General features: G+C 45.4%; 5 protein-coding genes across 10 annotated transcripts; 1 reads left to right on the top strand and 4 right to left on the bottom strand.

The window, feature by feature from the left end:
- The first annotated feature begins 3677 nt into the window (after positions 1-3677).
- Positions 3678-30691, top strand: HOOK1 (hook microtubule tethering protein 1). 3 transcript variants are annotated; one of them, XR_012764371.1, is made up of 23 exons: positions 3678-3803; positions 9902-9987; positions 11638-11710; positions 12034-12084; positions 13555-13687; positions 14604-14671; positions 15769-15831; positions 16734-16817; positions 19681-19847; positions 20461-20601; positions 21903-22104; positions 22352-22462; positions 23305-23392; positions 23476-23536; positions 24149-24289; positions 24824-24911; positions 25699-25733; positions 26307-26389; positions 26843-26943; positions 27278-27379; positions 28496-28564; positions 28661-29065; positions 30060-30135. XR_012764371.1 is itself a non-coding variant. In XM_075424378.1 (22 exons), exons 1-22 carry the CDS (start codon positions 3753-3755, stop codon positions 30216-30218), a joined length of 2157 nt encoding a protein of 718 aa, XP_075280493.1. In that variant the 5' UTR covers positions 3678-3752; the 3' UTR covers positions 30219-30691. The 3 variants fall into 3 exon arrangements, 1 of the variants encoding a protein (XP_075280493.1); XR_012764372.1 differs by lacking the exon at positions 30060-30135 and adding an exon at positions 29877-29894; XM_075424378.1 differs by lacking the exon at positions 28661-29065 and having other exon boundaries at positions 30060-30691.
- Positions 30692-36765: 6074 nt separating this feature from the next.
- On the bottom strand, positions 36766-45566 carry LOC104328012 (cytochrome P450 2J6). Of its 2 annotated transcripts, none has more exons than XM_075424376.1 (14): positions 45432-45566; positions 45097-45237; positions 42893-42980; positions 42749-42809; positions 42362-42565; positions 41683-41988; positions 40950-41106; positions 40648-40797; positions 40201-40361; positions 39584-39760; positions 39194-39329; positions 38770-38957; positions 38118-38256; positions 36766-37401 (listed from the first exon to the last, which is right to left on the bottom strand). In XM_075424376.1, the coding sequence occupies exons 6-14, from the start codon at positions 41869-41871 to the stop codon at positions 37226-37228; spliced, it is 1473 nt and encodes a 490-aa protein (XP_075280491.1). In that variant the 5' UTR covers positions 41872-41988; positions 42362-42565; positions 42749-42809; positions 42893-42980; positions 45097-45237; positions 45432-45566; the 3' UTR covers positions 36766-37225. The 2 variants fall into 2 exon arrangements, with proteins under 2 accessions (XP_075280491.1, XP_075280492.1); XM_075424377.1 differs by having other exon boundaries at positions 42362-42453.
- A 4998-nt stretch (positions 45567-50564) lies between these two features.
- Positions 50565-56357, bottom strand: LOC142361765 (cytochrome P450 2J2-like). Of its 2 annotated transcripts, XM_075424371.1 has the most exons (10): positions 56156-56357; positions 55476-55781; positions 54743-54899; positions 54441-54590; positions 53994-54154; positions 53377-53553; positions 52987-53122; positions 52564-52751; positions 51917-52055; positions 50565-51199 (listed from the first exon to the last, which is right to left on the bottom strand). In XM_075424371.1, the coding sequence occupies exons 2-10, from the start codon at positions 55662-55664 to the stop codon at positions 51024-51026; spliced, it is 1473 nt and encodes a 490-aa protein (XP_075280486.1). In that variant the 5' UTR covers positions 55665-55781; positions 56156-56357; the 3' UTR covers positions 50565-51023. The 2 variants fall into 2 exon arrangements, with proteins under 2 accessions (XP_075280486.1, XP_075280488.1); XM_075424373.1 differs by lacking the exon at positions 55476-55781 and having other exon boundaries at positions 56156-56354.
- A 1945-nt stretch (positions 56358-58302) lies between these two features.
- On the bottom strand, positions 58303-64202 carry LOC142361766 (cytochrome P450 2J2-like). 2 transcript variants are annotated; one of them, XM_075424374.1, is made up of 10 exons: positions 63912-64202; positions 63233-63538; positions 62500-62656; positions 62198-62347; positions 61751-61911; positions 61134-61310; positions 60744-60879; positions 60321-60508; positions 59670-59808; positions 58303-58934 (listed from the first exon to the last, which is right to left on the bottom strand). In XM_075424374.1, the coding sequence occupies exons 2-10, from the start codon at positions 63419-63421 to the stop codon at positions 58759-58761; spliced, it is 1473 nt and encodes a 490-aa protein (XP_075280489.1). In that variant the 5' UTR covers positions 63422-63538; positions 63912-64202; the 3' UTR covers positions 58303-58758. The 2 variants fall into 2 exon arrangements, with proteins under 2 accessions (XP_075280489.1, XP_075280490.1); XM_075424375.1 differs by lacking the exon at positions 63912-64202 and having other exon boundaries at positions 63233-63736.
- Positions 64203-66786: 2584 nt separating this feature from the next.
- LOC104328025 (cytochrome P450 2J2) lies at positions 66787-75122 on the bottom strand. The gene is made up of 9 exons (XM_009932983.2): positions 74916-75122; positions 73193-73355; positions 72407-72547; positions 70604-70764; positions 69624-69800; positions 68943-69084; positions 68599-68786; positions 67529-67667; positions 66787-67066 (listed from the first exon to the last, which is right to left on the bottom strand). The coding sequence occupies exons 1-9, from the start codon at positions 75120-75122 to the stop codon at positions 66888-66890; spliced, it is 1497 nt and encodes a 498-aa protein (XP_009931285.2). The 3' UTR covers positions 66787-66887.
- Between the last annotated feature and the right edge of the window lie 49998 nt (positions 75123-125120).

Below are 125120 nucleotides of genomic sequence, written 5' to 3'. Positions count from 1 at the left end.
TTGCAGAAAATGCCATTCTTCTTTTTTTATTAAGAAAGGTAGACAACCTTACTGAGAGATTGTCAGACGCTTTGTCAAGAGGCAAAGGATGCCCTATCATGAAGAATGATAACATTTTAAGTAAGTTCATATTGTGAGAAGTGATTTAACCTGACTTTAAAACGTAGTAAGAGTAGACATTAGACATCAGGAGACTGAACTGCAGTCCTGGTGTGAGGTGCCCAGCTAGTCTTCCCTGTTTCTAGAATGTAAATATAGGTCATAATCTTTGATTGGTACAAAACCAGAATTTGCTGACATCCATTCACGTGAGCTGCAGCTCATGAAGAAATTTCCAACAAGGCTTAAAAAATAAAAAATAAAACCAAACCACCTTACTCTACATAATTTGCATAGCTTCCCTTTGTTACTACTTCTTCTGCCCACCAGCTGAACCCTAAGATCTGCTTGCCAGTGCTGCTGTGTTCCTGACATGCTCCTGTGTAGCTGCAACTTGAAAGATGCAAAATAGCTGCACGGATTTCCATGTGTATTTGTACCACAGTTCTCTGTAGCATTTGGTACATCACTAAGTGTAATGTTCCTCTGAAAGATCCTTGCTGTGTGCTAATACTGGTTTATCTGGGCGAGCACTCAATCATTCGGAGTCAGCCGTTTGACGTGGATGCAACAGCCAGGAGCGCAGGGGTGAGCCAATCTCTTCTGACATAATCCCAGATTACCAAACCTGTATAGCCTGCCTTTTATTTCAGATGAGTGCCTCTCCCACAGGTTCCAGTCAGCCTCCCTGCACTATCTACAGTCTGTACCATCTTTCCAGCATAGGCATTCCTTATGAATCATTATTTCCGGATGCTTTTGAACAAGGAGTAACCCTGAAACAGGGGTACTGGGCCTTGGCTGGCTCTGATTGCGCTCCACCCTTCCCTCCTGGCTGCACTGTATAGCCCCCTCCAGTGGAAAACTATTCTCTGCAGTAGTTTTTCACAGAATCACAGAATGTTAGAGGTTGGAAGGGACCTCAGTCTTTCCTCGTGGGAGAGATGCTCCAGTTTTTCCATGTGTGGAAGATGACCCCACCAAAACAGAGCATGTTGTCAGGACCCTGAGTGCTCCAATAGACCTAAATGGCCTCACCAGGGGCCTCCATCCATACCCTGTGCCCACTGGCTAGTGTATTTAAGCTCAGGCCTCAGTCTTCAGGGCCCTGCCTGGCTGCGGGCCCCACTCATCTGGACCGTGACCTGTAGACTGAATTCCCAGCTTGACCTCACAGCTGCCCGGTGATCATGGGACTGGGCCTGACTCTGGTTAACCTCGCTGGGCCTGACCCCGACTGGTGGGTTGCTTTTCGGGCTTCGCCTTGCACTTGCCTCATCACCATGAACTCTCGTGACCATTTGAACTCACGGTTGAACATGGCTGGGCCTGCCCTGCTCGCCTTCCTCAGGTACCATGGGATGGGGCCCTTGCTGGTGAAGCCCCTGCCCTTCTGGCTGCTTTCTTGCTCCTGGCTCCATGTTCTCTGGAAAGCAGCTGGCTTTTGCTGCTCCATGCCTTACGTAGCATAAACCCAGGAAAGAGGAGTTGCCTGTAGAAACCGTGTAACAAAAGTGAGCGTGTGAGGGGTTGAATGTGCATGTGAAATCAAGAAGTTGAAATGCAGAATTACCTGTTTCTGTGAAATGGGTCGGAGGAAACTGTAAAGGCTGGTAGGAAGTGACAGATGTCAGGATGTGGCACTTCCTGAGAAGGGAAGGGCATAAAATAACAGAAGAAACAGTGAGGAAATGAAGAGCAATAAGGGAAAAAATAACAAAAAGCTAATAAAAAATATAAAAGAGGAAAAATATTTTAAAAATACAATGAGCATGCTCAACTGTACAAATCCTAGCACAGAACTCTCTGGGATTTCACTGTAAAAATCTTTTACTCCTTATTCTATTTTTAATAAGGATTTCCCATAGTCTTCAATGGCAACCAAATCTCTTTAAGAACCTTTGGTGAAGGAAACAGTCAAAGGGTTTCCAGAAATCCAAGTCCACTCTCAAGCCTTTATGAATTCTGGACAGCGCTATGAGGGGAAATGGTCGGGTAAATACTGTCCACATCGTCCACCACAATTTTAATGTCTGTGAGTTAAAGCAGAATCAGTAACAGAAAATTAAAGCATGTATCTTAAAGCAGAATATCCAAAAAAGAAGACCATACGATGCCTATGGCAGCTATTATTCAAGTTGTTTAGTCCACTGACCTAAATACTGATGTGCTTAATGCTATCCTGCACATTCCAGGAACGGCAGGCAATGTAAGGATCTTCATAAAACAGAATCAGCTAACAAAAAACAACGGTTCAAATCACTCAGTAAAAGGGTCTGTTGGAGAGAAGAGTTACTGAAGTTCTTGTGCTGAAACAGCAGAGAGACAGAGTAATCGCATCTTCTTAGCATAAGGTACTTAGGCTTTTCCCTGGAGTGTCTGAGGCAGAGTATTACAGAAGACAAGATCCTGAACCAGGCATACCCCAGATCTGATCAAATATGGTAAGTTTTTCCTGTGAAACAAGTATAGTAGAGGCAAGCAAGTGGAAGAATGTTGGTGGGTTTTTTTCTGAAGCAAAAAAGATCAAACAAAAAAGTACTCCAACGTCTTAGCTATCACGTAGTGAAATGTAAGCTGAAAGCTCTGTGCCCGTCTGGTGGTACCTGTCATCCTGCGCAGGCAGTCACTGAGGGCTGCCCTGTAACACGTGTCCCCATTGCGGGAGCGTTCGTTCCGCAGTGCCCCTCGGCTGCCCGGCTTCCGTCACCCACTTGCTGGCGGGGTGAAGACTGTTGCCTGGGAGACACTGGAGTCTGGTGGGTTACGGGCAGTACCAACAACAGCCTCTGAGGCTGAGACATAAAAATGACAATATAAATTAAAAAGAGGTAGAACTGCCCTTGGCCTGCTCAGTCCCACCAGCGCTGCTGGACTGGGTCCTGCCGCTGCACCTCCTGGGAAGGGCTGGAACAGTTGCTCATCGGCCTCCTGCTTAAGCGCTTTCCATCCTTGGCCTCCTCAGAAGAAGAAGTTTATATTTTTGCCTCATTTAACAATGGTATTTTTTAAGCAATTCTGTACCCTGGTCTGAAAGCAACCTCTGTGGCTGGCGCAGGTACAGTGACCTACCTACACCTCAGCACAGTTAAGCCTGAACCACGCCGGCTCACTCCGCGACCTCCACGGCCCGCCCGCCCCCGGCCTGCGGCAGCGCCTGTCACAGCCGAGGGGACGCCAGGGCGGGAGGAGGCAGCGGCCGCCATGTTGGGCCGGAGCGGCCCCTCCCCCGCCGGGTTCGCGGCGGCGGAAGGAGGGTAGGGGCTGTGCCCGCTGACTCCCCGGCCCACGCTTCGCCCCGGGGGTGGGTCACTCGTCCCCGCGTCGCCCACGCACCCCGGGGGTGGATGACCCGTCCCGGGGCCGAACGGAGCGGGGGCGGTGGCTCGGACCGCTGAGGGCAGCCGGCACGGCCCCACCCCTAACGAGCGGCCCCTCCGTGATTGGCGCGAACAGCGACACCCCCTCACGCGTGACTGGTCAGGCCCGCTGCCACTCCCGGGCGTTTGAAGGCATGGGCGGGTGCTGACGTGTCCGTCCCGCCTCCCTACGCAGGAGGTGGGCGCCGTGCGGAGCGGCTCGGGCGGGCTGTGCTGACGCGGCCGCCCTGCGCGGGACCGGCCGGCGGCGGGACCGGGACCGGGGCCGGCGCCATGGAGGCGAAGCCGGCGGAGCTCCCGCTCTGCGACAGCCTCATCCTCTGGGTGAGTGGCGGGGGGGGGGGGGGGGTCCCCGCTGCCCCGAGGGGTCCTCCTGAGACGTGGGGGGGAGGGGGCTTCCCGCGGGCCTCACCCGGTGTGTTGGGGGGGGGGAGTTTCCTGTCAGGCCCCCGGAGCGCGGCGGCCCGGCCCGGCCCGGCGGGGAGCGGTACGAGGGCGCCCGTTGGTCTCTCGCCGTTGCCATGGTGACGGCTGGGGGAGGCGGCGCTCGGCGCCCGTCGGCTCTGCGGGCCCGGCCGGGGCTCCCGTCAGGCGCTGTGCGGGCGGGGAGCGGGGCTGGCGGCGGTGTGGCTGCCGGCCTGGCCGTAGCGGTGGGGCCTGCCTGAGGAGCCAGGGTTTCACAACGGGTACCGGGTTCTTGCGGGCGCCCTCGGAGGGTGGCTGTGGTCGTTTGATTATCCCGTAGGCCTGAGTAGTGGTTCTCCAGCAGTGGCTTCGGTGTGGAAACTGCTCGGTAATGAACGACAACAGTAATAAATACATGCAATTAACTTGAGTTGAGAGGAGCAGAAACCTCAGACCATTTCATACCAGCTTTCAGTTGGTTAAAGCCTTAATTACGGTCGGTCGCAGCACACCTAAGTGTGTGGTATTGCCCGTGCAAGAGCCACCTGTTTAGAACCATAAAATCATTTGGGTTGGACAAGACCTTTAAGGTGTCCCTGCCCGTGGCAGTGGGTTGGAACCAGATGATCTTGAAGGTCTCTTCCAACCCTAAACCATTCCATGATAAGATCATCGAGTCCAGCCATACTTGTGCAGTTCATCAACCAAGCTTCCTTTATTTTCATCCCTTGTTCTTTCCAAGTTCCTTCTGCTTCCGTGTCTGTAATTCCACTCTTGCAGATAGAAGATTTTTGGTGAGACTGTGCTCTGCTAAATGGACCTTGTGCATGAAATCTTGGCGGGGAAGACCGCAGTTACCTGGCGTGAAGGGTTTCACTAGCAATAGCAGGTGTTGTGCCTATGTGGAGTGTAAATCGGGGAAAGAAGGGAGGGATTTAGAAGCATTGTGGAGATCCAGGAGTGAAACTGGCAAAAGCAATAGCAGCAGCTACCAGAGTAGATGCTCCTTTTACTTTCTACATGACAGTACAGAAGTTTTAACAAGTTAAAGTCTGTAATAAATCACTGAAGACAATTTCTTCCCTTTCTGCCCTCCATTTTCCTTTTAGTGACCTTGTATCCTTTCAGTGTTTTGCTGGTCTTTAGGATTTCAGTTGTCTTATGCTTACCTTTCTGGAGTTGGCTATCTTTTGTCATTAATCTATGTGTATTTTTCTTTCTCTTTTTTGGGCTCTTGAACTTTGTATTTTCCTCTCCATAGTCAGGTGAAAAGAACTCCATCGTGATTCAATTGCAAGATAAATCAATGCACTTCTGAGCGCCGTCTCAAAATCCTGTCAGCAGTGCTGAACTCTCTCCTAATTTTACAATTCCTGCTTAAAATATTTTAAGACTAATTCTCATTTTTAATATCCACATAGTGCATAGCTGTACTTATATCATGAATCTTAAAGGGAATGCTAGTGGAACTTTAGCCTGAAACTGAAAGCGCTTTGTGTAAATGAACATCTAATTGTGTGCCTTCAGGTTTTGTATACAGCACTCAGCAGATGCATTGCCAGATTCACGTTTTTAGATTTAACAGCCTGTTTCTCAGACCTGCTTTACAACTTAGTAGGAAGCGACTGTTTACACTAAGATATGTTTCAAACATCCTTTCCACTTGAACTTTGGTGTGAATAATAGAGAGAAAAAAAAAAAGATCTGGGGAGGGGGGAATGAAGTGTTGTATATCTGAAGAGAAATGGGTTCTAGAACTCTCTGTAGTTCTAAAGGTTTCTCAATTTATTTGCTCGTTAATATAGCAAAGAGATGCTCCTGATCTTTTTCTGTTGCCAGATCTTATATATTTTTTTATTTTAGCAAATTCTGTATTAGAAAATGTGCATTGTCCAGAGAAGGAGGAGAATACCAATAAAAATGTATATCGATTCTGCAACCCAGGTGTCATTGAATTTAATGTTTTGAAGATGTTACGGGAAAACATAACGGAGTTAGATTCAATTGTAGGGCAAATGTATATGAGTTTGCAAGGAAAATTGGCTTAAGTAATATCTGTTAAGACTGAACTCCCGAGTCTGTTGCAGAAACTATGTTCTAAGTCAGCAAGATAAACTTTAATTGGTATACGTGAAGTGAACCTTAATATTTTCTGCCTCTGTGTAGGAGTGAGGTGATAAGAGTAGCAGCAGCAGGCCTAGTGATGTAGTAGTATCTTCTGAATTTAGGTGCCATTACAATAAGTGTTTACTGTAGCAGAGAAAAATTTAGTTGAATGTCTTCTGGTATTGTACTGCTCTGAGGCTGCTTCTGTCTTTGTTGCCAAGCTAGAGACCAGATGTGCGGTAGTATCGTAAACAGAAAGCTTTTTCCGCAGTAGATGTGCCCCTTGTTGGCACTGGCAGCATTAGTAATGTTAATTCTGCCCAGTGGCTGAGTTACTCTGTTAATATTCTGGGATTGAGAATGGGAATGTTTATTGTTACTTTAAAATCTCTTTGACTAACTCTGTAAAACTTCTGTCCCTAGAGAGAGTAATCTGGCTAAAGAAATGGAGAACCTCAATCTTGCATCGTCTGTATGAAACTGAGGGCATTCCTTCCCAAGAGTTAGACAGGTTGATTTTTGCTGGGTGATATGAACAGTCTTGCTTCCTCTGCAGCTGTTTGCTGGTAGAGCCTTCAGCAAACCCAGACAAAAGGTATTAAGTGTTATGTGTTACAAAATTGTATTTTCAGATATATATTGTGAGGATAATAGCTGTACGCCTGAGAGAAAAATACTTGCTTCACTTGTAGCAGCAAGTGGCAGGGTGTGTTTAAGCTAGATTCACAAAGTTGTTTTCAGCATGAATAGTAGCATGTCCTTGAGGCTATATTTAGTAAAACTAATCAAATTTGGAGGAAAAAAAAATTACTGCTGCAGTCCTGAAGACTATGGCTGCTGCTGCCAGCCTCCTCCCTGTGCCTAGTACTTTCATTGGTTTTGCAAGTACAGTAAAAATCTGTTTTGAGGAAATGATCGGGCATGGAGTTTGAAGAACCCATAATTAATACTTCTACTCTCGTATTATTTCTAGGTGCTTATGTAACTTTTAAATGTATGGAGAGACTTAAAACTCTCAGCCCTGCTCTTTGCTTAATTTTAATTAGCTGTTTCTGTTCTGGGAGATGCTGGCATGCATAAAGCAGTGTTACATGTCGCAGGGTTTTCTAAGGCTTTGTTTACCTGCTCCAACAGGCTTGGGTGAAATGGTGGTACCTGTATGTAGCCATTTATTTGGTTTACAAGGGTGTATATCCAAATGGCAGCATCAGGATATTGTGCCATGAAACTCTGAATTCTGTAATGCTTGCTCTTGACTCGTAAGCTTGCGTGCCTGTTCTTGCACTGGCATGAAGGCTGCTGTAGTGTTAGAAACCAGTGCTGTCAATCACAGCTGCTTCAGTTTGTGGTGTTCTACTTAATCTTTTATGTAACCTACCAGGGATTACTTGCTGTAATACAGGATTTTAAAAACACTTTTTGAATTGAAAAAACAAATAGAAAACCCCTTGCTCTGCATATTGTTCTATTCTTGGCTTGATGAGACTATTTTTGAAGCAACCAACCAAATATTCAGAGTATATGGTCACTCTTTACAAACATAGAGCGGACAACAACTCCCCCCTCAAATTCACAGCTGTAGCCTGTGCTTTTACACTGCTCTGGTCCAGGTAGCTCCTTTGCCCAAACACACTTGACAAGGTGACCAGTGACCTCTGAAGAAACTTATGTTTCACAGGGTGTTTGGGAAAGCCCTCTTGCAGATGGACAGGTAATTTAGGGCATTGTAAACGTAGTAAGTGTATGGAGTCGGTTTTCACAGTGGACAGAGATTATAAGCATCTGTTCCTGCTTCCATTCTATTCCACATATCTAGCTTTTAATAGTATTAACAGCAAACTTTCTCCTTTCTATTTATTCGTCATGGTGAAGAAGGCTGAACTTAAGAGAATTGCTGATGAGCTCTTATTTTCCTGAGTAACTATGTGATGAACTGACATGTGTGGAAATGGCTCTCTCGCCTACAGTAGTTCTGAGCTGATTGTGTTTTGGGGAATAGAATATTGCAATTATAATAATTATAATTATTGCAATTATAATTAATAAGAAGATATGAGCTTGGGGATAGTTTAAAAATAAATACACAGTATCCAGAATGGAGAAACGTATTTTAATGTTGAGGTAATCCCATGCTACAGATTTTAAATGCAGGAAAACCAGAAGACTGAGAGAATAAACAATACTTTCTCATGGAAAGTATGGAAGAGCTTCCAAGATGAGAGTTGGCTGAATAGAGGAGGACTGTTGTTCCTGGGAAAGACACAGTGGGAGGAGATGGGTGTGGTGCAGGTTGATATGTACTTGAGCTCCTGGGGAAGAGTCCATTCACCATCCACACAAGAAGCGAGGGAGGTGAGGCAAAGCTAGCAGGTGACAGACTCTGAGAGGAGGGGATGTTCTGCAGAATGTCTGGATGCTGAGTTTGTGACTGCAGAAAGTGCCTCAGCCAAGTCTGTGGAAGAGAAGTTTGTTAAGGACTGTCTGTGCTCCATATGTTCTCCAAGACACAAATCCCTGGAGCCTGTTGGAGCATTTTGCAGGGTTTGCAGTCACTTTCTACAATCTGTGGAGTGACCTGAGGACCTGGGTACCTCAGTGTTTCAAGGCTTTACGCATGAAGCAGGGAGAAATTACCAGGGCAGCAGAAGAGCTGCCTATGGATGTGTAATAAACTAGTATTATACACCAGGTTGATGATGGGGTTCTTACGTATAGAGCTGTCTACTGGGTGTTTGTTGCAGTGCTCTGTAAGGACGTAGGCATGTTGAAGGTATCTGTGTCATTTGAGTTGCTTTTGGAGAAGCTAGCTGCAAAACACTTGAGCTATTAAATTTTTTTCTTTAGGATAGGGGTTGCATCTTGTTTGTATTGTCCTACTACAGAGGGACTTAATTGTACTTGTGCCGGGAAGCACCAGTTATAAAGATTGCATATGACAATTCATATAGAATAGGTCAGGCAATTTATTATAAAATGCTTCCATCTATAATCTGTTTTTGTGATAGAGGAGAAGAGTGAAAACTGGGGCTTTGCTGCTTAATCTTTAGACAGAAATATGTAGGTGGGGTAAAACTGCATCCAGCCCTGTGTTTAAACACGAGGTAGTGTGAAGCTTGGAAAAGAACAGGAAAATATGCATGTATATAAAATATAAATATCAGGAATAATACATAAATAAAATACGATTACCAGGAAAAGCTGTATAACTTCAGGTTATAGTAAAGTTTCTTGGGTTTGTAGCAGTATTTTGACGTTGCGTATTTACATAGGAACATCTTTAGACTAATGTTGGAATTCCTGAATTGCAAGGAAGTATGTTGCCAGCTCACAGGACTTGAAATGGTTCAGTCATTTTCAGCTATCTTCTTATCCCTAAAGTGTGCAGTAGCTCTGAGACAACTGTCTTTTGCACTATTTTTGCATAAGTTTCTCCCTTCCATTCTTAACCCAAAATAATTTCAGCAGTCTCTGTTGGAGTCGTGACTTCTATTACTAAATACTTGTAGTAAAAGACTGGATTTCCCCCCACGCCCCTCAACTTTCTCCCCTTGTTCTGATGCCATTTTTTGTTTAGGTAGTAGTGTTCAGAACTATGTGCTGCAGCATAATTTGAGGGATGGATAAATATTATTTTAGTTTCCCAAGTTGGTAATTTGATTGACAATAGAAGGACTAGCGTGAAAAACCAACGAGTGGTGGTACTAACTTTTTAAGCTACTAGTCATAATCAACAGTCACAAGTATTGAGATAATTGGGTTGTCTTAAAAACTGCAGATTTCCGAAAGGATTTTGGCTCCCTCAAGGAGAAAGACATCTTGCTAAATGCTTATGCCTTAAAGAGGAAAAGCGTAACTGATTTCCTGTCCTTCTGCCTGTTGAGTGAGAGAGACAGAGTTTTTTTCTGTTTTAGTTGCAGACGTTCAACACTGCTGCACCTTGCAGAGATGTTCAGGACCTGACCAGTGGAGTTGCCATGGCGCAGGTACTTCACCAAATGTAAGTTGATACTTAAGTCTGAAGAAGAGGTATTTAATTTCTTGAGGTTATGTTTGACATGCATAGTTGCTTTTAAAGTACACAGAAATTTAGAGTGGACAGTTTATGGCAGAAGAGAAGATATGCCTTTGTATTGTTGTTTTGGGGATGATATAATAGTTGAATAATGATGTGACAGAATGGAGAAGGTGATGAGGAGATATTCTAATACTGCAGTATTAAATTCATACTTAAAGGTAATTGGACAAGAATGATATTATCTTTTTCACTTTTCCCATCAATACTATATCCATGAATATCCATGCTTCAGGAAATATCTTCCTCTTTGGAAAGAGGAAATAGAAGTTCAAAAGGCATGTCTTTGTGTTCTCTTTCTCTTGGGATTGCTCAGTTGATTTAGATTTAAGTTCTAGGATTTGAATGATAACTTCCTGTTCGTGTGGAAAAAAAATATGGGAATTCAATGGCAATTTTCTTATTAAGAAGTAATAGTTTGCTAATCAAAGGAAAAATCATTCCTATTTTATGGGTTTGATGACAAATGGTGCTGGGCTGAGCGACACTAGTTTTGAAAGCTGCAGTTACTTCAGAGGGTTGTGACACAAGTCTTTTGTGGAAAGGGTATCATGCTGCAAGTCATCACTGCAATTTTATTGTTGTTGTTACCTCAGATAATGAAGGAGTTCTGAATTACCATCTCCTGCTCAAACTAGATTTTTGATTACTAAGAAATGACTTAAACACCACCCCTCCAAAAAAACCCAATCAAACAAACCCCAAAAAAGCGCAAACCGAGACACCCACCCCACCCCCCCATCTGCTTGAAAAAAATATATGTGTGCTGTGCAAAGACAGAGCTCGCCTTTTTCCTGGGGCATGGCAAAAATTGATTTAGGATTGCTTAGTGAAGGTTTTGCTGAGTGTCACGTCCCATGTGTTTGTGCTACTAGGCTGTCACAGGCTCTGGCAAACTTCTTTACAGCCAAGTTGATTGATATGCAAGTGGGGATAATAATAGTCTTTTATTAGGTGCTTTGAGGCCAATCAATAAACAATACAGTGTAAAAGTTAAGAGATTGTTAGATATGCTGTGATTGTACTGCTCAGCAGCTCAATGTGTGTAAACACCTTCCTCAGCAACCCATCCTTATTTATGCTGGCAAAGTGAATATACTTCTCCCTAGGGGAACCAAAAACGTATGAAACATATGAAATACTGGTAGTTAAAAATGTTTTTTTCCTTGATAAATGCCAGTGACAAATTGTGGTGAATGCTGGAAAATCCAAATGTACAAGAGTAGGTGCCATACTTAATGTCAGCACTAGTCAAAAGAGGATGTTTCTTTACATCATTATGATCACTTTGTTGGGTTTTAATAACTCAGCATGACAAAGGCCTGCACATCGCTGTGTTCCTAGCTGTAGCTGGCTCAAACATATGCAGAAATTCTTCCTGCCCTGGAAGGTGGGGTCTTAATGGAGCCAGCAGGATTGAAGTTTCCTGTGGCATAGGTATGACTTGCAGTCTCCAGGAATTCGTGCGTCGTTAGACACTGTAGCCAATCAACTGATGGTTTAATACTGGGAATGTAGTATCTTATTTATTATAGTCTGTGCTTATTGATCTTTAATAATTTAATTTTATTTCAGAGATGTTGCTTGGTTTGATGCATCTTGGCTAAATCGCATTAAAGATGATGTTGGTGACAACTGGAGAATAAAGGTATTCAAAACTGAAGTTTGTGAAACTTTGTGGGGTTGCATGTTGTCTGTCCTGAGAGCATCCGGCAGTCCAAAAAGTACATAATTAGCTCAGACTCTTTTACGTTATTTTAAATGAACTTGAACAGTCTGTTGACAGTTTAAGTGCCTTCTAACATTGTTGCGTGGGGATTTTCTGTTGTGATATATCTCTTCCCCTGTCATTATAGGCTGCTTTCATAGAGCTGCTGTGTAAATGTTTTGTTATAAATTATAATTTAATTTTATCAAAGTTAAGGGTTTTAATAAAAGTGTGTAACCTTATCTTTCATGTACAATGATTAGTTCAGTAATCTGAAGAAGATACTGCAAGGAATTATGGACTACTATCATGAGGTATGGAAAAAGCAGCAATTTTTTTGTTGTTCTAATCATTATACATTACAATTATTGTCTTTGTCCCCCTAGCTTTTATTTTTCTTGGCAAAGTAATTTATTCTGAGGACTTATTTGGCGGAAAGTATATGATAATTATCTGGTTAAGTGGGAGGTCTGAGTCAATATAAAAGTAATTTGAGCAAGTGTGTTTTAGGTAAGACTCTTGGAGTATAATCTGGAGACCATGTCTCCGTTGCCCAGATGAATGTCATAAGGGCTGAGCTGCAGAACTCAGCTGTTGATTTCTGTGCATGCATTCATGTTTGCTGTTGTCTAGTGAAGTTTTAATCCTTCTGTACACAACAGGTTGGGCAGCTCTAATCTAGATATTGTGATACTTGGAAGTTTGGAGATAAGTTACAAATCCTCCTGGACGTAGTGAGGACTATAGTTTGTTCTCGCTTATGCGGAATGAGTACGGCAGACATAAAAGGATACTGTATTTTGAGTTCAAAAATTCAGCAATCTTTTTTTTTTTTTTTTTTTTCAATGGAGCTTAGTTACAGTTATGTAAAGGGTATGGTATAGAAAAACTTGCCAGATCATCTTATGCCTTCCAGGTCTCACCTGGTCTTGGCTGGGATATCAGGTGCCAAGCCCTTCTGTATTGCCAGAAATGAGGTGCTCTGGCAAGCCCAGAATTAGAATTTCTTTAGGCTTATGAGGATTTTTTTGAAGGATTAGGGAGTGACTGAAAATAGAAACATTTTTAATTCCTTATTTTATTATGTTGGTAGAATAAATTAATTCTCTCATATTTGAGGTCTAGCACAGGAGCTTTTAATTTACTACCATAGCTTTTTCTTGCACAAGTGGTCAGTTAAACCCCCAGGTAAAAGACTTTCAAAACTTGTGGTTTTGCCAGAACAGTTTATAGAACTCTTACTAAAGTGCATAACTTCATTAGACTAAATCATAGGTGTTTTGTAGACAGCATTAAGAAATATATGCTTTAGATTAAATTTAGGCAGATTCAAAGAAAAATCTGAGGTGCCAAGTATGGTAAAAGTCATTGGCTAGCAGTGGCTGGAATACCCCTTCCCCCAGACACACATCCACACTGAGGGACAGAGACTGACATTTGGAATGGTCTTTGCTGGCCAGGGAGAGGCACAATGTGTGACATCTGAGTTTCGTGTATGAAACCCTGTAACAAATGAGTTAAGAGTATCTGCTTTATCTAGGTCTCTTCAGATTTCCTAATCTGTTACTGCTATCTATGTACTGTCTCGTAAGCCAGTATTTTTAATGTGTATCTCTGCATCTAATGTTTAAAACCTTTCCCTTCTGTAAGTTTTACGGTAACAAGCTTATTAATAACCATTTTCTCTGGATGGCTTAGTGAGTCCAGATTTCTTATCTGATACCATATTTTCATGTCGTACAGGAGTGGGAGTCTACCTTCTCTCTCCATTTTCTTTTTTTCAGTTCTTGGGTCAGCAGATTTCAGAAGAGCTTATTCCAGACTTAAACCGGATATCTGAGAATTCAGATCCCACTGAACTGGGCAGGCTACTGCAGCTTATTTTAGGTTGTGCAGTCAACTGTGAAAGGAAACAAGGTATGTACTACCTAAATCTTTTCACTAAACAGCAGACTGCCTCAGGTGATTGTTAGGGTGGAAGAGACGTAGAAACTTTTTCCTCATGTATCAGAAAGTCTCTACTGTTAATACGTTGCATGCCTGTTCTGAAACTGGAGTTCACTTAAAAGCAGAAAATCTATGGGAAACTTCTGTGAATAAAACTCAAGCTTTGTTCAGGGTAGGTTTAAAAAAAGATACTCTGAAGTCTGTGTGTCTTATACTTGTTAAAATATGTACCAAGCCCTAAAACTTACTAATGAAATGCAAATCGAGCAAAGTAAATTAAAAACTTATATTAGAAACTGCCTTTTGTTTATCTGCAGAGGCTCGAGGCTGAATTAGTTGAGTTTTTCTCTCACCTTACCAAAGCTAATGCTCAGTGCTCTGATGGCTAAGGAATCTTCAGCACATTAGTAGGATAGGTGTGATTCCTAGGTAGTCTGAAATGACTGCATCAAAGAGTATTTGGGAAGTAAGCCGCCAGACTGCACTGGGAATGAAAATGCTAGCAACTGCTTTTTTCCCCCGTAAGTTTTATTTATTAACTTAATTGCAATCTTGTTGACTCTTTGTATATAGATAAGCCTTTCCATACATAGATGTATGTATGAAAAAAGAACCATGTGAATACAGGTATCTTAATCTCCTTGCTCTATTATGTATAGTATAAGTTTGTTCATTTAGGAGATCATAATCTCTTATGCTTATGCACCATATTACTGGATAATAATGTTGCTGGGTAATGGTAGTGCTCTGTATGAAAAGAGCACTACCTATTTTGAAGAGGCTTTACAGAGAAATTTCTTCTGAATATTTCTGTGAATGTTACGTCATGTTACTCAAGCCATGAAGATGAACATTGTCGTGAGTCACTACAAATTTTTTTTCACAGAATACATACAAAATATCATGACCCTTGAAGAGTCTGTTCAACATGTTGTCATGACTGCCATTCAAGAGGTAAGTAATAATTCATAGCCTAATGCTGTCAGATGAGAAGTCTGAATATTCATTTGCTGATCTTGGTGAATTCTTCTGTCTAAGCAAAGATCAGGGAAGACCCTAACTACTTCCCTAAATAATCTGGGAGGATCAGGACCAAGAGACCCCAGACCCTAACCTAGGGGTTTTGATTTTAGTCTTGTATGCCCAAACATACAACTTGTGGAGACAATAAATGCTGAAGATTTCCTGGTTCACACAAGAAACGTATCTAGTTGCCAGCTGCCGATTATACTGGAGTCAGGTTCTGAAATCTCTGTCCCAGTGCTGTAGTCTTGGTCCCGAAGTTTAGCTGATCGTAAATGTTTGTGGGGCTACATTGCTCTGACAGACCAATCCAGCATCTGATTTGCAAACTCCCGACTGCATCTCTTGTCTTCTTGTCATAGTGTGCTCCCCCTGCTATCAAGGTAACAGTGGAATTGGTAGTAGGCTTTAAAACTTAAATCTAAGTTGACTATGTAGTCTTTAAAGCTATAAATGCCCTATTGGGAAGAATATATTCTTAAGCTTCTTGTTTGTTGTATTCTGACTAATCAAACTTTCTTTCTGAAGAAGGTCTAGAAATAATACTCTAATTCCTGAGTATGAAGTGAAGACCTTCAATTACTGACAAACATACTGTGTACATCCTTGTACTGGAGATCAGCGAGAGCTGTGTTAATGCTCCCATTGTTTGCTTAATGGCAATTAAAGTGAACACAAAGAAGTGTGATAACTATTAAATTAAATGTGTGAAATCCTGTCCTCTGGTTCACTCTATTTTAACTGAACGAGAGGGTAGCAGTAACTTCAACAGATCAGATTCATGCAACGAGATGGTACTGTTAATTTGGTTAATTTGGGGAAGGAGGGGTAAAAAAAGTAATCTTACTCTATTTTTTTTTAAATCCTTTCCCAACCGTGAGGTGGTTTTTAAATTATTATTAATCTGTTTTGATATGTTGAAGGGATGGAAGGACAAGATGGAAAATACAATTGGTACTTGGTAGACAATGACTTTACAGATATTTAACTTTAATTGAACCTTCTTTTCCTGTGGCCTCTTTGTGTAGCTCATGAGCAAGGAAGTAACGGGTCCTTCCACAAGTGATGCATCAAGTGAGATGGAACAGCAGGTAACTGCCTAGTATGTGTTGCTCTTGTAGTTCAAGCCTGTACAAGAAGTTCATATCTTGCCATCCCAATATGAAGAGGAGGGCTGCTCTTCCTCTCCAAAAAAAGAAAAATAACCTCAGCTATAAATTGCGCACTTTAGTCGTCTGTCTGCACAAACTGCTTGGTCTGTCTTCCGCTTGGAGCTGATCCGATTAAATCATACTGGTTCATAAAGGACAGAGCAACATGCTGATGTAGGCAGAGAATGCACAATAAAGTAGTGCTGTTTTTCAGTGCTAATTAAGTGAAAAGTTACATGCTATTTTACAGTTTCTTTTTAAAAAAAAATGCAGCGACTGCTATGTCGTCTTCCTGGATGGGATAAAACTGGCCAGTGCACACCTACATTGCAAGACGAGCTAGGGGTACATCAAGGCTCAGCCATGTCAGGCTAAATGCTTTGGGTTATTTTTAAGGGGTTATGAAAATTCTTGATAACCTGAACACTGCAAGGTGTTGCACATAAAATGAAGTTGTCTTTAAAAGTACCTGCCCATTAAGGGGCATTGCTATTTCTATTTGGAGATGAAGGGCGTTTGATTTAACAAGCAGGGATTTTGAGATTGTGACAACACGAATGTTGCTATGTTTGGTTTTGTTATGCTTTTAGCCTAAGTTGTTGTGTTGAATATGGGTGTTACTCTGAGTTTCAATAATTTACTTATTGCATATGGTAGTTATTTAAAATGCAGGTGAAATGAGCAGAGATCCAGATCTAACAGTGTATATACAGGTTTCTGTGTCAATGTGTGTACCGTCCTTCCTGAATGTCTCCATTGGTTATGCCAATTGTTTTGGAAGCTAGAACTGTGAGTACTTTGGATATGGGCCAGAATGATTGACTATCTTATTTTTTTAAAAGCTTAAAAAAGCTTTGGAAGATCTTCAGGAAGCACTAGCAGAAAAAGAAGAGTTGGCACAAAGATGTCAAGAGCTAGATCTACAGGTAAGAAACAGCAAGTTGCTTATTGCTATAATGTGTAGTGGTGCTGCTATTAAGATGCAGAAATTCTGAAGGGCAAAGTGAATTTTGCGTTTATGTAAGATTCTATAAGAATTCTTAGCGTTTGGGGGGGAAGCAATCATTCTGTACTCTGAAATGCAATTACTGGAAGTAGTTTTCTGATGGAAGTGTGAACTGAGGTCCTGTGCCGTCATCTCAAAGGTTGTTTGGTCTGCTAGCTTTGTGTTTACCGTTAGTAGCAGGTAGTCATCAAAACAGTGTTATCAGGGCTTTAAAAATTGCCCATTTCATTTTTAGTCACTGCTTACTCTAGTCTTTTGAACTGTCCGAAATATCCAGTTCATGTAATAATCGGTCAGTAGATGTAGTCCTAGGAAAATGATGCTGTTTTCAATAGGAGTTGATGAAAGACTAAATAAAATCTGAAATTTGTCTGAAATTTACTGATGTTTTCTTGTGCACGGTTGCAACATGGAGGATATTTCAGGAAACAAAAAAAAAAAAGGAAACTAATAGATCTTGCTGATGGTTTTCAAGCCACTGATCACAGGGCTGCTTTTGTTTTTAATGGATGTAGAAATTAAGTCAGTCTTTAGAAAAAGGAGAGAGGATTTAGTAATACACAGGAACTTGCATTTCAACCAGCTTTTTAAAGAAAGAAGAAAAAAATTAACTGTAAGTCTAATTCCTCTTTTATTGGCACTATAATCTGAGAATAGGAAGAGGTTTATCTGGTAAAGCAGTTCACCTCAGATTTGATTCTGTGCAGAGAGAACATTTGGGTGGCATCTGCTTACAGAAGCCAGAGTGCTATAATGGCTATGTGAGCCTTTGAGGTGGGGGGGAAAAAACCCACCACGAAACCAGAGGCCTATTTTACATTTCTTACAGGTAACAATGACTGAAAAGGCAGAATACTTGTATATAAAGTAGCTCATAGCCAATTGCTATGCCCAGGAAGCTGTTGTTAGAGTTGAATTGATATTTCATTTACTTTTTTTCATGAGGCAGTAGTAAGACTTCTTATTGAAAGCAGAGATCTAAAAATGCTTGTGAGTAGAATCTGCAGGAGACAGTGATTTCATTTAAATGGGCAAGAGGATTGATTTGACAGTGGAACTCCCAGATTAGTAGTTAAAGAAGTGCATTCACTGTTGAAAAGCTCTCACTTCTGGAGGTGCCGGGATAATAATTTACTTGCACTTTCTGCTTCCATTAGGTGACTTAGTCTGTCTCATTAGAGAAGTCCCAGGCTTTCTCCTGTCTCCCACAAACTTCTTTTGAGATTCCTCTGTTAATTAATGATAGGTTACATAAAGCCAGTTGCTTATAGCATAGCATGGGCCAGGTGAAGGCATGAAAGGTATTCAAGGGAAGGGTGCTGCTGAGTGTAACCGGATCAGTTAAGGACACCATTGCTCTCTTAACACTGTGGCGTGTTTTTAAAAATCTGTTAAGAATTTGTGTTGACTTTGACACCATTCCTGTTATGCTGAAATAATAGAAGAGAAAGCTATCAGAAAGGAATAGAGAAAAGATGAAAAACTTGCTCTGAGCTGTGTGATAGTGTTGTTGTTTTTTAAGTCTGAGATGGGTGTTCTTTTAACATAATTCTAAAAGTGTGAATGTTGTGTGTGTTGAAGGAGTGGCTGAACCTTGAACAGGAAGTATTATGCTGAGCAAGGTGCAGATATGCTCTCTACCCACAGGTGTTTGTGTGTGCATGTATATAGTAAAGTGACATCTGGTATGTAAAAAGGAGCGTACCTGGAAGGCCAGCATCTAATGAAGTGGTAGATTAATGGCAGTTTTGTTTCTTACATTAGTTTGACTGATAGACTTTTAAATTACCATTACAAACAAACTGTTTCTTAATATTGCATACTTTAGGTTATATCTGATCTTTTATCTAATAATGTCAACATGATTTTTTAATGATTTTATTTAATTTAAGCCATAATACTGACTGACGCTTCTCATTTAAACTAATTCTTAATAAATTCACTTGTAAGGTCTCAGTCTTCCTTGATATTTTCCAAGAGTATAAGAAAGGTAGGTTTTCTTTATGATTCAGGAAAACGTAACCTGAAAAGCACATTGTCCCTGTTTAAATGCCAGTTGACTAACACATGCTACATGCTCTTATGTTTGACAGGATGTTAAAATTAACACCACAGCTTTCACTAGAAAAACTTTAAAGGTTCTATCCTTTTAATCCTTCCCCATTTTATGGCTGTTAATATACTTACTGTTTCTATGAAGTGTTGTATTCTCATTTGCTTAGCTGTGAACACTTTCAATATTAAACTTGTTTGATTGTTGCAAAAACTGCATGCTCTATATGAAGCTGTCTAGGTTTTTTCTTTTGCGTGTGTGCTTACTAGCTTATGGCGCCTGAAACTGCTTCTTGCGCAACCATTCACTGCTGAGCGCACGGCAGTACTGTGTTAGTGTGCTAGCCAGTGCCATCCTGCTTTTTATTGTGAAGTACGAGCAAGATGGGGAGTACCTTTACACCAGTACTTCAAGGTGGTTTTTTTTTGTACGGCGTCCATGGTACCCTTTTTAATAAAAGTACCAGTTTCTCTCCATATCACGTTGTCTGCCTTTACCATGGTTTCAGTTACAAAAATTGTCTTTTTCTAGAGGGTCTTTTCCTTTAGTGCTTCATAACTGTCATACACTAAAGCATCTGTATGCTCAAGTATGCTGTGTAAATTACATTCTAAAATTTCTGAACGCTCAACCTTTTTCATAAACTAATTTGGTGATGTATTGCTGTCTTGCTTTAGTTCTTTCCAGTTGGACAGGTCTTACAGTGTTGATGCTGTTTTATCTGCATTAGGTGGCTGCCCTCCAGGATGAAAAAACCAGCTTGATGTCAGAAAATGAGGTTATGAATGTCAGGCTAGAGCAATTAGATTACTCTCTTGATGATGCAAATACTGTGGTTGCAAAAAAGTATTTTCATGCACAGCTGCAGCTGGAACAACTGCAAGAAGAAAACTTCAGGTATGAAATGATTTCTCTCAAAAATCCCTCGCTTGTTCTGTCAAATATATCCAGAGAATTTCTGGTACTCTTTCAGGACTTTCTGTCTCAATTTCTTGCTCTAGAAAAGCTTTCTAGTATTGTATAAACCTGTTTTGAAGACAGTCCTTACCTTTAAAAAGGAAAAGAGTGTGTTACTTGTAGAAAATATTACTTTATAATTACAATATTCTAGCCATTTGACACTTCAAAAAAGGTGATGGAAAGCAGAAAATGAGTGCTGAACTGATTTGTGTGCAATACAAGAAAAAAATCCCTGAAGGCCCCCCCAGATCACCTTATCTCTTTACGGTACTGTTTTCTTTTATATATTAGTCTTTCTTCCTGTGGTCCGTATGGGAGAAAAAAAATCACTTTTTGTTTCATCCCTTGATATTGATATGGTAAAATTGCAGTACACAATCCATTATGATTTAACAGGTAGACAAGAAAGTGTTCCAATGCTACAGTGTCATTTTTCTGACTACTTAATAGGTTTCTTTTTGTCTTGTTTATTTTTGATACTTCTAGTACTAAATGAAAAATATGTAATAACAATGTGTTCTTAACAGAGTTCTTGTTTTTGATGTCATAGGCTTGAAGCTGCAAAAGATGGTTATCGTGTGCATTGTGAAGACCTAGAAAAGCGACTGATTGAGCTGCAACACAGAAACAATGAACTAACCTCTTTGGCAGAAGAATCTAGAGCCTTGAAAGATGAAAATGATATTCTTAGGTATGTAATAGAGATAGCTCCCCACACATACATGAGGAGGATTTAATGTTGAAATCCAAGGCCTGGTATTTAACAAGTTTTTTTTCCTGAGATGTTAGTTCTGCAGGTAGATCTTATCTGAACGAGAGCTAAAATAAGTGTTGGAAGAGGGCCCTTTGTCACAGGAGAGATGGAGTGCAAGCTTTCAGGTGTAGCCTCAGTTGTTTGCATAAGAATAGCAACATGGAGTTTTTCTGTGAAGCAGGCTTAGTGAATACAAAAACTATTCTTCATGTGGGATGGAGGGTGAAGGTGTGCAAGAATTAAGAAATTTTTATGGGGGTATGTGTGTGCGTCTTCTGAAGGGGGCAGTTGTGTTGGCAAGAGGCTGCCTTTCCTGATGTCGAAAAGCATAGATGGAGGTAGAACTTTGACATAACTTTTGGTGTCAGCATTCTAGGCTAGATTTAGGTTAGCAACACGATTACCAAAATGAAGATGAGATACACAGTAACCTCAATGAGAATAAAATTCCAGCTTGTGTAAAGTAAATTAAATAGCAGACCACCCAAGAGAAATCCAAAGCAAATCGTAATGCAAAAGCAGGTCTGCTATTCCTAAAATAGCATGAATAAAACATGGGAAGAGAAGTGGTTTCAGGTGTTTAACTTATAGTTAAACATTATTCTTACATAACATCTGAAACAAATCTTAACTGTAGATTTTCTTCCATAATTTTCTTGTCCTAGCTTCTAGTGATATGAGATGGCGGATATTAAATGTATGTATTAAAATTAATCTGTGTACTTGTGATCCAAATATTTTCTTACCATGTAGATTTTTGTTAATGCTGGTAATTCTTGGTCCTATCTACTAAGGATCATTTTCATAGTGCAGTTATGTTCTAATTATGTATAATTATGTATGACCCCACAATGAGAACATCTGCATGGTTTTCCTTACCAGGTAAAACTACTTTGAGATGACTGTCTAGCACAGGACGCTGGGGTGCATTTACATTGCACCCCACCGAATTCCCTAGAGATATTTGACACACTAACCCTTGCTTGTACTTCTGGCATATGAATGTCAGTCTTACTCCCGCTTAAAGCCTCTGGTGATTTCCGTTTGCATAAGCAATCTTTGCATAATGCAAGTTCGTGTTGATTATGCATTTAAAAATAAAGCAGTAAGGTTGAACTCTGCTGTTAAGCACGGTGCATCACCCTATGAAAATAGCTTGAATGTGCACGAAAGCAGAAATTGACTTTTTTAGTCGTTTGAAGTAACACACCTTTTCTGATTCCCGTTTATACTTTAAGGACTACTGCAGACAAGGCAAGTAAGCTGGAATCAACTGTTGAGGTGTATCGTAAAAAGCTACAGGATCTGAATGACTTCCGCAGACAAGTCAAATCTCTGCATGAAACCAACATGATGTATATGCACAATACAGTCAGTCTGGAGGAGGAACGGAAGAAAGCCAATGTAGCACGTGCCCAGCTAGAAACCTACAAAAGACAGGTAAGGCTACATCTATACCTAAGATGTTACTTTTTCCTCAGAGAGTCGTTTGGCCTGAATAAAATAATTTTAATTATTTTTCAATGAAAAACATGAACAGCTTATTTTAGCATCTTCCCTCCCCCAAGCTTGGAGGACCAGCTGTGTGTTTTGGCTGAAATGGGCAGGAGTGAAGGTTTTAACATAGCTGTTAAAGGTAGCATCTTGCAGTGTGTGTGTGCTGAATGTAGTCTTTTTTTACGAAAAGGTCCAGGAGCTTCATAACAAGCTGTCTGAAGAATCAAAAAGAGCTGATAAGCTAGCATTTGAAATGAAACGACTTGAAGAAAAACATGAAGCTTTAGTCAAAGAAAAAGAGGTAAATCTCTTGAACAAGAGTTTCTTTGAACACCTAATTAATCTCTCTGAAATCACAGAATCACAGAATGCTAGGGGTTGGAAGGGACCTCTGTGGGTCGCCCAGCCAACACCCCTGCCAAAGCAGGGTCTCCTACAGCAGGCTGCACAGGACCTTGTCCAGGCGGGTCTTGAATATCTCCCGAGAAGGAGACTCCACAACCTCCCTGGGCAGCCTGGGCCAGGGCTCCGTCACCCTCAGAAGGAAGAAGTTCTTCCTCATGTTCAGACGGAACTTTCTCTGCTTCAGTTTGTGCCCATTGCCCCTTGTCCTGTCGCTGGGCACCACTGAAAAGAGTCTGGCCCCATCCTCCTGACACCCACCCTGCAGATATTTATAAGCATTTCTAAGGTCCCCTCTCAGCCTTCTCTTCTCCAGGCTGAGCAAGCCCAGCTCCCTCAGCCTCTCCTCATAGGAGAGATGCTGCAGTCCCCTCCTCATCCTCGTAGCCCTCCGCTGGACTCTCTCCAGTAGCTCCTCATCTTTCTTGAACTGGGGAGCCCAGTACTGGACACAGTGCTCCAGATGGGGCCTCACTAGGGCAGAGTAGAGAAAGGAGGAGAACCTCCCTCGACCTGCTGGCCACACTCTGCTTAATGCACCCCAGGCTGCTTGAGGAAAACCTTCCCAGAAGTAGTGGTGCCATAAAAATGAAGTTCAGCACCTTGTGTTTGTGTGTATACACGTATAAAACATAAAATATGTCTTCAAATGTGTGTGTGTCAGTACTATTCCTGATTAATGTTATGTGGTCTTAAAGTGGTGCAGCATGACTTAATTCCATCTCACATCTGTCTTCTTAGAGACTGGTGGTACAGTGTGATGCATTGAAGGAGACAAATGAAGAGCTCCGATATTCACAGATGCAGCAGGATCACCTGAGTCAAGCAGGTACTGCTTTATCTTCAGAGGCTTTATATGTATATTAGTCATTTCTTTAAGTTGGTTAAATTAAATTTCCCATGCAATTTCAGGTGTATCTCGTGATAAAAGCCACGAGAATCTTGCTGCTGAAATTCTACCAGTGGAATACAGGTAAGACAAAAAGGTTGAGGCTGTTTTGGGATTTTCATGGGTGGGGCATAATATTGTCTCTGTGAAAGTTCAATGTTTTCAACAACAGGACTCTCTATCCCACTTACTCCTTTCCCTCCGTGATGCTTGTCTGGATCCTCAAGTAGCTGCTAATATTTCCCTGTAGCATAATTACTTAGCACGCTTTCTTAAAAGCATACTGGATTTCTGTATATCAAGTTTGGCTTGAAATATCCTTTTAAAGGAGCGAAACAATTCTTATCTTGCCGGTGTCGGACAGAATAAATAAATAATACACAACAACTAAGACAGAACAGCTAAAGGCTAGCTAATACTATTTTTAAAGACGGGCAGAGTAAAACATAAAGGCTCAACAAAATCTGGGTTTGGAGTGACTTAATTTAAAACTTTGTTCATATCTCTGAAACCATTGTGGTGTTTGAAAATCATAACTTACCTGTCAATAAAAAATTGCATTGTTTCCCCAACTGTATCTTAAGCAGAAATTGTGTTGCTCACTTCAAGGTTGGGGGAGCAAACAGTATTGTTGTCTCCTACTCTTAATCACCTTTTTCTTGATTAACAATGACTTTTTTGTTGTTTTTGATTCAGAGAAATGTTTATTCGGCTGCAGCATGAAAATAAGATGCTTCTATTACAGCAGGAAGAATCAGAAAACCAACGTATTACTGAGCTCCAGGAGCAGCTGGAGCAAAAGCATCGGACGGTGAACGAACTAGAAACTGAGAAGAGGTGATGGGTGAAAAAGCATCTTAAAATATAGCACAAAGTGATTTCTGGACCTTCAGAGCAGCCTTATGTCTTGCATCTGTAGCGTAGCACTGTGCAGGAAGCCAGTCATCCCTTATGTCTTGCATCTGTAGCGTAGCACTGTGCAGGAAGCCAGTCATTCCATCTAGAAACAGAACATCCAGTTCTGTTTCTAGAACTTCAAACTAATCATGTTTGAACACTGGCATAGGGTCTGAATTTATCAGTTAATGAATGCTGACAGTACAGTTTACTAGGAGGTGGAATTTTGGGTAGTTATGTTTTCTCAATTTAAAACGATTCTAGGACTTCAGTTATAAAATGTTTAATAAAACTGCCATGTATTTGTTTCAGCAGAAGTTCAAGTCAAACTAAAAGAATTTGAAATGTTTCTTTGTGGCTGAAGTCCTGCTGGGTAAACCCTCTGAAAAATTTAGTCAGACATGAAACAGAAAAATCTGTCTTGTCTGTTGTGATCTGTTTAGATGGGTAATAACTGTCTTTTCCTCCTAAAAGGCTAGATGAAGAGCGTATTGGGGAGTTACAACAGCAGGTTGAAGATCTGCAAAAGACTTTACAGGAGCAGGGATCCAAGAATGAAGGAGTAAGTGAAAGTTCAGGCTTCTTGACCTTGGAGACAGCTTGCCAATTTTGTTTAAAATCCTTCAGTGTAACATCAAGTCCTTTGCTTAGATGTGCCTCTTATTCGGTGTGTCTAGTACTGGTAACTAGGTAACTAACCAGGATCCTGCTTCGGTGTTTTTGGTTTTTTTCTTTAATTAGTTTGAAATGCAGTAGTAAGAGTGAGCAAGCTCTGAAGGCTGTTTGGGTCACCCAGCCCAGGGTCCCCAACCCAAACAAATGCACACCTCTTAAAAGACCTTGCAAGTAAAGATCTTAAACAGTTGAGGCTGTTCAGTGTATTCTAAAAACACTCTTCTGCCCAAAACCAACTCCCTCAGACTGCATGACACAGACTTGGCTCCACTGTATTCAGAGGAGATGAGTTTAGTCTCTATAGTACAAGAATCCACAAGACCCCCACTCCAACTGCATTTCCATTGAAAAGCTTATGTTTTACGTGATTCCTTCCCTCATCTGCTTCTTTAAGGAACTGAAACTCATCTACCTTCTGCTTTTACATTTAAAAATCTCGATTGTTACCATTAAATGTTGGCATAGTGAGAAGGGTAGCTCTAAAGGAAAAAGAAGCTGGAATTGGTATCTGTAATGCAAAAAATGAATGCAGATACGGAAAGGCCTGAAAAAATGCAATTTTGTTAGGATTTATTTGGTTTGAGTTCGTTAGGTGTGCTAAGTGTTCTTGGCTTTACCATCGCATGTTGTGAAATGCTGAAATATAACTGAATTTTAACTCTTTCCTTTCACAGTCTAGCAACCTGAAGCAGAAGTTGGCAGCACATATGTAAGTAAGGCACTTGCACCCACAATAGCTTATTTATGCTAGCTAATTTGACTATGGTAGCACAGAAATTGCTGAAGTCATTGTAGGGAAGTCTTATTTTTAAGCCACTGGTTTGAGAACCATGCATGTAGTGAGTTCAGCGTCAGCATTCAAATTTTGTCTAATCTGATCATGATAGTGTTGTAATAGTATTATCCACCTAGCTATCTCTTCATCACCAATGGCATTTTAACTGTTCTGGTTCTACAACAGACTGCCAAAACCATTACTTAGTGGACTCAAAACTTATTTCATTCTTCTGAAATAATTCCATCCATTCAGTAGATGTAGTTCCTGCTAAGGAGATGCTGGAGGTTCATTTTTTTGTTTGTTTGTTTCTTGTTTTAGATAAATGAGACTCAGTTCAGAAACTTTTATGGTTCTTCAGAAATAGTATTCCTGTTTAAACTCCAAAGAATTGTCAGCGTTTAAAGTAATTGTTTAAACGTTTCCACCATCACGTTTCAGCTTTCAGCTCTTAAAACTGCATGGAGTTATTTGAGCTCAATCCTTAGCCCAGCCTTTTATTTGTAGGGAAAAGCTGAATGAAGTTCATGATGAGTTACAGAAGAAAGAGGCTGATCTTGCAGAACTCCAGCCTGACGTTAGTCAGAACTGTAAGTTGTTTTGTGTGTGGGGTTTTTTTTGTTTTTTTGGGGGTTTTTTTGAGACTATGTTAATTATCTTCTGAAATTATTCCCATAGCTCCTGGGCTATGGGATACTTCTTTGGATAAGGCTTTCTGCTACAGCTTAGATTTAAACCTGAAAGGGGTATGGGGGGGAAGGTTTTCCTGCACATGGTGGTGGGCAGGAAGAGGTTCATGAGGGCTGAGTTTTGTTGTGCAATAACCTGCAAAACAGGAATTCAGGGTCAGGCGGGAACTTAAGGTAAGACTGAAACAGGAATTCAGGGTCAGACGGGAACCTACGGTAGGACTGAAACAAAGAAAAGAGGTTGTGTAGTAGCTAATGAGTTTATTTGGAGGGTGGTTAAAAGAACACAGAAGCCTTGAAACTACCGTGTCTGTTTTTATTTTGTATGTCTTTATTGATAATTTCTGTAAATAGCTCAGAAGATTGGAGAGCTGGAAGCAGCTTTGCGAAAAAAAGATGAGGATATGAAAGCAATGGAAGAAAGATACAAAATGTACCTTGAGAAAGCAAGAAACGTGAGTGGCATGTTTCTGAACATACATCTTCCTCCCTCATAAATTGTTAAACAGATTTGAGTTCTGACCCCACCCCAATTAAAATTAAGTAGCTGCGTGTTGCATTTTTAGTCAAATTGCTCAACTGTAGTCAGTTAAGTGTATGAGAGAGTGGGGTTTAGGCTAAAGCGTGAAATGTATTAATGATTCCTGTGTATCCTTTGATACCTCGATATTTTCATCTTCTGTGGTACCTTGATGTACCCTGTTTTTGTATTTCTGCTGTGAGCAAATGAGATGCGGAGCTGTTGAACGTCAAACCTGACTTGTAATGCTTTTGTTTTGCATTGTACAGGTGATAAAAACCTTAGACCCCAAGCTAAATCCAGCATCAGCAGAAATTATGTCGCTCAGAAAACAGATAATGGAGAAAGACAAGAAAATTGAAGCACTAGAGGTAAAAACTTAGATATATTTAATTATAACTTCTAATATATTCTGCTTTCCCTGATACTAGACACTGAAGTTACTGTTTCCTAATGATCCAGTACACTTCAGCGCTGCATTCAATTAGAATCTGCACAGGCCATCAAACCTAGATATTTTTTGTTTGGCTTAATTAACCTTGTATATCCTAGTATGAGTCTGTCAGATCAGTTTAATTTTCAACAGTGTTTTTCAATGTACAACTGAAACACTGATTTGGATTATTTCTAAACCCTCTGAAAAGCTGTAAGGGAAGTACTTTGTAAGGCTAATGGTTTTGCCGTGTTACGGTAACTTGTACAGAGCTGCAGAGTCTGACCTTTTTCAGCAGTGATGTAACTTAGTTTGTATGAGGGACTAGGTATTTGAGCAGTGACTTGTTTAATTTGCTAGACCTCTGATATCAGTGGCTTCATGTACTGGAGTTCTTGAAACTACGTAGGAGAGTAAAGCCAGTTAATTCTGTAAAATGTGCTTGGCTGAAATCCTGAAAGGATTATTGACAGTAGTCCAAGGACCAAAAAAATATGGGAAATGCTGCATTCAGTTTTACAGCAATATTGATGGGACTGGTTAGAACCATTACCTGAGCAAATACAAAGTTCCTCAACATGAGTTAGTAGGCTGAAAGGTCTGACTGCATAAATGCTGTGGTCTCAGGTTTCTTCTATGTGTATGTACTAGGGAAGTGTACTGTAGAACAGTAATTCAGTAACATGATACGAATATTCACCCACTAGGGGTACGTTCTTGTCTGTTGACTTTCAGGTGAAAAAATTACTAAATTATTTACAGATTTTTTTGATACACCTTAGACTTTCATGTTCCACCCCCCTGCCCCCCCACCCCCCCCCAAAAAAAAAAAGTTTCTAAGTGTAAAGTTTTTAGCCTCTTCTTGAAGTAGTCTAAAATTTCTCTCATAATCATTTATGGAAGTATCTTTATTTACACTTCTAAGCCTTGTAGTTATTTTACATATTTAAGCACTTCTGCTGCATGTGTTTGTTTCACTTAATGGACTGCACAAGTTTACGTAGACTATTTCTGTGTTTTAATTGAGATTGTCTTCTCTATTGTCGTCTTGCAGGCTGAATACAAACTTGCAAAGTTATGTGATTACGAGGAAAAGCTAATTGTAACTGCGTGGTATAACAAGGTGGGTCAGAAGTTCATTTGTTGGTATCTCAAACAGAAATACATTATGCTAAGTGTGATGATTAACTCTTACATTGCCTTTTTTATTTCTTTCTAGATTCACAATAAACTGGTACATAAGAGAGAAAGCTAGTAGTTTAGCTACTTGTGACAGAAAAATCCAACTTGCAGATTGGCGTGACCTTATGTCTAGAAGCAGGGAACTAATGAAAGGAACAAAGCTAGAGAGTTACAGTTTAAAAAGAGATTGCTTTTCCACTTGCTGATCCTGACTTCAAGCCAGAATCCAGCATTTCCAGTCCTATTGAGATGGAGTCACCATCCCTGGAGGTGTTCAAAAAACGTGTAGATATGGCACTTCGGGACATGGCTTAGCAGGCATGGTGGTGATGGATTGATGGTTGGACTTGATGATCTTAGGTCTTTTCTGACCATTATGATTCTGTGATTCTAACTTGAGAAATAAAATACCAGCATCAACATTTTTGATAGCAGCATAAAGGTAAAATGATTTAACAATCAACTATTTTATAAAATTATTTTATTATGTTTTCTGCTTGTTTTCTGTGCTTTGAAACAGGAGACATAAAATTTGGCATAGGCCATGACTTCCGTCTTAGTAATGTACTACTCACTGCCATAAGCTTCCATCCGGATTTAGCAGGCTAAATTCCTGAATGTTCAATGGATGTTTATTGTTGAAGTTTTTGGCCTTGAGACAAAGGGAGGCAGTGGTTCAAAAGATTTCCAGACTCCTGCTTTAGATGTTCAGTGTCTTTATCACAGTATTTGTGAAATAAATCCAGAGCCATCTTCTTATCCTGCACCAGTGTTGCAAAGGTTGCTAGAACGTTTCATGTTAGATTGCTGTGAAAAGGACTGGAGAAAGTTGTTCATATGAAGCAGTGCTTAAATAGAGTTTCATAACAAAAGACTGGAATGGGAAATCAAAAAAGGAAAGTAAAATTAAAAGGCTTAATAAAGGAACAACTTTACAATAAGCTAAAATTAGCGCATTCTGTGTGAATGTGAATTAATCTTATTTTCTTCGGCCTTGGTGTATAGAATTACCATAGGATCATAGAATGGTTTGGGTTGGAAGGGACTGTACAGATCATCCAGTTCCAGCCTCATGCCATGGGCAGGGACCCCTTCCACCAGCCCAGGGTGCTCAAAGCCCCGTCCAACCTGGCCTTGAACACTGCCAGGGAGGGGGCAGCCACAGCTTCTCTGGGCAGCCTGGGCCAGGGCCTCACCATGCTCAGAGTGAAGAAGTTCTTCCTTGCATCTAATCTAAATCTGACCTCTTTCAGTGTAAAGCCATTACCCCTTGTCCTGTCACTACGTGACCTTTTACGGCAGCGAGAGGGTGTGTAAGAAAAACAGTGAAAGAAATCGTGCGCATATGGAGTAAGCATGAGCTTTGTGTATGAAAAATGGCTGGCTTTTTTCTTCCACTTTTGCTATAGTGTAAATGTTATTTAACTCGTTTGCAGAGCTTAACTCTTCAGAAGCTAGGTATGGAAGCAAGACTGGTTGGCAGTAGTGGTGCCTGCAAAGATGGTCCCGGATGCTCGTTCCTAGCTCAACAACGTCATGTCACCAATACCAGAAGGAATCTCACTGTTAAAGTACCGGGTGCAACATCTGATTAAACTACAAGGACCATGAGGAAAACTGATATGCTAAAGTGTCCTTAAATGTTTTATAGCTTCCACTGTAATTACTTGATGAAAGAGGAGGTTAGAATGGTGGGCAACTGCAAATTCAACATCAGAACCTATCAAGAAGTGATTAAGTTGGTCACTAGTGTGTCCAGAAGGTAGCACATAGTTTTCCAAGTAGAAGTAGATTTAAGAACTGCAGTATGTATTTACAAGCACAATTTAAAAGATTTATATATGCCTTCAGAATATATTGTAAATATAAAAATTGGCATTATATATTTAAAACTTTATTTAATGAGTTTGGGCTATAAGGTTGACTTTCATAATGAGACAATGTTATGCAAAAATGTACTTCAGGAAACTGGCAATATTGGGCATTTTTACTGGTCTGTTTAAATTAAAAAAATTGGTACTATGTTTTAAAAAATGCTTTTTATAGAATAAAAAGTACAATTTTAAAAGCAAGAAATTATTTGTATTTATAGAAAAAGAAAAAAAGATGTAGTACCAGTTGATTTCTTAAGTAACAGAAGATGGGATTTGTTGTGTCGTCTCAAGTGAGGAGCAGAATTAATTTATTTAAAAAAAAAGAAAATTTAAGTTTGCGCATATATGCATTAAGGAAGACCTGTCTTTAAGATGTTGAATTCACTAAAGCCAAATAAGCTGTGTTTTCCTGTGTAAGTAAAAAGCTATTACAATGATTCAAAAGTCTGGGCTATGTTTTAAGTCTGGTGTATTGGTACACTTCATTTAGTTGCAGAAAGGAGGTGAGGTGGGAAGGAACCCCCTTTTTTTTCCAGCTATTTATACGACTCTGTGCATAGAAATTAATTTTCATCTTTTTTAAAATGTAGTTTCACTTCAGTTATTCTGAACTAACTGTGCTAGGCAGATGAATGAAAGATGGCAGCAAAGGTTGTTGGCAGGGAGAAAAGTGCATAAACTGTCATAGTTCTGCAGTATCTAGATCGAAGAAAATGAAATGGGGATTAATATGATATTTGTGTGGGAGGTTGCTATCTTTCACAGAATTTGTGTCACTTTATTTAACAAATGTCTTTTCTGAACTGTATTTTTAGAAAACTTGTTATTGTCCATTCTTCTTTGCAAACTATCTAGAACAAATTAATTGTACCCATAGTTAAATAAAACAAAATTGCAGCAGCCCTCTAAAATAAAGTGAATACACTTAAACTAAGTATTTGAGCATGCTGTACCAGTGGGTGATCTAATGTAAGACTCGGCCATATGTGTGAATGAAAGCATATGTGTGTCTGCACCATTAAGGCCATCTTTGATTTGAGAGCAGGGTTCAGCTTTGCAGAATTTGTTTTGAATTGTGGAATTTGAGTAGTTTTCCTTTTTGCATGCCTCTCAGTATGGCTTGCTCTTTGATTTCTTCCCTCCCCCCCATCTTAAATCCTTTACTGAGCATTGCATGCAATGCTAGAGAAAAGGGAAGTACTCATTTTTAGTATTAATTTCGTTGCTTCTGAGTTGTAGTGATAGTTTTACAGTGCTATACATTTAGGCATTCGATGGAATTTTCCTCTTTCAAAACTTGTGTCTACACAAGGCATTGTTTAAAAGCCAGTCTCTTGCTCAGTGCGGTGTGAGCAGAGAATATGCCAGACACACTGCCCTTGGAGAGTTTTGTCTGTCAGGTTGTGTTCTTCAGGACTCTGTGCTTCTTTGGACTACCTCTTGGGTTTTGAGGTCTCTTATTGCTGCAGTGGTATTAGTGGGGTTTGTATTTTTAAGATGCAGTTGCTTGTTTGATCTGCTTGTGGTGTGGGAGATGGTGGTGAGCAGAGGAACAGGAGACTCAGTGTTAGCAAGATGCTTACATTTCTAAAGCCTGGTTACTTTGGTGTGTTCTAGTGAAATGTGAAACTGTCACTGGTGGTGTTGAATGGGTCTCAACCCTTGTCCTTTACAGCATGGAAACCTTCATGGACGTCTTTCAGTACTCATCTAGTTAGTAGGCTAGGTGCATTCATTGTACTTCTCACAGTAGTAGAGCTGTGTCAGTAGTTATATCAGGTGCTGAGTAGTGAAAAACTTGGAGCAAATGTCTTTGATGTACACTTCTCAAAACTGCAGACCCTGGGACCAAAAATGACCAAGAACCTTCCTGTCATGTAATTGGAAGCTTGCCTACTGAGTAGCAGTGGAAGAATATAAACACGGAACTATAGACGGGGATCAGCCTCTTTCAGGGCAAGGTTGCCTCCAATACTCTGTTTGGAGTTGCCAAAAATGCATCAGGTTTTCAGGTATTAAATAGAATTTTACCTATTTGGGACTCTTCCAAACTATTCAAGTTAAGCCTGCGATTATAGCTTAAGTGTTTCTTTGGGATTAAGAACCTGTTTAAGAGTGACTTTTATAACTCGTGAAACTTGGGCTGTGTCCTATGAGTGAGGAACCAATCTGTAGAAATAAATGTTTGATGATAAGCCATGGTGTTGTGTTCACTTCAGCTTCTCTGGCTGTGCAGGAAAGGATCATTGGAATAAGTATCACTTTAACGTTAACTTCATCCATGTCAAATAAAAACAGCTACTATTAGCGTTGCTGTTACAGCTGAGTAGTATGCAACGCGTAGCAGCAGAACAATGTCAATACAACGTTCTTTGATGCAATGCCACTGCTGAGGCAAGACAAGGAAAGAGGCTACTTCTTGCTGCCGCAAGATGAATTCGTATCATGCCCAGACCGCACAGTTAGGAACAGATTCAAATTGTCATGAAATCATTGAATGTTGCTGAATTTAATCAGTATTATTGGTTACTTGAGCCAGTTTCCAGTATAACGGGTAATAGAGATCCAAAGAAACAAAAATATGTTCTGATTGACATATCATTTGTTAATATTTTTTGTATAAGATTTAAGAATAACCACTAAGGAAGTGTTTTGTAGCAATAATACAAATTTTGGACTAGTAGGCTCTTTTACTCAAGGTGGATCAGGCAGCAGTTTTGAGAAGATTATTTTGTAACAACTACATTATGGTGGATTAAGAAATATTCACTGAAAGTAAATTTTCACCTTACTGATTTTTTTCATTAAATATATATATGGGTATTCTATTTTCTATAATATACACTTGGAAATAAGTAATATAAGCAATACTGATGTTTTATTTAAGTAGCTGTAAGTAGTTTAGGAATTAGAAAATGAAAACAATTGTTTAAGAGTTGGTGATGTCTAGTAAAGTAATTTTCTTAACTCTTTTGCTTTTTTCCCATCCCTCCAGTAGTCAAGCTGGAGTTAAGGTTTTCAGTGTATCAGTGTCTACTTCTGTTTAAGACAAATGTAAACACTGTGTTGCATAGAACTTGAGAAGTTGCACTAATTTTTAAACTTCTGGTTTTAATTTTCTTTGGAAAGATTTCTTTTATATTCACATAAAGATTTTTAAAACAAGTTGTTTGGTGTCTTTATTCCAAGCAATGTATTTAATGGTGTCTAGCTGCTGTAAGCATCCATGTTCCTGGGCAACATGTGGGTCTGCACGTTGGCATAATCACACCACCTAAAGTGTCCTGTTACAGGATACGTAACGGGTAGGTACCAGGAGTGCACGTATGTTGTGCTGTAGCAACAAATCAGAGTTGTGCTGCCTTCCCCTCCTCTTTTCAGTTCATTCCTGCTTACGGTTCTGCTCCCACCCAAAGCTGGTTGCCTCTACTCAGTCTGCTGACAGTCATCTGAGAGCTGGGCGAGTGACGCTGTGGAGCGAGAGCAATAAAACCCGCCGCAAACTGGCTGTCGAGTGACTGCAGTGATTGCTTATTGCTACTGAGGTGAGTCAGGACCTCTGCCTCCTCTGCTCAGCCCTGCCTGAGAGGACACAGAGCACAGGTACACGCTTCTGCATCACCGTGCTGCTTGTTATTTGGAAAGGGAAACTGCCCTCTTCAGTCTGCTTTGCAGGTGACTCCTGTGCCTGGTTCTTGGGCTTGTTGACAGCCGCCTGTTCCCTGAGCACTAACCTCAGCCCAGAAGGGAGCCTGGGGGTGAGAGCAGGCAGCCGTTCCGCCCTCCGGAGCCAAGATCGGCAGGGAGAAGGCCTCACAAACTTCCTTCAGGGGCCCCGTTTCAGACCTGGTTTTTACTACAGGCTTGTCCTTTCTCTGAAGGGTAAAATGCGACCTGACTGTCCTGGTGTTGGTAAGTGACAATTTCTATTGCCTTGGGCTGCGAGCCCTGTGAAGATGCCCCGTGGAGGGGCCTCTGCGCTGGCAGAAGCGTTCCAGTGACCGTGGAGTGAATGGCCAGATAGGGCAGAGCTGTTTTTCCTTCTTTCTGAGGCTTGGAGGCAAAAGAGACACTGAAGAAAAAAACCCTGCAGGTGTGCTTCGGAGGGAGGAGGGAAGGGAAGAGGCCCTCGGCTGTGCAGGAAGCCCGAGCCGAGCTGCAGGATGTCTTCAGCTCATGCGTGATCTGTCACAGGACGCTGCGGCAGCCACCGCTGCCTTCCTGAGCGCAGGAGCAGTGAGCGAGGGCTGGGGTGTGCAACAGGGGGCTCGGTTTCCAAGCACTTGGGCGTGAGAAGCGAAGTTCAAATGCAGGCTGCCTGTGCGGAGCCTGGGTCTGCGACCCTGTCTGCTCACGGCTTTTCTGGTAGCTGCTGGAGAGCCGAGCACTGCAGCAGAAGGTTTGCATGCCCGGGCGAGGAGTGTCCCTGGGAGAGGGGTTCAGGACTACAGCCCCGAGCACAAAGAGAGGGAGGAGGAGAGGTCAGCCATGCGTGGGAGATGGTTTCGGTGGAGGGGATAAAAGATCGGAGGAGCCCTTGTGCGAAAGGGTCCTGTGAAATGTGCTCTGCTTGGAGAACAACTAACCCAGCGGAGACCCAGGGAGGAGTGGGAGGAAGCTTTTGGATATAGCAGCAGCCTGGGAAAGGAAATGGGACTCTGAGCCTAGGGATTGGAAAAAAAAAAAGTCAGGTGACACCTGCAAACTGGAAGGGCTTTGGGAGTAATGCTGCACACAAGAGAAACTCTCCACTGCTCTCCTCTCCTGTTTCCAGTCAATTCCAGGCATGCAGCCCTCTTCCAGCCTTCCCCTTCTGCTTCTCCCGAGGAAGGAAAAGAAAGAACATAAAGCCTAGAAAGTCAAATGAGCTTCCTTGTTTCTGCCGCGGAGGGAAGGTGTGGGAGCACCTTGCCAGGAGCAGGTCGAGAGGGCAGCTAGCATGGGGAGAGAAGAGAGGGTGAGCTGGGGTTGGGGATGTCTCATCCCACTTTTAGCGAGAACCTGGTCGCATCTGCATGTTGTAAATAGGTTGGCTGGGCTCCCACCATGTGTTCTCACATCTCCACCTTACGGATCTGCGAAACGGGAGCCCCAAGTGCCAGAAACAGCATCTTAGCCCAGCCTCATGTTTCCACCCGCCTGTGTGTGGCACAGAAAATCAGAGGAGAGGACAGAGCCTCTCCACCACCCTGTGCTTGAAGGAGCCTTTCCAGAAGCCGTGTTCAGCTGCTATAAATTTTGCTTTACATTGTATGGCTGTGCTTGGCCCCCGTGTGCAGCTGCGGGGCCACAGGGTCTTTCTGCCCTTGTGTGGGTCAGTTTGCAGGGCCATCCGAGCCTTCCATGTGCTCAGAGGAGAGAAAAGTACAGGTTAAAATTGAGGGATTTAAAATTCACCTGGGCATTAATGCCTGCATGAAAGATGATGCTTTTAGTTCCTTCAGGAGACAACTTAATTCTCAGAAGGGACACTGGGAAAAAATTTGCTTCCTCTAGGAACATGCAAAAAGTACTCCAGGAGAAACTGAAAATGAACAGCAAAAGGTTGCTTTTTCCTTGCTTCCTCCGCAGGTGAGCAGGAGCTGGAGGTGTGTTATCGGCGCGGTGTTGTGCCGTGCCTGCCTGCCCAGCAGCCCTGGTCCTGCTCCCACTCCCTGGAGCTGCAGCTTACCGCGCCTGGGGGGCCTCGCTGAGGTCTCAGGGTGCCACTGCTGCTGCGTCGATGTATCTGCTGGTGTTAACCATCAGTTGTCAATCCTGGAACTGTTTCATCTTTCATGTGGTGGTTTGAAATAATAATAATTTGTTGCTAGTATTTTATAAGGGATCCATTTATTCATGAGACTGAAAGCAGCAGGCTTAGCCATGCGTTCTGTGTTGCTGGAGCTCAACCCTCTGTTCCTACAGCATGCCAGCCCCTTGGTGGTGCTGGGCAGGTAAACAGGGAGGATTTGTCATATTCTGAGAGGTGGGACCCACGACTTCGGTAGCTACAGGTACAGATGTTTTAGGGAGAGATCTGTCAGTGGAGAGCACTCCCCGTGCTCCGTGGGGGTGTTACACTCTTCATTGCTGTGGCAGGCCAGGACCTGGTAGTTTCGTTGCTAGTTTACCTGTGCTGTCAGGGTCATTTATTTTCATCAGTTTGGTAGGCTGTGCCTGCCAGCCTTGCTGCTACTGGAGGGTGATGCCGCAGCTGGAGGCCAATTTCCAGTGCTGGCAATTGGCTGTGTTGGGCTTCACTTTGCAGAATGCTTCAAGACAAAAACTTGTTGGTAAGGATTTATTGATGCATGAGAAGGAGACATTATAGAGTGACTTTTAATGCATTACGCATCAAGGATAGCAAAATTAAAAAATGTTGGCAATTAATATTCTAAAGCAGAGCTGGTACTGCTCATCGTCCACGGCCTGAACACTGATGTTGCTCATTCTCCTGCCACGCTGAAGCATGGCCATCTGTTATTAAACCAGGAGAACCCTAAGCCCCTCACTCATTTACAGCGTCGTATCGCAAGCCTAAAAGTGCCCTGGCAGATCCCAGGCTGATCGTCTTTCTCATGTGATACAGAGTGCAAAGTCCACTTTTAAAGGAAATGATTTTGCAATTGCTTGAAGAGAAACCGCCCAGCCTCTCCCTGGAGCTGGGTGTTCGTTACCACCACCCACGGGAGCTGCCCAGGGCTTGTTTTCAGCATCCTTGCCAGAGGACAGTGGCCAAGGCTTCCTTACCGAGGCACGGCGCAGATCTTGTAGGGCTGCGGGGCCATTGTGATGCCCAGTTTGACCTGGGGGCTGAGCGTGGTGTCTGGGGGTGCCTGGAAGGTGAATTTCTGGAGCAGAGACGTGAAGAAGAGGAAGAGCTCGGAGCGGGCCAGCAACTCACCCAGGCAGGCGCGCTTCCCTGCGGAGAGAGCCACCGTGACATCCTCAGCCTTCGCTGGCTGCCCAGCTGCTCTCGCTGCCAAAAAGCCTCTGCCTTCCCTTCAGACCATGGTCCAGCTGTGTGACCCCCTTCCCAGGATGAGTTTTCCAGCCCAAATTGAGCTCCCCAAGAACAGCATTGGTGTTACAGCGTGGGCTGCCCCCCGAATTGCAGGACCTTGTGAGGACACGCGTGTGGTGCCCTGCCCTGCTCGGGTAAGCTGTGCTCGCACGCACGGTCTGGACGTGCCCATGCTGGGAGAGATGATTTGTTTGAGCCACACCAAAGAGAGCTACCAGAGAAGGTGTGTGACGCTGGCATGGGAAACAGGGGTGCTCAGAGCAATCTCCCTGGGGCAGCTGTTGGCTGGGGCACCCTGTGGTGGGAGCAGTGAATCCTCTAGTGACCTTGGCCATGTGGGAGCAGGAGCGTAGAGCAATGCTCTTGCCTTAGTGAAGGCGTTTCTGGGTTCTCTGGCGTTGTTAGGGTGATTTATTCATTCGCATGTCTCTTCTGTGCATGTGAAGAGAAACAAGAAATGGCTCAGACTGTGCTTGCAGTGCTTTGGGGTGTCCACGTGAGTGTGCCTGGGGTGCAGCCAACATCTGCCCCTTTGGTCGCAATTTTCCTCTGTGCTGTTGGAAGCCCCATGCCAGTACCTAAGCACCGAAGTCGCAAAATCGAGCATATCTTACCTATAGAAAACGGCATAAAAGCCTCCCTCTTCCAGAACTGGCCGTTCTTCAGGAAATGCTCGGGGTTGAAAGAGTCAGGTGTTTCCCACTCATCCTTGTCAAACATCACGGAGGTCAGATTTACAGAAATAAAAGTACCCTAGGATGAAAAAAAAGAAAAATAAATTGCACTTTCTCTGTCACAGACAGCAGGAGGGGGATTTTTATCTTCCAGTCTCCACGAAGAACATCCATAGTAATATTCTGCTGCAATTATTTGTCCAACACCCTCTGCACGGCCAGTTTTTCCTACTTCTTGCCTGTTCAGAGGTGCAGTGATTTTATGCCAATCTTTTTGCCTCATGGGCATCGTTTTTATCTGCTGTAATTTTGGGCCAAAGTTCCAGTAAAAGCTGTGTGAGTTGGGATCTGTGCCTTGCTGGGGGGTGTGTGTGTGGGGGTGTTTGCTTTGCAACGCTCTGCACTATTCAACATGCTGGAGAACATTGTTTGGGTGGCAAAAGACTGCGTTGAAGAGGAGTGAGCTCTGGACAGGGCAGAGACGCTGTGGCTCTGCCCCTCGTGTCTGCACAGGAAGGACCTGGCCTGGAGAAGCGTGCCTGGGGAACTGGGAGGCTCTCGCTAGAGTCCCAGTGCTCAGGAGTGGGTTTACCTTTGGTATGTGGAAGCTATCCAAGACCGTGTCCTTTGTTGACATTCTTGGCACATTGAAAGGGATGATGTTGCCTTTCCTCTGCACTTCGTGGATGACGGCGTTGGTGTAGGGCATGTTGCTCCTGTCCTCCAGGGCTGGCTGCCTCACCTGCCCGATGACCGCATCGATCTCGGCTTGCACGTGGGCTGGTGAGAAAGAGCAGGGATCAGCCAATTCCAAGAAAAATCCCTTAGAACAACATGGGGTGGTTACTGTGAGGATGCACCAAGGACCAACGTGGGGCACCTGCCAGCGTTCGCACCTCTTTCTTTTGATTGAAGGGAGATACACAATTTTTCTCTCAAAGCAAAAAAAATAGTGCATCTCAGAAATGTGCGAGGGCTAAAAGCAAGGACAAGCACTGAGCTTTTGCTAACTGTACCTTGAATTTCTGGATGTATGGCCATAAAGAGCAGAGCCCAGCGGATGGTTGTGGAAGTGGTCTCGGTTCCAGCAAACAGCAGGTCGAGTACGCACGACATGATGTTTTCCTCCTGGAAGGCTCCACTCCCGTTGTCCTTCACAAAAAGGTGCGTTAGTGCAGCATGAACAGGGAGGGTTGCCTTTGCTTAGTTCAAGACAGCCCTAAGGATTTTGGAAAAAGCTGCTGGCCCCCTGCACCTCCACCCTCTTGCTTAGTCCCCTGAACCTGATGTCCATGCTGAGGTCATAAATGGCCATAGAGGCAGCTCAGATGGAGAATTTGAGCTTGTTTCCCATCCCTCCTGATTTCTAAGCCCCGCTGCAGAAGGGTTTGCTCCTCCTTACTGACCTTGGCCATCTCCTGCAAGTAGCTGTCAATGATGTCCCGGCTCTCTGAGGGGTTCCAGTCCTCCTTGTGTTTGTCGATTTTCTCTTTCACAAAACTTTTCAACAACCTCAAGTTTTTAAAAATGGTGTGGTGGGATCCAGGGAGGAACTTCATTATAGACGGGAAAGAGTTGTTCAGCTTTGGACACCAAAGGGGAAAGGCACATTGAGTAAAGGACTGAAAAACCCCCTTCTGTTGTCAAAACTTGAAGAGTCTGCAATGCCAAGCTTAATAAATCTCTGGAGTTGATGGAAATAGCTGAGCTCCAGAAGAGCATTGCAAGGGATTGGTATTGCTGTTACGGAGTGACTCGTGCTTTTACCCGGTGTTACAGCAGGCGAGTTGGTAGTCAATGGGCAGGAAAGGTGATGTTGGGTGAGAGAGAGCAGCGTGAGCTTTGCACAGCTTGCAAATAAGGCAGAAAGAAACTGCAGGTGAGTCTGCCCTGTGCAAAGGAGTGGGGAATGCCAACAAAGTTTGTTGACGAAAATGCTACGAGTTTCGAGACTGACTCCAGAGGAGACACTGTGGCACTGCAGAACTGCATGCTGTCCATGGTGGTGGCAAGAGGGCTGTACCTGGCTCATGATGGTCCCAGTGAGGCCAACCATCTCGTCCATCAGCTGCAGCAGTTTTTGGAAGTCCTCATCGTGGTAGTCAAACCGATTGCCAAAAGTCACGGAGCAGATGATGTTTGAAACAGCATTAGTGACTTTGAACTGAGGGTTGAAAGGATTCCCTGGAGAAGGAGAAAGGAATGATCAATTGTCTATCGGCCTTCACAGAAAAGGAGACGAAAACACAGTTGTCAGAGGTAAAATACTCAACAAATAGAAGTGAAATGAATGACCTCTGATGGGCACCTCCTGCATCATGACTCTCCCGGGACGCCTCGCACCTGTCATGAGGTGGCCGAGCTTGGCTGGGCAGACCCAGCATGGAGGAAACATCCTACCCTCGATCCCGGTTCAATCAGGTTGTGGAGAAGTTTGTTTACTTTGGAAAGAGAGGGCCATGGCACTCACCCTGCTCATCCCCAAATGCATCCACGAGGCATCGGCACTCCTCCTGGATGCGCTCCTCCAGGCCCCTCTTCCCCAAGCCGAAGTTTCGGAGGGTGGTCAAGGTGAACCTCCTCTGCTGCTTCCACACATGCCCGTTGGAGGAGACCAGTCCTGGCAGAAACATGCCACCATGAGCCAAGGCAGATCCGTCCACTGAGGGGAAAAAGCTCCAGGGCTCTGCCTTACCCCCAGCCGTCTCAGACCTCTGCGGGGCCAATGCTTTGACCTCACAGCTGAGACACGTGTCCCGAGGGGTAACTCACCCTTATTGCTGAAGATGTCAGTGGGAATTTCAGGGCGATCCATGAAGTTTTCCCCTTGGTTGACAAGAACTTCCTTAGCCATCCGCAGCCCGTTTACGAGCACAAACAATAAGCTGCCCATCTGGAAGCTGAAGATGTCCCCATATTTTTCAGTAAGCTGGGGGGAGGGGCATAAAGAAGAGGGGTTTAATTTGCGATGAATGTGTCTGTGGGGACAGGGACAGCCCTGGCAGGGGACATGGGTGAAAAAAAGGGAAGCTGAGAGCAGGAGGGGAGACGGGGTGTTTGCACAAGGGTCTGTTTGTTTTTTTTCTTTCCTCTTTTACTGAATCGGTGACGGGGAGCTGGTGTTAGTTGGCCATGAATCAAGTGAAATTCTTCAGGTTGGATTTTTCAGTCCTGTGTTTTTCCACCTTTTGTTACACTCCGTTCCCAAACACCATTCCAGTCCCTGGTCAGACCTACGGGGCTCCTACAGCCGTGACTGCACCCGTGGCATCACGCCATGCCCTTTGCCCGAGGGACTGCTCCACACCTGTCCCCGTCCTTGTACCCAGGCAAACTTCATCCACATTGCTGGCAACCGAGGGCAAACCTCCTGCCCACGCCACGGTGAGCCCCTCTGAGTCCTCACGGGCTGTGGGGTTTGGGTTAGCCCCCTCCCCGCACTGCAAAGGTTGCGTAGCCGCAATGCCCTCCGTCCCCTTCCGTGCGGTGCCCACCACCCCTGTACCTTCTGCACTGTGATCTGGGGATTGTGGAAGTTCAGCAGGTAGATGTGCCCCACAAAGGGGAGGGCGAAGGGGCTGGGGGGGAAGTTCTTCGTCTTCCTGTGCTTCATGTAGTTTGCGACGAACAGGAAGATGACGAGGAAGACGAGGAGCATCTGGAGGGAGATGCTTTCCCAAAGGAAGCGCAGCATGGTTGGGTGGTGGGGTTCCTCCAGGGGGTGTCCCGCAGCAGGTCAGGGCAGGCTGAGCTCACGAGGCACCACCAAAGCCCCCAGGGACGAGGGGAGATGGGCAATGTGCTGGCACAGCTGTGGGCACAGACACGAGACAGCATGGAGTGGCTTTTGGCTGACCTGGCCTGGAGGCTATGTTCGGAGTCCTGCTTTTGCAGGTCTCAGCAAGGACCGTTTGATTAACCCCCTACTTGATTAAACTCAAACATTTCCTCTGATCTCATAAAAAAGAAAAACAAACCCAAAAGAAAATAGCCCCAGCTGCCCCTTTCCCCTCTTGACTGCCACTGCTGCTTTGCAAAACCCCAGTGATCCGCACCCTTGTTTAAAGGTCAGAAATGAGCTCTGCGGGGCCAGGATTAAAATGTCCCAGCAGCCTCGCCGTCCCGCTCCCGTGAGCCCACGGCTCGGTGTGAGCCCCGCTTCCTCCTCCCCGTGGTGCCCTCACCGTGCCACGTCCCGATGTCGGCTTCACGGTGCCGTGGAGGCTCCAGCTGCTCCGAGCTCCTTGTGCTTTCCTTGTCTGTGGAAGCTTCTTTGCTGGTACAATGAATCACAGACCAAGCCCCAGTTCAGTGAGGATGTCCGAGATAAGGTTGCACAAGCCTTTCACAAACCAGATGACTCACGGTTTGAGGTTTCAGTACACGTGCTAAGTAATTATAGTACGGGGAAATAATTATTAACAGAGACTTGAGGATCTGGACAAGCATCGTGGAGGGAAAGGAGTAAGTGGGATAGAGGGTCCTGTTGTTGAAAACATTGAACTTTCACAGAGACAATATTATGCCCCACCCATGAAAATCCCAAAACAGCCTGAACCTTTATGTCTTACCTGTATTCCACTGGTAGAATTTCAGCAGCAAGATTCTCGTGGCTTTTATCACGAGATGCACCTGAAATTGCATGGGAAATTCAATTTAACCAACTTAAAGAAATGACTAATATAGATAAAAAGCCTCTAAAGATAAAGCAGTACCTGCTTGACTCAGGTGATCCTGCTGCATCTGTGAATATCGGAACTCTTCATTTGTCTCCTTCAATGCATCACACTGTACCATCAGTCTCTAAGAAGACAGATGTGAGATGGAATTAAGTCATGCTGCACCACTTTAAGACCACATAACATTAATCAGGAATAGTACTGACACACACACATTTGAAGACATATTTTATGTTTTATACGTGTATACACACAAACACAAGGTGCTGAACTTCATTTTTATGGCACCACTACTTCTGGGAAGGTTTTCCTCAAGCAGCCAGGGTGCATTAAGCAGAGTGTGGCCAGCAGGTCGAGGGAGGTTCTCCTCCCCCCTCTACTCTGCCCTAGTGAGGCCCCATCTGGAGCACTGTGTCCAGTGCTGGGCTCCCCAGTTCAAGAAAGATGAGGAGCTACTGGAGAGAGTCCAGCGGAGGGCTACGAGGATGAGGAGGGGACTGCAGCATCTCTCCTATGAGGAGAGGCTGAGGGAGCTGGGCTTGTTCAGCCTGGAGAAGAGAAGGCTGAGAGGGGACCTTAGAAATGCTTATAAATATCTCAAGGGTGGGTGTCAGGAGGATGGGGCCAGACTGTTTTCAGTGGTGCCCAGCAACAGGACAAGGGGCAACGGGCACAAACTGAAGCAGAGAAAGTTCCGTGTGAACATGAGGAAGAACTTCTTCCCTCTGAGGATGACGGAGCACTGGCCCAGGCTGCCCAGGGAGGTTGTGGAGTCTCCTTCTCGGGATATATTCCAGACCCGCCTGGACAAGGTGCTCTGCAGGCTGCTGTAGGTGACCCTGCTTCGGCAGGGGGTTGGACTGGGTGACGCACAGAGGTCCCTTTCAACCCCTGCCATTCTGTGATTCTGTGATTTTTTGATTCTGCAGTAGTCTTTAAAGTATAAACGGGAATCAGAAAAGGTGTGTTTCTTCAAACGACTAAAAAAGTCAATTTCTGCTTTCGTGCACATTCAAGCTCTTTTCATAGGGTGATGCACCGTGCTTAACAGCAGAGTTCAACCTTACTGCTTTATTTTTAAATGCATAATCAGCACGAACTTGCATTATGCAAAGATTGCTTATGCAAGTGGAAATCACCAGAGGCTTTAAGCGGGAGTAAGACTGACATTCATATGCCAGAAGTACAAGCAAGGGTTAGTGTGTCAAGTACCTCTAGGGAATTCGGTGGGGTGCAATGTAAATGCACCCCAGCGTCCTGTGCTAGACAGTCATCTCAAAGTAGTTTTACCTGGTAAGGAAAACCATGCAGATGTTCTCATTGTGGGGTCATACATAATTATACATAATTAGAACATAACTGCACTATGAAAACGATCCTTTTAGATAGGACCAAGAATTACCAGCTGATCATTAACAAAAATCTACATGGTAAGAAAATATTTGGATCACAAGTACACAGATTAATTTTAATACATACATTTAATATCCGCCATCTCATATCACTAGAAGCTAGGACAAGAAAATTATGGAAGAAAATCTACAGTTAAGATTTGTTTCAGATGTTATGTAAGAATAATGTTTAACTATAAGTTAAACACCTGAAACCACTTCTCTTCCCATGTTTTATTCATGCTATTTTAGGAATAGCAGACCTGCTTTTGCATTACGATTTGCTTTGGATTTCTCTTGGGTGGTCTGCTATTTAATTTACTTTACACAAGCTGGAATTTTATTCTCATCGAGGTTACTGTGCATCTCATCTTCATTTTGGTAATCGTGTTGCTAACCTAAATCTAGCCTAGAATGCTGACACCAAAAGTTATGTCAAAGTTCTACCTCCATCTATGCTTTTCGACATCAGGAAAGGCAGCCTCTTGCCAACACAACTGCCCCCTTCAGAAGACGCACACACATAGCCCCCATAAAAATTTCTTAATTCTTGCACACCTTCACCCTCCATCCCACATGAAGAATAGTTTTTGTATTCACTAAGCCTGCTTCACAGAAAAACTCCATGTTGCTATTCTTATGCAAACAACTGAGGCTACACCTGAAAGCTTGCACTCCATCTCTCCTGTGACAAAGGGCCCTCTTCCAACACTTATTTTAGCTCTCGTTCAGATAAGATCTACCTGCAGAACTAACATCTCAGGAAAAAAAACTTGTTAAATACCAGGCCTTGGATTTCAACATTAAATCCTCCTCATGTATGTGTGGGGAGCTATCTCTATTACATACCTAAGAATATCATTTTCATCTTTCAAGGCTCTAGATTCTTCTGCCAAAGAGGTTAGTTCATTGTTTCTGTGTTGCAGCTCAATCAGTTGCTTTTCGAGGTCTTCACAATGCACACGATAATCATCTTTTGCAGCTTCAAGCCTACGACATCAAAAACAAGAACTCTGCTAAGAACACTGTTATTAAGCATTTTTCATTTAGTACTAGAAGTATTAAAAATTAACAAGACGAAAGGAAACCTATTAATTTAAGTAGCCAGAAAAACGATACTGTAAGCATGGAACATTTTCTTGTCTACCTGTTAAATCATAATGGATTGTGTACTGCAATTTTACCATATCAATATCAAGGAAGCCACTGAAGGCGAAGCGCTCTGGAGCAGCGGCTCGCGCCGAGGGACCGTTTCTCCTGTGGCAAACCCGCAGCGGCGAGGCGGCAAAAGCGCCGAGAGCGAGAGCAGAGCCCAGCCCCCCCCTCGCAGAAGAGGAAAGCGGGAGGTGCCGACGAGCGGCAGCTGTGACTCGGCGGGGGCGGAGTCGAGCGCGACAGCAGCCAAACCCCCGCACGGGTAAGAGCAGCCGCAGGGAGCGGGGGCGAGCAGAGCCGGCAAGCAGAGGCGGCGCGGGCCGTTCCCGCGCAGGCCGTTCTCGCGCGGGAACGGCCCGCGCGGGCAGGGTGCAGCCCCCCCTCCTGGCCACTCAAGCAGCGGGCATCGCCCATCCAGGAGATATTCTAACTGTGGTTACTGCCCGTGGGAAAGCTGCTGCTCGAAGGAGCGTGGGGACCCAGACGGACGCCCCACGCAAGGACACAGGTGTCCAGGTCTCCGGCTGCAGGGAGTGCCTGAGCCTGGCGCTCGTACCGGAGGACAGCAGAGACAGCAGCGGTGTTCGGTGCGAGCAGGGGAATGACCTGCTCAGCCTGGTGGCAGAGCTGAAGGAGGAAGTGGAGAGGTTGAGGAGCATCCGGGAGTGTGAGAGGGAGATCGACTGGTGGAGCCGCTCCCTGCCCTCCCTGAGGCAGAGGCAGCAGGAGGCGGCTCCACGAAGAGCGGAGAACCCCCTACCCTCTTGCCACCGAGCAGTATGAGGGGCCCTAAGAGATGGGGGGAATGGAAGCGGGTCCCTGCTCGGGGTGGCAAGCGAATCTCCCCCCGGCCTCCCTCACCTGCCCGGTTGCCCTTAAGCAACAGGTATGGGGCTCTGGAATGTGAGGGACCGGCCACAGAGGATGTGGGTGTAGGTGAAGCTCCATCCAGGGGGTTGCCCAGGACGAGTCAGCAAGCCCCACGTATTACGACTGCCTCGGCTAAGAAAAAAAGGAGGGTCATTGTCATAGGTGATTCCCTTCTGAGGGGAACAGAGGGCCCGATCTGCCGACCGGACCCATCCCACAGGGAAGTCTGCTGCCTCCCTGGGGCCCGGGTTAGGGATGTTGCGAAGAAACTCCCTGGTCTGGTGCGGCCTTCTGATTATTACCCCCTCTTGGTAATGCAGGTTGGCGGGGATGAGATCACAGAGAGAAGTCCCGAGGCCATCAAAAGAGACTTCAGGGCACTGGGGCGCAGGTGGTGTTTTCCTCCATCCCATCAGTGGCAGGGAACAGCACTGAAAGGGGCAGGAAAACTCACCTGGTTAACAAATGGCTCAGGGACTGGTGCCATCGGTCGAATTTTGGCTTCTTCGATCACGGGGAGGTGTACACAGCACCGGGCCTGCTGGCGACAGATGGTGTCCTGCTGTCTCAAAGGGGAAAAAGGATTCTTGGCCACGAGCTGGCGGGGCTCATTGAGAGGGCTTTAAACTAGGTTCGAAGGGGGAAGGGGTCATAGCCCACATCACTAGGGATGAGCCCAGGCTTGGCGTGGCAGGGTCAGGGGTGAGATTTACTTGAGCTGGGCTCAAGTGTGTCTATACCAACGCACGTAGCATGGGCAATAAACGGGAGGAGCTGGAAGCCATTATACAGCAGGACGGCTACGACTTGGTCGCCATCACAGAAACGTGGTGGGACAACTCGCATGACTGGCATGCTGTGATGGATGGCTACAGACTCTTTAGGAAAGACAGGCCAAGAAGGAGAGGTGGTGGAGTTGCTCTGTATGTGAAGGAGCAACTGGAATGCATTGAGCTTGGCCTGGGGGCAGATAAAGAACGAGTTGAGAGTTTATGGGTTAGAGTTAAGGGACAGGCTCATACCAGTGACATTACGGTGGGTGTGTACTACAGGCCACCTGACCAGGAGGAGGAAGTTGATGAGGCCTTCTACAGGCAGCTGCAAGCAGCGTCACAGTCACAGGCCCTGGTTCTCCTGGGGGACTTCAACCACCCGGACATCAGCTGGGAAGACCATACAGCTAGGCATTCGCAATCCAGGAGGTTCCTACAGAGCATCGATGATAACTTTCTGATGCAAGTGGTGGAGGAACCAACAAGGAAAGACGCTCTGCTGGACCTTGTACTAACAAACAAGGAGAGACTGGTTGAGGATATGAAGGTTGGAGGTAGACTCAGCTGCAGTGACCATGAAATGGTGGAGTTCAGGATCCTGCGTGGAGGAAGCAGGGCGATAAGTAGGCTCAAAACCTTGGACCTCAGGAGGGCTAACTTTGCCCTCTTCAAGGAGCTACTGGGAGGAATCCTGTGGGCCAGGGCTCTCGAAAGCAGGGGGGTCCAAGAGTGCTGGTCGCTGTTTAAACGTCACTTCCTCCACGCTCAGGAGCGGTGCATCCCCCTGAGAAAGAAATCTAGCAAAGGAGGCAGGAGACCTGCATGGTTGAACAAGGAGCTTCTAGCGGAGATCAGGTGGAAGAGAAAGGTCCATGGAATGTGGAAAGAGGGACAGGCCACTTGGGAAGAGTACAGGAATGTGGTCAGAGCGTGCAGGGATGCGACGAGGAAGGCCAAAGCCCACCTGGAATTGAAGCTGGCAAGGGATGTCAAAAACAACAAGAAGGGCTTCTTCAACTACATCAGTAGTAAAAGGAAGGCTAGGGACAATGTGGGGCCGCTGCTGGATGAGGCGGGTGTCCTGGTGACAGAGGATGCAGAGAAGGCAGAGCTACTGTCTTCAGTCTTCAGTGCCAAGGCAGGCCCTCAGGAATCCCGGGCCCTGGAGGTAAGAGAAGAAACCCACAGAGAGGATGACTTTCCCTTGGTCGAGGAGGACTGCGTGAGGGATCGCTTAAGCGATCTGAACACCCACAAATCCATGGGCCCCGATGGAAAGCACCCACAAGTGCTGAGGGAGCTGGCGGATGTCATTGCTGAGCCACTCTCCATCATCTTTGAGAGGTCCTGGAGGACAGGAGAGGTGCCCGAGGACTGGAGAAAGGCCAATGTCACTCCAATCTTCAAAAAGGGCAAGAAGGAGGACCCAGGGAACTACAGGCTGGTCAGCCTCACCTCCATCCCAGGAAAGGTGATGGAGCAGCATATCCTGGAGGTCATCATCAAGCAAGTGGAGGAAAAGAAGGTTATCAGTAGTCAGCATGGATTCATCAAGGGGAAATCATGCCTGACCAATGTGGTAGCTTTCTACGATGGCATGACTGGCTGGGTAGATGAGGGGAGAGCCGTGGATGTTGTCTACCTGGACTTCAGCAAGGCTTTCGACACTGTCTCCCATAACATCCTCCTAGGGAAGCTCAGGAAGTGTGGGCTGGATGAGTGGTCAGTGAGGTGGATTGAGAACTGGCTGAATGGCAGAACTCAGAGGGTTGTCATCAGTGGCGGGGAGTCTCGTTGGAGGCCGGTAACTAGTAGTGTCCCCCAGGGGTCAGTACTGGGCCCAGTCTTGTTAACTTCTTCATTAATGATCTGGATGAAGAGTTAGAATGCTAGATGAAGAGTTGGTGCTGATGACACCAAACTGGGAGGAGTGGTGGATACACCAGCAGGCTGTGCTGCCATTCAGCGTGACCTGGACAGGCTGGAAAGTTGGACAGAGAGGAACCTGATGAGGTTCAACAAGGGCAAGTGCAGGGTCCTGCACCTGGGGAGGAATAAACCCATGCACCAGTACAGGCTTGGGGTGGACCTGCTGGAGTGCAGCTCTGTAGAGAGGGACCTGGGTGTCCTGGTGGATGACAGATTGACTATGAGTCAGCAGTGTGCCCTGGGTGCCAAGAAGGCCAATGGGATCCTGGGATGCATTAGGAGGAGTGTGGCCAGCAGGTCGAGGGAGGTTCTCCCCCCCCCTAGTGAGGCCCCATCTGGAGAACTGTGTCCAGTTCTGGGCTCCCCAGTTCAAGAAAGATGAGGAGCTACTGGAGAGAGTCCAGCGGAGGGCTACAAGGATGATGAGGGGACTGGAGCATCTCTCCTATGAGGAGAGGCTGAGGGAGCTGGGCTTGTTCAGCCTGGAGAAGAGAAGGCTGCGAGGGGACCTTAGAAATGCCTATAAATATCTGAAGGGTGGGTGTCAGGAGGATGGGGCCAGACTGTTTTCAGTGGTGCCCAGCGACAGGACAAGGGGCAACGGGCACAAACTGAAGCAGAGGAAGCTCCAGCTGAACATGAGGAAGAACTTCTTCACTCTGAGGGTGACGTAGCACTGGAATAGGCTGCCCAGGGAGGTTGTGGAGTCTCCTTCTCGGGAGATATTCAAGACCCGCCTGGACAAGGTGCTTTGCAGCCTGCTGTAGGAGTCCCTGCTTTGGCAGGGGGGTTGGACTAGATGACCCACAGAGGTCTCTTCCAACCTGTACCATTCTGTGATTCTCTGATTCTGTGAAGGGATCAAACAAAAAGCGATTTTTTTTCTCCCATAGGGTCCACAGGGAGAAAGACTTATATATAAAAGAAAACAGTACCGTAAAGAGATAAGGTGATCTGGGGGGGGGCCTTCGGGGGCTTTTTTCTTGTTTTGCACTTCAGCACTCATTTTCTGCTTTCCATCACCTTTTTTGAAGTGTCAAATGACTAGAATATGATAATTATAAAGTAATATTTTCTACAAGTAACACTTTCTTTTCCTTTTTAAAGGTAAGGACTGTCTTCCAAACAGGTTTATACAATGCTAGAAAAATTTTCTAGGGCAAGAAATTGAGACAGAAAGTCCTGAGAGAGTACCAGAAATTCTCTGGGTATACTCTGTCCCCCTCCCCGTGCCAGGTCCTTGGTGGTGCTGGGCAGGTAAACGGGGAGGATTTGTCATATTCTGAGAGGTGGGACCCACGACTTCGGTAGCTACAGGTACAGATGTTTTAGGGAGAGATCTGTCAGTGGAGAGCACTCCCCGTGCTCCGTGGGGGTGTTACACTCTTCATTGCTGTGTCAGGCCAGGACCTGGTAGTTTCGTTGCTAGTTTACCTGTGCTGTCAGGGTCATTTATTTTCATCAGTTTGGTAGGCTGTGCCTGCCAGCCTTGCTGCTACTGGAGGGTGATGCCGCAGCTGGAGGCCAATTTCCAGTGCTGGCAATTGGCTGTGTTGGGCTTCACTTTGCAGAATGCTTCAAGACAAAAACTTGTTGGTAAGGATTTATTGATGCATGAGAAGGAGACATTACAGAGTGACTTTTAATGCATTACGCATCAAGGATAGCAAAATTAAAAAATGTTGGCAATTAATATTCTAAAGCAGAGCTGGTACTGCTCATCGTCCACGGCCTGAACACTGATGTTGCTCTTTCTCCTGCCACGCTGAAGCATGGCCATCTGTTATTAAACCAGGAGAACCCTAAGCCCCTCACTCATTTACAGCGTCGTATCGCAAGCCTAAAAGTGCCCTGGCAGATCCCAGGCTGATCGTCTTTCTCACGTGATACAGAGTGAAAAGTCCACTTTTAAAGGAAACGATTTTGCAATTGCTTGAAGAGAAACCGCCCAGCCTCTCCCTGGAGCTGGGTGTTCGTTACCACCACCCACGGGAGCTGCCCAGGGCTTGTTTTCAGCATCCTTGCCAGAGGACAGTGGCCAAGGCTTCCCTACCGAGGCACGGCGCAGATCTTGTAGGGCTGCGGGGCCATTGTGATGCCCATTTTGACCTGGGGGCTGAGCGTGGTGTCTGGGGGTGCCTGGAAGGTGAATTTCTGGAGCAGAGACGTGAAGAAGAGGAAGAGCTCGGAGCGGGCCAGCAACTCGCCCAGGCAGGCGCGCTTCCCTGCGGAGAGAGCCACCGTGACATCCTCAGCCTTCGCTGGCTGCCCAGCTGCTCTCGCTGCCAAAAAAGCCTCTGCCTTCCCTTCAGACCATGGTCCAGCTGTGTGACCCCCTTCCCAGGATGAGTTTTCCAGCCCAAATTGAGCTCCCCAAGAACAGCATTGGTGTTACAGCGTGGGCTGCCCCCCGAATTGCAGGACCTTGTGAGGACACGCGTGTGGTGCCCTGCCCTGCTCGGGTAAGCTGTGCTCGCACGCACGGTCTGGACGTGCCCATGCTGGGAGAGATGATTTGTTTGAGCCACACCAAAGAGAGCTACCAGAGAAGGTGTGTGACGCTGGCATGGGAAACAGGGGTGCTCAGAGCAATCTCCCTGGGGCAGCTGTTGGCTGGGGCACCCTGTGGTGGGAACAGTGAATCCTCTAGTGACCTTGGCCATGTGGGAGCAGGAGCGTAGAGCAATGCTCTTGCCTTAGTGAAGGCGTTTCTGGGTTCTCTGGCGTTGTTAGGGTGATTTATTCATTCGCATGTCTCTTCTGTGCATGTGAAGAGAAACAAGAAATGGCTCAGACTGTGCTTGCAGTGCTTTGGGGTGTCCATGTGAGTGTGCCTGGGGTGCAGCCAACATCTGCCCCTTTGGTCGCAATTTTCCTCTGTGCTGTTGGAAGCCCCATGCCAGTACCTAAGCACCGAAGTCGCAAAATCGAGCATATCTTACCTATAGAAAACGGCATAAAAGACTCCCTTTTCCAGAACTGGCCGTCCTTCAGGAAATGCCCGGGGTTGAAAGTGTCAGGTGTTTCCCACGCGTCCTTGTCAAACATCACGGAGGTCAGATTTACCAGAAAGGTAGTACCCTAGGAGGAAGAAAGAAAAATAAATTGCACTTTCTCTGTCACAGACAGCAGGAGGGGGATTTTTATCTTCCAGTCTCCACGAAGAACATCCATAGTAATATTCTGCTGCAATTATTTGTCCAACACCCTCTGCACGGCCAGTTTTTCCTACTTCTTGCCTTTCAGAGGTGCAGTGATTTTATACCAATCTTTTTGCCTCATCGGCTTAATTTTTATCTGCTGTAATTTTGGGCCAAAGTTCCAGTAAAAGCTGTGTGAGTTGGGATCTGTGCCTTGCTGGGGTGTGTGTGTGTGGGTGTTTGCCTTGCAACGCTCTGCACTATTCAACGTGCTGGAGAACATTGTTTGGGTGGCAAAAAACTGCGTTGAAGAGGAGTGAGCTCTGGACAGGGCAGAGACGCTGTGGCTCTGCCCCTCGTGTCTGCACAGGAAGGACCTGGCCTGGTGAAACATGCCTGGGGAACTGGGAGGCTCTCGCTAGAGTCCCAGTGCTCAGGAGTGGGTTTACCTTTGGTATGTGGAAGCTATCCAAGACCGTGTCCTTTGTTGACATTCTTGGCACATTGAAAGGGATGATGTTTGCTTTCCTCTGCACTTCGTGGATGACGGCGTTGGTGTAGGGCATGTTGCTCCTGTCCTCCAGGGCTGGCTGCCTCACCTGCCCGATGACCGCATCGATCTCGGCTTGCACGTGGGCTGGTGAGAAAGAGCAGGGATCAGCCAATTCCAAGAAAAATCCCTTAGAACAACATGGGGTGGTTACTGTGAGGATGCACCAAGGACCAACGTGGGGCACCTGCTACCGTTCGCACCTCTTTCTTTTGAGTGAAGGGAGATACACAATTTTTCTCTCCAAGAAAAAAAAAAGTACATCTCAGAAATGTGCGAGGGCTAAAAGCAAGGACAAGCACTGAGCTTTTGCTAACTGTACCTTGAATTTCTGGATGTATGGCCATAAAGAGCAGAGCCCAGCGGATGGTTGTGGAAGTGGTCTCGGTTCCAGCAAACAGCAGGTCAAGTACGCACGACACGATGTTTTCCTCCTGGAAGGCTCCACTCCCGTTGTCCTTCACAAAAAGGTGCGTTAGTGCAGCATGAACAGGGAGGGTTGCCTTTGCTTAGTTCAAGACAGCCCTAAGGATTTTGGAAAAAGCTGCTGGCCCCCTGCACCTCCACCCTCTTGTTTAGTCCCCTGAACCTGATGTCCATGCTGAGGTCATAAATGGCCATAGAGGCAGCTCAGATGGAGAATTTGAGCTTGTTTCCCATCACTCCTGATTTCTAAGCCCCGCTGCAGAAGGGTTTGCTCCTCCTTACTGACCTTGGCCATCTCCTGCAAGTAGCTGTCAATGATGTCCCGGCTCTCTGAGGGGTTCCAGTCCTCCTTGTGTTTGTCGATTTTCTCTTTCACAAAACTTTTCAACAACCTCAAGTTTTTAAAAATGGTGTGGTGGGATCCAGGGAGGAACTTCATTATAGACGGGAAAGAGTTGTTCAGCTTTGGACACCAAAGGGGAAAGGCACATTGAGTAAAGGACTGAAAAACCCCCTTCTGTTGTCAAAACTTGAAGAGTCTGCAATGCCAAGCTTAATAAATCTCTGGAGTTGATGGAAATAGCTGAGGCCCAGAAGAGCATTGCAAGGGATTGGTATTCCTGTTACGGAGTGACTTGTGCTTTTACCCGGTGTTACAGCAGGCGAGTTGGTAGTCAATGGGCAGGAAAGGTGATGTTGGGTGAGAGAGAGCAGCGTGAGCTTTGCACAGCTTGCAAATAAGGCAGAAAGAAACTGCAGGTGAGTCTGCCCTGTGCAAAGGAGTGGGGAACGCCAACAAAGTTTGTTGACGAAAATGCTACGAGTTTCGAGACTGACTCCAGAGGAGACACTGTGGCACTGCAGAACTGCATGCTGTCCATGGTGGTGGCAAGAGGGCTGTACCTGGCTCATGATGGTCCCAGTGAGGCCAACCATCTCGTCCATCAGCTGCAGCAGTTTTTGGAAGTCCTCATCGTGGTAGTCAAACCGATTGCCAAAAGTCACGGAGCAGACGATGTTTGAAACAGCATTAGTGACTTTGAACTGAGGGTTGAAAGGATTCCCTGGAGAAGGAGAAAGGAATGATCAATTGTCTATCGGCCTTCACAGAAAAGGAGACGAAAACACAGTTGTCAGAGGTAAAATACTCAACAAATAGAAGTGAAATGAATGACCTCTGATGGGCACCTCCTGCATCATGACTCTCCCGGGACGCCTCGCACCTGTCATGAGGTGGCCGAGCTTGGCTGGGCAGACCCAGCATGGAGGAAACATCCTACCCTTGATCCCGGTTCAATCAGGTTGTAGAGAAGTTTGTTTACTTTGGAAAGAGAGGGCCATGGCACTCACCCTGCTCATCCCCAAATGCATCCACGAGGCATCGGCACTCCTCCTGGATGCGCTCCTCCAGGCCCCTCTTCCCCAAGCCGAAGTTTCGGAGGGTGGTCAAGGTGAACCTCCTCTGCTGCTTCCACACGTGCCCGTTGGAGGAGACCAGTCCTGGCAGAAACATGCCACCATGAGCCAAGGCAGATCCGTCCACTGAGGGGAAAAAGCTCCAGGGCTCTGCCTTACCCCCAGCCATCTCAGACCTCTGCAGGGCCAATGCTTTGACCTCACAGCTGAGACACGTGTCCCGAGGGGTAACTCACCCTTATTGCTGAAGATGTCGTTAGGAATTTCAGGGCGATCCATGAAGTTTTCCCCTTGGTTGACAAGAACTTCCTTAGCCATCCGCAGCCCGTTTACGAGCACAAACAATAAGCTGCCCATCTGGAAGCTGAAGATGTCCCCATATTTTTCAGTAAGCTGGGGGGAGGGGCATAAAGAAGAGGGGTTTAATTTGCGATGAATGTGTCTGTGGGGACAGGGACAGCCCTGGCAGGGGACATGGGTGAAAAAAAGGGAAGCTGAGAGCAGGAGGGGAGACGGGGTGTTTGCACAAGGGTCTGCTTGTCTTTTTTTTTTCCTGTTTTACTGAATCGCTGAGGGCGAGTTGGTGTTAGTTGGCCATGAATCAAGTAGAACTCTTCAGGTTGGATTTTTCAGTCCTGTGTTTTTCCACCTTTTGTTTCACTCCCTTCCCAAACACCCTTCCAGTCCCTGGTCAGACCTACGGGGCTCCTACAGCCATGACTGCACCCGTGGCATCACGCCATGTCCTTTGCCCGAGGGATTGCTCCACACCTGTCCCCGTCCTTGTACCCGGGCAAACTTCATCCACATTGCTGGCAACCGAGGGCAAACCTCCTGCCCACGCCACGGTGAGCCCCTCTGAGTCCTCATGAGCTGTGGGGTTTGGGTTAGCCCCCTCCCCGCACTGCAAAGGTTGCGTAGCCGCAATGCCCTCCGTCCCCTTCCGTGCGGTGGCCACCACCCCTGTACCTTCTGCACTGTGATCTGGGGATTGTGGAAGTTCAGCAGGTAGATGTGCCCCACAAAGGGGAGGGCGAAGGGGCTGGGGGGGAAGTTCTTCATCTTCCTGTGCTTCATGTAGTCGGTGACGAACAGGAAGATGACGAGGAAGACGAGGAGCATCTGGAGGGAGATGCTTTCCCAAAGGAAGCGCAGCATGGTTGGATGGTGGGGTTCCGCAGGGGTGTGTCCCGCAGCAGGTCAGGGCAGGCTGAGCTCACGAGGCACCACCAAAGCCCCCAGGGACGAGGGGAGATGGGCAATGTGCTGGCACAGCTATGGGCACAGACATGAGAAAGCCACACGAATGGCTTTTGCTGACCTGGCCTGGAGGCTATGTTCGGAGTCCTGCTTTTGCAGGTCTCAGCAAGGACCGTTTGATTAACCCCCTACTTGATTAAACTCAAACATTTCCTCTGATCTCATAAAAAAGAAAAACAAACGCAAAACAAAACAGCCCCAGCTGCCCCTTTCCCCTCTTGACTGCCACTGCTGCTTTGCAAAACCCCAGTGATCCGCACCCTTGTTTAAAGGTCAGAAATGAGCTCTGCGGGGCCAGGATTAAAATGTCCCAGCAGCCTCGCCGTCCCGCTCCCGTGAGCCCACGGCTCGGTGTGAGCCCCGCTTCCTCCTCCCCGTGGTGCCCTCACCGTGCTACGTCCCGACGTCGGCTTCACAGTTCCGGGGAGGCTCCAGCTGCTCCGAGCTCCTTGTGCTTTCGTTGTCTGTGGAAGCTTCTTTGCTGGTACAATGAATCACAGACCAAGCCCCAGTTCAGTGAGGATGTCCGAGATAAGGTTGCACAAGCCTTTCACAAACCAGATGACTCACGGTTTGAGGTTTCAGTATACGTGGTAGGTAATTATAGTACAGGAAAATAATTATTAACAGCGACTTGAGGATCCAGACAAGCATCATGGAGGGAAAGGAGTAAGTGGGATAGAGAGTCCTGTTGTTGAAAACATTGAACTTTCACAGAGACAATATTATGCCCCACCCATGAAAATCCCCAAACAGCCTCAACCTTTTTGTCTTACCCGTATTCCACTGGTCGAGTTTCAGCAGCAAGATTCTCGTGGCTTTTATCACGAGATGCACCTGAAATTGCATGGGAAATTCAATTTAACCAACTTAAAGAAATGACTAATATAGATAAAAAGCCTCTGAAGATAAAGAAGTACCTGCTTGACTCAGGTGGTCCTGCTGCATCTGTGAATATCGGAGCTCTTCATTTGTCTCCTTCAATGCATCACACTGTACCATCAGTCTCTAAGAAGATAGATGTGAGATGGAATTAAGTCATGCTGCACCACTTTAAGACCACATAACATTAATCAGGAATAGTACTGACACACACACATTTGAAGACATATTTTATGTTTGATACGTGTATACGCACAAACACAAGGCGCTGAACTTCATTTTTATGGCAGCCCTTCTTCTGGGAAGGTTTTCCTCAAGCAGCCTGGGGTGCATTAAGCAGAGTGTGGCCAGCAGGTCGAGGGAGGTTCTCCTCCTTTCTCTACTCTGCCCTAGTGAGGCCCCATCTGGAGCACTGTGTCCAGTTCTGGACTCCCCAGTTCAAGAAAGATGAGGAGCTACTGGAGAGCGTCCAGCGGAGGGCTACGAGGATTATGAAGGGACTGGAGCATCTCTCCTACGAGGAGAGGCTGAGGGAGCTGGGCTTGTTCAGCCTGAAGAAGAGAAGGCTGCGAGGGGACCTTAGAAATGCTTATAAATATCTGCAGGGTGGGTGTCAGGAGGATGGGGCCAGACTCTTTTCAGGAGTGCCCAGCGACAGGACAAGGGGCAACGGGCACAAACTGAAGCAGAGGAAGTTCCGTGTGAACATGAGGAAGAACTTCTTCCCTCTAAGTTTGACGGAGCACTGGCCCAGGCTGCCCAGGGAGGTTGTGGAGTCTCCTTCTCGGGAGATATTCAAGACCCACCTGGACAAGGTGCTCTGCAGCCTGCTGTAGGAGTCCCTGCTTTGGCAGGGGGGTTGGACTAGATGACCCACAGAGGTCCCTTCCAACCTGTACCATTCTGTGATTCTCTGATTCTGTGAAGGGATGCAATTTTTTTTCTCCCATAGGGTCCACAGGGAGAAAGACTTATATATAACAGAAAACAGTACCGTAAAGAGATAAGGTGATCTGGGGGGGGGGCCTTCGGGGACTTTTTTCTTGTTTTGCACTTCAGCACTCATTTTCTGCTTTCCATCACCTTTTCTGAAGTGTCAAATGACTAGAATATGGTAATTATAAATATTATTTTCTAGACGTAACACTTTCTTTTCCTTTTTAAAGATAAGGACTGTCTTCCAAACAGGTTTATACAACACTAGAAAGCTTTTCTAGAGCAAGAAATTGAGACAGAAAGTCCTGAGAGCGTACCAGAAATTCTCTGGATGTACTCTGTCCCCCTCCCCGTGCCAGCCCCTCGGTGGTCCTGGGCAGGTAAACAGGGAGGATTTGTCATATTCTGAGAGGTGGGACCCACGACTTCGGTAGCTACAGGTACAGATGTTTTAGGGAGAGATGTCAGTGGAGAGCACTCCCCGTGCTCCGTGGGGGTGTTACACTCTTCATTGCTGTGGCAGGCCAGGACCTGGTAGTTTCGTTGCTAGTTTACCTGTGCTGTCAGGGTCATTTATTTTCATCAGTTTGGTAGGCTGTGCCTGCCAGCCTTGCTGCTACTGGAGGGTGATGCCGCAGCTGGAGGCCAATTTCCAGTGCTGGCAATTGGCTGTGTTGGGCTTCACTTTGCAGAATGCTTCAAGACAAAAACTTGTTGGTAAGGATTTATTGATGCATGAGAAAGAGACATTATAGAGTGACTTTCTTTTAATGGATAACACATCAAGGATAGCAAAATTAAAAAATGTTAGCAATTAATATTCTAAAGCAGAGCTGGTACTGCTCATCGTCCACGGCCTGAACACTGATGTTGCTCTTTCTCCTGCCACGCTGAAGCATGGCCATCTGTTATTAAACTAGGAGAACCCTAAGCCCCTCACTCATTTACAGCGTCGTATCGCAAGCCTAAAAGTGCCCTGGCAGATCCCAGGCTGATCGTCTTTCTCACGTGATACAGAGTGCAAAGTCCACTTTTAAAGGAAATGATTTTGCAATTGCTTGAAGAGAAACCGCCCAGCCTCTCCCTGGAGCTGGGTGTTCGTTACCACCACCCACGGGAGCTGCCCAGGGCTTGTTTTCAGCATCCTTGCCAGAGGACGGTGGCCAAGGCTTCCCTACCGAGGCACGGCGCAGATCTTGTAGGGCTGCGGGGCCATTGTGATGCCCAGTTTGACCTGGGGGCTGAGCGTGGTGTCCGGGGGTACCTGAAAGGTGAATTTCTGGAGCAGAGACGTGAAGAAGAGGAAGAGCTCGGAGCGGGCCAGCAACTCACCCAGGCAGGCGCGCTTCCCTGCGGAGAGAGCCACCGTGACATCCTCAGCCTTCGCTGGCTGCCCAGCTGCTCTCGCTGCCAAAAAAGCCTCTGCCTTCCCTTTGGACCACGGTTCAGCTGTGTGACCCCCTTCCCAGGATGAGTTTTCCAGCCCAAATTGAGCTCCCCAAGAACAGCATTGGTGTTACAGCGTGGGCTGCCCCCCAAATTGCAGGACCTTGTGAGGGCACGCGTGTGTAACTATGCACAGGCGTTGTGCCCTGCCCTGCTCGGGTAAGCTGTGCTCGCACGCACGGTCTGGACGTGCCCATGCTGGGAGAGATGATTTGTTTGAGCCACACCAAAGAGAGCTACCAGAGAAGGTGTGTGACGCTGGCATGGGAAACAGGGGTGCTCAGAGCAATCTCCCTGGGGCAGCTGTTGGCTGGGGCACCCTGTGGTGGGAACAGTGAATCCTCTAGTGACCGTGGCCATGTGGGAGCAGGAGTGTAGAGCAATGCTCTTGCCTTAGTGAAGGCGTTTCTGGGTTCTCTGGCGTTGTTAGGGTGATTTATTCATTCGCATGTCTCTTCTGTGCATGTGAAGAGAAACAAGAAATGGCTCAGACTGTGCTTGCAGTGCTTTGGGGTGTCCACGTGAGTGTGCCTGGGGTGCAGCCAACATCTGCCTCTTTGGTCGCAATTTTCCTCTGTGCTGTTGGAAGCCCCATGCCAGTACCTAAGCACCGAAGTACCAAAATCGAGCATATCTTACCTATAGAAAACGGCATAAAAGACTCCCTTTTCCAGAACTGGCCGTCCTTCAGGAAATGCTCGGGGTTGAAAGAGTCAGGTGTTTCCCACTCATCCTTGTCAAACATCACGGAGGTCAGATTTACCAGAAAGGTAGTACCCTAGGAGGAGAAAAAAAGAAAATTAAATTGCACTTTCTCTGTCACAGACAGCAGGAGGGGGATTTTTATCTTCCAGTCTCCACAAAGAATATCCACAGTCAAATTCTGCTGCAATTATTTGTCCAACACCCTCTGCACGGCCAGTTTTTCCTACTTCTTGCCTGTTCAGAGGTGCAGTGATTTTATGCCAATCTTTTTGCCTCATCGGCTTAATTTTTATCTGCTGTAATTTTGGGCCAAAGTTCCAGTAAAAGCTGTGTGAGTTGGGATCTGTGCCTTGCTGGGGTGTGTGTGTGTGGGTGTTTGCCTTGCAACGCTCTGCACTATTCAACGTGCTGGAGAACATTGTTTGGGTGGCAAAAAACTGCGTTGAAGAGGAGTGAGCTCTGGACAGGGCAGAGATGCTGTGGCTCTGCCCCTCGTGTCTGCACAGGAAGGACCTGGCCTGGAGAAGCGTGCCTGGGGAACTGGGAGGCTCTCGCTAGAGTCCCAGTGCTCAGGAGTGGGTTTACCTTTGGTATGTGGAAGCTATCCAAGACCGTGTCCTTTGTTGACATTCTTGGCACATTGAAAGGGAGGATGTTGCCTTTCCTCTGCACTTCGTGGATGACGGCATTGGTGTAGGGCATGTTGCTCCTGTCCTCCAGGGCTGGCTGCCTCACCTGCCCGATGACCGCATCGATCTCAGCCTGCACGCGGGCTGGTGAGAAAGAGCAGGGATCAGCCAAGTCCAAGAAAAATCCCTTAGAACAACATGGGGTGGTTACTGTGAGGATGCACCAAGGACCAACGTGGGGCACCTGCCACCGTTCGCACCTCTTTCATGTGAGTGCAGGGAGATTCTCAATTTTTCTCTCCAAGAAAAAAAATAGTGCATCTCAGAAATGTGCAAGGGCTAAAAGCAAGGACAAGCACTGAGCTTTTGCTAACTGTACCTTGAATTTCTGGATGTATGGCCATAAAGAGCAGAGCCCAGCGGATGGTTGTGGAAGTGGTCTCGGTTCCAGCAAACAGCAGGTCGAGTACGCACGACACGATGTTTTCCTCCTGGAAGGCTCCACTCCCGTTGTCCTTCACAAAAAGGTGCGTTAGTGCAGCATGAACAGGGAGGGTTGCCTTTGCTTAGTTCAAGACAGCCCTAAGGATTTTGGAAAAAGCTGCTGGCCCCCTGCACCTCCACCCTCTTGCTTAGTCCCCTGAACCTGATGTCCATGCTGAGGTCATAAATGGCCATAGAGGCAGCTCAGATGGAGAATTTGAGCTTGTTTCTCATCCCTCCTGATTTCTAAGCCCTGCTGCAGAAGGGTTTGCTCCTCCTTACTGACCTTGGCCATCTCCTGCAAGTAGCTGTCAATGATGTCCCGGCTCTCTGAGGGGTTCCAGTCCTCCTTGTGTTTGTCGATTTTCTCTTTCACAAAACTTTTCAACAACCTCAAGTTTTTAAAAATGGTGTGGTGGGATCCAGGGAGGAACTTCATTATAGACGGGAAAGAGTTGTTCAGCTTTGGACACCAAAGGGGAAAGGCACATTGAGTAAAGGACTGAAAAACCCCCTTCTGTTGTCAAAACTTGAAGAGTCTGCAATGCCAAGCTTAATAAATCTCTGGAGTTGATGGAAATAGTTGAGCTCCAGAAGAGCATTGCAAGGGATTGGTATTCCTGTTACGGAGTGACTCGTGCTTTTACCCGGTGTTACAGCAGGCGAGTTGGTAGTCAATGGGCAGGAAAGGTGATGTTGGGTGAGAGAGAGCAGCGTGAGCTTTGCACAGCTTGCAAATAAGGCAGAAAGAAACTGCAGGTGAGTCTGCCCTGTGCAAAGGAGTGGGGAACGCCAACAAAGTTTGTTGACGAAAATGCTACGAGTTTCGAGACTGACTCCAGAGGAGACACTGTGGCACTGCAGAACTGCATGCTGTCCATGGTGGTGGCAAGAGGGCTGTACCTGGCTCGTGATGGCCCCGTTGAGGCCAAATGTCTCGTCCATCAGCTGCAGCAGTTTTTGGAAGTCCTCATCGTGGTAGTCAAACCGATTGCCAAAAGTCACGGAGCAGATGATGTTTGAAACAGCATTAGTGACTTTGAACTGAGGGTTGAAAGGATTCCCTGGAGAAGGAGAAAGGAATGATCAATTGTCTATCGGCCTTCACAGAAAAGGAGACGAAAACACAGTTGTCAGAGGTAAAATACTCAACAAATAGAAGTGAAATGAATGACCTCTGATGGGCACCTCCTGCATCATGACTCTCCCGGGACGCCTCGCACCTGTCATGAGGTGGCCGAGCTTGGCTGGGCAGACCCAGCATGGAGGAAACATCCCACCCTCGATCCCAGTTCAATCAGGTTGTGGAGAAGTTTGTTTACTTTGGAAAGAGAGGGCCATGGCACTCACCCTGCTCATCCCCAAATGCATCCACGAGGCATCGGCACTCCTCCTGGATGCGCTCCTCCAGGCCCCTCTTCCCCAAGCCGAAGTTTCGGAGGGTGGTCAAGGTGAACCTCCTCTGCTGCTTCCACACGTGCCCGTTGGAGGAGACCAGTCCTGGCAGAAACATGCCACCATGAGCCACGGCAGATCCGTCCACTGAGGGGAAAAAGCTCCAGGGCTCTGCCTTACCCCCAGCCATCTCAGACCTCTGCAGGGCCAATGCTTTGACCTCACAGCTGAGACACGTGTCCCGAGGGGTAACTCACCCTTATTGCTGAAGATGTCATTAGGAATTTCAGGGCGATCCATGAAGTTTTCCCCTTGGTTGACAAGAACTTCCTTAGCCATCCGCAGCCCGTTTACGAACACAAACGATAAGCTGCCCATCTGGAAGCTGAAGATGTCCCCATATTTTTCAGTAAGCTGGGGGGAGGGGCATAAAGAAGAGGGGGTTAATTTGCGATGAATGTGTCTGTGGGGACAGGGACAGCCCTGGCAGGGGACATGGGTGAAAAAAAGGGAAGCTGAGAGCAGGAGGGGAGACGGGGTGTTTGCACAAGGGTCTGTTTGTCTTTTTTCTTTCCTCTTTTACTGAACCGCTGAGGGCGAGTTGGTGTTAGTTGGCCATGAATCAAGTGAAACTCTTCAGGTTGGATTTTTCAGTCCTGTGTTTTTCCACCTTTTGTTACACTCCGTTCCCAAACACCCTTCCAGTCCCTGGTCAGACCTACGGGGCTCCTACAGCCGTGACTGCACCCGTGGCATCACGCCATGCCCTTTGCCCGAGGGACTGCTCCACACCTGTCCCCGTCCTTGTACCCGGGCAAACTTCATCCACATTGCTGGCAACCGAGGGCAAACCTCCTGCCCACGCCACGGTGAGCCCCTCTGAGTCCTCATGGGCTGTGGGGTTTGGGTTAGCCCCCTCCCCGCACTGCAAAGGTTGCGTAGCCGCAATGCCCTCCGTCCCCTTCCGTGCGGTGGCCACCACCCCTGTACCTTCTGCACTGTGATCTGGGGATTGTGGAAGTTCAGCAGGTAGATGTGCCCCACAAAGGGGAGGGCGAAGGGGCTGGGGGGGAAGTTCTTCATCTTCCTGTGCTTCATGTAGTCGGTGACGAACAGGAAGATGACGAGGAAGACGAGGAGCATCTGGAGGGAGATGCTTTCCCAAAGGAAGCGCAGCATGGTTGGATGGTGGGGTTCCACAGGGGTGTGTCCCGCGGCAGGTCAGGGCAGGCTGAGCTCACGAGGCACCACCAAAGCCCCCAGGGACGAGGGGAGATGGGCAATGTGCTGGCACAGCTGTGGGCAGAGACACGAGACAGCATGGAGTGGCTTTTGGCTGACCTGGCCTGGAGGCTATGTTCGGAGTCCTGCTTTTGCAGGTCTCAGCAAGGACCGTTCGATTAACCTCCTTCTTGATTAAACTCAAACATTTCCTCTGATCTCATTAAAAAAAAACCCAAACGCAAAACAAAACAGCCCCAGCTGCCCCTTTCCCCTCTTGACTGCCACTGCTGCTTTGCAAAACCCCAGTGATCCACACCCTTGTTTAAAGGTCGGAAATGAGCTCTGCGGGACCAGGATTAAAATGTCCCAGCAGCCTCGCCGTCCCGATCCCGTGAGCCCACGGCTCGGTGTGAGCCCCGCTCCCTCCTCCCCATGGTGCCCTCACCGTGCCACGTCCCGACGTCAGCTTCACAGTTCCGGGGAGGCTCCAGCCGCTCTGAGCTCCTTCCGCTTTCCTTGTCTGCGGAAGCTTCTTCGCTGGTACAATGAATCTTGGATCAGCTCCAGGTTAGTGGGGATGTCCAAGATAAGGGTGCATAATCCTTTCACAAGCCAGATGACTCACGGTTTGAAGTTTCAGTACGTCAGAAGAACGTGTGCTGGAAGAAATCAGCTCTCCGGGATCTGCAGCAGTTTCTGAGCACTGTCATTTTCTGATCTCCGCCGGACAGATGCAAGCAAAGCAACCCACTCTGGCCATGAAGTTGCCCCTGCCCTGAGCCCTCCAGCCATCCCTTCCCACCTGCTTCAGCCTTTGAGTCCGTAGCCTGCGCTGAAGCCTTGCCCAAAGCCCGACGAAGCTAAGGCAGGTGCTGAAAAGCCAAAGGAGATGCCCAGCTCTGCAGACTGTGGCCCTTCGGTGGTAACTGGTTACAGTCTGCCCCGAATTTTCTCATCTAAGAGTGGCTCTGAGGCAGGTAGCGATCATGCACATACACCACATATTTAATTTTGACATATGTGTTTAGTCTTCTTATGAAAGAAGCAGAAGCATTCACAGCAGCAGATTGCCATTGCTGTGTGGCTCTGCGCCCGTTTACAGCCGTCAGCTGCCACCTCATGCTCCGGAGGACGATTAGGGTTCGTTTGGCCTTTCAGGGACGTCATTTATGGCTGTTGGGGATGTCCAGTGCCAAAGACCAGGCACAGCGAAGCAGCAGCTGGAGCAATGCCACACACGCGATAGAAAAGCTACTGCCTAACTGTCACCCTTGAGAAATTTGCAGAAGTTAAATCACTGTTTTCTGGGGGATCTTAAGGGGGATAGAACTGTTTTTGAGGGGAATCTCTCTTTTTGTATCTCACTTTTCAACACAGGTAGGCGTGACCCTAAGGAGATGCTCATCTTCCCCTTCACTCAAATGAGACGTTCCATTCAAAAAAATAAAACAAATTAATGCCTCCCTCCTGTATGGTATGGGATCACTACATTTAAAAATGGGGGGGGCTGTGTCCCCAAACTGATTTAAAAACAAAAAGGAGAAGAAGAAGATTTTGATCATTTATTCTCTCCATAAATAGGCAAGGAAACGCTAAAGTAACAGGGAAATACAAGTTTGAAATGGGAGAGAGAAGAGATCAACATTTGTTTGCTAAGCCAGCGCAAATAATACAAGTTGTAGCCACCCACCAGAGGCCAGACCTACACCAGAGTGAATAGAAAAAATGGAGAGAAACCAGTATCAATTCCTGAATGGCTCTGAAAACTTCATAGGTGAAATAAAGTCCAGATCTTTTATGTTTTTCTCTTTTAGAAAGCAAAAGAAAAAACCCCAAACATGGGAGCCTATAACTGTGAAACATTAATTAAATGCAGTAGGATTGAAATGATCAGTTAGAAGGGCAGCTCATCGACACAATCCCTGTGTGCCCGGCGTGGCAGGGATGTGGTGTGCAAAGGACTCTCCCATGCGGCATAAATCTGCCACTGCACAGCGATTGCTTTGTAACGCAGCGGTTATTGCCAGAGATGGAGGCTAAAGCCGGTGGAAATGAACTTTGATTTAATCCTGTTTTCCTGTTAACTCCTCAGTGTCCTACATGCGTCCACATAGAAAAGTCACTTATGAAAGATGAGGAAAAAAAAATATCTTAGCTGTGACTATATTCCTAAGAAAAGCACAGGGGAGACTGCATTTCAAAGCGAGAATGCTTGGTTACCGCAATGGAAAAATTCTCCACAAGTTGGATATTTAATTAACTCTTCCAAAAAGATGCTGGTATGGGCAGAAGCAGTGTCTCCATCCCAGGCGGTGCCATGACCCTGAGCCACCTCCGCGGCCCCATGCTACGGACTTCCCGTTGTGCATGGCCACAAATCTTTGCCAGAAGCAGAAGGGAAGCAGACAAGCTCGTGACTTCCCACTGCAAAGCCTCTGAGCCGCCGTTTCCTTCCCGACAGCCAGCGGCAAGCTGCCACGGGTCACGACCCTTCTGACACTCTCTGCTGCTTCTTGTCCTGTTGGGCTTCAGCTAAACTACTCCTAAGCAATCCCATGCGATAATTTTTTCAAAACTTTTCTTTCCCGTTATGTGTTTTACTACCACAAACCTTTCTGGATAAGCCTTTCCCTTTCATACAATTGCAATTCTGCAATTTTATAGCCATGTGTCCTGGAGCCATGGCTCCTCATGCCATCCTGCTTGGGTTGGCCTACAGTAGAAGCTGCTTCTACCACCCTGTAGCCTCCTAATTAAAGCTTCCATATACTTATGATATTAAAAAACTGCATGCCTCTGATGCAAGGATCTCTATTTCCATTGCAAAGCAGCAACATGGTGGTTTTGGGAACGCACAGCAAACTGAGGCCAAGGCACCAGAGCCTCAGAATCAACCATGGCCAACTGGAAGTCCAAACTGGCACTGAGGCATGAACCCAGAGCTTGGATGACCGAGGTCAGCTGCCTCCGCTGACCAGGGAGACCTCAGAAAACACAGCCTGTGGCCATTCAGGGTGCTGCAGCACTGGGATTTAGGGGTTGCTAAATGGGCTCTGGGCGGTGGACGTATCCCTATGGAAGAGCCATCCTGGACCCAGCGTGTCCATGGTTTTGCAGCTGGCAGTAGGAGAGGTGCTAATGGCAGAAATTAGGAAATAAGGCTTTTAAATTCATGCATTTTGCCAAACTGACAGAAGGGAGGAGGCAGGAGGTGAAGGGAAGAGCCCCAAGGGTAGTCCCCATTGCAGTGTGCAGGATGTGGCCCTCCTGCCCTTCCCACTGCCACCCCCACGTTGGTGCGTGCTAGACATCTGCAACCCTGCATTTTGGACCAAAATCTGTGGGGTGGATGGGAGAAGGGACACTTTCTGAATTGTGGAGGGCTGAAACAGGGGAAGCATGGGACGGACCCACGCTGGCCTCAGTTGCGAGGCAGCGCGCAGATCTGGAAGGGCTTGGGGCAGCGCGTGAGGCTGAGCGTGAAGGCGAAGGTCAGCGCAGCAGCCGCCGGCGCCCGGAAGGTGAACTTCTGCAGGAGGGCTGTGAAGAAGATGAAGAGCTCGGTCCTGGCGAGCTGCTCCCCGGGACAAGCCCGCTTGCCTGGAAAAGGAGCAAAAATCAGCCCACCGAGTCCCCAGCGAGCATCAGCCACCCCTCGGGCTCCTCTCGCACTCATCTCCTTGCACAGGCTGCAGGAGCTTTTCTTCCTTGAAAGGTTAGGTGGCAATGTTCACCCACACATTCTGCAGAATCCTTCCCCAGAAGTTTACTGCTGAGCAAACTGCGACGGCTCTTCCGATAGAGGAAAAGGGGAAACTCAGTGAATAAAAACATTTCTGCAGCTTGTGCAAGAGCAAAGAGCCTTATTTTTTTCATCCCATGATAACAAATTGTTTTCACTCCTGCTCTGAGCAGTCAGTATTAACTGTTACTGGAATTTTCACTGTGGGGATGGGCTGAAAGACAGACAAGGAACGGTACCCCCTGCTCTGGCGGGGGTGTCTTGGGGGAAAAAAAAACGCATTGCAAAGAGGAAAAACATCTCCCCATCCATCATCCTACCTGCAGAGAAGGGCAGGAAAGCCTCCCGCCTCCTGTACTGGCCGTTTTCCAGGAAATGTTCTGGATTAAAGGTGTCTGGTGTCTCCCACACGTTTTTGTCAAACATTATCGAAGTCAGGCTGGTCATCAGGGTGGTGCCCTGCAAGAGGTGGAGAAAACGGGCGATTACGTGACGGAGAAGAGCCGACGTGTTGTCAGACTGGTTTATTATTAGCTCTGTTCCACACATAATGTGAACTACATTTTTTTTCCAAGGGCAAAATGTTTTTTCCTAAGCTATGTAATTAAAGGAGGGTGAAAGCCTACAGGATTGTTCACTTCTGTGCGCCTCTATATATCACCATAGTGTTGATCTGTACCTTGTGCTGCTGTCACTGGTGATGTTAAGATAAACCAACTTTAAATTAGTAACACTGTGTTCCCATAAGAGCTTGAAGCAATTTAACTAAATAATTGTCAATTGATCCACTTTATTGTGCTCTTTTTTTAAACCCTCTTCTGGTTTATCTCCACATTTTCCATCAGAAAAAGAAAAACATACTAATCAGTGTGGAGCAAAATGCCCAGATTTTTTATTTTTAATTTTCCTTGACGCAACCAGTCATATACATGGAAGAGTCTAGATATATCTAAATCTCATATTTGCCTTCATAATGCCAGAACAGTGTGTACACATCAATACCCATTACCTGGCTTTTATCAAGTGCTACTTTTAACAGGCGATTTTTAATACTCTGTGGAGTTAACAAACCCAAACTGTTGGCTTTCCTGTGTTTCTTGGCCCTTTACTCCCATAATGCCTGGAGGGTTTCTTGTATAAAATTTAAGGGATAAACCTTGTAAAACTTAAAATTATGACTAATACTCTAGGTTCTCACAATTCTCCTCCATAAGGAGGTAAGACCCATAAAAACTCTACAGCGTCCATCAGGAGGGCTTGTATTTTCTATATAACTGTGATATCACTGTAAGATCCTGCTGATCAGTTCCCCTCCAGATGAGACCTGGGACTTGGGCCATGAAGACCTTGCTCTGGTGGGGCAGTGGGAGGGCTAGTGGTCCCCATATACTTTGGGTAGGTGGAAGCCGGCCAGGGTGGTGTCGCTGGTGGACATCCTGGGCACCCCCAGAGGCACGACGTTGCCCATCCGCAGGACCTCGCTCAGCACTGCGCTGGTGTACGGCATGTTCTCCTTGTCAGCCATGGTGGGCTGGTGGGACTGGCCAATCACAGTGTCGATTTCAAGCTGCACTTTCTCTACAGAAAGAAAAAAAATCCTGTGCTCAGAAGGTTCTCAGTAAGAAACCTGGGGCATAGGCATGTCCAACAGGTGGTAAAGATGGAAATAGCTCCATTTTCTGAGGTTCACTTATCTGCTTTTGGGCTAAATGAAGGTCCCATCAGTGGCCCTACCTTGAATGTAGGGGTACGCGGCCATGTAGAGCAGAGCCCAACGGATGGCGGTTGCCGTCGTCTCAGTCCCAGTTAAGAAGAGGTCCAAGGTGGAGCACAGCAGGTTTTCCTCATGGAAACATGAGCTGCTGTCACCCTTAAACTTGGAGAAAAGCATGGCAATGAAAATGCTTATTAGGGAGGAGGTGCTTTCAAGAATCCAATCCAAAACCATTTTTACATAAGTCGAGTACTGCTATTTTATTATCCATCACCTCATGACTTAGAAATTTCTACCCTTTACTTTCATTGAATTTCAAGCCCTGCAGACTGCTTTGAAAGACACCCTGTTTGGTGTACAGTGACTTCTGAAAGCAGGTAACTTTTTAAGATGTGAAGTTTCACAGTAGCAAACACAGGCCTGAGAGCTCTCATAGAAACATGAACATGTTTCCCGAGAGTCCTCCTACGCCACATGACAGAATGAAAAATGGAAGAAGACAAAGTGTAAATACTTCCAAATGAAAAAAAAAAAGATCTGTGTGTTTTCAAAGTGATCAGGCTCCTGCTGTTGCTAAAAAGTTTGACATGGAAGAGGTAGGGAGAAGAAGGCAATGCGGGAGGCATGGGCTCCTGTGACAAAACAGCTTTGAGTCTGGTCTGCTCATTTCTTGGGTTAAGCTTTAGGTATTTCTTGCTTACTTTTTCTATTTCCTTCAGGTAACAGTCAATGTAATCTCCTGCCTCAGACTGGTCCAAATCCTCCTTGTGCTTTGCGATCACTCCCTTCACAAAATATTGAAGTTTCTCCCAGTGCCAGAAGATTTTCCTAAAGGGTCCTGGTAGCCATCTCATGACCAAAGGAAAAGCATTATACAGCTGGTGAGAAATCAAACAGAGCAAAAGAACATTTCTGGAGTTAGAAAAAAAGCACATATCACAGTTCAGATGGTAGCACAACTTCCTAGCTCTGCTTGCTACCAGGGAAAAAAAACCAGTTTTGCTACAAAAGTCAGTTTAGTTACACAGATGTGAGCAAGTACAAACAAGATGAGAATTGGCCAGATGTTTTCTGCTGATAAAGTTCTTAAATATTGGGTGGCCAAAGCTGTCACCTAATGTGGTCACTGCAGTCAGAAATCAGTGTGAATGCAGAGGACCTCCTTCCTGTTGGGGTCTGTGGAGGGGGCTGAGATCAGACCTGGCTCATGGTGTGCAGCCATTCAGAAGCTGTGTCCCCACATCCGCCTACTTGGGTTATAAATCTGGACTCTGACAGTTTTGTCATAAATAAAAGTTCTTTGAGAAACTGGTTGGGAAAGGGATGGGGGAAAAGAAGGGAATTTTCACCGAGTGCTACTAATTGACTCTTCTTTTTATAGAAGCACAGATATTTTTAAGGCTTTTCCTTTCCCCTTCAGCTATGTCAGGAATAAGATTGGTTTCACAATCCTGCAGTGTTTTTTCTCCATGTGCCTCAATAATTTTAACTTGCTTCCTTGCTTTCCTGATGGATCTTTGTGTATAAACCCAGTGTCATGTAAAACAATACTTGTGGTCGTTTCCCTCACAACATGACTCTTTTTCTACAGGGAAAATCAGATTACATCAGTGCCTTAGAAATTCCAGTTTCTGAGCTCTTATGTGCAGCTGAAGCTAGAAAAGCATCCGACTGGCTTTACCTGGCCCCAGAAACTTCCGATGAGCAGCAGCGTTTCAGCCAGTGAGTGCAGTAATTCCTGGAAACGGTTGTCATGGTAGTCGAAGCGGTTCCCAAAAGTTATGGAACAGATGATATTTGAAACAGCGCTATTTATTTTGTAATGAGGGTCAAATGGTTGTCCTGGAGGAAACAAAATGAAATACAGCTTTCCTTTTCTTTCCTTAAAGTTTCATTCAAAACCACATTCTCTACCAGATCAACACTTGTGAATTTGGGGTGAGACCTCACCTGCTTTTCGCCCATGGTGATGCTAAGGCTTCACTCCATGTCCTGGGGTCCACACCATGCCTGTCACCTCCAGCATGCCATTGGAGGTTGGACATTGTGTGCCACAACATCCTTTCTCCAAGGACATCCCCTCCTGTCTCCAGCCCAGGCTCCTGACACACACCTGTGTTAGCACAGAGCTGCTGAAGCAGGGTTTGAACCATTTTCCATGGAAAACGACTGGGAGCATGCCATGCTATCGCTGTCAGGCTTGCGTGCTCCAACATGGTTTTGGTGCCAATTTTCAACAGCAGGAGAGGGTGCCTTAAAGCTTAGCCCAGGGCAGGGAGCTCAGGACTAACTGCACTGCAAAAATTCCTTGCACTGGCCTTTAACTCTCCATCACAAAGAAATCAGGTGGCATGGGAGAGAAGGGAGAGGGTGAGGACTGCAATCCTCTGTGGCCGCCTATAAAATCCAGCAATAGCTGGTATGGTCCATAGATGTGATGCATGTAGCTCCTAAAAGAGTAAAGCATGGTGTCACATTCCTCACATCTGTGGTCCTTGGGAGACCTATTGAGCAGAGACCCTCACCTCCTAGGGCACCCTTAGGCCGCCTGGAGAGCTACTTGCCGTGATGCAAAGGACTAAAGGAATCCAGTACAGCCCTGAGCTGCTGTCGCTGCGCTGGGGAGCGTCACTTTGAAATGCAAGGCACTGTGCACAGGACTGCTGATCTCTCCACTCTTCAAGAAAGTAATTAAACTGGGCTGGTGCTCACATATTAGAGTGATGGACATGATCACTATTTGTCATTACTAATGGGAAGAAAGGCCCAAGCCAGCAGCTTAATTAGTTTATTGATTAGGACTATAAAGGACTATAATCAATTGGCAACATGAAGTATTTGGCCTGTTCAGTGCAACAGCAATTAAAATGGAGCAAGTTCAGTATATAATTTCACAATTCCTATTTAGATCTTTCTTGTTTACTATATATAGCTCCATAGAATTAGCTAAACCCCATCTGCTTCTATTTAAAGCTGAAATGCAACATCACCCATGTACCAACATACAAATTATTCTTACTAATATCCCTCTGGCAGTTCTTAAAAGCTGGACCATAAAAGAACAAGGCACATGCTTCATCTGCACAACACAAAAGGAAAGCCTGACTAAACAAGTTTTAAAATACTTTGCAAAACCAAGGACAAGCAAAGGTTAACTAAGCCTCTGAGCATACGTGCCTGACAGCAGGAGAGCTGCATTTATTCCTTTGCAGAATACAGGAGAGACTTTCTTAACCACACAAACATGCAAGTTTTAATAAACACCTAGTATATATTTGCTTAATATTAATAAGGAAGAACTAAAATAATAGGCCTGAGTTCTAAAAGAAGTGTTAAAAGGCGCAGTCTGGGAAGTGTAAGATAGAGATTTAAGTTATTAAATAAATGTTTTGTGTGTTAGGAGCCATGTTGGAGTAAGAGTTTTCCTTCTCATCGTTCATATAGCTGGAAACTGTGGGCATGGTGCTGTATCTTAACCACCCACCTTTCTCCTCCTCGATCATCTCCACAAGGTACCGGCTCTCCTCTTGCACTTTTTCCTCAAAACTCACAGCAATGCTTTTCAGTGTTGCTGAAGCAAACTTTCTCTGTTGCCTCCATATATGCCCATTTGATGATATGAGCCCTGTCAGTGGAAAATCAAATGAACAAACCTCACTCTGGGTCATGTATGAGTGACAGGAGTCAGAAATGGCCATTTGTCTCAAACGAAAACTCCAAACCAAAGAAAACAAACCCCGTAGACACTGAAAAACTATAGCTTTGCCTGGGAATTAATTTCAAAAATAATTGGCTTATGCTAAAGATCTAGCTCTATGGATTTGCTTTAATCTGCTACTTTGTCACTTTGCGTGGGAAAAAAAGGTGTAAGCCAAAATACTATAAGTACTATCACGCTGTTGGCAGACCTGCAGGCAGGAGCACCATACCCCGTCTCTGGAGCTACATGCAGCGGGGGGAGAGAAAGTAAAGGAGAAATAAAAAGCAAGGGAAAACTCTTCAAGTGTATCGATTGCTGGGCAGCTTGCATTTATTTCTCCTCTTTCACCAAGACCTGACTTTGATCCCATCATCACCTTCCCTATATCCCAGAGAGATTAAAACATACACCTGTGAGATTACTCGGCTGAATTCAGTCCTTGCCTTCCTCCGTGCAAGCTTTTGTGGGTGCAGTTAGCAAGAGTTGAGTTCAACCTGTTTCTTTCACTCTAATTGTTATCATTGCAAATAGGTTAAAAAATTGTACCACAATCCTGGTGGCTGTGCTTACCAAAGCCTCTAAATATTTCCTGGAGGAGTGGAATATTCGGCCGGTCTGCAAATATTTCAGCCTGGTGGACAAGTGCTTCTCTCACCATCTGGTACCCGTTGACTACCACAAAAGTCAGACTTCCAAACTGCACGCTGAAGATGTTCCCATACCGACCAGTAAGCTGAAAGAGAGTTCATCACACTCTGAGAGCAAGAAGGTGGAGGTTTTCAAAACTCACCTGGACAAAACCTCGAACAATGGCATCTAACTTTGAATTGAGTCCTGCTTGGAGCAAGAAGACTTAAGAAAAACCCAAAACCAAGTCTGCAAGTCCCATCCAACCTAAACTATTCCACGAAGGCTGGAGGCAGCATAAAAAATACTAGAGAGCTAGAGTGTGGGAGAGATCATTTGCTTATATTTGTTAACAGGTATGACCTGGGTTTCACCAGGCAGTTGCATTAATTTAACTTGTAACAAGGACATTGCTTGCTTTGTAACTGGTGGGCATCTGCTCCATCCCTCTTCTTCACAGGAAAGGTACAAGAGATGAAGGCATCACCTGTGTCACCACGCCCAGGCTCTTGCTGCTGAGGGCAAAGCACAGCAAATAATCCCTTTCATCAACTTGCTGTCTAAAGTATGTGGTTTCTTACTCCAGCTATTCCATTTAGAAGGTGATTCTAACTGCTGATGGATAGAAACCTACTTCTAATTTTAAGCCTGAATTGTTTTATGACCAAATTATACCTATTTTCCTTGCATGGACTTTGCTAGCATTATTGCCTCCTGTTCAGCGTTCAAATCCCTGATGTACAAGAGCAAAGGGTGACATATCCTCTCTCAGGCCCCACTCTGCCAAGGACCTCAGGCCATCCTCTTCTTGTTATGAGTCTACAGGAAAGGACACCCTGAACTGCTGCGGTGACTTGTGAAACCGGTCTGGGGCCAAATGAATGTCTCAGTCATTGTGTACATGTAAATGAATGTGACTAATTTCATTAATAATAACTGTGTGTATTGACAAAATATCCTGAGCACGCTACCTTAGCCTTCCCCAAGGGGACACCCATGCTAGTTGCCTGTGAAAACCCAGGTTAGATACGGTGGCATCAGCCTGCTAGGTAAAAGCAAGAGATAAGTAGTCACCAGAAAGTCTATTCGCAACCAGCAACTCAGAATTTGTCCTTCCACTTTTTCAGAGAAGCATATCTCTCTTTTGTTGGCTTTGGTGGGAGGCAAAGCTCTGGAAACCTTTCCAGAGCAATCACTGCCTCTTACTGTAACACAGAAGAAGCCATAGGGATGGTTAACTCAGAGTCTTAAAGGTTTCTTTTGGATGTAATGGGGCAAATTGTTGGCCTCTGAGCAAAGACAAGGACAATACAATTTCCAGAGGTGATGCTCACAGTCCAAACAGTTCACTTCTCACACAGCACTTAGCATCACTGTCCCAGCCTCACCCAGACCTCACGAGACCCTTCCGGGCCTCCAGCAGAATATGGTCATGGTCAGATAGGAAGAAAGATGAGGAACATGCAGGTCTTCCTCCATTACAGGTTCCTTTCCCATTGGACCTTCCTACTTCTGGAAGATGAGGTGATAGTAAGAGATAAAACAAAGAAGGGTCCTATCTTGTAGATAGTTCTTCAGAGACTGCCCTTGCTTTGCAGGGTTGGTGACAAAAGTCACTGAAGAAGTAAAATACTGTTAGTAGGAGAAAAGTCCATGGAGCTCTTACCTTCTGGAGCGCAAGATGGAGGGGCTGCTTAAAGTCCACAATGGTTCCCACGAGAGGAAAAAGCTGTGGCCCTGGAGGGAAATTTCTGGGACGTCTCTTTTTCATGAGGTCAATAATCAAAAGAAACATGACCAGGACTACCAGGAGTGTCCGACCGTTCAGCTTTTCCAAGAGAGAAACCAAATCAGGCCAAAACTGAAGCACCATCTTGGTTGATGAACTCATGAATTTTCATCCCACGAAGGGACTTGATGCTGATTTTACATTTTCTAAAACGGGAGCTAGAAAGGACTGAAAAGAAAAGAAAACAAGCGAAGATACTGATACCTTACTGAGGACAGGACTTGCCATGGGCGAGCCGCTTTCTCATGTACAACTACTGCCAGACCACCTGCTGAATAGCTAAGTTTAAACACTGGAATCTCCAAAAACAACCCCAAAACCTGAAGTGTTTGGCCAAACAAAAGCAATCCTTTAGCTTTACATCTCTTTCAGCTCCCTAGTTTTCTCATGGAATATTTCTTCTTTCTGCCCTTAAGAAGGCGCTCTTTTATACAGACACCTAGCTGGGATTACAAGCATTACAAACATCTGAGGTTAGGTGAAAGCAGCTTACTTGGCTAATTACATATGGTGGGCGTTGCATAATTTAAAAAACAGTGAGGCATCTGAGGTGATGGACACCATACCAGTAGCCAAGGGGCTGATCCTGTTAAGTGCTAAGTGCTGTCTGCAAAGGGCTGGATGCCTTCAACGCCTACCAAAGCCTGCCCGGCTTTGCCGGAGTCATCAGGTGAACTTCAGACAAGAGAAGAACTCTAAGAGTCCAGGGCTCTGCCCAACCAGTTAAATGACAGTTAAAGGAGCTTAATTTCAAGAGTAAGAAGCATAGGCTCATGCACTTGCCAACTAAAGAAGAGATTGGACCTTATGCATTTAAATCTCCTGGGTTTTCTGAAAATCTCCTTTGAATAAAGCTTCGTGCTGTCCTGGAGGAAGGCTGCAGTGGATACCAGCAGTGACCTCTGTGACTGTGAATCAACCTCGCGTTGCCTGCCAATATTTTAGCTACAACTTGTTTCCAGGTCTTTTTTTTTTTTTTTCTTTGAAGAGATTTCCTTTGCAAACAATCTACATTTATACTGAAGCAAAACTGTCAGTAATGATTTTTCAAATTATTTGCCTAGAAGTTATGGTGAGAATTTCAGAAGAGCAGTGAATTTTTATTGTCTTTGTCGTTGTTTAACCCAGCAGTCAACAACTAAACACCAGACAGCTGCTTGCTCACCCCTCCTCTTCGCCTCCAGTGGAATTGGGAGGAGAAACGGATGAAAGGTAAAACTCATGGGTTGAGATAACCACGGGTTAATAAGACAACAAAGGAAATACTAATGCTGAGAACAGCAACAACAATAATAGCAACAACAACAATAATAATGATGATGATGAATATGTGAAACAAATTATATACAACATAATGTTCTCACCACCTGATGACCTCAGAGCAATGATCGTGGATGTCAGTTTTCCTGAAAAAGACCGAACCCACTGAAAAGTTTGAACTCCTGGAAAAAAAAAGGTATAGTTGAAACTTCTGGAAAAGAGGGCACTCCCCCCCCGGGCAACTCCCACTTATAAACCAAGCATGACGTCTATGGTATGGAGTATGTCCATTGGCCAGCTTGGGCTATCTGCCTGCCTATGCTCCCTCCCAGCTCCTGCACAGCTCCTCATTAGCTGAGTATGAGAAACTGGAAAAAGTCCTTGACATATTAGCAACAAGTACAAACAAGATAAAACATATTATGAAAGTTATTCTCATACTAAGTCTGAAACACAACAGCTACTGAGAGGAAAACTATCTCTATCCCAGTCAAAACCAGGACAGTCTTCAAAACTCTTCAGGAAAAAAAGCAAATTTTCATAGGAAATGACAATTTGGAAAAAAATCTTTGTATTCTCCAGTCTTTCACTACTTTTAAAAGCTTTGCTGTCCATGTCTTTCATTACCTTGGTGACTGCAGTGCCAGCAGAAGCACACGCAGGCTGTATGACAGACCTGCACCGTAGTCATCGCAGGAGTCTTTTTTAAGCCTAACATCTGCCTGCAAACCAACATTTCTTGATTTGAAATATTATTTACAGGTTTCTGAATGGTATTAGGCACCAAATGGGGAGCCGTAACGAGAGAAACATCTCACATCACTGGTCTATGAAGTGTATTTTGCATGTCACGGTAGCACAACTGTGAGCAGCAATGGTTGGACATGCATTGCTTGTCCCCATGCCAGTTCACGCATGATGCTTCTGTACCCATTTGCATCAATGCACCTGTTCCACCCTTCCCAGTATGGCAAGCCAAGCCTTGCTTCCCAGAGGCTAAATCAGGATAGTGGGCTCGTGCTCTTCATCCTGGCATCGGGGAGATGACTCGGTTGGTGGAGGTGTCAGCCTACAGCATGCTCAAAGGGACTGTGATGATAAGGCGTCAACTTCTGCTAGCCCAGTTTCACTCCTCTGTTCTTCGCTATGCCATATGATTTGTCAGCATGCACACAGAGTGCAGATCCCTCTACCACTTGTGGCTGCTGTGAATCGGGCTACGTGCAAAGCCAAGGTGTTAATGTGTTCTTCTGGGTGGTGTTGTGGGGGTGGATGCATCGTGGTTGACAGGAAAAATGTTATTTTTAGCAGGAGGAGCACATTTTGCATGTAATCACATGTGTCTTGTCAGTCAAAAACCTCAAGCCTATTACTTTGCCTTGAAGCTTCACATGTCCAAATGCATCTCTTCACAAAGTCCTTGACACGCCAGATTTACTAAAAATTAGGGAAGAGTATTCCAGTATTACCGGGGCTCTCCTAACCTTGGTAGACAATAACACCAGCATGTTACCAAACTGCATTGCGATGAAGCTATTTTGGGTCCCAGGATTTAATCAATCAGTTCCCAGCACACAGTGATGTGCAAATCTCCAAAGCACTGAGGAAGTCATATTGCTGCAGCGCATGGGCAGTACAAGAGTGTTGGACAATTCCTATTTTTTACAGTCTCGTCTAGACCCCCAGCTGTCCCGGTCACCTGGAAGGTGAACCTGTGCCTCCAGCCAGCACCATGAACACAGGAACATTGGTCTTCTGTGGTCCAGATAGCCAAAATGTCAGTTAATGTAAGATAAGGATGTACACCCGCACATCTAATAGGGAGCGGGATGTAAACCCACCTTCCCCAATTTCTCTTTGAATACCTCTTAAGAACGCAGTATACAACTTTTTGTTCACCTCACCTGAGCTCATGGGTACTGCATAGATAAATTGTGCCATATTGCATGGACACACACGCATCACTGCTTGAATATTAAGGCATCTTGAACAGCCAACAGACGGAAATTGGCCCATATGCTTTGTACCTTCTTCCCTGGCTAGATGTCTAACTGTGTGCAGAAGGTTTTGAAACACAAAGAGAAACATTCTGTTAAAAATGCAATTACCATTTGTTTTTCAAGATATAGTATCCCATTATTTTTTCCAGAGAAGTGAAATTCAATAAGGTTACAACAGAATGTAGTCCAACAGTTACCGTACTTTCAGAGCATTATTTAAGCTACAGAATTTCTTAATGATTAGAAACATATGTAAGAAAAATCACATGCAAAATGAGAATGACTGGAGACAATTTTCCCCCTGAACACTTTTTTTCAGGCAAGTAACAGCTCATCCACCACTGTGGTTGCATCCACCATGTTAGAGGTGAGACCCCCACCCACCTGGAAAGCCATGTGCTCTGGTCACATCAGCCGACAGGCTCCAGTGAAGTCTAAGGGCCCATTCTGATTTACACCAAGGAATATTTTGTGGTTTCTTTCCCCCTCATATCAGGCTCAAATGACTGATGCATTTTTCACCATGGGCAAGCTGGTGAACAGCAGCGACCACCCCGATATGCATGTTAAGGCCACGTCCCAGAGGGCTTTCATGCAGGTGTAGCTGCCGTTTCATGATCCAGCCCAGGTGAGTCCTAATGGCCATGGCAGCTCTGGACATTCATTTACTTTTAGGATTTGCTTTACTGGATCAAAGGAAATGTACAGGAGATTTGTAATTGCAGAAGGCAAGGAACAGAGCGTGCTGGGGCATCCATACCTCCCAGAGCAAGCTCAGGAACGATGTGCTTGAACTCAGTCCTTAAGATGAAGTTCCCAGCTTGGGGTGATTTCACTGGGACATAAGTGCTCTTGTGGGACCTCAGGGCTCAAATGTGTCTGGGAATCTGACTTCAAGCCCTGAATCAGGGAGCCAAGTCCATATTTACTGCTGTGCATGCGTGGTGAATACTAAAATGCCTCCAATTTTGCATCTTCTCTCTCTCCTACCCAAGACTAGATGCAAATATTCTCCAGGTTTTTCTGGGACTCCCACAAATCTCTCAACTATAGCCTTCTGGCCACAATAACATTTCCAGCAATAATTAAAGCTGTAAGGCAGGCAAGTGTCACCATGAATGGGTAAACTGAGGCATTATCAGCCTAATCCAAGTGGTGTGAGTAGACCTACAGAGTGTCCCGTCGTGCAGTCCAGGAAGGGATCCCAGAAGACAGGACGTTTGGTCCACTTCTGTGATGGACTGAAATGTCCCTTTTCTGCTGTAGAAGACAGCTGTGTTGAAGGGATTGCGCTTCAGATTTATCAGCCAGATAATTAAATCTAGGCAGCAGAACGTGCCACAGGGAGCACTCCCCATGCCTCCGGACCTTGGATCACCCCCTGACTTTTTGGTCTTTGGGCCAAGATTTTATTCCCTTCATAGCCAGGAGCTGCATCGCCTTTGCCAGCCCCGAGCCGTCCCACATGGCAGACCCCATACGGCCGTATCGAATCAGATATTGGGGGTGCCGGGTGCTTCCCCCCGCGGGGGCCGTGCTCAAGGCACTGCCGGCGGCAGCCGCCCACGATCCCCCCGGCAAGACTCCACCGCCGTCTGCTGCAACCTGGCAGAGCCAAGGCTGCAACCCCGGCTGTTTGCGCGGGGCGGCTTCCCGCATCCCAGCTCTTCCTCCGACTCTCTGTAAACCTCTAAAATGCTCTCCTTTCTAAGATGCACCTTTTCAGTATTCACAGAGAAGAGTACAGTCACATATTCCTCTCAAAGCCACAAGGACTTGACTAGAGCTAAAATGTCATTTATGTACATATCACAAGCGTTTTTCTAGGCACAGATGTCTTTCTGGTGCCAATATGCTGTTTATGTACTTATCTGTCACAAGCACATGTCTACATGCATATGCCCTGCTGGCAGAGGCACAGAGCATTTTGAAACTCTTATTAGGCTGCTAATGAATAATACGCATACAAAGGAGAAAACAGAAGGTGGATCTATCAGGAACAGCCTCTTTCTTAACTACCTTTTAATTGTAGGAGAGGAAGAAAAGAGATGAATTTTGATATGTTGGCATCTGTGAAGGCCTGCTTAGCAGCATCGAACGCCATCATTTTAAAAGCGGATTTTTCACAGGTTTGGGTATTTTGGGGGGGGGAGATTTTTTTTTTCTTAAAAAAAAAAAAAACCACAAAATTTTGACACTGAGAGTATTGCAAATCCTGGTGCCAATGATGTACGATAGTGTGATTGTCACCATGGAATGCTGAAAAGCCCGAGCAGCTGTTTGGCATATTGACAGTGTGAATTCGGAGCGTTTTAAATGCAAATGACAGTATTCAATTGATCGCACGAAAACAATGGGTCATAGCCTTACCTTTCCTTGGCTACGCTCGGAATAATCAGCCTGCAAATCCATGCAAAATAGGGATATTGTACACGTTCTGGGGATTTTGTTCCCCACGTACGTGGGGTTCGATACGATGCTTCTTTTGGGCAGAGCTGCAAAAGAGGGGCTGCTGCACTGTCCCGGGCACCGGGCTGGGATGAGTTGGAGAAAAGGGCATAACTTGCTCCGAATCCACCAGATCGTAAGTGTCAGCCTGTTTTTCTTCACTTCTATCCTTTTCTGCTTGCTCTTTAATCATTCCCAAGGGTGGCTGGCTTTCTGCCTGACTTCTCTCCATTATACCCTGCTGCAATCAATATGGCAAGCAGAAATCAGCAGGAGAAGGCATGTTCTGCTCTCAGTGAGAGCCAGCTGCAACCCCAGCCCAGCAGGCAAACCGAAATCCAGCCGAAAAAGCTGCCGTCAGATGCCTGGGTCCCGTTTCCTTCATGGTGCCCCCTGCCCGGAAGCGAACAGCAGGTAAAGGTCTTCCTCCCTCTCCCAGCCCAGGGAGGGTGGGCAGGAAAACCTAGCTGTGGCAAAAGTTCCACTGAAAGCAGCTCTTTTTTGCAGTGGTGGAAAGAAGAAGGAGAAGGGTCCTTCCAAAGCAGAAGGCTCCAAGAACGGGAGACCCAAACTTTCACCCTGTGCAGGACCATTACGTGTGGACACTGCTGCGCGCTTGACTCACACTGGTTCAGCTCTGCAAGGGGTGCCATGCCAGAGTGAAGAAAGCCACTGTCATTCCTGAATATCTCTAGCCATAGCTTTTTGTTTTCAAGACCCAGATTTCTTCAAACACATGTTCGAAAAACATGCAGGGGTGCCGTGGATGAGGACATCACCCAGACAGTGCTGTCTGCCCATGGCTTTATCTTACAGCGTACACATATAACATATTCCTCCAAGAATTTTAGCTTGGTGAATTTCTTCCCTTCCCTTGTTTCGTAAGCCTGAAAGAGCTTTTCAGGCTCCATTCCCATTCCTGCAATCCCCTGGTTGCAGCTAATTTGTACCAGTGAGCAGTGCTTTTCTGTCTCCCGTACTTCCATCCACCCTTTTGGTGTTTCAGTCCTAAGCACCTTGGGTCACACAGAATCACAGAATGTTAGGGGTTGGAAGGGACCTCTGTGGGTCATCTAGTCCAACCCCCCCTGCCGAAGCAGGGAATCCTACAGCAGGCTGCACAGGACCTTGTCAAGGCAGGTCTTGAATATCTCCAGAGAGGGAGACTCCACAACCTCCCTGGGCAGCCTGGGCCAGGGCTCTGTCACCCTCAGAGTGAAGAAGTTCTTCCTCATGTTCACACGGAACTTCCTCTGCTTCAGATTGTGCCCATTGCCCCTTGTCCTCTCGCTGGGCACCACTGAAAAGAGTTTGACCCCATCGTCCTGACACCCACCCTTGAGATATTTGTAGGCATTTCTAAGGTCCCCTCTCAGCCTTCTCTTCTCCAGGCTGAACAAGCCCAGCTGCCTCAGCCTCTCCTCGTAGGAGAGATGCTGCAGTCCCCTCATCATCTTTGTAGCCCTCCACTGGACTCTCTCCAGTAGCTCCTCATCTTTCTTGAACTGGGGAGCCCAGAACTGGACACAGTACTCCAGATGGGGTCAAGCACTGTTTTTTTTGGATCTCCTTAATCTGTCGGTTGGGTGCTCTGAGTCAGCTCTGAGTGCTTCTGCGATACAATCAACGTACAAACAGCATCACAGTTGCCAGAGCTGTTGCTGAGACGTTTGCAAGATATCCATGCTCAGATCTGCACCTGGGATCATAATGATGAATTGAATGCCACAAATGGCAGACGTTCTTGTACTGTCTGAGTGTGGAGACTGTGTGGTGGGCTCCTTGCACCAGAAATCAGCTTCTCCAGTGAATTCGCCAATTGGAAAATGTTCTATTTTAAACAGGGAGGTTCATGAAGACTTGGGGGTTGGAGACCACATGACTAATGTCATTCATTTACGGAATCCTGTTAGAAGATTCCACAATTTTTTCTCAGTCTTGCCCAGCAATCCCAGATGCCCATACCGCCTGGGTATGAAAACCAAATGACTTCTCCATGCAGCTAAATTACACCTATTTCAACATTCAGCCTTTCAGTCTGAAGGAAGGCAATGAATAAAACCCCGCATCATTATTACCTTTGCCTTCCTAAGATAAATCTGTTTACCTGTAAAACAGACACATTAAAAAACAATCAGCCAATAGAAATAATTAGTTACAACGTAGGCATGTGATTTGCTCAGCCTCTGGAACAGGGTAGTGTCTTGCTTAGCTTGAACTCGTTGCTGATGAATGCTTGGTGAAAGGTCTTGGAGACTATGTACTCAGCTAAACGCTGGGGAGACAGAAAATGATTCCTTCAGAGAGACATTGCTAAGTCAGCTCTGCAAGAAAATCATCACCAACAGCATTGACACCACACATGAGCAGCAGCGTATGGAAATTGAATTGTAAAAAGTAACAAAATAAGTGAACTAAGGGAATATCAAATGCCATGAACATGGGGGAATGCATCGTTACCCAAAGGGAGAAATGTTCTTATTTAGAGCACTTTTGTTTGGTTAAAGGAAAGGCTTGTATAGGGGGATTTAGCTGTGAACACAGAGCTTTTGTTTTCTGGGAACAAATGGAACTGAACAAACACAGGCTGGTAAAGCATAAACTTTCTATCAAACTATGCTGAGCTGGAAGGTAAAGCCTTGAGCTTGCAGGACTGGCCTCTTGTGCCTAAAATCCCATGGACCAAACAGTTGCCTTCAGAAGTGGATTTAGAGCGGATTTCTGCTTAGTTCCATGTGGCCAGAAGAAAATAAAGCCACTGCCAAGACCAAGAGGAGCAGCTGCTGCAAATGACTGCTCCACTCTCATCATACACATGTCTTAGCAAGATGCTCTTGTGAAGTATAAACCTTTCAAAGAAGTAGATGCCGCATTTAGTCCAGAAGGCCAGTGCTTGCTAAGAGTCCTACTGGGGAAGTCCTCCTGCATGGAAACCAGCAATCGGGGTCTCCTTTGCCCCAAAGACTTTCTGTGAGCCCTTTTACCTGAAAGGTGGAGCACAGCAGTTTTTGAAGGCTCATGAACACGCAACGAAGCATTGACCTTTATGTTGAAGATGATAAAAGCCCTCACTGTTTACAAATAGCATAGCACATCTGGAACGAAAAAGAAGATCTCTTGTCTTTAGCTAAACGGAGGGTCTGATCTCATTCTGCCAGAAGGAGAAGGATAACAATAAAACCAGTCCAAAATTGTCCCTTGTGATGACAGGAGCAGCAGAATTTTTTCAATCTTCCTCCTGCTAGCAAACAGTAGAAGGCAAAAGTCTTGCGGAGACAGAAGAAATAAAACCAAAATGTCTTGCAGAAGGCTAGAAAACTTTCCCAAAGCATTTTTCTTTAAACTTAACCACATGATTTACAAGCTTATTATTAGTACCCCCTCTCCTTACATAAAAAGAGAAATTAAAAAAGTGTAGATTAACACATTTTTGGATATCTTCCAAGCTCTCGATTCCTCTGCATAAAGGATTATTTTGACAAATCAAAGATCACTTTTTGGGTGGCCTGGAGAGACGCAAGTTTATGCTCTCTTTGTAGCAGAAATGATAGCTTCTCAAAGGGTCTTACTTGTGTCTCTCAGGCAATTACAGAGATGAATCCAGTCCAGATTCTGATCCAACTGTAATAGAATACTGGATCGTGATTCCTGAGATTTTTTTTCCATATTGGTCAAACATGGGCTGGGGACAGCCTTGGGTACCTTAATCTGTATCTGGTAACTACTCAGAAGCTGCCAGGGGTTCTTCAGTGAAGGAAACCTTTGGGAGGTGCTGCGAGACCATCTTCTGTGGAGGGCTCTACTGACAACAGGCAGTTTATTTATTGGTAATTTATCTGCTTCTTATCACAAACTGCTTGTGTTTCTGAATTGCTTGATAACTCTTTTTTATAAGATGTCTAGTCTCTGAGGAACACTTGGGTCACTCTAGATGAGTGCAGAAAATACCCCTGAGTAGGTGACTAAACGGCGTTGTGGTGGAGAGCACTTATTGTGACAGAGCGCGATAGTTGTGTTGCCTACTACCCTGCTTCTTCTGGTAGCAGCAAGTCCTATTTTGTTGTAGCAAAAAAGCAACAGGACTAAATTGACTCATCCTGTTGACCAAGAGCAGCGCTACTGGAAATGCCCTGGTGTTACCCACCTTTGTGGTACCCAGGTGGACACCACAATGCCATCCACAGGGCATGCTGGGGTTCTTACTGGGATCTGGCCATTGGTCAGAGACTGGCCCTGCCTCAGTGATCATCGTGCATCAGACAAGAACACCTCGTGGCCTTAAAGTGTATGGTCACATCGATGGATTAAAGTGTGTATTGAAAAAGTAAATGGATTAGCAGAAAAAGGTGCTCAGAGTAGCTCAGAGAGGCAGTATAGGAACAAATCTAACCACTGTGTAAGAAACAATTGTCCTGGAGTGGAAAAAAAACATATATATATTCACTTAAAAGCAATTTTCGTAAACAGGTTGAACAAGACTACGAGGCTGGGGGAACAGATGGGAAAATGGAACAAACAGATGGAAAAACTCTATTTCTGAAAAAAAAAATCTACTTGTAAAGCTATAGCTACTTTGAATGAATGCTTCAATGTTAGGGAGCTAAGGCATCAGAAAATTCATAACAGGGCCATAAATTCGTACACCTGAGATCAATAGGATGGCAGGTCTTTTAGGCAGGTGAATAAAGTGCCTCTTAAACAGACATGTATATTATTTCTCCATACTCAATACCTCTGTCCACATGGATACTTTATTGTCTGTATAGGCTATATCTTACTCACTTTGCAGTTAAAAAATATCTTTCAGCTTTTCATGAGCCATCACTGGCTAATACATGAAAAGAAATGGAGCACCCTCACTTTGCTTTCCATCGTCTAATCACAGGAAAGAAGTGGGCCTGATCTCACCAACACTGGTAGAATGGTACTACAGACAAGAAGGGGAGCAGGAGTGAGCCCTGCGGCTCAGTCCACCAACTTCATGGGGAACTAAAGCAACCTCCATTAAATGCCTCCATTCCATCCAGCTGTCCTTGGTCAGGTCAATGTGTAGTTACAGTGGGGAAGATCAAGAGAAAAAGAGAAATCAAAGGTCTGGTGCTACACTGACTTCCGGAGGAAACCTCACTTGCAGCAACCAAGTTGCAATGCATGAGATGAAACACAACCTTGCAGGAAAATGTGGGTCTTGTGTTTTAGTCAAAGAACCACCACACTGCAGAAGTAAAATCATCTCACGCTTTGCACAGTGTTCCTCAGTGAAGATCATAGAATGATAGGTTGGAAAAGACCTCTAAGATCATCAGGTCCAACCATCTGCCCAACAACACCATGCCTACTAAACCATATCCTGAAGTGCCACATCTACAAGTTTTTTAAACACCTCCAGGGATGGTGACTCAGCCACCTCCCTGGGCAGCCTATTCTAATGTCTGACTACTCTTTCAGTAAAGAAATTTTTCCTAATATCTAATGTAAACCTCCCCTGATGAAACTTGAATCCATTGCCTCTCGTCCTATTGCTAGTTACCTGGGAGAAGAGACCAACACCTGCCTCACTACAACCTCCTTTCAGGTAGTTGTAGAGAGCGATGGGTGAGATATTTACAGCAAAAATTTCTGGCTGTGAACCAGGTATTCAGAAACTCTCTCTGGAGTAAATGACTTCAGCAACCTCCGAGCAGTGACTTTCCTGAGCAACAACAAAAATGCATTGCAGAAAATGCTAACTTACTCCAAGGACTCAGGAGATGGGTGGTTTGAGCTGGGCAGGCAGTGTTAATAGGTACTGGTTTATGATCTTGGCTTTAATCCCTCTGAATCGCAGCTTCGCAGCTGTGAGAAGGGACAGCAGAAATGCTCCAGCTCACTGGGAAGATGTGAAGATTGAATTTTTAACTGAATGCATTCAGCAGCACAGGGGTAAAAAAGGATGTTTGCTTTCAGCACAGGGATGGGGATGGTGAATACGGCGGTGGGGACCCACTTGCCAACTGCGTTTTACTCTCTTCCTTATTTCAGGTCATTTCTTTTAAGTCGGCACGGGGCTTTTCAGGACTGTGTCCCATATCTGGGTCTTAGCAGATTTGCCCACATGTTTTCCTGTGAGCATTTCTGGGACTCATAAAAGCGTCTTTAGTGTTCAAGTAAGTTCCCCTTCGAGGAGGGACTGTCAAAGACGGGCGCTAATGTCATTAGGAGGTTACAAGGGGGAAACAAGAGAGAATTTGCTACAGATCCTCATTTCCATAATCTTGCTGCGACATCCTCGTTTGTCAGTTCTTAACCTCAATTCCTTAACCTCCAAATCTGTGGAGTCGTTGACCTTGGGGATTTGTCTTCAAATTGATTTAAAGTTTTAAGCAATCTAAATTAGGCTTCCCGTGACAGAAGACAAAACTTGGTCTTTGCACCCAAATGTGAAAGACAGGCCCAGAGTGCAAGCGAAATCTTGCAACCATTTTTTCAAACCATCTGCCCATCTGCAGTCCCAGAACAATATCTGTTTGATGCTGGCTTCCCTCTCTCTCTCACAGGAATAAAGAAATTACCGTAAACAAAGCAGAGCAAGGGTCTATTTAAGCCAAATGCAGTGAAGACACATTGCTTCAGAAGGGAACAGGAGAAAAAAAGAACTACAGGGGAAGTTTATTCCTAACTCCCATTAACTCCGGTTTGGCCAGTGACGCTGGACATAGCGTAAATTGGAGTGGATAGTGCTGTGTCCCTCTCCATGGGCACTCTGTTTCCAGGGTATTTCTCTGGCAAACAAAAGTGATCACCACAAAGCGTTCAGGCCAAAAAAAGGAAAAAAAAAAGAAAAGACTGCAGAACTGCTCCCGAACTCTGCAGAGGAGGGAGAATACAAGAAAACAGGAAAATTAAGCTGGACACAAAGAGCCTTTGGGTCTCTCAGACCGTTTTTGCACATGGCAGTCAAACCAATGCCTGAATCATGCTATTTATTTCACGGTGAAAAGCCATTGTGAAAAGATGCATTATTTCCAAGAGTGTACTCTGAGTTACAGAGTCTGCGGCAAACTGGCAGGGCAGCTTGGCACAAGGATTTTCTGGAGCAGCAGGTAGAGATGAACAACAGGAGCTGGACCAGTCCCCGCATGACAGGGAAAGAGGGGGGCAGAGAGATTAAATAATTCAGTGTCTAGGTTGATGTGATGCATGGAAAAACACCGCCAGAAGTCAGGAAGCTAAATGCTCAGATACCTCTTCAGTGGATCAGAGAGCAGGTTTTTGGGGTAAAGAGAGGGAAACGACCACATCCGTGTTGGGCAGCAGCTTGTGCAGCCGTGGTGTGAGCGGTGGATTGCGGGGCTGCGAGCTGCAGAACGGCTGCCCCCGAGGTGCCGAGAGGGGGAAGGAGAACTGCGGGAGCCTCAGGCTCATTATTTTTATGTTCAGCTGCCTAATTACTACGTGTCAGCTGTCTGTTGGAAGGAACGATGTACTGCAGCCTCTCGTTTGGGAATTTATAGTGATTAATGGGCCTGGAGGGAATGACTAACGAGGAAATGTTAGAATTAGTAAATATGCATCACCGTGCAATGAGTAAACCAGGGGACGTGACAAATGAGCCCAAGTATGTGAAAGATGTAAAAGTCGCAGAGGGACAGCCTTTGGGAGGCCTCAGGAACCCACAGAGATCGAGAGGAACAGGAGGATGGGAGCAACAGAGGTGCGATCCCATGAGCTGGCAACAAATCAAGCAAGAAGGATCCTCCAAAGCATTTCAGAGAGTCTTGGACAGACTTGGAGGCACAAACTCACCCTGACACGGCACTGCAACAGGGCTGCAACTCTGCTTCCCATTCACGCTGCTGTCTCCTATGCAGCACAGCAACGAGCACCAGTGTAACAGGCCTGTGTTGGGCGATCATGGTGATCGGTCCTACCTCAGAACCTGGGTCTTTGAAGGCACTTAAGTACTGCAAGACCTAAACCACTTAGTGTATCCATTTTATGTGCAGAAATTGCTTTCCCTTTGACTGTTTCAGAAGTAATGGTGTACTAAATCACAGCTTTTCTGCATACCAGAGACCTGTAGCTGGTCCAACACCCATGCCAAATAACACTTGCAGGCTCAGTCTTACAGGCAAGGACAACAGGAGACAGCATCATGGAGGGTCCTGAATATACTTTCCTGTATATTCCTATACAAGAGAGATGTATAAACCCTCAGAATTACAGCCTGCAGGTCTTCTTGAATGGCTGGAACTTTAAAACTTTAACTATTGGAAAAATTACACCAAATATTCTACCCTAATATTCTTTGATTTTGTGAAATTCAGTAAATTCTATTAGAACCTGTAAAATCATTCAAATGAACAAAGTCAAGGAAGAAAAGCAGCTCTGTTAGTTTCTTGGTCTAAAATTTTCACGGAGATTATCTGGCAAGCCTTGCTCTGCTACATCCGTCCATCACCAACATCTGCTGGTAAGACCACTCCCTGAGCAGTCTACTGTAAACCTTTATGGCGATGTTGCCGTCTTTATAAGAAGAAACTAGAACCCCAGATTCAAATGTTCTTGTGTTTGAAGTCCTGGAAAATCTAGAAAGATTTCTGCCACAGAATTCTGAAATTTGGTCTCATTTGCCCCTCACTCCACACATCTTTCCCAATTTATTTCAAGCACAGCAACATTATTCAGGTTCCACCCAATTGAAAGATGCAGCTGTTTCTATTTTTGGTGCATCCCTGTTAGAGAATAGGAAGCAAGCAACAATTTTACACTGTGTTTGCTGATCAGTAATATACTGTCTACAAGATCTTTTTCACTCATTGGAAACAGAAGTCAGGGGAGCAATAGCTTAAGTGCTTCTGCCCTTTAAATATGGCAGAACAGCCAAAATGGTATGTTTTCTCTACAATAGACATTTCTGAAAGCTGAGGCAATTTTCAGAGGACATAACTAGATCATAGCTAAGGTTATAGTTACAGAATACATAGTTTTCCTTTTCTAGCACGCCTGGATCCTTTCTCTGGGAGCAACAATGTAAAATATTAAATCCCAGTCTTGAAATCATGACTTTCCCCTTTTCCACAGGTCTATGGCCTCGGCCAAATGCCTCTTCCCCTCACTTGTAACAGTGTGACGACCACTGCACACTATATGAAGGGAGAGGTCATCTCCCATAAGAAGGCACAGGAATGAATGATGGCTCTCATGTTCCCTGGTTTCACCACTGACAAAAGCAGTTCAACACCTGGTTAAAACGATGAAAAACAAAACATTTATCTGAAACATGATATATACTCTCATTAGAAACATTCCGTCCACAAATGAAATATTTCATTTCAATCTTCCCAATGACAGCCTTATTTGGGGACTGTACATAGACGGGGAAAGGATCTCTATTTTTCAGCAGCAAAATTTGATGTTTTTGAATCTGCTTGTTCTGTTGGAAAATGACAGCATGGAAAATCCACAGCTATCTCTACTTCTAACACATCATGGTTAGGTGTGTGTGCACAGCACTTAACACAGCATAAAACATAACATAGCACATAACACATCCAGGTGGGTGTGCATATGGCATGGGCGCAAAAAGTAAGTTTTAGAGACAAAGTTTGAGGACACAGAAACTGTTGGATAAGGAGGGTTAAATAGCATTCAGATCAGACGGTACAACGAAAGCTGTATTTCCTTGGTCTCAGGGAAGGTTAAAATACATAAGCCAGTTTGCAGATGACACTGAAAACAGTTGGAGGTCCCTTCATTTATTACTGTGTTTAGGGAGATCAGGTGCAAGAAAAAAAATAAAATACAAAGTCATTTGTGCTAGGGAAGCAATATCCAGCCCTCAGCAGAGATGAAGTCAAAACCCAGCTGATGTTTCTGAGTTGGAAGCAAGTGCAACTGGTCGAACATGCCACACACTTCCCCCCCCCTCCATCTGAAAATAACATTTCTTCAGAATTTTCTGGGAGCAAGAAGATTTCAACAACAACAACAACAACAACAACAACAGCACCAACAGAGTTCCCCATATGCTGCCTTGTTTACTTTGTTGAGGGAAATTGTTGACTGATTCTCATTTTGCCACATGTGAGATAAAACACTCTACTATCCTTTTATTCCATGTAAGCTTTTAATATTCCAAGTATCTTGCATGGTTCAGAAGGGAACTCTTTCTAAATGCCAACCTTCCCTGCGGGGGAGGGGGTGGAAAAGTCCTGTTTCTGGCTTGATTTAGCAGCAGGCTGGCACCAGATTGGCCTTTCCAAAACAAGGTGCCTTGGGCAGCGACAGAAAGAGGTGCCCAGTCTCTGGCCAAAATAGATCTAAATAACACCCAAAACCAGAGGAGGGAATTTTTTAATAGCTCACCTAAAAAGGCAAAATTATTTGCCAAACGTTTCAGCAATACCACAGTTATTACAGACTTTTTTTGTGGTAAACATGGGGAATTGCCTGAAGTGGGTCAGTTATTGCCCTGGGAACTGCTGGCCAAGCCTGACCTCTCCACCTAACACCTGGGTGTAATTTCCAGCAGCCCAGCTGCTGTTTCCAGTGAAATCAAAGCCCATACAGCTGTTGAATTCTAAGATCTCTGGTAGGGAGATTTCAGCTGTGGTTACCAGCTGGGCTCCGCAAGTGTCATTTTCCAAAAAACCCATCTGCCGCATTGAGGCTCCAGTCGCCAAGAATCCGCTACCTACTACCACAACACTGCTCCAGATTTTCACAGGGGTAACTACTAGCATTTGCAGTTTGGGAGGGACAGAGAGGGTGGATTTTAGACACTGTTACTTTCAGTGTTGAAAGGAAATTTTCATCTTCCTGCCTTTTTCTCTGCCGCTCTCTTGTTGTGCTACCTTGTTTTTAGATAAGTGCCCTTAGTTTCCCAGGACTATGGGCCATCTCATAGCTTTTATCTTTCTTGACTTTTTGTATCTGTTTGTTTTATGTCTCTAACTGCTGCCTTTTTGCCTTCAGCCTGGTTTACCTTTTCTCATATTCAAGCTTAGAGGCAGAGACAACCCAGCCAGAATTCATGTCTCCATGGGTTTTAGATGTCTCCAGGATTGATGTCTACATTGGAGCTAGTGGTCTAGATTCTCTTTAGCATCAATGGAGAGAAATTAATGACTAAAGCATGGTTTATCTACCTACTTGAGGCATCTGAACTTAGCAGGAGGTAATTCCTGTATCGCAAACATCCCTTTCCCTCAATTAGAAACCAATGGAGAAGTCCGTGTCAGGAAAGAGAATTCCTATCTTGAATCACTGAAATCAGTTTTTAAAATACTCTGAATGTACCTTTCCTTTGGTAAGACCCTGTCCCTTCATAGGTGCTTTTCTACATCCATTGGCTCAAATGATTTACAGGCATCTACTTTCCCAGGTGATGCCACCAAGGTGTTTTACTTTGTGGTGGATTTCTGCAAGGTCTGGCAAATCTGCCCACCATTACCACCAGGGTGTCTGGTGTGAGTTTTCTCCAAAAGGCCACGTGAAACCTAAACAACCATCAATGACCCTATTTGAAGAATATGGTCATTTACACGCAGCGAGGTAAGCTGCAGAATGAAGGTTTGTTGGTAGAAAAGGGGAATTATCATGATGGATGCAGGGCATTTTTAGCTTGGGAGGCAGCTGGTTTCCCTGCGGCCAGATGGCCACAGAGTCATGCCCAGACTTTGCATCTTGACCATGCTCCAGTGTGATGGTTATGACTGACTGAACTCGGAGTTCTGCCACTGTGAGAATATTAAGCACCCCAAAATGATTTCTAAGGATTATTAGATTAGTGTAGCACCCAACTCAACATCTCACCACTGAGCTTGGAAAAATGTGAAGCAGAAATCAAAAGCTTTAACACGTAGGTGACAGTAAGAAGCACTCTCTCAGAAACACTAAGCCGTTAAAACTGGACCAGGATGGAGATGCTCCAGTCCGCCTAACATACAAGGAACTTCTAAAACATATGAAATCAGAGATCAAATCTGGATCCTGATTTTATAAATGTGCGTTTGATCAATAAAATTATTTTATCAAATACGTTCAAGATCTTCTGGTTCTCCAGATTTGGTCTGGTACTGAAATTCTGATGTTTGAACCACCTCTATTAATTACTCAAAGAGATGGCATATGATTATCCAGAATTACATCCCAAACCACTGCCATAAAATTCATTTGAGTTCCCCTTATGCTAAACATGTCCAAAACAGATGTGTGGAAACCTGTTAGCAATAGTAATCTTTAGTAAGACAGCTGAGTGTGGTGGCATCTTGGGAAGTTGCTGTCAAGTAAATCCCTGATTTGGGGGCAGGAGGAAAAGGGGAACCAGGTCTATCTGAAGGGGCAGGATGAAGGGCTGGTATCTATCTGCTCTGGTCATCTGGTATTAATCTGCAGCCAGGTGTCTGTCAAAGCTTCCAAAATCTTTGGGTATCATAGAGACAGCTGAGAGAGATCGTGCAGGGAAAGGAAGTCAGCCCAGAAAATCATCCTATGCACCTGATACATCCAGAGCACCCAAAACCCACAGCAACAGAAACAGCTCGCCTCCTGCAGACAGGCAGACCCTATGCCCATGTATGATATGAATTAAAAGAGCTACACACAGGGACCTGATAAACCGTGCTAGCACAGAAAAGCAGGAGAAAATAGGATAGGAACTAAAAATAAAACCCAGCTGAATTAATTGTGCTGACATGGTAAGCTAAGAGGGTGACCAAAGTGTATAAAACCTCTTAGGAATGAGTAGTCCTACTAACAGCCGGTGCAACTACTCTGGCCCGCGACGCCTGCAGCAGGCTGCTGTGAATTGCATGGCACAGCTTCTCGATGCATCCCAGTCCAGGGTTCATCTGTGGAGGGAGGATCTTCCTCAGTGCATCTGCACTTCGTTAGTAGTTTGTAGACTGCTAAACGAGCAACAGACCTCAGCATGAATACGCATTGTCTGAGCTCGGCTGATCACACTGTGTGATAAAAGGGAGTGTTAGAAAAAACTGCTGTTCTTCAGTAAACATTGGAAAAGAAGACTGAAGATTAATTCAAACAGCTTGGATAACTGAAACAAGAGAAACAAAATGAATATTTCCAAATATGGGCTACCTTACTCCAGTATCAAGCCAGGAGAACCTTGGGGCATGCAAGCCAACCGAGCTGCAACTCCCTGGATAAAAAGGCCTTAATTAAAAGCTAAATTGCACATACATAAAAAACCCACAGGGCTCACTTCAGCCACAGAGGTCATGAAATCACAGGCAATCATATGACAAACATTAATCCGACAGGGTCCAGGGAACAACTGCTCTGCACACACTCACTCAACACAAGCCACAAAAACACTTCACAAAAATGCCATAACGAGCTGAAGGCTTTTAGTACAAATAAATGAAGCCACAAATGTAACACTAAAGGAAGAGAGAAAAGGAACCACCAAGGGCTCTGGTCTTCTGTAGCAGGGATTTGTTCAGAGAAAATGCCAAATTAGTTCCAAGAAAGGGAATGCACCCAGTGCCCCTCCCTGCCCCCCAACACCTTGCTTCCCCGCTTCGCTCCCCCAACAGCTCCTACTAATCTGATCTGGAAGAAAAAGCCTTCCTCACTGCAAATCTGGCACTCATTTTACCCGCACATGTAATCAAAACATGCCAACCAGCACTTGAGATGTTTTTCTTTAATACCATTAGGAGCAATAACACACCATGTTCAACATCCCATCTCCAGCTGCTTTGGAGAAAAGCAAAAAACCCCAACTCAGACACCGAACTATGCACAGGGGGCACACAGAGAGGGATAATTAGCTGATTTATGTAATTCCTACATTCAGCTCTGGGTTTATTTCCAGAGATGCAGAGTGCTGACCAACATGCTGGGTTGGATGGTCCTGACTGTGACCACCTCGAGCCCTCGTCTTGCCTGGCGAGGGGAGCAGCAGATCCCTGTGTGTGTGCCGTGGCACCGAGGATGAGCACAGATGGCCCCACATTGCCATTGGATCCAGGAGGTCAGTGCAGGGTGATTTATCTCTTGGAGCACAGCAGATCCTGAGGCTCAGCTGGTGTAATTTGGGGGCAACCCAGCTACCGCTATGGACATCTGCTGAGGATCTGCTCCTCTGTTTCTGCACTATTTTTGCCATTAAAGACCAGCAGCTTGCAAGAACTGCAATGAGAAAAACTATAGAAGAGAGAACAATTACTTAGAGTGAACCAGGTGTGTTGTCCTTATTGGTGTGCACTGCCTTTCAATGAGAAGTGACATTCCCACATTGGCAGCGCTGACCCAGCAACGACACATTATGATGCACAGCCTACCCTCGCTGACTCCGGACTGCTAATTTTGACACAAGAACACCATTTAATGAACTTTCTTTGCCTTTTCATTTCAGCTAGAGGCTTGCAAGACCTTTTCATTTGGAAGAAACACCAACGCAAATCTCAGTGTGGTGCTTGGAGATGGTGGCGTTGTCCACAGCAGGGCTCTTTTTAGCAGAAGGCTCCCTGTGCCTCTGGGTCCTTTGCCCAAGTTAGATACAGCCTTCACAGGTGGCTTATTGCATCTCCCAGGTGTGACACGGCATGACAAGATCTTATCCCAGGGGTCAGGGAAACGAGGAGTCTCATGGGAACGAGTGGTTGCAAGCAACTCCACGTACAACTTCTGTCTGCAGTAGGGAACACATCAGGATTAGACACACAAGGGAAAAAAAAATAATCAGATTTTGCCAAAAATTCCTGAGCTTCACTGGGTAGAAGGACAGAGCCTTGCCAAGAGCAGGAAGCGAGCATGTGGCTGTACTCTTGAAATAAAAAATGTCCTCTCAAATAGGCCACAAAACAATACAATTAAACACAATCTGCTGGCGGAAATACGCTTGGGACAATGCCTCCCAAGCCTTCCCTCTGCACCCACCACGCCATGTGCACATTGTGGAAGTGGGGTTTTGCTCTGGTTGCTGAGTTAGGAAGAAAGCAGCCCCAGAGGCACTGCTGTTAGGGCTGGGTCAGGAGACAGCACCAAGCAATACAGCTGGATTTTCCTCCGAGAGTCCAACCGTCAGGGATGCGGTCACACAGCTGTAAGTGAAGAAGCTGTAGCTATAAATGAGTGTTGTTCTTCCATCTCCTGACGTCAAGGGAAGCTTTGCCGGCGAGCCCTGCCAAGCGCCGAGCTCCGGAGAAGCTCTCCCACCCCACGCAGCCCCCACGCACCCAACGTGAGATCGCAGCCGTCTCCTTCCCAGCCGGGCGCTGGCACACCTCCGCCCGCCGGCCCTGAGCTGCCGTGGCGGGCGGAAAAGCTGCCAAAAGCTGCTTGCCCAAAAAGCCACTTTCCATCAGCATCTTCTTGGGCTGGATCCTAGATAGGTGGTGGTGTGTGTCCAGGGTACCCCGGGGCAGGAGTGTTCCGAGTTGTCCCGACACAGGGCAGCGTGATGGAGAGAAACCGTCTCACCTCTTAACCAGCTTAATCCTCTAATGCTTTCTAATTAACACCTGGTTGTGAGTTGCTGCTGCTCTTTAGATCTGTTACTGATAGGGGATATGACACCGCGTTGCCTCCTTTCACGGGGAGGGAGAAGAGATCTTTGTGCCACTTCCAGAAAACAAAATAAAATCTTACAGGTATTTCCTTCTGCAAATAGTCAGGACTGAGCTGGAGAAGCAGGTAACCCTCCTGCAGCTGAGAAGAAGGAGTGAAATATATCATTCCCAGCATATCCTTAAACAAACCCATGAGAGAAGCCAACGCCGCCCCAAACTTTCCCCTTCAGCCTGTAATTTTCAGACAACAAACCAATCCTTTCACTTTTCCAAAGGAGCGAAGAGAAAGGCAGAGAACTGGAAAAACCCTTTATAGAAATATCAGCTGTTCCTCTTCATTCCCACCCCCAGTTCTGTTTTTTGACAAGTTAAACTGAGGCCATAACTTATTCTGCTTTGTTCGACAGGGCTAATCACACGTGACTCTAATCACTCATGATGTTTTATTGATTTTAAGCACATTTAATCAGAAATTGGCTCTGAGTTAGATTCCTGCTAATTACTGAGAAGCGGCATTTTGAATGACTTCACAATTGGACTGCAGATTAGAATGGACAATATGTACTAAAATAATGATTCATGCATTCAGCTCCCTGGATTTATTTTGTTTATATTGGATTTTTTAATCTTTAAAGACATAATTCTGCATATGGGCAAGCAGCATTTAAAAGCCTTAACAAAATGGGTTTAATTTAACAGGCTAGGCTTTAGCCAGGGATGGGATATGTGGGGAACAGTTTATCTCCTGCAAAGGTAATTATTTCTCAGAAGGTCACTGGAGGTGCCTTGCCCACGGTGACACCATGCACAGGTGGTCATGGCACTGCCGGGAGGTGGGAAGCTGCTGCGTGGGGTCCCTTTGGCATCCCCACTCTGCACGTGGCTCGTGTTCCTGGGCGAGAGTACAGATGGGCAGATGGGTGTGCTGCACTTTGCAGGGTCAGGTCCCTCACTGAATCCAGCAGTTCTTCTGTCCTGAAGTCAGGGCGAGCTTTCCTGATGTATCATCCCTGTTCTCAGCCCCGAACCCTCCTGGAAGTGCAAGTGGCTTGTTAAGGCAAGGGGAGCCCAGCTCAGAGGGGTGCCCATGGTGAGCAGAACCACCCCAGCTGAATTCAGCTGCCAACAGCTGCATCACCACTCCTGAACAAAGCTTTCAACAACAGAGGGTTAAAGAGTTTATATTTCCATATTTCTTGACCTGAAAACGCCCACTCATTGAAAATCAGATTATTGCTGATCATAGCATGGTAACTGATTTATGTTTTTAGTAGCGCTGGGGGTCTCATCTCCACCAGTGCCTAGGCTCAAGATCCATGGCAAAGTGACTTCAAATACTGCAGTGGCTTTGTCCATGCTCAAATGGAGCTGTGGCCAAGCATGGACTATTTCTCAGCTCTGCGAAACTTCCGCTGCCTCCTGGCAAACACCGATCCATCAGCAGCAGGGAAGCTGGAGGCTGGTAGACAAGCCAGGCTAGAGATTACCACCTATCTGAACTGGTGAGAAATGTTCCTTCTAAATGAAAACAGAAACATTCCATTTCCATCTATGCTATTTTATTTTTGCTGGAAAGCAATAAGCCACATAGGGGAAGGCTCCCACAGTTTTCAGCAAAAATTCTGAAGTTTTGAGTCATAAAGTCAAAATTTTCCATGAAAAAAGGATTTATTTTTTTTTTTTTTTCCCCAGCACAGGTCTACTGGGAATACTTGCAGCAATCTTGCCAGCCAATTGCTTTCATACAGAAACAAGCCCAAATTCAGAATGATGCACAGAATACTCTGCACTAACCGGCATTTAAAAAGCAGCAACTCTGAAGTCTCCCTGCCAGCTCCCACTCCTTTCCACAGGTCCATGATTCAGTGGTGGAATTCAATGGTGTATGATTCAGTGGGTGGAACTCACTCATGAACAATGTGAAACCTCAGTTCCACAGAAAGCTTGGAAATTCACCCCAAAATGACCACTGGCCTCCCAAGGAACTAGCCTACAACTCTGTGTCAATTCACCTATTATTGAGAAGCGGTGGAGATATTTAGTCTTTAAGTACTGTTGCACTCCTTGGCTATAATATAGCAAGACTCTACCCTTCATGTAGGACTCAAATAATAGTAAATCCAGCATGTAATTCTGACTTTTTCATGCTTATCCACCTCCCCTCAACCCTCCCCATTCCCCACTGTGCCATTTTATCATCACTGCATAACAGGATTTAGAAGCTCTCCTTGATATATCGTCACAGGTTATGAAAAGAAAACATCTCTTTGCGTTGTTAAAGGGCCCCTTTAATCTTTCTCTCCTTCTTTTTTTTCATTTGTTCATTCATACTTTCATTCCTTCTTTTGTTCTTTCAGTTGTTCTTCATTCTTTCTTTCCTTTGAATAAAAATACAGATTTCAAACATGTTCTGCAAAAGCATGAGTGTCTGCCATATCCACATGACTTGACACATCATTGTCTGTAGCAACTCTGAGGGTTGCAAAGGTCATTTGTGTTGTGATGTGGTCAGACCATGCCCTGGCCGTGCGAATTCATGCCTCTCAAAACTGAGAGGAGCCTTGAGGAAGACTCAACTTCTTCCTGAGAAGTCAAGGTCAGCTTTTCTATTTTCAGTTCCTCCCTATATCCCCTCAAAATTGACTTCAAGGTCTTTACCACGTCTTCAGAAGACAAAGACCTGGAAAGGTGCAGTGTGGGTAACACCAGTTCGTCCCACCTTGAGAAGAGCTGCAGAGAGGAAGCTGCTGGGTCCCAGATGCACAGTCGCAAGGTACCAGTTTCAGAGGCCCTACGGAAGTCCCTGGCCTGAGCCCTGACTTGCCTGTACTGACGTTGCTCCCATGCATAATGTGGTGCTGCGGGGGCAACAAGACATGGAGAACATGAGGAAAGACCCCCCTGGTCTGATGTTCACTGGGTTGTGACTCACAACGATGATGGTGTTGTGGTGCCCTGAGGTAGCAAAACATCCATCAGGACAGGAAAGGTTAAGATGCAAGCACCAACTGAGGGCACCACCACCCTCCACTATAGAGACAGCACTGGGAAAATAGCCTCTCAGAGCTACAGTCAGTCATCAGGACTATCCCTAGGAGAACTCCAACAGAGATGTGAGCTCTCTACACTTTCCAGGTGTGTAGTCTGTGTACCCCTGGGGAGGGAAGGCATACTGGAAAGCCCTGCAGTAGGAGCCAACAAGTGTGACCCAACACATTGTGTTACAAAGTGGAAATACATGTCTGTCGCTAACATTCCAGGACAAACCCGTGAGCTCAGGCATGCAGAGGAAGGTCACCTGCAAATAAAGCAAGAAGATAAAGGAGGAACAAAGGATCAATCCTCTGAAATATTTTTTCTTATGAAAGCTATGCAAAGGGCATTCTGCATCAATTATAAAACTCACTGCGTCCAGCACTACCAGATGTAGAAGTTCACAGCCCTGAGCTGTGTTGCTTTATCAGTTTTCTGAATGGACAGGAGTAACACAAAAAGCAAATCTGAGTTCTTCCACTCACTAGTTGAGTCCAACTTCAGTCTTCAGTGATAAGTACAGGCTTTAAATTATTCTGAAGTTACAGCACCTACAGACTTTTACCAGATGGAAACCTGAAAAAAGATTATTTCTCAGATGCATTGCTCGTTTGTTCAGAGTAATTAGTAAACGTAAAATCAAAAATAGACCCTTTTCCTTTAATTCTCTCCAGCTGGATTCTGTGCATGACGACCCAGAGCACGTCTTGATATTCTGTGTTGAAACTGTTGCAGTTTTCATTCAAAACCCAACCAGCATTTCACGTCTCACCTACAAAAACACAAATGCAGTTAAGCCCTGTCAAAGGACACTGATGAGCATCAACTTGTCTCAACCACTCACATTTTGCATCCTCCTGGGGGAAAGAAATCATATGCAGATTCACTCACAAAATCTGAAGAGTCCCAATGAGCCTGTGCTGTTCTCCTGCGGTTACTTAATCATCTATTAAAAATCCACCCTAAAGTGAGCAGCTAAGGTCCTTGCAGTCTCCTGAAGTCAATGGCAGCCCTTTCTTTGACTTTGATCCCTAGCTTTGGGATTAGCCCTTTATATATAACCTTGGGCAAAGGATGAGGAAGAAGAGTGGTTTCCAGGAGATGAGGATGAAGATGGGGCCAGGGCAGATCTCAGCAGCAGGCACCCACGTGGGCACTCACCTCCCAGAGAGGTGCTGGGAGGTGGGAGCCAGAACCTGAAGTCTTCTCTGCAGATTTTCTGGCGAGGCTAAACTAAGGGAAGACCACATGAACTCATTTCCCATCAACACCTGGAAAGACTTGTCCTCCTTGGATAGCTTTGCTCCCCTGCTTGGTAAAGTGGTACCAAGAGCTGCGCTGGCTACATGGCCAGGGCCAAAACAGAGAATGCCAAAGCTGGGATTTACACTGCTGTACAACTCTCTTGGCTTGTAGCAAAGCTTCAGCACAAAAACACAGTCCCAAATACAACCATCTACCCAAGCAGAGAGCGTGCTGAGGCCAGTCAGCAGACAGCAGAGCTGCTCGCACTGGACATGGTCATGTTTCCAGCTATACATTTAACAAGCCTTGTTCTTTATGCTGTTCATTAGCAATGATATCCTACATTAGAGATTAGGGTAAGACTATACATTATTTCCATCAAGGGATTAATTAAATCTTAACATTTCTGAGAGGCAACTGGTATAAAGGAAGCCATTCATTTCAGCGAGATCCAAATTAACAAGTTTCTCATTTGTTTCTAAACTTGCTCCATGGTGGAGCGAAATGTAAGCTGGGAACTGCCTCTTGCAAATGCTTTAAAATGCCTAATAATATAGATTAACTACCTCCAAAGGTGCTATGTGCCAAACACTACTCCTTCCTCTCCTGGTCCCACTGTAGGCTGTCCTCCCTGCACCCACAGATCCCTGCTGTTTACCAAAACAGCCTTTGCTCTGCCCTAAGAGTAGGTCACAAATGTGACAGCAATGTCCCACTCAGCAGCTGACCAAATGACCTCCGCAGTGCTTTGCTCCTGATGTTCCTTGGGCGGGAGGGAAGCAACGCAAAGCCCATGGCACCATGCTGGGAGCAAAGAAAAGCCCTGTCTGAGGCTTAAAAGGGTGGGGGAAGACAAGTGGGGACAGGACCTTGTGTCTTGCTCCAACTGACTGTAAATGGGGGTGTGGAGTCAACCCAACAGGGATGGCGATGAGGCAGCAAAGCCAATGTGCCCTGGAGATGTGAAGTGGGAGGCCACCAGCCAATGTCTTCAGGGGGATTTTTCCCGGGAAAATGAGATGACTGTCATCAGAAAACCCGAAAACCGAGCAAAACACTGGCTTCACTAGGGCTCTGCATCGGCAAAATTGCTCACTGATTTATGCATTGTCCTCCCTTGTCCACATGGCTACAGACAGACCTGGTGATCTCTGTGCTGCTCACCACAACATGGCATTTTCCATGGTTTCTTGGCTTCTTCCGGGGCAGCTCAGACAGCTGGGGCTGCCTGTAGCCACCCACTTCACTTTCTCAAAATCTGCTGTTTCTTGTTTGGGCTTGTTTAAACTCATTTTCTTCCTGTTCACTTTTATTCTGGTTTTCGTCATCAAAGTCTTGATCAGGCCGATGAGGGCTTTTGGGACCTGGAGGTTTTCCACAGGTCTGGCTTGTATTAGAGGGGGGCAATTTCCCAACTGCCGGCTGAGTTTCAACATTCCCGCTCTCCTTGCCTTGCTGAGGAAAACCAGGGGCACACATGCAGCCTCCTGCAAAGACTTACTCTGCTTCCAGCAGGATGAAACCATGGCAGGGATATTTTGACCAGAGCGATAGAGTGGGCTGGACTGGAGAGCTGTTGCTGGTGTGCTTGGAGTTGGGACTTTCAGCCTGATGATTATTTCTACAGCCCATCCTCCATAGAGGGATACAGTCATTCACCCCCGGCACGCTGCTTCCCCAGCCAGGAAAGATGATACAACTGCAAGAGAGGGGCTGTTGTGGGTGGCCCTGGTCTGGGACGGCTCATGCAGCCCCCAGGGAACATGGCCTCAGGGTGGGAGGACCAGTCGGTGTGATGTGGAGAGCACCCAGTGCAGATGGGGAGCTCTGTGCTCGCAGCCTTGCAACCAGCCCTCCTTGCATCCACAACCTCGTGCTCACAATCTCACAATTATCCCCTCCTTGCAGCCACAGCCCCCTGCTCTCCTCCTTGCACAGTGGGGCTCTTCCACAGCCCTCCCTCACCCAACTGATTTAAGGCCTGGAGGTTTTTTTACCTGGGAATGAGCACTGCCAGGGCACGTTAAAATGAATTCAAGAGCACAGTTTTTGACAGACTTGTATGAATATAGATGCAAGGCATGTCCACAGGACTAAACATCACTGTAATCTTCATGAAAACTGCACCTTTGTATAAATAGAAACAGTAGTGTAGGTCAAAGTCAGTGACCATTCCCAAACCAGCACCAGTGCCATGATAATAATATAACAAACAGAATAAATCTGGTTTTTGCCTTTCACCGTTTCAGTGCAGCTCAAACTAATCAAAGAAGTAAAATGATGCAAAAGCCAATAAAATGTGCAAAAAAAGCAATTGCATAGACATAAGCCTGCTGTATGTCCTACCCTAAGAAACAGCCCTGATGTCTTCCATCATTTAGAGGAGTGTTTGCTCCTGGTCCTTCCCATGGGTCAGGATCTGGCCCATGCCAACCTTTGCATTTGTAAAAGCAAAACCCATTGGGCAAAAGTCTCCAGTGCTCCCAAGTCCGTGTAACGCAGGAGAGTGAGCAAAGTGGCCGTGGACGCGGGCCCAGGCGTGGACAGCAATGCGAAAGGCAGCGCTGAGCCCCGCAAGTGCACAAATCGTAACGGAACTTTCCCCATCGCCCCCTCCCCAGCTTCACTGTTACGGGCCCCGCTATGCAAGATTAACTGCAATTGCCCGTGTACCTCATGTCCAGTGGATGTTACGGATTAATAGGTGTGATCGTGCAATTAAGCACCGGCGGTGCGCGGCAGGCGTTCTGCAGTGCCAGCAATTTTTGCAGAAAACCACGAGATGGCGATGCAATAGAAATTTCCATCGAGAGGAAAAGCGCTTTGGGGTTAGGGAGGAAGGTCCAAAGCCCCCGGCTGCTAAGCCCTCCACCGGAAAGCACAAAGCATGTACAGACAAGTCCAAGTTTTACATTAGTTTCCCTGTTTTCTGGGGGCACGTATATACTTGTTCTGCATTTATCATGTATTTTTAAAGATCCAAAGCATACAACAGTTTACATTTTTTTTTAAACAATAGTAGCTGCCTTGAAATCTCCTGTTAGTGCGGCAACTTGATCCTGCCATGACCAAGCAAGTCTGCACAAAGGGACTGTAAACTGCAGCTCTTTAAAGTTCGCTGAGTAATGGTCATTTAAAAAAAAAAAAGTATCTTTCCTTTCTCTAGCAAACTACCCCATTTCCCAAGCGATATGTCTGTCATTGACAGTCACGCTGAACGAAATTTTGACACAAAGTGAAAAATTAATTCAGATTTTTAATTAAAATACAGGGAGGCATGGAAAATGGAGAGTTGGGTGATTCAGCGTGTATAGCTGCAATCCCTTTACCCTCCCTTTACCCTTCCCCTGGGATGGTGTGACTGGGATCTGTAAGGCAGGACGAAAAAGTGTGACTTGAACGTACAAGGTGCACGAAGCTGGATCTGAATATTGCTACTTTAAAAACCCCAATTTATCACCTCATTATTTGCTTATAGCCTTTCCCCCTTACTAAAAACATACATCCACAGGCAGAGGTGTGGTCCTCTTTTATTTAAGAAATTAATATTTATTATTGCTATGGACAGGGTTCAGGGTTTGGGGTTTTACGTGGCAGTGTCCCACCCTGAGGGACTCAAGAGGGTCGTACCTGCTCCCCTGCAACCCCAAACTGAGCGGCTTATGGTCTGCCTAGTTCTGCAGACAGGGATGGGCTCTCAAATAGCAGCACACAGGACAGGGGCTTGGAAACCTTCCCACCAGTTCCCTGGTGCAACGTGGCCCTGCAATCATTCCTGTGAATATTCTCGGCACCGAGGAGTAATGTCAACGGTTTTATACACGGGGAATCAAACCAACAAATATTGAGCCCTTTTCAAATGATTGCGAGATAGAAGATGCACATTCAACATCTTCATCCTCCCCCTAAAAACCTTCAGCAAATGAATACACAAACCCTAAACCCATCAACCCATGGTGGATTATTTTCTGTGACTTATTAGCCCAATCCTATGAAAAAAATCTGCCTGTTCTCTGGGTCTCTGCCTCCCCCCAGCTCCCACAGTGCAGGACACAGCTCAGGCCAATGCTACTATGCAGGCAGTGGGCACACGTTACCAGCCAGCCCTTCCAATTTACCCTGTTTGCCCCCAAAATCAACCCTTACCTGCTTGTGGAGCAGCACCCACTTCCCACCTAGCCCTTCAGCACTATGCAGGGACAGGGTGGCAGCTTTCACCTTCCCACTCCAGGGGAGCAATGTTTCAGCTCCAAATTTGGGGACCCGTTGAGCTGAACGAGGATAAAGCACCAAAATTTGAACCCACAATTCAATTAGGGTTTACGTAAATGCAGCTTCAAAGTCCCCTCATGGAAATTTGCCCTGCAAGTTAAAACTCCCCTTTGCAAGTCTGCCCTTTAGGTTCCTGCTTGAAAAGGGGATGGGAGACAGTTTGCAGAGATTCATTTTTCCTCTAGTTTATATATAACTTGCTAAGCTTTTTATTTTTTTAAATGAGCTTACTATGTCCAATTTAAGTCAAAATTTAATGATCCCTGCAGTAATTCATTTGAGGATAAAGCTTCAATAAACGCCGTGGAATAAGTCAGGGAAGAACTGTCCTTGTCCACAGCACAATGATTAATCGACTTTATTAAAATTAGGATTGGCTGAGGAGATTTGCATAATATAAGAAGAGTCAGAGCCTTCTCCAGGACTAAAATGGACCTGAGACCAAACTTTGGGACTTTCCTCCCCACTTTCCCAGGCCCTCTGGCTCCGTGTATCCTGGGAGCATCCAAGCCCAGAGTGGCCGGTTCGGCTCGTGTGTGGAGGTGGATGATATGATAGTGGTCCTAAAAAGGGTTAAAAAAGACCAGTAGTCCTTAGCACAGACAAGCAGTCTGCAATGCACTTTGGACAGGAGGGAGATGTGGGAAACATCCTGTATTTCTGGCAATTTAGGAGGTGTTTCTCAGTGCTTTGCTGTGGGGATGCTTTCTGGATGAGGCATTAATAGGAGTAACTGCCTGGAGTTATTTTACGTAACTTTATGTTATTTTATATTATTTTATTTTTTTTTTAAGTCCTCGTCTCCACACCACAGCCAATGCTCAGGGCAGCTTAGCCCCCTTGGCAGGTCAAGGAAAGCACAAGCAACTCAAGCTGCTTGGGGCAGTTCTGCACCCCCGGCTCTGGAGAGCAGCACCCCAGCACGGCCTGGGCCACGGTGCCAGCACAGCCCCTGCCACTGGGCTGCCAAGTTGAGCGGACCAAGCCCCTGCAGAGCCCACATTATTGCTGCAATGACCCTGTATGTAACACCGGCCAACCATGAGGGACCAATTAGATTTCTGGATCCAATTAGCAGCAGCTGTGATTTGTGTGCATCCCTCTGTACATATGGCTACACTGAACTTTCCCTCAGTTTCAAATGTCTCTATAGCACAGATGAAATGAGAGGAAGGACCATTTGTCTCATTTTTTTGAGAGCCTTTATTATGATGGACGAGGAACCTTTTACATCATTCACCAACTTGCAAACAAATTAGCTACCTTCATCACCTTCTCCTGATAGCGGAGCTGGCAAGCGATGGCCCGATGAGCTGTCGGGGAGCGGGTAATGGGTGCGGGAGGGGTGTACAAGTGTTTCATTGGACATGATCAGCTAAGTTTGCTGGAAATAAAATATAAGTGAAGTCAGATGCTGAGGGCTTAAGTGTCCATGCATTAACCAATGTGGTTTCCATCTTGTGGAGCAATTTGGGCTTTAGCCATTTAGGGTGGGACAGGAATTGTTACTCATTTTAATGGATGCTGGGCATCCAAATCCCTTTGGTGGGATTGAAAAATCTCATCCCTAATTTTAGTGTGCCTCAGTTCCTCACATGCAGCCAGCTCTTGTAGGGCGCTCCTGGAAGCCTGATAAAAGTGTTACTGGTATTACCGGTAATGATATTCGATTTCCTGGAAGGGATCCAAGTAGGAAGAAGAGGCAGAAAGGTCCAAGGCCTGTTGACAAAATGACAGGCAAATAAATAGAGCTGGCTCCTTCTTACCCATCAGTAGTTTCAGCCCAGAAATAGAAGATCCCATCAGCTGCAGCCCACCAGAAGCCCTGTGCTCAGGACCACGCATGCAACAAGACCGCAGCAGTGATGACTGCAGAAGGGGACAGTGCAGGTCGTGCCACTAACAATCTTGGTAAGGGCAGTGATGCTGTGAACACTGGGGAGCAAGGCTGCAATAAATGACTGGGAGTTAATGGCAAGGCATTCTGCGGCATTGCCCAAGGGGTCAGCCCCTTTCTCCTCCATCTGCAGGGCTTTTAGTGCCAGGCTGTCGTTCTTGGCAGGAGGTGTTGATAATGGAGTGGATCACCAGCTCCATCACAAAGGGAGAATATAAAACTATTTTACAAGGTGCTTTAAAAAAGAAGTTGTCTTAGCTGGAAAGTATCTGTTAAAAAATAACACAGGGTTGGAGAAGAGACCCTTGTACGCATGAATAGCCTTGATAAAATTGCTCAGGGTACAGGCACTAGAAGCAAGGTCCTGGATCATTTTATTGCACAGCGAACAACTTGGTATCTCTGCTGCCTGCAATGTTTGGAAGTGAGCCCTTTTACACAGGAGCCTTTCAGCAGCCAGCCAGCAGCTGGCTCCTGGGGACAAGCATAGGGAGGGGTTGTAAGTAAATTAGGAGAGCACGAAAGGGGCTGAAGGTTGCATGACATCACTCCAGATCAGAGTTTCTGGGGAAAAAAAAAAAAAAAAAAAAAAGGTTTCTCCCTGTTTGGCTGAAAAGTGAAGGAGACAGACCTGGGGCTGACAGTTCCCCATCCCTCCTCTTACAGGTGGTTTAAGCTGTATTTCCTTGGTGGGGAGCAAGTAAAGTCGGGCAACATTTTTTGTAGAGGGAAAGGATAAAGTGGATGATGTTTTCCGTGGAAGTGGAAAATTCAGCAGAATTAAAGTTAATCCTTGGAAGAAGATAAACATGTTTGAAATCCCAGCCCAAATGCTGAAGTTACGGTAGCTGATCCACAGAGAGGAAGAATGATTTTGTGGTTAAGGCACTTCATTGCGATCTGAAAAATCTGGGTTTAATTCCATCAGCCACAACTTCCCTGTGTACTCTTGGACAAATCACTTCATATCTTTCTGCCCAGTTCACTATATGAAATGAGAGTAATAGATCTTCTTTTTCAAACAGTCCTTACCACGAAGAGTCTGCAGTCACAGCTAAGCCTTCACATTGCGGACTGAAGAAACAAGTTTCGGGAGCATGTCACCTTGATGGTGGTGGCTACAGTTTGTTCTTCTTCGTGGAAGGAGCTGAATTCTCCACTTCAAAGCAGGATATCATATCCACAATCCACTCCCCTTCATGGGTCAGGATTCAAAACCAATTTCTGTATTAAAATAAATGAATCGCAGCGCAAGAACAGCTTGATTAGCTTTGCAGACAGCCAATGTGAGTACAGAATACCCCAAGCAAGGGTCTTCTCCAGCCAAATACCGTCCTTTAGGGAACTTGGCATTCCTTCCAGGCTGTGTGTCAAGGAGACTGAGCAACTTTACATCAACACAACATGGATTTTCCTTCTACCAAACTACTCTGCAATCTGTAATTTTTAACCTCACAAGTTTGAGATTGTACCTTAACATTTGCGGGAAGCAGATGGCTTCTGCATACTGCCAACCTGTTGTTACAAAAGCGTCTTCCAAGAATTGTTTTCTACCCACAGTCGCTAACCATAATTAACCTTTCATATGATTTAATAAACAGGAAAAAATATTTGCCATCTCATATTAATAAAGAGCTCTTCAGGACATTTTTTTTTCCCCCTCTAGAAGATAGATGCTGTGGTAAATTTTTTGTGTGCTTATTTTATTGCCTTTCAAACTATTTAGGGATGCAGTTTACCTATGCAGATTAAAGCTGCGAAGGACATCATAATAGTGGATGTGCAGAGCACCTTCTGGCATGGCACATAATGACCTCTTATTTCAGGAAAAAAACCCAAGATCGAGTGAGAAGAGCGACTGCTAAGCCCACGGTGGAGATGAAGATCAGAGCTCACTGACAGCCCCAGCGGCACCACGGGAGCCAGCGATGTTCTACACCTTTTCCACACCTGTAATTTTAATGCCTTGCAGAGTTTTAAGTGAGAATAGTAGAGTCCTGTAGTGCTTCGACCTTTTTAATATTCAGAAACTTTACTGACCGGTGATTTCTGGATGGAGGGCTCGTTCTATATACACACCACAGTGACAGACACCTCCAAAGTGCCTAGGAGAAAGCTAAGTGCGAAGTGGTATTATTACCATGATTTCACTAATGAACAAAAATGAAGATGTTGGCGAAGACTTTCCCCTGTATTATGGGGGAAATTAAATGACAGACGTAAGTAAAAAGCTGGCATGGGGGACCAAAGTACGTCTCTCAGTTCCTGATGGGTAGTTGCTTTGGCTTAGGACATCAAAGGCTTTCTGAAGAGCTGAAACTATAAAGGAAATATTCTCTTGGCTTAACCAATTTCCATAATGGGGATTAGGGAACACTCTCCCTGCTAGGACAGGAGAACTTCTTTTTTAATTAATGTTTCTTGTAACTGTTCGGTGGTCATCATCCATTAGTATGATAATGCACCCTTGAAATTACAAATACGATTATGATGATAACTGCTTGGCTATAAAAAAAAAAAAAAAAAAAAATCATATACGTGCAAAGACTGAGCTGCATCCCAGGAAACGATTCCAAGAGATGACCCCGGGTTTTCTGCTTTGTCTCTGGTTTGACTGGTACGGTGGAGTTCACCGAAAGGCGTTTCGTTCCTGTTTGATATCGATATGCTGCCAAGATGGAAATGGATAGACTTGAACTAAGATGGATGCACATCAAATCAATGCATGCCGCAGGAAACTGTCTTTGTAGCTGAAAACCAAAAATGGACAAACAATTCAAAAATAAAAAGAAAGGTTTTGTTTTCTGAGGCTAGGAGTTAAACAAGCAAAAAAAAAGATCTCAGAGAGGCAAGTCTTTTTTTTTACAAAGGATAATAACTCTGTCTTTTCAAACATAATATGCACCTGGAAACCACTGAGCAGTTGCAGTGTTTTCTCTGCACCCAACTGCCATCTCAGGCATTGACTAGTATATTTGCTTGCCTGGAATACAGCAGAAATCACCATTCTTTTAAAGCTGCCATTTCTTTCATTATTTTCAATAATTAATTGTTCAGTTATATCGGACTGTGGATACACTCCTTAGTCTGATTCCTTTTGTGAGAATTTTGCCCTAGTCTTGGTTTAGAGATTTTTTTTTTAGAGTTCTCAAATTTTCTCTAGATTAGAACAGCTTTGTAAAAAGTTGTTCCCATTAACTATTATTTTCCTTCAGATGTTGTGATTACAAAACATGCATTGTGATATCAATAAAAGTTTAAAAAACACAAATACAGCTTTTGTTTTTGTAGATCTCAGTGAGATACAGGGTAGAAGAAACACAGGATCAGTAATGTTTTATACAACAGCTTATCGTTTTGCGCAGTACTTTAAGGTGGCCTCTCCAACTCTGAAGACCTGGAATTTTGGTGCTGCTGTTCTCCTTGAAGGGCAGTTTCCTTTTTAAGCCCCAAACCCGGTTTATAAGTTCTGACCAACTGAATTTCTTTTTCTTTCCTTTTCTTCCGAATTCAGTTTAGATTCAGGCTGAGGTTTAGCCTTTGACCTTCTGAATTTCCTTTTTTCTGGCCAATGTCTCGACATTATTTTTATTTTAATACAAAGGGTTTTTCTTGATGTTGCCTGTTGTTTTGCTTTTCTGATTTGTTTAGCTCTTGGTTTTTTTTTCCCTACAGAATGGGTTAAACAGTTGCTCTGAGCACTTTTCGGATTCATTGGATGCAGCCCGACTCCATGGGACAAACATTTTGCTGCCCCAAAAACCCCAAAGATCTGTAATCTGCGGCTTCTTTCACTACCCTGGCAGCCATTTCACATCAGGACGTGTTTGATGGGTTTCTTTTTTTTTTGAAGAACACGTTTTTATTCAAGAGATGTTACAGCAAAATTTGAGCAAGGTCTGCGGTGGTCTGTGTCCGCAGGCAACAAAGCCGGCTTTCTCCTCCAGTTTGGGTTTCTTTTCAGCACTTACCAACTTTGTCTCACAACACCCTTGAGGAGGCAAATGCGCTTTTTGTTCCTTTATTAACCGGCGAGAGAATCGGGGCATTAAAATCCCAGTTTTGCAGCAGGACACAGCCCCGGGGAATGCCCAGTGGAGTGAAGGGGGGGTTTGAGCGGGATGCTCTGGGTACCCCTCAGCCCCTGCTCACCTTACCCACCCTAACCTCCTCTCACAAATTTATTCCCCCAAAATTGAGAGCCACAAAGATTTGGGAGCGTTGCTTTGATGGGAAGGCAGGGGATTTATCTGCTGTTAACATCTTCGGGGCAATAGTTTTTGTTCCTCTCCAGCCTGTTCATGGCCCTGCCATCGCTGCTGCTCCTCACTGGTTTTACGGCATTTATTTTTACAGATCCCCATGGACAAAATGGACTCTTTTTATCCCGTATTGCAGACGGCAGCTACGAGAGAGGAAGATTTATGTCACTTGCCCTAGTTTGCCCTGGAAGTCTTTGGCAGAGATTTGCACCCCAGTCTCCAACCTCACGCTACAGTTAGTGACCATCGCTGCTGTGATCCCTGGCTCCGCTTCAGCCTCTCTGCTCTCAAAGCAGGGATAAGGACCATTGCCATCTTTCTCCGTTTTATCATTAATATTACGATATTTTATTAGCTTTTTTTCAAAACTCTCTCTTGTAGTGGTTTGAGGGTGTGGGAAACCACTTTCGTTAAATGAAAAACTAAGTTACGGACAAAAGGCTGAAGCACAAAATCTAGAAACTGTAATGCTAACAGAAACAATTCAACATTTTTTAAAAAATCTGTTGCTTTGAGGGTCATCCCATGATTTACATGGAGTGACTCATGATTTTCTAGAACAGTTGCTGGGCAGACCTTAAAGATCGCCGCCTGTGTGGGAATACTAATTTTAAAATGCGTTCGGCTCCTCATCAGATGTTGAGGAGCACGGCGCGTTTTCATTTTTCCTGCACATTAGCCAAATTAAATCAAAATAAATATCACTGAAAATATTGCACAGGACATAAAAACCCCATCCACTTGCGCTCTATCCATATGCTGCTTTATGAGACGCTGGGTTTCACTCCTGCTCCGGCTCTCCGCTGCCAGCCTCGAGAGCGCAGCAAGGCGCGGAGTCCCCGATGTGCTTTAGGCATTCATCCCTCAAATACCGCACCCCGGGGCCTGCCTGCATTTTTGTTCTCACCACACATCTTTGCCAGGCTTTATTTCTGCCTGCAGGCAGCAGCCGTGGCCGGGCTAATGCTTGCCAGCCTGGCTCCAGCCCCTGCCACCGGCTCGGGCTGCACCACCGCTGCGGGATCAGCCGTAAGGTGCATTTTTGCCAGCAAAAAGCACACTTGCTAAAAGGTGCTTGATTCGTTAATTATCTTAGGGTGGTTTGGACAAAGCAAACATTTACATGCCCAGGAAGTTGTTTCTTAGGGATGCTGGCGTGTTCGCACCGGGGTCCCTCGCTGTACATCTGCATTGGAGATGCTGCCGCTCCCTGCCTGCGTGCAACCTGCCTGCAAAGCAAAGCACGAAACACCCGCTAAAGAAATCGTCAAACAGAACTCAGGATTTCAAAATGCAACCAATTTGCATCAGCTCAGGAGCAAGAATAGCGATTTCTGCTTGTAAAACTGGTGCAGTTTAGGGTAATGTGATTAGAGATTCGACATTTTCCCCTCTCATTATTATTTAGCTCCCTCATTTGAATGCTCAGGTTTGAGGGAAGTGGGATTGCTTGGAAATTACACACGCAGCCAAATTTCTTCCTTCCCCTTTGACAGGGCAGCGCTGATGGTTATTGTTCTTTTCTAGCTGCATTACGCTGTCCTTGATTTTTGTTTCAAGCAGTCTAATGGCATGATGTCAAATCCTGCTAATTGGTTTAGGATTAAAATGCAGGGCCACATCACTCTCTTGATTAACCAGCAGCAAAACTGCTTTTGTCTAACGATCGTTTCGGAGGAGAAAGAAAATAAAGCATATAAAGGAAGCTTCAGGCTTTTGTCAGTAAAAATACATAGGAAACTGCTTTTTTTTTTAAGGGGAAAAAAAAATTTGCCACTACTAGGCCTGCTAAGTTTTGACTTGTAGCAGTTAAAAAGCAGCCCTGCGGGGAAAGATTGCTTCCTAAGGAGCTGACACAGTGCTTTTGTCCATCATCCAACCACTCACTGCGCCGCACCGGAGCATCCATGGCTGGACTGTCTCATATTTAATAAACCGGCAGCAAAAAATCAATGGGAATGTCTCAGCCCCGTTTCTGGCCTCCCTGACACCCAGACGGCTCCAGCCTCAGCTAAGTGTGCAGCGGGATAAATAACCTAGGACCAAGCAAAGTCTGCATCGGCCGGTGCAGTGCCAGGGAGATGCTGGGAGCTGCAGGCGCTTGTGGGGACCGGAGCGGGAAGTGGGATGCCCCGGGACCGTGGGGAGGGGGTTTGCATCCACAGCATCCCCCTTCGCTTACCCCACGACTGCAGAAATGGATTCTGCAGTCCGAGATGGGGCTGCGCTTGCTGGGACGGAGCTCACCTGTTGGGTGATTAGCACAGAGCCAGGACAAGTAGATTTTCCCCCACAGCAGCGAGGATCGGGGTTTATTGGGAGGGCAAGCGGGAGATGCTCGGTTCAGATTAAAATGGGAATGAAAGCAACACTAAACCACGACTTTGTTACCTCTCTGCTAGAAGAAAAACCCACAAGAAACCCCCCCATCAATCCTCAAAGATTCTCCCTGCTGCACTGTTTAATCTCTTTGGCTCCTGTTTTCCCTGACCAGCTGAGGGATTTAATTTCCAGGGAATTAGACGTCCGATTCAGGGCATTGTTTTGGGAGCTGCGCGCACGATTTGCCACACACAGTCCTGAAAGTCACCGGTGGACCCAGTGCTCCCAGCACGCTCCCGGCCCGGCCCTGCTCCGCCGGGAGGTGAAAGGGACTTTATGGGGAAGGTTTTGATGCATTTGGCATGTCTTTGAACCTGGCTTCCCCAAAGGGAGAGAATGAACTCAGGCGGAGAAAGAAAAAAGGAAATAAAAGGGCCCTTCCCATCTGCCCGGTTGCATTCAATGGGGAGCTTTTTAAAAGGTATAATAGAGGTTTGTGCGTTCCTGCTGAGATTTGTTCTGGTCAACTTCTCCGGGGCGCTCAGATGGGGTGGCATGGTGTGCCCGCCCTCCCCCAGTGCCCTTGGAAAGAAATTATGTTTTAGTTTTTTTTTAATTATTTTTTTCTGCTGCAGAAAGCATGCACCCTGCACACACGTTGCTCTTGCACAAAAGAGACTCGAGCCACCCCTGCCGAAAACAAAAATGGGTTTTTCTCTGGGTTTTCACCAGTTAAGCCTGGTGTTCTCGAGCGTGGCATCACGGTCAGCCAAACCCCAAGCATCACTGCAGGAACCAGCCCAGGTTTTACTAGAGAGCATCTCCGGGATGGCGGGGGTGGGGAGCATCTCAGGGCTCAGCCCAGCTCTGTCCCGTTGTGGAGGTAAATCACCAGCAACAGTGGCTGCGCTCCAGAAGTTGTCCTGCTCTTTACAGTGCTCTGCGACTTGTTGGTGCAATTATGACAAGCCAGGTCAGATGCAAAGCTGATTATTTTAATGTGATCCTGGCCCCGGCACAGACAGGATGACATTTAACAACACTAAACGCTCAAGAAGGGGCCCCATGTCAGCACCCAACAGGTACAAAAAAGCCTGAGAAGTTCTTGGCTGTCGTGAACGGCTTTCTGCTTTGCAAACTGTGATAGAAAGAGTGGAAATATGTTTTGTCTGCTTTTCCCTGACTCCAGGACTCCAAAGCAGGAAGATGAGAACATCCTTGCACACATGTTAATTAGTCATTCCTTAAAACCAAATGTCACAGCGCTCATATTTAATTCCAAGAGCAGGCTGATGAATATGTACGTAGAGTTATATTTCATTTACATACTCTGGGATTTGTTAAGACACGCCTAATAAAACCATCTACAATGAATTAGGTCTTCTCCTACCAACATTTATTTTGAATACACATACATCAGAGGAACATTCCCAATACTATAAGAGGAGATTTTTGCAGGAAACTCAATACATATCTTACATTTCATAAACGCAGATAGTGAGTTAAAGCAGCCACCCTCTAAATGGGATTTGATTCTTGATGCAGTTAACACACAAAAAAGGGGCTTGAGAGGCAGGGGGGAGGCAGTGATGGGGTTTATAGGAGTCCAAAGTGGCCGAAGCTCAGCACCCTGAAGACTGTAAGAAAGGGTCCGTGTAAGGGAGATGTTAAAGGAACTGAATTTTCTCCTCAAATCCAGCAGGAAAAGAAAATCCCCTTCAGAATTTTTCATCCTCTTAGTTTGAATTTCCCAGTTCTGCATCTAACACCTTTTTTTTTCTTTTAATGTGGTTTTTTTTGCTTGGAGCCCCCACCCTGGAGGAGGGTAGCATCCAGGTAACTGCACTCAGAAAAGCCCTTCCAGCCCGGGAGGCCTTTCAGGGATTATTTTTCTCTTCAAAACAATCTAGTTTATAGGAAAAGCACTGTGGTTTTTGTTTTCTGCCCCCCCCCCCCTAAAAAAAAAAAATCAAACAGGCCTGCACCCCGCGAGCTCTCGGGGGACATGGACACGTGGCTGCTGGTCCTGGCGGGCACATCACCCCTTCGACAGGTCCTGCCGCGGGAAGTCAGCTCACACTCCTGCTGATGTGCGAGCCTGGAACAAATCTGGCTTGCTCCCCCTGTGCTGGCTGGCCTCTGCGGGGCTAAGAGGAGTGGAAAGCAGTAAAATCTCCTTTCAGTCTATAAAAATCTGCAGAGATATTTGGAATGTGCAGAGGGAGCATATCTCCCGAGGAAACCAGAGCAATGATTAAAATAGTCACTTTTCTGACCGTAACCGCAATTCAAATACTGCGGCTTTTGTTTGCAGAATAGCGATGGTTTATATTCTAGTGACAGTCACACAACTCCAGGGGTTGTTTTTGGAGTTAGTGGCAAAAACATTTGGTTTGAATTTAAAGTCTTCAAGTTAGAGGATCAACATTACTCCAGCAAAGATATTGCCAGTGTCTCCGAGAGTCATAATTCTAAATCATCAGGAACCTGAACACTCCTCATTAAATGATTAAAGGGAACAGTAATGAAAAAGCTAAAAGAAAGGATAAATATACAGCCATATAAGCAGGAACATCTATTTTCAAAGCAGAAAAAAACATTGCCATCCTGACAAAGGGCAATAAACACATCAAACTAACTCACTTCTTTTTTGTCAGCCGAGAATGTAATGTTAATAAAGCAACAAATTTAGATGGCAGGGTAAGATTACAGCTCTTCTAGACTAGAGCTAGAGTTTTCCCATAAACAAGTTATTGCTACAGGTTCCGGTCACAATTAACTCTGTATTTATGTCCCAGTTTCTGAGAATAAAATGATCCCTGAGATGAGATGCTTTGATGGCAAAGTTTTCCAATGGGGTATCAACCTCATTTCCTTACTCTGAGCTCCTCGTTTGCATTTTTCCTAATAACAATGGCCTCAACTCAGCCCTCCCAGACCTGAGCCCCTTCCCTCCCAAAATAGTCAGTGGGACAAGCAGATGGGATCTGGGCTGGGTTTTGCAGGGCATCACCAGTATACAAGGCAGAGCAGCAAAGATACCTTCCTTCCCAGCCCTGGCTGCATTGCCTTTGCCACCCCTTTGCTCTCTCTTGGTGTAAGCACATACCTCAGCTGAGCTGCTTTTTCATTTCTCAAAGTCAGACAGGTCATGGGGCTGCCCAGTACTCCAGAGCCATTTTGACCAGTTTCAGTAAGTCCTGAAATGGGAAGGATCATGGTTACCAAAGATGTCGCTAGTCGAACCCTTGGTATGTTTGTTTGCAGGAACTGCGTTGGGTGGGTGGCAATTTTGGTATTTCAGTGCCTGTTTGGGAGAAAAAAATGTGAAAAAATCAAAATAAAATATAAAAAATGGGTAAATGTATTGACTGAGGCATTACGTGGTATATATAAATATAAATATACGAGGCTTGCTGCAGGAGGGAGGGCATGACTGTATTGATATATTGGCAAGAATGCAAGGGTTATATTTGAAATGTAGAAAATAATCTGGTGAGTCATCTTCGACACGCTTTGGCTTGGGATCCTCTCCCGTTTTCGCTTTTACCCAGGAGGGCACCGCACACAGCCTAGAAATAGGCAGCCAGATGACGCGGCGTGGCTGCACCGCTCTGCTCCGTGCAGGGAAGTGCACCAATCCCATCCGCAGGCATTCAAGAGGGATGCTCAGGAAAAGGCTGAAAAATGCTGCTATCGTAGGCGTCGGCATGCTTTTCTTTAAATCCTATTCCACCACCGAACAGAAATAAGCAGATTAGAAGAATGCCCCCCAAAAGAAGTGATGATAATAATAATAATGATAATAGTGCGGATGGCACATAAAAACACAACACCCAAAGTCACTGCGATTCTAGCCCATGGGTAGAGCAGCCACGTGTTTTTACCTTGCATTACAAACTGAATCAAGAACAAAACCAGAACCAGAAACTGGAGGCACACACACTAAATATGAAAATGAAATTTTGGTTTGTAACATTTGCAAATGTAAAATTGATTTGTCAGCATTAGGCTGGGTTCCAGATGACCCGTCCATGGCATCTTGTACAAACTGAATCAGTTAGTTACCTTCCCAAAATGTCTCTTTTCTAGCAGACTTCCAGGGCCATTTCTTCCAAAACAGGTTTGCTGTGCTCTGCCCTGAAAGTGTTTTAGAGCAAACAGCCAAGGTGGGCACCCAAAGGCAGAGATGTGGACCCGACAGCGGGGTCACCACCCTGTCATCCAGGCGACTTTCCAGGGCTCTGCTCTTCCAGCTGCCTTAACAAGCTGCTTCTAGAAAGGACCAGGACTACCCACAGCATCCTATGGTCACCGAGGAGTGTGGCAGGTGATGCACTGCTCCCCAAAATTGCATCCTAGGCACTTAACTCCATTGCAGTGACCCTGTGCAAGTCAGCTGGGGACACCCTTCACTCTCCGCTGTCCCTAAATATGAAATCCAATCTCCAGGATAGACCCTGCACTCCTGGTTTTGTATTAATCTGCTGAGCCTGACAGCCCTGATTCACCCTATTCTGCTCCTCCACTACTGAGTATCAGATCCTTGCATCTCAGCAGCATGGGCAGCTGTTGTTCAGGTTGAAGGAAATTCAAACTTACATATATGTACACACACATGCATACACACACATATAGATACACAAACAAGATTGCAGGCAAAAGTTATCTAAATATCTATGATACTGAAAAGTAATATGTCATCAGTATGTCACATCTAAGCACCCTAAGCATGACCTAGATAGAGGATTTTAATGAGCTGTACAAGGATAATGATAATTTTCCCTTCATCCCACCAGTCTCCTGTCTGTAGCCAAGCCTGACTGCCTCATGAGCCATAGGGCCCTTTGTGAACTACCAACATACTATGTTTATATTTAGGTTACCAATTCTATTTTCTATGCAGCTTATGATCCCCTGTGTGTTACCAGTCCTAAAGCCTCCGTAAGTGGGGACTTAATAACACAGCTGACTGCCCGAGTATGTTTGCAAGGGCAAGCTTTCTCCGTCAGACAGCCATCTCTCATCTTGCCAGTTTTTATTTTGCTTCATGGGTTTTTCCATCAAAAGCAACAAGTATTTTTTTTTTTTAAATTGATTGAAGTCTTGAGACCTATATATTAATATACTCTTTTTTTTCTTTTGCACCTGGGAATGAGTTATCTCAGACGTGCATCAGATCTGGCTGTTTCTTGATTTATCTTCTCAGTCCAACAGCTGGTCGGAGTCACACATGGGCCACCAAGACTGGAGGGCTTGGTCTCAGTCTCCGCTTTACGTAGAAGAACATTCCCTTTTCACTCTGCAACCATACACACGTGAATTATACGTACAATATAGATGCCTGAGAAACAGTAGCAAGGGCTTTAGCACATTCACTAAAGAGATTGGTTTTTTAATAATTCCTCCATGCATGAGAAAGTAACTGAGCGCTCAGTCTAGAAGTATCCCCAGGGCCAATTTGGTTTTATTCTGCCCTGTCCCTGGTATATTGGTTCTCTACAAGTGATAGCCTCGGAAAGAGGGATGCTTATGCGGCAGCGTAAACCACTTTGGTGTGCTATCACGTGCCTTCGCTTGGACTATTTGTATTACAGAGAAGCTACAAGGAGGCAATACGTTTGGAACGGTTGATTAGAGGAATATTGCTCAAATAGGCAAATCATAACATTTTTAATCCTATCCTCATTTCATTTTTAAGAAAAATAAATGATCTCTGTATCTTGGCATATGCATCATGTTGGAATGGAGCCATTACTCTGGACAGGTTTTTCGCAACGGCTCGCATAATACGGTATGAAAATCAGGTACAGCTCCTGCGTTTGTATCTCAGAAGGAAAATAAAAGGAAGTTAAACTATAATGCAAGAACTAAGCTATGAATGGATGTTGTGTTCGAGGAGTCTAATGCTTAAGAGGGGGAAATGACAAGACTTTTTTTTTTTTTTTCTGTTCTAGATATTTTATCCTTGCAACAAGCTCAACTGTCAAATGTTTTGAGAGAGGTCAAAACTAGTCTATCTGTCTTTTTTATGCGAGTTTGTGAAAGGAATCTCTCCTCGTGGAGTTGTACAGGAATTGACACGATAAACCTAAATGGCTTCTTTACAACTGTTAGGGTTTTCTGTAAACACATGCTGTCCTGCCAGCCAACCAGCTTCAAAGCCGGGTGCTGAGCACAGCAGATGGTCTATCCTGCCGATACACACGCTACTAATTCATATTTCAATACACAGCTCTGCTGCCTAAATGGAGCCGCTGCATCTCACAAAGTTTGAAAACTTCCACTAATTGGTAATTTGAGGGGGTTAGATGTGATGGCACGGGAAGGCTGCAAAGAGAAGGCGACCCGCTCTAAAAGGAATGGACCTTTTGGAGGTGGTTGGTGCAACACGATGTGTTAAAAACATGAGTCCTGCCATGCAGTGCCTCCTGCCAAAGGGAAACCATGGCACGCCTGTGCTGTATTAATAGAGGAATAAATAAAAACAGAGAAACCAACCCTGCACCACCCACAAGCCACTGTCCTGCAAGACAGGCAGAACAGAAAAGGTAGGTAGTGGTGAAGAATAAGGCTACTTGCAGCAATCATGATCATAACATCTTGCCATCAGCATGGCCATGTCAGATAAAGAGGATTTTCATGGGGAAGGCAGGTTTTTGGGAGGGATGCAGGATAATGCAGTATCCTGTTTTGTATTGAAGGAGAACAGGGAGACACGCACCTGGCATCCTACACACCTCCACAAATGCCTCAAGACTGGGATATATCATGCATTTGGCCCAAAGTCCTCACGCTGCTGTATCAACTTCTCTCCACCTCCATCACTAACAACTGCTTACACCAGGAAAACAAAACAAAAAAATTCTAAGGAATGGAAGGAGTAGCAATCCTCGGCACAAATAACCCCCCTCCTTGCAAGGGGATTACTTCTTGAATGTCTCTTGTTATGGTTTTATGAAAAGTCGCGCCTCCTCCACTGAGCCATGATAAGTTGGGCAGCTTCATCAAATTCAACACTAAGTAGGAGCAGAACCTCCTGCTTAAATTCATTAAATCTTGCTCCCAAAGGAGAAATGTGAATTAATATTCACTTTCTCTTTTTATTTCAATTTACTTACTTTCTTTTCCAGAGACTAAGCTACAGAGATATTTGCAAATCCACAATTTCTCTGGCCATAACAGAGAATGAACAGTTCTGATAAATTTGTTAGAGGGGGAAAACAGAACCAAAGTGGCCCTAAGAGAGGGAAAGCAGCCATTGTTTTCATACACTATCCTGGCTTTCCTTGGGTAAAGAGTCTCAGATGTGCAGTTGGGTTTATTCTTGAAAAAAATTCCCAAATTTGGAGGTCTCCTGCGTTCTTAAAGGATGGAAAACCGAAATCAGGAATTGCTGCAGAAGTCACTCACGTTGTAGCTAAAGAAAACATAAATCGGCAGAGAGATGTAACAGAGTCTTACATCTTAATCGTTAATTAAAAAATACTAGTGTGCAATTCAGGAGTGTCCCCTGATGAGCATGCTGTAGTACATGCATTAGCCCTATGAGGACAAATATGCAGCATTGCATTAATATAGTATTTTTAGATCCTAGGCATAAATGTGTGGCGTGTGTGCATGTGTATATTCTATTGATGCAAAGTAATGCACAGGACTCTCTGTGTTGCCATTTCGAATGAAAGATCTACTTGCTGTAAATCAGATAACTCTATTCCATTTAGATTTAAAACTTCTCCCCAGCACACCTGCTGCCAAGCAGCGGGAGAAAGGCATGGGAGGCATTTCCAGAGGGAAAAGCGTAGGCTAATGAGAAACAGCCACTTATCCGTGCCTTTTCGATGGCCCGGTGTCGCAGTGCGAGGCTCTGCATCATGCTTAGTCCACGGGATAGGAAGCATTGCAATAAGCAGGGGCACCGTGTCTGATGGATCAGGGTGTTTTGCCTTTCAGACCTTCTTTTGGTGACCAAATCCACTTTCCAGGTGTTTTAAACGAGACTTTTTCTTATCTCACACATCCTATTGCAAACCAAATTCTTCCACTTGCAGCCTAAAAAGCATTTCCCCACATCCAATTGCTTCTCTCCGTGCCTACAACTGAAAGCAGTCCTTGGCAAACGCAGCATTACTCACATTTTGGGCTACTGTGGCCACGGTACTCAACATCGGGGATGCCAGGAACCACACTGAAGACCACTTGCAGCAGAGCAGGTGAATGATAACAGGATGGATTGACCAGACAAAAGCTGAACGGCAAAGCAACGCAAGCTCACCACACAGTTCCTCACAGCTTGTCTCGTTCCTCCTGTAGCCAGGGTGTTTAGCACAGGAATACATTTTCTAAAATTCTCCTCCTCTCTTACTTTCTGGAAAATCTTCCCAGAAAGTCTTGGCTCCCTGCAAGCCCTGGGGGGGTCTCAGGGTGCTGCTCGGGTGGACAAGTGGCTGCGCTCCCGCCTGGAGGCAGAAACCGCAGCAGCAAAAAAACAGATTTCACGGGAAGAGCAGGGGAGGGGAGGGATGAACAAAAAAACTGGAAATGTGTTAGTTAACTTCGTGTGGTTGTTCGAGCCACTTCCTGACACCCGAGCGAGTCATCTGAATTTAGCACATTTCTCTTTTGCATTTTGCAGCTCACCTTTAAGAGAGCACAAGGCGGAGGAGGTGGGAATGTATGGACTTCAGCCCTTCCCATCAGTTTCCCCCTGTTACTTTCAAAGATTTTCTATTTAGAAAGGAAGGCTTTTTTTTTTTTTTCCTGCTGTTCATACATTACACATACTTCCCAGCCAAAATATCTTTCTTGTGTATTTTTTTAATTTAGCCTACATTACTCAAAATTGCTCTAAGAATAATTAAAGAGAATTGCTTTCCCCATCTCTTTGATTTACCTGACTTTTTATTTCTGAAGTGTTTCAAGAAATAGCCATTAAAAAAAAAAAAGAGATCAACAATTAAAGAAAAAAATAGCCCCACGTCCTCCTCCTTGTCTGAATCTAATGAAAATGTTTAAACTGCATGGATATTTATCCTTATGAAAAACATATGAACAAAACAAAACCCCCAGTATTCTGGTGAGATTCTGTAAACAGGACAAAACGTTAACTGCGGAAATATATCATTTAAGGCCTTTATTTCCTTCTAGCTCTTTCCAGGCACCAAACGAGCTTTGCCTGCAGATTTCGTTTCAGCTGGGTGGAATCGTTCTCATAACTATTCTCCAAAGCCCAAGCTCTGAGGTCAGCCCTGATCCTCCTGCTATGGGATAAATATTAACAAGTGTGACTAACCCATTCCTTGCACCCTTCTTAAATTTTCCAGAGTGTGTCAGCGAGCATGAAAGCCAGGGATCAAAAACCGCAAGGGTTTTATTGCTGGAACTGGATGGGAAGAGGGATGCAATATCGACAGAGTCCCAGCACCTCGGAGAAGCTGGTCTATAACAACAACAACAATAAAAAACGAGGGAATTACTGGACTGCAAGAAAGTTACCTTGCCCTCCTGCTCAAAAATGAGTAAATTTTACTTGCCCCCTACAATAACATTTTACAAGTGCTGGCCCTGTGCCCCGGGAACCAACTTGGGTTTTCGCTATGGGTCCTGGAGCACCCAGGAGAGGACAGAGGTGGTGAGGAAGGTGTCATACAGCTTGGTGCCTCCTGGGCAGAGGTTATGGGGCTGCGGTGGCCTTCAGGGCCCGTGCTCGCTCCTGTTTTGCTCTTTGCAGTGGATGCTTATGAAGTTTCATGGTGTCATGGATAATCTTACTGCCTCCCATGAGACGCATCCCGCTGTGAACTGAGTTGCCCTCCATGCTGGAGTTTGCAAGAAGACCAACACAGGTCTGCTTATATGACCCAGCTATTTCAAGGGGGGGAAATGCTTAATCTAGCAAACCTGGTGTTAAATAAAGCATCTAGAGATGCTTATTACTATTGCAGTTTTATATCTGAGTAGCAGCAGTGATGCAGAGCCCAGTTTGGAGAGGCATTAGGACACACAAGCCAAGCAGCTTTGCCCATACTCCACGGAGTGATGAGAAAATTGTAGATTGCATTTCTGGTGAGCAGGGCATCAAGAAGGGAGTGAAAGAAAATAAGGAGAGTTGTAAGTGTAATAAGCATCTATCACACAGCTTTCCAGAACTGGACCACGTTCTGTGGACGTGGGAAGAGAAACGGACCTCTGTACACCCTGCTTCTAGAAAAAGTTTGGTTATAGCCTTGATGATATTTCTATCCAAGGTCGGGTCTAGTCTTGATGAAGCCAAGGAAAATTCAAAGCCAACTGAAAAAAAAGAAAAGCCCAACAGAAATGACAAACAGAAGTATTTAAGCCTGGAAGAGGTTTTACTCACATGATCAACCAAAACCTGGGCTCATATGATTCAAAGCTGTTCACTCGTAATGCACAGGCCTCTTACTTCCCACAAGGTGTTTAATTCTCAGACAAGTTCTCTCAAACGAAAGGTATGCCTCAGATTTCAGCACCTCCATTGCATCTACTCCACTGACCCCACAAGAAATCATCTCACTCTGTTTCCACACCTGGCTTTCTTCTCCTGCAGGATGTCGAACTGCAGAGTAGAATATACCCAATAACATATACTTTTATCCCTCCATCTTTTGAAGCACTTTAGCTCTAAAACCAGCAAATGGTTTTTAGATCACTGGATTTACTAATTATAAGCATTGAAAAAGAAGATACATGAATTATGGACCGGACCTACATAGTTTCTGTTCCACAGCCTTGTTCCACCCTGGTGCAGCGACAGTCAGAGCTTCTGGAAGCATGCGGGCAACTTGGGATGAAAAGAAAGGAGGAGGAAGAGGTAGCTTTTATTGACCACTTTGTATCTTATAGCCTGTGACATCTGCTGTGACTTGCCAGAGTATGTGAAAACCTTCTGCAGACACTGTACGGCAGAGGTGGACCTGTTCAGAGGTGACACTTATGAAAGCAAGCCTCACGCCCAAAACCCAGATCTAAACCCCTTATGTTTTTCCAGCCTGGGAAATATTTGGATTTGGATTTAGGTTTCTTCACCCCTGAAGCTCCTCATCTCCTAAAAATCCCTGTGTGTAAATGCCAGATACCTAGCTGAGTCCAAGGAGACTCAAGAAGGAGGCATCTGCAAATCAGTGTTCAATGCTCTGCAGAGCTCACCATCTGCATTGCACAGCGGCGAGATTCTCAGCAGCAATGCAAAAGGAGCAGTGCAGGAGAAGCTGTGAAGAAAAGTCCCAGGAAATCTCTTGGACCATGCATAATTTTAAAACTTTGCCCATTTAATCTGTGGCTCCATTAAACTTTCCTTTGGCTGGCAGAGGACTGGCTGAGTTATTATGGAGAACAGCCCCGAGCAATTAAAAGTGAGAGCACTAAGATTTGGTAGACAAAAATCTCTTGCAAAAGACATAGCCCAATGGAGTTATAGCCTACCCAAATGGAGAGAACCAAATTAAATGAAAAAACATATTGTATATTATCTTCATTTATATACGAGATTTTAGACAGTTCCAGATTTCTGGATTAAATACAATACCATGTGGCTCCATTAAGCCTCACTGGCCTTTTAGAATATTATTGAAAGAAATAATATATAACAGTTTGAAAGGTTTTTGGATGCATGGTGGCATCATTATGCAATTTATTAATATGTGGGCAGAGTGACTAATGCCTCTGAGGATATATTTTTAGTTTCAAAAAAAAAATGAAAAAGAAAAAGAAAAGCGTGCTGGGGGGGCCAAGAAGGAAAACCAGCAACAAATGGGTTTGTGCTAGCGGCATGCGATGGCATGCATCATTCTGTCTGTCCC

This window comes from Opisthocomus hoazin, chromosome 6, assembly GCF_030867145.1.
Source record: "Opisthocomus hoazin isolate bOpiHoa1 chromosome 6, bOpiHoa1.hap1, whole genome shotgun sequence".
In the NCBI taxonomy this organism is placed as follows: domain Eukaryota; kingdom Metazoa; phylum Chordata; class Aves; order Opisthocomiformes; family Opisthocomidae; genus Opisthocomus; species Opisthocomus hoazin.
Note: the sequence above shows the minus strand (reverse complement) of the source record. Positions and strands in the feature narration are given on the sequence as shown.

Coding starts and splice junctions, on each gene's coding strand:
- HOOK1 (XM_075424378.1), top strand. CDS start 3,753: ATGGAGGCGAAGCCGGCGGAGCTCCCGCTCTGCGACAGCCTCATCCTC. Junction 24,290..24,823: donor GAACTAGAAACTGAGAAGAG/GTGATGGGTGAA, acceptor TCCTCCTAAAAG/GCTAGATGAAGAGCGTATTG. Junction 24,912..25,698: donor AGGGATCCAAGAATGAAGGA/GTAAGTGAAAGT, acceptor TTCCTTTCACAG/TCTAGCAACCTGAAGCAGAA.
- LOC142361766 (XM_075424374.1), bottom strand. CDS start 63,421: ATGCTGCGCTTCCTTTGGGAAAGCATCTCCCTCCAGATGCTCCTCGTC. Junction 60,509..60,743: donor CATACATCCAGAAATTCAAG/GTACAGTTAGCA, acceptor CTTTCTCACCAG/CCCGCGTGCAGGCTGAGATC. Junction 58,935..59,669: donor TTTTATGCCGTTTTCTATAG/GTAAGATATGCT, acceptor CTCTCTCCGCAG/GGAAGCGCGCCTGCCTGGGT.
- LOC142361765 (XM_075424371.1), bottom strand. CDS start 55,664: ATGCTGCGCTTCCTTTGGGAAAGCATCTCCCTCCAGATGCTCCTCGTC. Junction 53,123..53,376: donor ACTTGCAGGAGATGGCCAAG/GTCAGTAAGGAG, acceptor CTTTTTGTGAAG/GACAACGGGAGTGGAGCCTT. Junction 52,752..52,986: donor CATACATCCAGAAATTCAAG/GTACAGTTAGCA, acceptor CTTTCTCACCAG/CCCACGTGCAAGCCGAGATC.
- LOC104328012 (XM_075424376.1), bottom strand. CDS start 41,871: ATGCTGCGCTTCCTTTGGGAAAGCATCTCCCTCCAGATGCTCCTCGTC. Junction 38,257..38,769: donor ATAGCTTCCACATACCAAAG/GTAAACCCACTC, acceptor TTTTCATCCTAG/GGTACTTTTATTTCTGTAAA. Junction 37,402..38,117: donor TTTTATGCCGTTTTCTATAG/GTAAGATATGCT, acceptor CTCTCTCCGCAG/GGAAGCGCGCCTGCCTGGGT.
- LOC104328025 (XM_009932983.2), bottom strand. CDS start 75,122: ATGGTGCTTCAGTTTTGGCCTGATTTGGTTTCTCTCTTGGAAAAGCTG. Junction 73,356..74,915: donor TCCATCTTGCGCTCCAGAAG/GTAAGAGCTCCA, acceptor ACTCTCTTTCAG/CTTACTGGTCGGTATGGGAA. Junction 72,548..73,192: donor GGAAATATTTAGAGGCTTTG/GTAAGCACAGCC, acceptor TTCCACTGACAG/GGCTCATATCATCAAATGGG.